The sequence below is a fragment of the Girardinichthys multiradiatus genome, chromosome 14 (genome assembly GCF_021462225.1).
Source record: "Girardinichthys multiradiatus isolate DD_20200921_A chromosome 14, DD_fGirMul_XY1, whole genome shotgun sequence".
Classification (NCBI taxonomy): domain Eukaryota; kingdom Metazoa; phylum Chordata; class Actinopteri; order Cyprinodontiformes; family Goodeidae; genus Girardinichthys; species Girardinichthys multiradiatus.
Genome location: NC_061807.1, coordinates 18,914,931 through 19,059,109, shown reverse-complemented (window position 1 = coordinate 19,059,109; position 144,179 = coordinate 18,914,931). Strand labels below are relative to the sequence as shown.

The following is a 144,179-nucleotide window of genomic DNA, read 5'->3' as shown; positions in this document are numbered from 1 at the left end:
AGGAGAGAAAGTGGAAATGGAAGAAAGGGCATTAAAGTGGGAAGCAAAGAACTGAGAATCCTGGTGGTTTACCCAAAAGAAAGGGTCACATTTTAACCTGCCAGGGAGCTTTCTGGCTGTTTTACTAATAATAGGTGAAGCGAGAAAGGCAGATCAGACTTTGGATTGATACCGCAGTAAACTCTGTCTTTTTTTGGTATAACAATGCTATTGTGATAACTTGAGATTAGTTTTCCAACAAACTCTAGGAACATGGAGGCAGAGGACTAGAACCTGAGAACATGGCATGAACACGTATGCCAACGGTTTTCCTGAAGAGGAAAGACAATAAAGGTAAGTTTCAGTCTTCTAGAAACACAGGTCACCAGGTAAGCTTGATTACCACTTATGAGCAAAACAATATGGCATTTGCCTCAGGGAATCTGCTCCTTCTTGAGTCCCTCCTGATTGGCTATGATGAGCTACAGTACAGTACAAACCTGCAGGTCACACTCTGCAATGAGATGTGATATGAGAGACAAACACACACATCAGCCTGCACACAGCTCTGTGGTTTTGACACAAATTGCTAATAAGAGTCATGCTAACAGTTACTCTTCCTCATTCTCACAGCTAATTAAAGTCAAGCTAACAGATGCTCAAAGTTATGGTAAGAGGAAATAAACTGGATACTCGTCCTCAAGATAAAAATCAAATAAGAGTCAAACTAATGTCTACAAAGAGTCAAGCTAAGACCAGAGTCAAGTTAACACTGGTTATACTCAAGCTAACAGTGAATCAAGCTAAAATCTAACAGAGGGTAAAATAATCTTACCCGCTGTTAAAGGGTGAGAGGGATTTATATCTATATCTATATCTATGTAGATGTAGACATATATATCTATATATATAGATATAGATATTTTTTCCCCACGCACCCATGAACCTATTCACCAATTAATTCCAAAACACACTTTACTAAAATCCATATGTGTATTTGCACCTATCCTGTGTGATAATGATTACGTAAATCTGTATTTGTAGAACACATCTCATGAATGTAGCAGCACATTTAAAGCTTCATAACAAAAAAAGTGTGTTTAAGGGCATAATCACCGCTGAGAAGAGCACTATAAAATGCCCATTGGTTGGACTTGATGAAGGATAAACATGTCTCGATTGAACTTCATTTTATTGACCACTAAATTGTCTGCTTGATCTCTGTTTCATTAAAGCCTCGAGCATTTAAAAAAAAATTGTTGAAGCTTCTCTAAAACCTCAACCAGTCATCACTACCTGCTTTTTCTCCTTCTGCTCAGGCTTCATAACTAAGTAGAACAGCAGGACCTTTATTTGACAGCCTGCAAATATATTTTGTGTTTGAACTACAGCTTGAAAAACTCACAGCTTTCCTTATTCCCACAGAACCTGCCTAAATGCCCAAATGCCCAAATTTAAAGTATTCAGTATCCACTTGGGAGCCCTGTTCCAAAGTGGATTATTAATCTGTAAGTGCAAAGAGCCCGATCATTGCAACGTGTTCACTGCTGTGAAGATCGTAGATTTTTCATCTGCTTAAAAATCTTCTCTGAGTGGTAGCGGCTGAAGACTCTGCATGGGGCCAGCAAGGCCAGTCCAGCTTCAAATTCTCTTATGACTAGTCCACACAACTGCACACAGGTCAAAGTCCCTGATAAATTACCACTGCTGATATAAGGCTCCTCCAAGCTGCACCCAGGACCCTGACATGCTGCCACCACAATTATGAACCACCATTTTTCACCACCCAGGTTTTTTTGCAAGCTTAGAAAAAGTTGGAGAAGTCTCACACTTTCAACAACTTAATCACTCTTCATGCATGCTTGGCCCAACAATGTTTTGAATCTGAGAAACTACTTTTAAGCATAATGGTCTTGTTATGACTCCTAAAGAACAGCATACAGTTTGTGAAGTTTAAGGTGCCAATGCTTGTGTGAAGTATCTGTTAGATTGCTGAGGTTTGTCCTATGTTGTGTACTAATTTATATATTCTCTTTCTCCTTAAAATGACTTAATCTTTCAAGCAGGGGTAACAGTAGGAGTAACTATCATTCTTTCTTTGAAAAAAAAAAGCTAATTCCTTTTAATCTTGATGACTTAACACTAATAAATTGAGTCCATGACTGATGATTGCATTTCTTGTCTCTGAACAGGAGGTCTTTGCTCAACATACACAGAATTACAGCTGGAATGTTTCTAAAATACACACAGAGACCATTTGAGTAAGAACAGATGACAGGAAGATATTTTTGATCTTTGTTCTGTTCTCCTCAGCTTTCATTTACCATCTCCCACTTCACACACAACAGCCATTCTATGCTGTGACCCCTTTTCTTTTAATCTCTCCCTGTTCCCTACTTCACATACTTATCTCCCACCAGGCACAAACAGGCACAAACACACCTATCTTTCATATGTGACACCCCTGTTTTCTTCTCTGTGCTCCCACCACTCCTCTCCCAGTGGGAGGCACGGAGAGGTTTATTGACTCTGAAGTGATATCGTTGTTATTGCTCCCCTCTGAAGCATACACAGCAATACACACAAGCAGAAATAATGAACGATCAAAGGCATGCAGTTGACTGAGCAGGCTATGAAGGGACTCAAAGTCACACAGAGACAAAGAAACAATAATACCCACTCGTACAACCTCAGAGCGCCTCTGTCAGCTGTCAAAGGAGTGTGTTCCCACATGGTGGGGAGTGTGTCTTATGATCAGCTAGCTGTGTGTTTACGTAGGTGGTGTTTGTCTGTGTACTGTGACGCCAAGGCTGTTCCCTGGGGCTTAAACTCGTGTCTTAGGGTCAGACCAAGCTGCACCGCTGCTGGCCGACGACCTCCCAACACTCACACAGGCACACCATCAGTGACCTAGGGATAGAATTAGCAGATGCCACTGCAGATAGAACATGTTAGCAGACATTGAACTGCATCCTGGTGTGTGTTAGCTATTGTCCTGAGGCGAATCCATCAGAGCAACACAGATGGACATACATCCATTAGCAACAGCTTTCTTTTTAGATTATCTGCTCTAGTGATGAGTTTTTCCTCATCTGAAGGAAGATGTTTGTTCTCAATTTGAGAGATAAAAGCTAAGTAGCTAAAGTTTTTCGTTTTTCTGCCAGACAGCTGAAAATACTGAAATTATCTGACTAAACATTTTATGTGTCATATAAATTGTTTATTAGGTGAGCCTAAATCTGTTCTGGATTTCTAGCTCTTAAAAGGGCTTGCAGACCAGTCTGTTAACAAAACCCAAAAACATCAACTGTCTAACAGGTTTCTCACTTGCAGGAATCTGTTTGAGCACTGAGTGAGAGAACACTGAATTGGTTGATAAGATGCAAAGAGGAGAGAATAGGAAATGTGGGAACAAGGTAAATCAGAAACATGAAAGCTGATTAATTTCAACATGAACTGAAATCAAAACCAAGACAAAAGTGTGGCTTAGACAACCTCAAAATATTGAAGAAACAAGAAAAAAACATCAAAGACCCATCTATCCCCCTCAACTCCACTAACGTTTTGACTATCAGATTAAGAGGTTTTTTTTTCCCATGGATCTGAATTTCCCAAAACCCCCTATTTTACCCTGACTGTCAGTTGTGTACACTTCCAAAACTAAATCACAGCCACTGACAGTAAGGATGTCACTCTTGCTGCAGAAGTGTTGCTGCTTTGGAAATCTAATAAAAGTGAGTGAAAGTTAGCTGCTAAGTTCTCCAAAGACCATAAATCGGTGAAGTTCCTGTTCTATGGAGGGAATACCGGTTATTGTTTGCAAACATAACTTTGGAATTTGTCCCACTTGCAGCTACAGTGATCTAGGAAGACAGATCTCCACCCACAGCAACAGTAGAGTCCAGAATGCAATGAAAGAAAGCTTATATAAGTGTTGCATTATTCTGCATTGTTTCATAGTGATTATGGCTTGAAAAGCAGTGAAAAGTAGCTCCAGACTATGTGGAAATGTGAATCTAAAGTGTATTTTAAATGAGTTGCACTAACCCTGGCTCCTGGATTGAGAACTCAAAAAACGGGTTCTAGTCGGCAAATAAAAATAAGTGATTTTCAGTAATAAACCATGATCTATAATTCTGCCATAGCAATTAAGTGCTTAATTTCTGATAAGTCATTCCATACTCTGTGGAAAGATGTAGCTATAACAAACAACATTTTCCCACCTATGTTCTGTTGCTTTTGAGGCAGAATGGTCAGAATTCTGCCTGTACAGACAATAAATAAGTAAACATTTCTGGAGCTTACTACTTGGCCTGTAGTCCATTATTGCCTTTGAGTCACAAATTCAAACTCTTGAACAAGACAAAAGAAGAAAATCCACATTACATTGCTTGAGGAGTTATAACTACTGATTATCTGTATTTAGTGTTTCCTGCAAATTTCACAAATATTGAATTAGATCAATAACATCCTGTTGTGCAAAACGTTTTGTTTGTTGTTTATTTATTTATTTCAAACATATACACATTATCTTCATACACCATAATAGATATTTACAATACCGTTCGTTTGACAAGGAGGTCGGCAGAAGTATAAAGTTATTTAACGCTACCCACTTCCTTTTAGTCGTAAATTACTTTACAGATTCTTCTGGAAAAAGATGGATCAGTAAAAACAGGACAACACTTGTCCTTTCACAAAAAGAAACATAAGATACCCGAACACAACGTCTATCAAAGAAATCAATAAATTATGCTTTCCAGTTGACATGGGTTATATAAGTAAAAACAAAACAAAAGAGAACAAATGCCTGGTTTATGTATACATATTTTTTTATTTCACTTTACCATTCCAGTTTAAAGTGTTCCTCTCCGCCCTTATATATATTTAGAATTTGCACTTTATATATTTTTTTAAACTAGCTTATCTTTTTACTTTTAGTCTTTCTGTTAAACTGTTTTATAATTAAATCCCAGCCATTGTAATGCACATGCGTTTTAAAGTCATTTTAACACCATGAATTTTTTCAATTCATTTTCCCTCTTAGATTATATCCTTCATCTCTCTCTCAAAACAATTCCTCTATATTTTTAGGATGACAATAATTTTTCATTTTACAAATAATTTGTGATGCTTTAAATTGGACCAAGTCTGGAAATTTCATAGCCCCCATTTGAAATAAAAGTCTGTTTGTGAGGTCTTTGTAACCATACATCCATCTTCTGTGCCCACTTCTTTCCATACAGGGTCGTGGAAAAGCTGGTGTCTATCTCCAGCAGTCTATGGGCAAAAGTTGGGGTACACCCTGGACAGGTCACCAGTCCATTGCAGGGCAACACAGACACACAACCATGCACACCTAAGCACCATTAAGAGAGACCAGTTAACCTACCAGTCATGTTTTTGGACTGTGGGAGGAAGCCACAGTACCCAGAGAGGACCCACGTATGCACGGGAAGAACATGCAAACTCCATGCTGAAAGACCCCTGGCCATTACTTGAACCCAGGACCTTTCTGCTGCAAGGCGACAGTGCTACCAACTGTGCCACCATGCTGCCTGTCTTTGTAAGATACGTGGTTAATTACTCTAATTGACCTTTTATGCATTGGGGTTATGGTTTGAATATTACATCTGTAGTTCTTTTCCCACACTTATGGACAGTAACTCAAATACAGTGAAAGTAATGTACAATACAATGCATAAAGAATTCAGGGATTGAGGATGTGCTTAGTTTTCCACAGGATGGCCAGGCTCCGAGCCAACTTCCCTCAAATATATTTGATGTGTCGTTTCCAGCAGGTTCTGTGGTCTAACATCACATAAAGAAATTGAATTTATTAACCCATTCAATATTTATTATATTATTATCAATACACATATTTACTGCTATATTTTGCTTATGTTTTCCAAATACCATAAATTTAAGGATATTTATGTCAAACCACTTTTTTAATTTATGCATTTCCATTGTGTGTCATGATTTGTGGGTGTTTTTGGGTCCTTCTTAATATTATTATTATTATTAATAGGTTTTGAATCATGCTTTTGTTATTTTCCTGGTCATGCTTTAGTTTTTGTCTTCTAGTTCATGTTTTGTCAAGTTAGGTTTTTTGGATCACCATCTCTGCTCATGTCTTGTCCTGTTGATCATGCCAAACCTGTCTTGCCAGCCTGCCCATGTCTGTTTTTGCCATCACCTTCTGTAGTAAGTTTTGTTAATTAAATAATTTCACTTACCGTCATGCTGCCTGCACATCTGCATTCCGGGGTCCTCCACTACACAAACCTTGACATTGTGATCACCTCCAAGACCTGCTCTTAATAGGTGTTGTTCATTTGAGCAGCATCATGTTATACATCTATCCCAAGTTTTAATAATATTTTTTAAAGTATCATCTCCATCTATGGGTTAAAAACTAAACCTTTGAAAATCCTAAAGAAAATCACCCCTGTGGAAAACTATGCCAATTTAATCCCTTTGTGCTGCAATGGTTTTGATGTAATATCTTCCCAGCTAAATGCAGAGCTACTGTTGTATTTATACATGTATTATATATATGTTGTATTATATATATGTATATATTATATTTCTTCAGACACACCCACTATTTGGATGACCTTAACCAGGGTAATGCTATTTTGACCATACAGATACAGATATCAACTGCCTTCACTCCGTGTTTCAAAAGATTCATTAGTGAGTGTTTTTTATTGTGAACTGAGAAGGAAGATTACAAAAAATGACTGTTTTTGAACGTGGGTATTATTTTGTTTTCTTTTCACTACTGTTGGGCATTGGGGCTTAAAAAGCATTAACATTTATCACTTGACTGGCTTTGAGGGTCAATGCATCATTATCTAACTGTCTAGACAGATGACACTATTTCTTGTTTTGTGTCTGACGCTGGAAAAACATACATTTGCATATCTTTGAGCCCCCGTAACACCCATAGTTTTCAAGTCTGTGAATCTTTAACCGGTGGTTAATTTGGTAATCTGTTTCAGGGGTTTTTAGTAATTGTTCTGTTGACCCCTCCACCCTGCAAGATTTAGATTTTTACCATTATTTACATCACCTGATTAAAAAGAGGAACAAATTCTTACATTTTTATGAATTAAACCCAAAGCTCATGCATTTATCCAATAAATCCAATAAATTGGAGCAGGGAAACAAAAGTGGGATAAACTGGTGTACTTCATGGTTTAAGGTGGTCGACATTATGGTTTACTCACTCCACAAATAAAGAACTGCTTGGCATGTGAAGTCACAACACATCACGTTATGTGTTTCCAATTAAAATAATGTTACAACTTATTATACTGTGACCAAATGTCTAACCTTTCATGGAATCAGTGTTTAACTGGCAAATGATAGAGAGGAACTTAAAAAAAGATCCACCATAAAAAGCTAAGTTCAAACATCAACAAAAGACGAAAAAAGAAATAGTTCAGATGCTTTACCTTCACTCACGTTTCCACCTATTTGTTGCCTTTCTGCAATATAGATATTTCTACTACAGCACATTTTACAGACCCATTCAATAAATTTGATTATCTTTAAAAACCTAAAGGCTGTTAAAGGCTGTTCAATGCATATTCAAATTTTTTTAATATGACTGTATTTAGAAAACAAATAATGTATTTTCAAGGGTGCTAATTGCAATGATTATTCAACTTTTAACATATAGCTAAATTAATTATGAAGCATTTTTCTAAAAGCTAAAAGGCTTTGTTTCTTGTCTTGCTATGTATGTTGCTGTATGTAAGAAAGATTTATGAGTGTATTTGATCTTGAGGAATGCATTTAGTAAAATATCAAGTTTTGTCATTTCTGTGAAGTTTGTGTATAGTTTATTATGTGCGCCTGTTAAATTCATTGCATGTTTACAGGGAGGAATGGTAAAGAACTGTCCATCTTCATGAATAAATCCGTTTCTTTATTTCTTGGTGCCACCATCTCAGTCTTTTTTTCTTTTTCTATTATTACTGATTGCCTGACCATCTTGGGCTGAAAGTGAAAGTTTTCTGAAGACAGTGTAATCTCCCTTGCCAGGAGATGAGTGAATCTTCATTGACTCCATAGAGAGTGTCTTTGGTGCGTAAAATAAGATTATGTAAAGGTAGGTTTTGCAGCAGTGTGTATGTGAAAAGGTCTGAGTGGCAACACAGTGTAATATTTTGACAGTCTGGCTCAGCTGGAGTTCACATCGTACATGCTACAACATCAGATGTGAAAGCTGGAGTAATTCATACTTTCCTTCTTGCAACAACTACATTGTAATGTAGAAATAATAACACTAAAGATTAACATTAGAAAGGATAGTGGTTTCACTATGTGTCAAATCATGTGCACAGTCATCCCATCTTATTCTCATAAAATCTAAAACATCTGGTTCAAAGCAGTACACAAAGGAAACAAAACAAGCATCTAGTGAGACCTTCGTGCCAAAGGTTTTTAAGGTTTAACTTCTACATTTTTGAAAACTGATCACACTGATGTTAAACCTCCCTACAGAACATGTCTGTATTAGTCCAGAGAGTACATTTTCCCTTACTTCAACTTGCTCTGATAAGAGGCCAAGGAGAAACATCAGAAACTGCAGTCAGTGCAAAGCAGATATAGTACTTCCAGGTTAAAGTTTTGGGAATGGAAAGTGACTTTTTTTAAAAATCAAAACAAGGGTTTTCTAACTATAGTCAACTTTTCTTCATTGTGTCAAAAACAGAACCATTAAATCTGCCATACGTTTCCTTTGAAATGAATTTGCTCTACCAATAAAAATAAATTTTTAGATAAAGGGTGTGACCACATGGGAACAAAGACAATATAAGCTTTCTCAGATGGACCTTGCACCGCGACCTCCTCTCATTGTTCCTTTCAGGCCCAGAGCACATTCTGACCTTTAACAGATCACTCTTCCAAGATTCAGAAGATAGCCTGGGGAGAGTCAGGACCCTTCCAAAAACTTTCCCGAGATCTGCAAAGAATAAATCTTTGTTTTTATTTGGTCATGTAGCTTATGCTCATTTTTATCACTAACTACTAATTTCCCAGCAGTCACTGTTCTATGTTTGATATTCTTGTTGCTTTTTTAATTAAGTTATTTAATTTTGTTGTTCTCCTTTATAGGTGGAGACATTATTTTACCAGCTGTAGATTTTCCTTAGCGTCTTCAATTTGATAAAACAGAGATTAGTTTTGGAGTTAACAAGTTGTCAGAGCAGGGTTGATAACAAACTGGATATTTAGCGTGTTAAAACAGATCCAGTTACAAATAAATAAAGTTAAATATTTTATAGAGAAAGCCTCTGATTCCTTACATGAGTGCCAGATTATGTTATGAATGGGCAAACAAAGTCAGAAAGATTTGGTAGGCACATAATACCTGTTTATATATAAACACTCGGGCCAGTTTATAGGTACACCACACTAGTACCAGTTACTAGTTGCTTATAGAACTGTTCTAATTTGTCATATCAAAGATTTAACAAGGTGTTGGAAACCTTTGTCAGAGATTTTGGTCCATATTGACATGATAGCATCACACAGTTGCTGCAGCCATTTCATGAGGTCACTGGAGTCTAGAGTAATGTTTTTAATGTTTTAGAAACCAGTTTGAGATGGTTACAGGTTTTGGTGCATTATCCTGTTGGAGCCATCAGAAAATGGGTATACTGCGGTCATATATGGATGGACATGGTTGGCAAAAACAGTCAGGAAGGCTTTAAAGGGTTTAAACAATACTCAGTTGGTACTAAGGAACCCAACGTTTACCAAGAAACTAACAGCACCATGAGCTGTTGCTACAAGGCAGGATGGATCTTTGCTTTCATGTTGTTTAAACCAAATTCTGACCATACCATCTGAATGTTGCAGCTAATATACAGACTCATTGAACATGGGAACATTTTGCTAATCTGATGTCCAGTTTTATTACGTCTGTTTGAATTGTAGCCTCAGTTTTTCTTAGTTGACAGGGCTGCTTCAAGTATCGATGTATTGTTCATTTAGTGATGGTTTTCAACATAACTTGGTTGTAACTATTGTTTTAGTAACTGTTGCCTTTCTATCATCTTGAACCAGTTTGTCCATCCTAATTTTGACATCAACAAGACCTTTTCATCTACAAATTTGCTGCTCACTGGAAATTTTTTCTATTTTAGACAAAGTCGACAGATGATTGTGTCTGAAAATCCAAGTAGATCCGCAGTTTCTGAAATACTCTGAACAGCTCACCTGGCAACAACAAAGTCGCTTAAACCTCCAGGGGTATGCTAGAACACATCAGTGAGCAAATGTCATCATGAAGATCAAGGAACACATCAGACGGGCCAGTTATAAAGCTGTGATATCCCAAGCTTTGAATATCTCATGGTGCTCTCTAAACTTTTATTCAAAATGGGAAAGAATACAACAGAAAAAAGACATGGCTGTCCAGCTAAAATAACAGGCCTGGGAAGGAGAGCATTATTCAGAGAAGCACCCAAAATACCCATTGTAACACTGGCGGAGCTGCACAGATTGACAGCTCAGGTGGGTGAGCATGTTTGCAGTTTGCCAACAGCCATGTAAGGGGCACAGCAAACATGTGGAGGAAGGTGTTCTTGTTATAAGGGACCTAATCTACATACAAACAGTAAGTTTGGAAGAAAAATAAAACTCTACATCACCCTGAAAACACAGCCCCCACTTGAAAACATAGTGATGGTACCATAATGCTGTGGGGACGCTAAATATAGGGCTATAGTAGAAGAAAACGAGTTAGAAGGTGCCAAAGAGTTAAGCCTCCTCTTTCAGCTGAAAAGTGCCACTAAAAATAAAGTCAGAGCTAGAATGGAATAGTTTAGACACTGCATTTTACCAAGAATCTATGGCAAGACTTGAAAAAAAAATCATTTTCAGAGGTATTCTTCATCCAATCTGCCTGGGCTTGAGCTAATTTGCAAAGAGGAATGGGCAAAACCTTCGCATGTAGATGTCCAAAGTTGGTGGAGACTTGCAGCTGATCTAAATTGAAAGACGGGTTCACATAAATTGAATCAGGAGGTTGAAAACAAATGCATGCTACACTTTTTTGGATTTTGATTTTTTTATAATTTTCCTACCACTTAAGAAGTGCTACTTTGTCTTATTCGACCACATAGGAGCCTAATAAAATACTTTAACCTATATGTTTGTAATGTGAAAAAAAGTGAAAGGGTTTGAGGAAAACTAATAGTTTTTGCAAGGCAATGTAATCCAGTTCATTTTTGACCTAAAAATAAATTTAAAAAAAGCCAAGATTTGAACTGGACACTATGATTAATAATCCAGCTTCACTGTGGTAACCCTGCAGTGATGTTTGGCCATACTTTCCTACAGTGTAGAGCATAACTGTGGGCACTGAAATAAGCAACAGAAAGCTCAATTAAACCTGACATTTTGTTTTCATTTTCTTAGTAGTCATGCTGCCCTAACACAATGCCCGCTGGGCAGTGAACCCTATCACCTAAAATAAGAAGCACTATGTAAATAAACATCTAATTGAGTTTATAGAATAACATTCATGTGAACCAGTACAAAATTTCCAACATTGGAGCAGTTTCTAAAAGTCAGAACTCCACCTTTTTTCTGGCCCACTTCCAAAGAGCTGGTCCAAAACCAATATCCGTTTCATCAAAGTGAAAACACTTAGAACTATCCCTTTAAGTTGACAAGAAATGATAACCTGATGTCACCAGCTTGATATGAATAAACCACCAGACAACAAAGCCTGCAATCATTCTATGGTACAATCACAATAAATAAAAGAGATTAATAACACTTGCATTTCTTGTCACACACCCCCAACAGGTAGCAGCTCACAAAAATAGCCAACAATCTGAGCTGCAGTCAATAACCTTCTGACCAGAATCAGCAGCTAAGGGGGCTGTTGCTGATAGCTGATTGAAGTGGCATTTAGCAGACTGGCATCTAATCATGGCTGGTTGATAATTTGTTGTCAACAAACATTTTTTTTATTTCTGGGGAAACAAGGAAGGTCGCCAACAGGTTATTAGTGGCCTCATAAAAAAAGCCAAGACAAAAAGTAGGAAGGGATGACCACTTTAAGGATATCATGGACCTGTCAGATTCTGTACATCGGTGCAGCTTAGAATTCATATTGACAATGCTCCCTCTGCAGTGCTTTACATTATTGACTATTCAGAAGATCTACTCAATTTCCCAATAGGTCATTAGATGAAAACATTTCAGTGCCTAAAATAACGGCTCCTTTCTTGTGGAGGTTTGCATCAATATATAGATTATTCAGCTTTTTTGTGACCTTAATTATTATTTTCATGTATATCTATGACTATAGAAGGGGTTATTGATTCAGTGGTAACGTATATATGCTGTCAATAATTCTATACACTTTATTTTCCACACGCTTTACCCTCCATTAGTAGTTCAGATGTGTATTGATTTCCGCATCCAACAGACAATGCATTGGGTGTATTGTGACTGTGTGTAATCAAGAGGTTTATCTGCTTCATGAAACAGCAAAACACTAATATATGACATGCATAATGCACATTTTTTGGTTCAAATAATTTTGGAGTTGGACTAGAAATATGTACATACAGCGCTATCCACAATTATTGGTGCCCCTGGCAAGTATGTGTTAAAAGCCTTTATGAAATGCAATGATCTCAATTTTGTAATTTATACCCCCCGTTTTCCTAAGCGGAACAAGGTAAACTGGACAAGAACCCACATTTATGGTGCCTTCATTAACCTCAGAAGTTGGAACTGGGAAGTCAGAGTTTTACGTCATCTCCGAGCAGCGTTCCAGTTTCCTGCTTGTTTTTATGTGTATTGCTAGCAACTGTAACAGCAGTCTTCCAACAATAACAATGACAATAAACATTGTTCTACGTGGTATTTCATGCACAGAAACACTGCTGCAACATCACGTTTTATAAACACTGTAAACACTGTAAGTAGTACGTGTACAACTGACGACAACAGTCGTAAAAACAGTCACAGTAAGAACGTTTGACACCGTTGATGCGAGTAGCAGCCATCTTAAATGAGGAAGTCGGGTGTGGTCCTGTTGCTCTAACTTTCCGGCTCATAAATCCAACTTTCGGGGGCATTCCAGTTGAAATTTCCGAGTACAAATGGAATGCGCCATTATCTTGCCATTGTTCACAAAAAGTCTCCAAAGCTTATTAGAAAACTCTAGCAAAGCAGGGCATCATGGATCATGAAATATTCACAAAATCCATTAAACACTATTTAGTGTCCAGTTATATCCATCCAGGCACATGCAAAGAAAACCTCTTATCACAAACATAAGCATGTGGAGTCTGGTAATGCTACCTAGACTTTCACTGGTACTGTATATGGAACATGTGGAAAAGCACACTAATAAGTATGGTGGAGGATCTATCGTGTTGTGGGTTTCTCTTCTTTTCCAAAGGCCTTGGGAAACATGTGAGACCTGAAATACTACTTCAGGTATGATTAGATCTTTCTAAATTTGCCTTCTCCTATGGCTATCTCAGCCTCCATGGGGGCTGAGGAGATAAAAACAAGTAATTCAGAACTTCTTTTCCTCACTTAATAAATGCCCTTAAATTAAGGTTTGTATTTTTCTCATTTTTACAGTGTATAATTATGCTACCGCAATAAAATACAACTTTATTTTAGGCCTTTTTGCACCCCAGTTTTACCAGGGGTGCTATTAAGGAGGGTTGGTACTGTTAATAAAACACTCAGCACTTAAATCCACCACGTTGTTCAAGTCAAATTAGAATGTAAATTGTTCTCAGCAAATTTTAAAAACACAGAATGTTCAAAGGAGATAAAAAAAACTCAAGTATCTATGACATTTGTACTCTCATAGTACAGGCAATATTCATAATAAAGGATAAAACAGATGCTGGTTAGATCAAGGATTAACATACTTTAGCCAACCTGTGTACTGTATATGATGGGATTCCTGCACACACAATGAAACCAAGGCGTGTTTAGTCATGCATGCACCCTTCCCCCTCCAAATGTCAGAAAGCATTGATTGTGAGGTTCTGAGAAGAAGCCCACAGGCACTTTCAGATTTTGTCTGTCTCAACAATGAGGTGTAGATAATATAAAAAAAACTGACAGTATATTTAAAGGTCAGATCTAACTGTGTTGGGTGCAATGTCTGTTTGTGTTTGTAGCAGACAGCGAAGGGGATATTTAGAAAAAGAGGAGGCTGTGGGTGTAAATAATTCCTGGTAAAAGGACAGAAGATTTTTTTTTATTCTTTTGTCCAAACTGAAAAACCAGTTAGTGATTTACTCCATAAATGTCGTTGAAGGTATTTTCTTTGCAAATGTATGCATCTAAATAACAGTCCTTCTCTTTGTGTCCATGTGGTTGATAAATTTGAAAGAAATTGACAACCAACTGTTTTTTCTTACAGAATATTTTCCGGGCTGCGTTTCTGAGCATCATCGCTTGTGGGCTTTGATTTGAGTGTGAGTGACTCGAAGGCTTCAGCCTGTAGCAGGATGTGATCAAACAGCTTTTAAAGATAAACCAAATTAATACAATTAAGCGTTCTTCATTATTCTACTGAGAACAATGATACAGGTGATTTTCCAACACGTTCTCGTGATAAAATGTGATAAAATAAAATTAAATGTGGGTTTCCTTTTGTCATTTTTTTTTTTAAAGAAATTTTCTGATGGAGATTTATATCACAAAATAACCCTTTTTCAGAGATTGGAACAAAATCTCTTGGGTCTAAAAGTACACCTGTCTCAGCCCTTCTTTGTCTAGTGTCTCCTTCACAGATGTAGTCATGGACAAAGATTTGCTGTCATTATCTGTTTGTACTCTCTTAGTTTTTTCTTCAATATAAAGAACCCCTGGCTCACTCCTTCTTCAGTTAGCACTGTTTCCCTCCTGGATGGGACCATTAATGGAGTTATTTCTGCCAGTTCCTTAGTATAGCCTCTTTGTTTTTACTTCAGCAGAAAGTACACCTGGCCCAGTCCTTCTGTGTTTTGTTGGGTTTTCTTGCTGTCTCTAAATATGCAGTCTGTCAGAACCGCATATACTGAGTCTGGTTCGGCTGGGGTCTTCTTCCTGTCAAAGGGGAGTTGCTTCCTTCCAACCTCGTCACACGCTTGGTAAGGAAGGGGGATTGCTACAAAGCCAACGACTGAATCCAATCAGCTGCATCAGATCTCAGTTGTATATATACTCAACTGGATTCTATAAATTTAATATCAATCAGATCTTTTTTTCTTCAAAGTTCCCTTAAGATACCATTCACTGTTAAAATGGCACTATATAAATTACCTGTCAATAGAAAATTGTGATCAAACAGAGAAAGGTTTGGAATTACACAAGACGTGTTGGTCCTAGCCCTTTCAACCTCTGTAGGGAAGGTTTACCAGTCATCAAAATTATTGTCACTCATTTTGACAGTGACAGATCCACAAAGTTCACATTATTAATCTAGAGTATTTTTACTAATGGTCCAAATCTGTATCCTTGAGCACAAACATCTGTTGTTATTTATTTATTTGTATTATCATTTTAAAAGTTCCACAGCAACATTTACAAAGTAGCCTACAATATCTGGTGTCTTGTTATCTCTTTTATGTGAACCAGAAACAGAACTGGACCTCACACATACTCACTGATTGTAATCTGTCTTTCCACACTATGAACTCCTGCTTGGCATATTTAATCTGAGTCCAGAGGCACTAATCCGTCAGATGATAGATTACTCACCAAGGACACACACACACACACACACACACACACACAGATTCGTTCTTACCACCATCTTTATTATGTTTGACAATCCTCTCACAGGCAGAGCACCCCATGAACCTCTGCCTACATCACATCAGCTGAGACCATGAAGAAAACAACTCACATTCACATGTTGCCTTGAATGCAGCATGTCTTCACATGATCATACACACATTTACATTTATCATGCAGGATTGACTCTTGAATGATCAGGCTAACATGCTGTTCTTCTACATAGACATAAGTGCAAACCATGCTGATGTACCTGTTAATCTGTGTAGGTTTTAGTCATGAGAAAAACACGTTGACTTTTATCACATGTTAAAAGAACCATGTTTTATGGGGATTATTCTGATACACATATCTATGTGTGCTGTGTAATCACATATAATCTGTAATTAAACGGACACTTGAGACGGGTGTAATATAATGTATAATCCCTCTGACCTGGTAAAGATGTAGGCTGTATCTGCTGTTTAAACTCTGGGTTAACACAACCTGTGAAGTATACGTTATGCTGCTCAGATCGTGTTTTGGATCAGTTGCATTCTTACTTTTACAGGCAAAGTTATGGTTTTATATCATTGTTATTAGATTATTAGAAAAGAGTACACTGAAGAAGCAAAATGTTTTTAAATGAAGATCTGTTGCAGTTTAAACTTTATAACTTGACATATACAGTTGTCAAGTTAATTTTTTCCCCTGTAATTTCTGTGAGCAACTGTTCAAAAAAAGACTTGGATACACAGATTTCCTGTGTTGTGGCTTTTTTGTTTCCCCTCAGTGATTCAGATCTGCAAACTGATTTTAGTATTAGACAAAGATAACGTTAGTAATCGCAAAAATCTTGTAAAAGACATATTTCATTTATTGATGGGAAAAGGCTACACCCAAGTCATCCTGATCTGGGCTAAGATTTAATTGCCCATTTGTTAAATCATTAATTTGCTGCAAGAACCCACTATTTTTGGCCCAGTTTCACTAGCCACATCCAGCCGTGATTACTGCCTGATCAGTAGAATCAAGAAATCACTGAAAAACAACCTGCCAGGCAACATGAAGTAGGCTAAAAGAGCTCAAAAACCAAAACATCATGCCCAAAAGTCTCAGAAATTCAAGAACAGGGGGGTAACAATTTGCTTGACATCTCTCTGGAAAACATTAGAAAGCCATTTCTAAGCCTTCGGGACAGCAAACCACAGTGAGAGCTATTATACGTAAATGGAGAAAGCAAGAAACAGGGTGGCCTACCAAAACTTCTCAAGAGCACATTAACAACTCATCCAGGAGGTCACAATAAAACCCGAAACAACATCAAAAGCAATGCAGACCTCACTTACTTCAGTTAAGGTCAGTGTTCATGGTTGAACAATAAGAAAACACACTGTGCAAAAATCACATAACAATGTAGTGGACAGTAAATACAGGACACAATTGCTGTAAAGAGCTTCAGGTAGATGTAAAACAGCTAACTCTTTTTAAATTATGTCAACCTATTTCTGTTTATCTAATTCTGTCTCCTTTCTGTTGTTTCATTTGGGTTCATTTTCATTCCCATTTTTCTGTTCTGATCTTGCCTTTGGGCTGCTTTGGGGATGCCTGTGATGCACTGTCTTTGGTTTTTAGTCTTAGGCTCTTTTTAGTTTTGTCAAAAAGACAGCAATCATGTCATATTATTTTAATTTATGTATTCTGCTGCCAAATAGTAATTAATTCTAAAACAACTGTTGAATAATGAGGATACTATGAATCCTAATTAAAGACTATATTTAATCTATAGGGCTATCATTACATTTTAGCAGTTTTAGAAATGGTTCATTGTATTCATAGAAAAAGAGAAAATACACATTTTTTATGGAGAACTACCATAGCTGACAGCAGAGATGGAGAGATGCCAAGGAGTCTGCATTAGTCTGAGATCACAGTATCATGTAATGATCCTTCTGCGGTTCTCGATGTTCATTCATGTATGAGCACTTGGCATGGTTAATCGCTCTGGTAGTGATAGCTCCTCAGTCTCCCTGTACGTCTCCTTCCCATGTTTGCTCATCATTGCTTCAGCTCACATATCAGCCTCCAGCTCAGCCAATCGGTCTGCTCCTAAGCAGGTCACCAGCCATGCTTTCAGACTACCACCAACCCGAAAAAGCAGACAGTAATTGCTCCCTTATCTTGTGGCACCACAGAAATGTCAAGCAGTGTTAATATCTTGTGTCCTCAATAGGAAACATTTGAGATTTGCTGCAGACAAGCATTCCTGAATTAGAATGAAATCTAACACAACTCTTTAAGCCTGTTCAGCACTTTATTTATGCACCATAGGAATTTTGCTTAGGCTGAATATGTACTAATTGCCTCTAGGGTCCCAATGTGCTTCTTATATGGGAACCATTTGAGTTGACCAAAAACAACTCATATCATCAAAATCTGTGGTCACTTAGCTGAGTCTCAAATGGAAATTGGGAAAATCATCTTAAACTGTGCTACCCAATTAGGACCCATATTGGTCCACCTTATTACCTTGAATTGTCCAGCATCAAACTTATTTGGCCAATTAACACAAAGCCAATATATACCACATGGAAAGTCCCTCATGGGGTCAGTGTTTTAGCCTATTTCCCACCCATAGAGACCCCATATATTGTTAGTCTCATGGCATAATTGCTTAAGTCATATTTGAACATTTTCAGAAAACAAGAAAAACAAATTTTTTCAGCAAGAAAATTTGAATTTTTATTGATATTGTAACAGAGGCTAAGAATATATAAATATTGGTAGGCAATATATCTTTTGGACATGTTTTGATAATTTTGGGCTTTTATATTTGAATATATATATATCTGTATTTATGGTAAATAGAAATTGCTTTCACTTTTTGGGGCCTTTATTTAACCTAAAGTTTCTGTAACAACTGATAATGTCATCTGGCTTAGTACCACTAATAGGCACAAATATGGGAAGAGACTTGTGCCATCACAAACTGAATTTGAATTTCTCAGACTGAATCTGTATTTGTGTAATTTGAAATTAAATGCATTGATTTGAAACTGAATTTAATGGTTTAAAACTGAATTTATTGGTTTGAAACTGAATTTATTGGTTTGAAACTGAATTTATTGGTTTGAAACTGAATTAATTTGCATTGAAAATGTATTTCATTGTTTTGAAAATTCAGTTTGACTACTTTCACTTTCAGTTTTAAAATTCAATTTCAGTTTTAAAATTCAGTTTTTTTTGTGTCCCACATCCGGGTCCTTGAGGATAGCCTTAGATTAATCAAACACAGATTCATTGATTTACGTTTCCCATCAGGTTAAACTTCCTTTACGCATGTTGAGCTGGAGCAATGCAGCATACATGAGCTTGGCGGACGTCAATCACCAAGTCAAATGAACATCTATAAGAAGCGTCATGTAAACAAATGATGGTCAAACAGCAACACTTATGCTACCTGTAGCTATTAGCTAAACATGCCAGATCAGCATGGTGCGGCCGGTGTTATGTCGGTCTGCGTTTCCCCTGCCTTTATCTCAGCGTAACTTATGTTGACTAGCAACAGTGATAGCGTGAAGCACAGAGCTGTGAAGCTGAATAAATGGAGCCCTAATGGCTTATTTTCTTGTTTTATAATCTTGTTCATTATTCAGCCATTTAAATTGTTAAAGTTTTGTATTCATAGATAAAAAAAAAAATGTGTAAATCTATTTGTAAAAATGTAACAATTTAAACACTAACATGTTAACTTTAGGAACAACGTTTAAATCAGTTTATTTGTAGAGCATAAAAATAAAAGAACCAAACATCAACATTAGATATAATCTGACTGAATTATATCTGTGTTTAACTTCCATCCATTGGGGAAACCCAGCAGGAGCTTGAAAACTACGTGCCGGGAGTCAGCTGCTCTCTCGGGGTTCATCGCACCTCAACCCCCCGGTCAGCTGTACGCTGGCGAGGCAAGTGAGCCCGTTGTCAGGGCAGCAGAAGCGGACATCTCTGAACACGTCGGAGCACGTGTGGAATGAAGTGAAATCTTGATAAACTGAGCAGATATTTCAGGTTTACACAACTACATTCTAGTCTAAAAACAAGTTATTTTTTTTTCACAGCAAGCGCAATATATCCAACTTTGTTCACAGCTTTTCCCTCTCCTCCAGGCTTTGCTACTTTCGTTAGCACAATCTACTTTGACCCGAAATGAATCATGGGACAGGGTGGCCCACGAAGGATACACCGGACCCATCCTTCATATCTGGGGAAAAGAAGGGCGCACTTGTCGGCCCTATTTGGAGGAGCCTGCGAAGCTGTAGGCTTCATTGCCTCACAATGACGTAATCGGCCAACAAATGCGTCCTTCAAAGAATGCAGCCCCTCAATTTGGACGCAGCAATAGTGAATGACATCCATGAATCGGTGAATCTGTGTTTGATTAATCTGTGGCTTCAAGGACCTGGATGTGTGACACAAAAAACTGAATTTTAGAACTGAAATTGAATTTTAGAACTGAAAGTACAAGTAGTGAAACTGAATTTTCAATTCAACAAAATACATTTTCAGAGCAAATGAATTCAGTTTCAAACCATTAAATTCAGTTTCAATTAAGTGAAATTCAGTTTCAAATCAGTGCATTTAATTTCAAATTACACAAATACAGATTCAGTCTGAGAAATTCAAATTCAGTTTGTGATGGCACAAGTTTCTCCCCATACACAAAACTCATTGTACTCATACTCGTACTCGTCGTCTTCCGCTTTATCCGGGACCGGGTCGCGAGGGCAGCAGACTCAGCAGAAACGCCCAGACGTCCCTCTCCCCAGACACCTCCTCCAGCTCCTCTGGAGGGAGCCCAAGGTGTTCCAAAGGCCAGCTGAAAGATATAGTACCTCCAGCGTGTCCTGGGCCGTCCCCTGGGCCTCCTCCCGGTGGGACGTGCCTGGAACACCTCCCGAGGAAGGCGTGCAGGAGGCATCCGATATAGATGCCCGAGCCACCTCAACTGGCTCCTCTCGATGTGGAGGAGCAGCGGCTCTACTCCGAGCCCTTCCCGGATGGCCGAGCTCCTCACCCTATCTCTAAGGGAGTGCCCGGCAACCCTATGGAGGAAGCTCATTTCAGCCGCTTGTATCCGGGATCTCGCTCCTTTGGTCATGACCCAAAGTTCATGGCCGTAGGTGAGGGTAGGAACGTAGACGGACCGGAAAGTTTGAAAGCTTCGCTTTTCGGCTCAGCTCTCTCTTCACCACAACAGACCGGCACAGTGGCCCCATTACTGCGGCAGCCGCACCGATCCGTCTGTCGATCTCCCGCTCCATTCTTCCCTCACTCGTGAACAAGACCCTGAGATACTTGAACTCCTCCACTTGAGGCAGGAAGTCCCCTCCAACCTGAAAAGGACAAACTGCCCTTTTCCGGTCGAGAACCATGGCCTCAAACTTGGAGGAGTTGATCTTCATCCCAGCTGCTTCACACTTGGCTACGAACCGCCCCAGCGCATGCTGTGGGTCTTGGCTACAGGAGGCCTGCAGGACCACATCATCCGCAAAAAGAAAAGACGTAATCCACTGGTCCCCAAACCAGACCCCCTCCGGCCCTTGGCTGAACAGGACAGGTGACAAAGGGCAGCCCTGCTGGAGTCCAACATGTACCAGGAACAGGTCTGATTTAGTGCCGGCAATGCAGACCAAACTCCTGCTCTGCTTGTACACAGACCGGATGGCCACTAATAAAGGGCCCCCTATTCCACACTCCTGGAGCACCCTTGAAGTTCATGGAGGGATTAAATGTGGGTATTTGCAGGGCGACTTTAATGTTTTCCTACAGTGCTTGTGCTGGGCACGACATAGGGGGCGCCCATTCTCATTAACTAGACATATAGTACAGACCAAAGGTTTGGACACACCTTCTCATTCAAAGAGTTGTCTTTATTTTCATGACTATGAATATTGTAGCTTCCCACTGAAGGCATCAAAACTATGAATTAACACATGTGGAATTATATACTGAACAAAAATGTGTGAAACAACTGAAAATATGTCTTATATTCTAGGTTCTTCAAAGTAGCCACCTTTTGCTTTGATTACTGCTCCGCACACTCTTGGTATTCTGTTGATGAGCTTCAAGAGGTAGTCACCTGAAATGGTTTTCACTTCACAGGTGTGACCTGTCAGGTTTAATAAGTGGGATTTCAAGCCTTATAAATGGGGTTGGGACCATCAGTTGTGTTGTGCATGAGGTGGATACAGTACACAGCTGATAGTCTTTCTGAATAGACTGTTAGAATTTTTATTATGGCAAGAAAAAAGCAGCTAAGTAAAGAAAAACGAGTGGCCATCATTACTTTAAGAAATGAAGGTCAGTTAGTCCGAACAATTGGGAAAACTTTGAAAGTGTCCCCAAGTGCAGTCACAAAAACCATCAAGCGCTACAAAGAAACCGGCTCACATGAGGTCCGCCCCAGGAAAGGAAGACCAAGAGTCACCTCTGCTGCGGACGATAAGTTCATCCGAGTCACCAGCCTCAGAATTTGCAGGTTAACAGCAGCTCAGATTAGAGAACAGGTCAATACCACACAGAGTTCTAGCAGCAGACACATCTCTAGAACAACTGTTAAGAGGAGACTGTGTGAATCAGGCCTTCATGGTAAAATAGCTGCTAGGAAACCACTGCTGAGGACAGGCAAAAAGCAGAAGAGACTTGTTTGGGCTAAAGATCACAAGGAATGGACATTAGACCAGTGGAAATCTGTGCTTTGGTCTGATGAGTCCAAGTTTGAGATCTTTGTTTCCAACCACCGTGTCTTTGTGCGGCACAGAAGAGGTGAACAGATTGACTCTACATGCCTGGTTCCCATCGTGAAGCATGGAGGAGGGGGTGTGATGGTGTGGGGGTGCTTTGCTGGTGACACTGTTGGGGATTTATTCAAAATTGAAGGCATACTGAACCAGCATGGCTACCACAGCATCTTGCAGCGGCATGCTATTCCATCCGGTTTGCGTTTAGTTGGACCATCATTTATTTTTCAACAGGACAATGACCCCAAACACACCTGCAGGCTGTGTAAGGGCTATTTGACCAAGAAGGAGAGTGATGGGGTGCTCCGCCAGATGACCTGGCCTCCACACTCACCGGACCTGAACCCAATCGAGATGGTTTGGGGTGAACTGGACTTCAGAGTTAAGGCAAAAGGGCCAACAAGTGCTAAGCATCTCTGGGAACTCCTTCAAGACTGTTGGAAAACCATTTCAGGTGACTACCTCTTGAAGCTCATCAACAGAATGCCAAGAGTGTGTGGAGCAGTAATCAAAGCAAAATGTGGCTACTTTGAAGAACCTAGAATATAAGACATATTTTCAGTTGTTTCACACTTTTTTGTTCAGTATATAATTCCACATGTGTTCATTCATAGTTTTGATGCCTTCAGTGTGAAGCTACAATGTTCATAGTCATGAAAATAAAGAAAACTCTTTGAATGAGAAGGTGTGTCCAAACGTTTGGTCTGTACCGTATATATACATATATATATGTGTGTGTATATATATATATATATATATGTATATATATATATATATATATATATATATATATATATATATATATATATATATATATATATATATATATATATACAACTTTTGATCTGTACTGTACCTGTAATCTTTTAAAAAGCCCTATTCTTTAACAACTGACATCTAAGTTTTTTGTTGTTGTTCCCTTGTGGTGAAACATAACAAGTAACATATTGACAGTAGATCAAGAAACCGACTTCACTTTGATGAGAAATGTCTTATTTTAATATTGCAATATCTATAGTTGTATGAGGTTTTGTCACGTCGCTGCAACCTACCATTTCAGCCTTTCTGTTTTTAACCTGCCAGGATCTTCACCAGGAGTACAAAGCCATTTGTTGTTTTGCTTGTTTTAATTAAAAAAGCATGGATTAATCAAAAAACATTAGTTGTCTACTGAAAAAAGATGATTGATATAATCTTGTGTATCATGTATGTGATTCTATAGACAGGGTACATACATAGATCATAAGTGTTCTATTTGCACAGAACCTATGTTGTCTGTGTTGCCAGAACTGTCCAATTAAACCAGCTTTCTCCTGCCGGGCAAACCACTCCACAGTTTTATTGCTTTTAAGTGACTCTTCTGGCCATGAATTTGCACTGCAATGTAATGAAGCATTATTTGTTTGAGTGAGTTTGGAAGCATTTCTTCCATTTTGGCCCCAAAGAGCTGCACTGGACTGGAGCCAAGATGGCAGATGGAAGCTTGTCTGCAGGGTTCGGATTCCTGCAGAATATCTAAGAAGGCAAACACAGACAACTGGGTGGAGGAAGATGCTACCATGACGAGGGAGATGGTTTTTATTGTTTCTCTATGTCTCAATCTCTCCATTCATTCTTGCAGTTCTTATTGATTGTTTTAAGGTTGCTTTACCCCCATACATAAAAGTTCGCTCTTATTTCGCTCTTACCTTTAATTTTAAATAAGGTATTGGAAAATACTGTTGATAAATGTAAACCGTAAAACAAATTGTAATATTTTAATAAATAAAATAATTCCACAGAAAAAAGATGACTTTTTGTCACATATACATTTTCGAACAGTGTAGATCATTTCCTTTTTCCTTTTTAGCAGCATGTTTGAGATGCTTTGATTTTAATTAATGTGTATTTTGTTGTGAAATTAGCTACAACTGATACCCAAGACAAAATAAATAAATTGCATCTTTGCTGTATCTGATTAAAATGTAAAACATGGTGAGGTTTGTGGCTTTATCTGCAAATTTGGCTTGGAGTTGGTTTTATTGAAAAGATTAAACGAGCAGGGTAAAAATATTGCTTTAGCTGCAAAAGAACTGTTTCATTGCTTCTTTTATATTTCTTTTGGCTTTCTTTTAGTCATGCATTGCATTTCCTCCACATTTACCACCATAACTCTTCCAATCTTTAACCATTTCTATCCTCTATATACTCTGATTATGCCCTCAGTCTGTCCCTCCTGACTGTCATCCCTCTGTATCCAATTCTCTCCTCTATCTCTGTCTCTCTCCCGTAGCAGAATGTATACACCCGGTTACCACAGCAACCGGAGAAGGCCATATGAGCGGGTGGATGAACAAAAGTGGCAGATACCCTTTTTTCCACTGTGAAGAGAGAGAGAGAGAGGAGGGAATGAACGATGGAGATGGAGGACAATCAGATTTCATTTTTCATAGGTGAGGGGGTTTGGTGTGTATGGAAAATATGGAGGAATACCAGGTGAAGGAGGACGGGGGAAGGGAGGGATGGATGGATGGTTTAGGTAAAATGAGTTCATAAATGAAATAGAAAGAAAAAGAAAAGGAGAAGGAGAAGGAGAAGGAAAATATGGTTGAGGAGTCAAAAAAAAATGGGAAAGGTTAAGATAAAAAGCCTAAAACAACAAGCAATAGATAATGATCATTAAAGCAGGAAATTCCGGATGATTCGTAAAGGTGAAGATTGGAGAAAAAGTATTTTTAACAAGATAGTTTCAGTAAAAATAAAAAGAAGACGGAAGCAAATACTTTTTGCTTAAATATTTATTCTTTATTCAAATATTTCAAAAACATGTCTAGACAATGGAGCTTTGTTTCTCTCGTCCAGAACAGCACAGTGTCACTGAGCAACCAGCAGTCGCGCTGCCAGGAGGCTGGTGCTGTTGCACATTCTGGTTGTTCTGGATATCATGTTTTCCAGATGGCAGGAGGTTAAACAGCTCACTGTAGGGTCGAGAGGGATCATATGCAATACAGATAGCTTTTCTTCTTGCATCTCCATAAAAAGGAAAGTGGGAAGAGATAGCAATTACTCTACCTGTTGTACTGCAGCTAGTGAGCATCTTTTTGCTTTAAAATGCTTATAAACTGTGTCTAAATTGGCCATAAATATCTCCCTTAAAAATAAGGCCATAATGTATATCAATTGTAAAAGTTTAGTAGACTACACAATCAACTGCTAGATGTCTAGATGCTAGATTGCGAAGGTTTGCCTACCCATTGAACCGTTTTATTACATCTTGCACATATGTTCATCCCCATTTAATCTAACACTCAAAGTTACATCCAGTCCAACCAATTGCCTCGAGAAGTCACTTAATTAGTAAATAGAGCCCACCGTGTGTAATTAAATCTCAATATACATTCAGGTTTGCTGTGAAGTGGAGATCTCAGAGGTTAGTTAACATTAGTGAACAAACAGCTCCATAAAGACCAAGTAACACATCTGACAGGTCAGTTTGTTGAGAGGTTTAAATTATCGTTACCAAGCTTTGAACAACTAATGGAGCTTTGCTCAATTCATCATCTGAAAGAAGAAGAAGTATGGCACAATTGTACTAATCTCAGAAACAATCAAGAGACCCATGGCAACTCTGGAGGAGCACTCGAGATATACAGGTCAGAATCAGATTCAACTTTATTGCCAAGTTTGTACATACAGGTCCTTCTCAAAAAATTAGCATATTGTGATAAAGTTAATTATTTTCCATAATGTCATGATGAAAATTTAACATTCATATATTTTAGATTCATTGCACACTAACTGAAATATTTTAGGTCTTTTATTGTCTTAATACGGATGATTTTGGCATATAGCTCATGAAAACCCAAAATTCCTATCTCACAAAATTAGCATATTGCATCCGACCAATAAAAGAAAAGTGTTTTTAATACAAAAAACGTCAACCTTCAAATAATCATGTACAGTTATGCACTCAATACTTGGTCGGGAATCCTTTTGCAGAAATGACTGCTTCAATGCGGCGTGGCATGGAGGCAATCAGCCTGTGGCACTGCTGAGGTCTTATGGAGGCCCAGGATGCTTCGATAGCGGCCTTTAGCTTATCCAGAGTGTTGGGTCTTGAGTGTCTCAACGTTCTCTTCACAATATCCCACAGATTCTCTATGGGGTTCAGGTCAGGAGAGTTGGCAGGCCAATTGAGCACAGTGATACCATGGTCAGTAAACCATTTACCAGTGGTTTTGGCACTGTGAGCAGGTGGAAGGTCGTGCTGAAAAATGAAATCTTCATCTCCATAAAGCTTTTCAGCAGATGGAAGCATGAAGTGCTCCAAAATCTCCTGATAGCTAGCTGCATTGACCCTGCCCTTGATAAAACACAGTGGACCAACACCAGCGGCTGACACGGCACCCCAGACCATCACTGACTGTGGGTACTTGACACTGGACTTCTTGCATTTTGGCATTTCCTTCTCCCCAGTCTTCCTCCAGACTCTGGAACCTTGATTTCCGAATGACATGCAGAATTTGCTTTCATCCAAAAAAAGTACTTTGGACCACTGAGCAACAGTCCAGTAACATCTTCTTCCGCCTGTGTACTGTGTCCGGTGTCCCCTACATGACTTGTGGGAGACTACAAACAGGACATTTTATGGCTTTTACTTGACAATGGCTTTTTTCTGCCATATGTAGAGTAGATGCTCTCTCTGCGCTGATATAGATTAGCTAACCCTGTCAGGCCAAATGCTTGGAGTGGCTCCAATTAATTCACTTTCTTAACAATTCCGCTAAGGGTCATTTCACCAATCAGGGACAGTCATAGACTCGAACTTTCAACTGTCCTGATGTTGTAGAACACTGATTTCCACATCCGTCATCCCAGTACATTGGCACGGTACAAAATGGGAGTGTATCAAAACAAATTCCTTGTATGTCCAAAAACGTACTTGACAATAAAGCTTTTCTGATTCTGATTCTGATTCAAAAGCATCAAACATCCTTCATTGCAGAACTTGTACAATCAATCAAAATATGCATAATTTCCAATTTATTTCCTCGCATATAGACATATACAGGTCCTTCTCAAAATATTAGCATATTGTAATAAAGTTCATTATTTTCCATAATGTAATGATGAAAATTTAACATTCATATATTTTACATTCATTGCAAACTAACTGAAATATTTCAGGTCTTTTATTGTCTTAATACAGATGATTTTGGCATACAGCTCATGAAAACCCAAAATTCCTATCTCACAAAATTAGCATATTTCATCCGACCAATAAAAGAAAAGTGTTTTTAATACAAAAAACGTCAACCTTCAAATAATCATGTACAGTTATGCACTCAATACTTGGTCGGGAATCCTTTTGCAGAAATGACTGCTTCAATGCGGCGTGGCATGGAGGCAATCAGCCTGTGGCACTGCTGAGGTCTTATGGAGGCCCAGGATGCTTCGATAGCGGCCTTTAGCTTATCCAGAGTGTTGGGTCTTGAGTGTCTCAACGTTCTCTTCACAATATCCCACAGATTCTCTATGGGGTTCAGGTCAGGAGAGTTGGCAGGCCAATTGAGCACAGTGATACCATGGTCAGTAAACCATTTACCAGTGGTTTTGGCACTGTGAGCAGGTGGAAGGTCGTGCTGAAAAATGAAATCTTCATCTCCATAAAGCTTTTCAGCAGATGGAAGCATGAAGTGCTCCAAAATCTCCTGATAGCTAGCTGCATTGACCCTGCCCTTGATAAAACACAGTGGACCAACACCAGCAGCTGACACGGCACCCCAGACCATCACTGACTGTGGGTACTTGACACTGGACTTCTGGCATTTCCTTCTCCCCCGTCTTCCTCCAGACTCTGGCACCTTGATTTCTGAATGACATGCAGAATTTGCTTTCATCCAAAAAAAGTACTTTGGACCACTGAGCAACAGTCCAGTGCTGCTTCTCTGTAGCCCAGGTCAGGCGCTTCTGCCGCTGTTTCTGGTTCAAAAGTGGCTTGACCTGGGGGATGCGGCACCTGTAGCCCACTTCCTGCACACGCCTGTGCACGGTGGCTCTGGATGTTTCTACTCCAGACTCAGTCCACTGCTTCCGCAGGTCCCCCAAGGTCTGGAATCGGCCCTTCTCCACAATCTTCCTCAGGGTCCAGTCACCTCTTCTCGTTGTGCAGCGTTTTCTGCCACACTTTTTCCTTCCCACAGACTTCCCACTGAGGTGCCTTGATACAGCACTCTGGGAACAGCCTATTCGTTCAGAAATTTCTTTCTGTGTCTTACCCTCTTGCTTGAGGGTGTCAATAATGGCCTTCTGGACAGCAGTCAGGTCGGCAGTCTTACCCATGATTGGGGTTTTGAGTGATGAACCAGGCTGGGAGTTTTAAAGGCCTCAGGAATCTTTTGCAGGTGTTTAGAGTTAACTCGTTGATTCAGATGATTAGGTTCATAGCTCGTTTAGAGACCCTTTTAATGATATGCTAATTTTGTGAGATAGGAATTTTGGGTTTTCATGAGCTGTATGCCACAATCATCCGTATTAAGACAATAAAAGACCTGAAATATTTCAGTTAGTGTGCAATGAATCTAAAATATATGAATGTTAAATTTTCATCATGACATTATGGAAAATAATGAACTTTATCACAATATGCTAATTTTTTGAGAAGGACCTGTACAAAAGGAATTTGACTCCGGTACACTTTGCTCTTTGGATTTTGTTTATGCATTACAGAAAATACATATTTACAATGTACAAATATACACATATATATATATAAAATAAAATAAGAAGGTGCATTTGCAACATCTGTATGCTGTTGTTTTGTATTCTATTGAAAGTTCATCAGAGAAACAGCCTGGGAGAAGAAACTGTCTCTGTGGTGGCTAGTTTTTGTGAACAGTGCTCTGTAGCAACGGCCTGAAGGTAAAACTCAGATGGAACAAGAAGGTCAGATGGAACAATCAGTCATAAAGGACTACTGCTAATAATGCTCTTCACAAATTGGCATTATAGAATAGTGGGAAGAGAAAAGTTTAAAGAAATCCATAAGAAGTCATTTTTGGAGTTTATAACAAGGGGACACAAAGAATACAGCAAACATGTGAAAGAATGTGCTTTAGTGAGCTGATGCAAAACTTGAACACACAATCCCTATAGTGAAATGTAAGGTGGTGGCAGTATCAAGCTGTGGAGATGTTTTTTTCAGCAGGGACAGGGAAGCTGTTGAGAGTTGATGGGGAGGTACATTGAGCTACCTACAGGGTAATTCTGAACGAAAACCTGTTTGAGGCTGTAAAGGAGCCTGGGACTAGGAAGGAGGTTCACCTTTTGCAGGACAATCTCCCTGGACATACTGCAAGAGCTTTTGTTGGGACCCACAGCCATGGATTACAACATGAAAGTCCGGTACCAACTTTCCTGGAACTTTCAAAATAAATCGCATTAACCTAATTCCAGCCAGACAGCGGACTTCCCGTGATGTCACTGTCCGTATAAAAACCCCCCCTTTCCAACGAACTGACCTCTTCCAAACTGGTCCCCCGGCAGATCTGGAAGGAGAGGCACAGCACGCTAATGTCTCTTTGCTGGCAAACAGACATAACTCTTCAAACTGGATCCAAAAGTGTCATACGATCAGGCGATCATATGCACTAAGTCTACAGAAGCAAACTGTGTTCCAGAGAGTTCCCAGCAGAGACCCTGTCTCCACTACGCTGAGTGGAGCGCTTTTCCCGGTCTGAAGGAGGGACAATGGCACCGCGGCACCGTGGTTGCAGCTGTAGCGTGCAGTTTGGCCGGCTGACAGAGCGAGCTGCCCCACCCAACAGCTACAGAGGTTAGCTAGAAGCTAACCCTGTTGTTCACTGTGGATGTTTCTTCAAACTTCGTTGCCCTGGACAGCATTTCCTCAGCACAGTTCAACTGAGAGTTTAGGTTTGGGCAGAGAGAGAGAAGTAATTTAGAACAAAATGATCTAAACATTTTTCCGTTTTATGAAGTTTTGTTTTGTTTGTGTGAAACTCAGCCATCTTAGTGCTAGCAGATTATCTGCTCAGCACACGTGCTCAGTTTGTGTGTTCTGTGTTTGTGTTTGTTTTAAAGTTAAGAAAAAGTTTATTTAAAGCGTGATTTTAAACACAGAAGATCGGCCATAATGTGCCGTCCATGCTTATGTATTTTAACCCTTTTATTAGTGGTATTTTAAAGGTATGTGTTTGATTCTGTTGATAAGCTATAAACTTATTTTGTTAGCTTTAACTGCTAACAGCTAAGAACACATGATTGCCTGCTAAAGATCATTTACCCAAAAAGGTTATTAGTTTTCAATGTAGGAAATAATATTTCCCTAAATATTATTTTACTAAACTTGATAACTAAGAAAACACCATTAAGCCCCATTTCTCCAGAAAGATTTGGTTCTTTTTTCAAAATAATATTTCCTTAAATATTATTTTACTATTTCCTTAATAATATTTTTTTAAATATTATTTTAATAAATAAATGTAGCAAATTAAACACTGTTGAGAATTGACATTCAGAAGGTTGGTTTTATTGTTTTATTCAGCAAATCATTCTTAAAATATTATTTTATTAAAATAATATTTTATCTGATCTTGCATTGGGAATGGTTGTTTAAAGGTATTCCAATTATTTCCTAAGTTGGTTCCAAGACTAACTTCACTTCACTTTCAGATTCTTCAAGATAATCCTTGGTTCTAAAACATAAATAACATTGCATGGTAATGTTGCATCACCCTTTCGGTCAGGGTTTTCAACCATCTTTGATCAACTTGTTTATATTGTACATAGCCCATTAGTCTTCTTTATTCTTTAATTCTGCTTGGTAGTTTAGTTGGATTGTTTTAGCATGGTGAAGAGTTTGTTGATTGAAATATGTTTAACTTTGAGTTGACTTTCATTCATTCCATGTGTGTGCAGAGTTTTGCTGTTCAATAATGTCAGAGCTTGGCTCATCCCTTTCGACTTTGTTCTAATACCACTGCCTTATTGGGTTGGTACTCACAAGACAACCCTTAACAGGCCGAAATATTCAATGGAATGATTTAGATCAAAGCATGTTATACGTGTCAAGTTTTAGGCCCCAGACTGATGGTTCCATGTTTGACACTTTGGTATACAAAGGAGTACATGGTCAACTCGGGTAATATTAGATGTTTCTGTTGACGTTTTTCTAATCATGTTTTCCACTCATGTTTTCTTTTTGCAAAATGATGGGCTTCAAATTATTAGGCAATGTCCTAAAAATGTTCCCACATTGATGGGTAACAACACTTGCCTCTCTAAGGTCATTGCTGATTTCTTTCCACCTTAGCTTTGTGTTAGCAACCCATCGGTATTCTTCAAACCAGCAAACTGACACAACCCAGGCTGCATCAGTGCATCATTAATCTTTTGATGATGCATTGATGATGAACAGTTTATCAAGTGTATTTAACTTTTGCTACTTTCCCTTATATATCATATGAAAACATATTTTATGTACTGTTTTTTGATTTTAGCTTTGTTATTGTATATATAAATAAAATAAATATTTTGTATGTAAAAAAGGTTACCAAGCTTTCTTTCAGCTGTAATTAAATCAACCAACGGTATTTTGCCCTTAAATGAGCTTCAATGTTTCCCAATCTAGAAGAGGGGAAAGACAACTATCAGGGCTTTGACTTAGCATACAACAAAGCAAACATTTCTAAAAATTATTTATTAAATGATTAATTATTGTAAATCACACTTTAGACCCAGTCTGCATTGGTTTCTGCCTTATTAAGACCTATCTTCACCAGGCGTGTAGGTCTGTGCATGCATGCTAACTGCCACACTGCCTGTTATACATCTGAAATTATCATAGAAACCCATTTACGGATTTGATGAGGAAAACTGTGCAAAAACCTTGGCCTCAAGCCTAAATTATCACAAAATGGTCGTTTTCTGAGTGTGCTCCTCTTGTTCAGCTATAAAATACGACTCCAAATGACTACATTAGATCATCAAGTAAATTAGGCGTTGAAGTTTATTATCAGCAGTTAGGCTGATTGCAGCTCTGCCATCATTTGACTGAGTAAACGTAAGACTCATGAGCCTTTACAAACATATAGGTCCTTAGCAGCACAATTGGGACACTATATTCAATTATGCTGCCCATTAAAACTTGTCAGTGACAGTGTGTATGTGTGTGTGTGAGTGTGAGTGTGTGTGTGTGTTCGCTAAAACAGCACAGCCCTATGCAAATATAATTACACCAATTAAACCGTGGAGGGGCCTCAGAAGGGGGTCTGAATGGAAAGTCTGGCAGCAGTTGCATGTAGGAGGTGGTGTGTGTGGTGATGGGTATGGTGGTTGGATGTTGGCGTTCTCTGCCGTGTGTGTGTGTTAATGTGCACATGTGTGGGTGTTGAAATTCTGGTAGAGCACTGCTCCTCACACCCTTCCCTCCATCCCCCTTTAGCACCACCATCACCCCATCCCCCCCAAAAGCCGATTTCCTTTGGCTTACTTATCTTCTGGTAGTTGGAGCTCAGAGCGTGTTTGCAGAAGAGATGGAGAAATATATGGGGACATGGAGTGAAATATGTAGACATGATGAAAAAAACAAGAGAATTTGACATTTACTGGATTTAATGACTCTAAATTTGTCATGGAGTGACATTTTGGACTTGATGGTTTATTTTGTAATTTAGATTCTCCTTATGGCTCTTTGTTTATTTCTTAAGTTATTGTTTCTATGTTCCCCTCTAGTTTCTCTGTTTACTTTAGTTCATAGTTATTCTAGTTCTTTATTTCCTCCTCTGATTTATTCTCTTGCTTAGTTTGTATTTTCTGTTTGTTTAGTCCTTTCACCCATTCTCAGCCTTTGTATTTGTTTCACCTGTTCCCTGTTTCTTTGATTACCTGCCTTTTGTTCCCCTCTCTGTGCTCTGTGTATATTAGTTGTTCTGTTTGCTTAGTTCCTCGCTGGTTCGTTTTCTATGTCTATGCTTTGTCTATGCTTCGTTTATGCTACGTTTATCATGACTATGTTTTGTTTATGCTTCGCTTTGTTCATGCTTCGTTTTGCTACGTTTTGCCATAGTACCTGGAGTGTGGAATAAACTATGATGCGGCTACCGAGCTCTTGTCTGCACTTTGTTCCGACCCAAGATCCTTCCATGACATTAGGAACCAGCCAAAAGGACCAAGCAGACAATGAGATGATTACTTTGTTTGAGTATTTCCGACGTGCCGCGGAAAAGAGCGCACGTCAGGCTCAGGAGGAGAGGGAGCAGCGGTCTTCGTTTTGGGGCACAAAACTGGCTAGGCCTCTTCCGGGTACCGGTCCGCTGCACCACAGACCCTCTCCTCATCCCCGGAGTAAGTCACTGGCTCCAGTCTGCTTTTCCTCCTCGTTTTCGGAGCCAGAGTTGCCTGCAGCGCACTCTCCCAGTTCGGAACCTGACCCGTCTCGTCGGAGATGTCGCCGGTGCCGCAAGCATTCCACAGCTGCAGCAGCAGCTGAGCTCGTCACGCCCGCAGCAGCAGCAGCGCCTGAGCTCGTCATGCCCTCTGCTGTTCTCCGGTCATCGTTGCGGCCTCCTGCTCCGCCATGGGTTCAGGCTGGGTTGCAGGAGATTAAGAAAGAACTTATGAAGTCACGTTGCCTAGAGTGTGTTCCTCACCTGACTAGCAATCCTCAGGATCTGGCTGAGGTGCACACCATTTTACTAGATGAGTTTCTTGCAGAGGGATTGCTAGATGCTCCAGCTCCACTCTCCGCTGGAGGTCCCTTCGACCCTCTTCTCGTGGCCGTTAAGGCAGCCAAGCCTCTGTACTCACAGCATTCAACCACGCCTCAGGACTCACAGCATGCAGCTAAGCCTACAGAGCCTACAGAGCCTCAGCCGGCCGTCGCCGGGTCTACAGAGCCTCAGCTGGCTGCCGCCGGGTCTACAGAGCCTCAGTCGGCCGCCGCCGGGTCTACAGAGCCTCAGCCAGCCACCGCCGGGTCTACAGAGCCTCAGCCGGCCGCCGCCGGGTCTACAGAGCCTTGTCACGACACGGAGGAGCCCGTGGGCGGGCTGCCTCCACTTCCACACCATGCTTCGGTAGAGCCCATGGATGGGCTGCCTCCACAACCTGGTCCTGAGCACCTGCTCAGTTTCCTCTGGGGGGGTGTTACTGGAGATACAGACTGACTTTTTGACTTTGCCTGACACACCAGAGCCTGACTCTTTGCCTGACTCTTTGCCTGACTCTTTGCCTGTGTCAGGACGAGAACAACGGACGAACCCAGAATGCAGACTAGCAGGCAGCATGACGGTAGGTGAAAAAGAATTTAATAAAAAACAAAAACTCACTCACAGATGGTGACCGCAAAAACAGACATGGGCAGGTTGGCAAGACAGGCATGGCATCATCAAAAACAAGACTTGAGCATGATTTGAAAAGATGTTTCTGCGACGACTAACTGAACAAGCTGTTTAAATGGAGCATGGTTAAGGTGGAACACAAAACTGATTAACATGGTGCAGGTGAACCAAATAAACTTAATTGACAGAACAAAACGTGACTGGAGCAAAACATGGCTTGAACAGAACGCAAATCCAAGGAAACAAACTAATAGAAATATAACTAGAAAAACATGAAACGAAACACACACATGAACTAGAAGACAAAAACTAAAGCATGACTAGGAAAATAATAAACAGAGACATGATTAAAGACTGGAGCAGTGAAAAACATAAGGAAAAAACCAGAAACCAAAAACCAAACAACCCCAAATCATAACAGCCTGACGCACTAGAGCCTGACTCTTTGCCTGACACACCGCAGTTCGACTATGTGACGACTAACTTTTTGACTGACCGTACTCCTGACCATACACCTAACAACTCTAAGCCTGTGTCCACTCCGGACGCCAGGTTTGAGTCTCTGAGGATCTCGCCACGTCATACACTGCTTAACTCCTCGTTCGTGGGTTTGCCTGGCATCTCCGCTGTCGGACTCCAGGCAGCCTGCATCCTCGCTGCAGACCTCCGAGGCGCCTGCATCCTCGCCGCAGACCTCCGAGACATTGGTTCCTTCATCGCTGGCGTCGCCGCCGTTCTCCAGATCATCAACCACTTCGCTGGCTACTTCGTCACTGCCGGCCTCCGGATCATCAACCACTTCGCTGACTACTTCGTCGCAGGCCTCCGGATCATCAGCTACTTCGCCGTTGGCTTTGTCATCGCAGGCCCCCTGATCATCGGCCTCCTGGATTTTGTTATGCGCCCCTGGAGATTATGGACTTTGGTTTTGTTGTTTTGTTTATTGGGAGTTATTTTGTTTTGGACTCTTGCCCTCCTTCCGGGGCCCCCTCCGCCCGCCCTGGTCGGGTTGTTTTGAACTTTTGTTTTAGTCTCCAAGTGGTCGTCTGGAATCCGACCTTGAGGAGGGGGTTATGTCATGGAGTGACATTTTGGACTTAATGGTTTATTTTGTAATTTTGATTCTCCTTATGGCTCTTTGTTTATTTCTTAAGTTATTGTTTCTATGTTCCCTTCTAGTTTCTCTGTTTACTTTAGTTCATAGTTATTCTAGTTCTTTATTTCCTCCTCTGATTTATTCTCTTGCTTAGTTTGTGTTTTCTGTTTGTTTAGTCCTTTCACCCATTCTCAGCCTTTGTATTTGTTTCACCTGTTCCCTGTTTCTTTGATTACCTGCCTTTTGTTCCCCTCTCTGTGCTCTGTGTATATTAGTTGTTCTGTTTGCTTAGTTCCTCGCTGGTTCGTTTTCTATGTCTATGCTTTGTCTATGCTTCGTTTATGCTACGTTTATCATGACTATGTTTTGTTTATGCTTCGCTTTGTTCATGCTTCGTTTTGCTACGTTTTGCCATAGTACCTGGAGTGTGGAATAAACTATGATGCGGCTACCGAGCTCTTGTCTGCACTTTGGTCCGACCCAAGATCCTTCCATGACAAAATTACTGTGAGTTGCAGATATAAGTCAGCTGTGAGAGTTTGTAGAGAGTGTTAAGAGACCTTATTATACTAATGTAATAAAACTGGACTAAATGAGGTTGTGACTTTTCGTAAAAGTGCCTTTTAACACCAGAAATTAGCAAAGAATATTACTGTAAATACAGGCAGGATGCAACATATAGCAACACATAGCGTTTACATGGTGTAAAAAGATCACCCTCTCTCAGCAGAGTCATTAATATTTCTGAACTTCCTGCAAAAAATTACTTGTTACTCTTTTGTTGCTTGAAGCCAGTGTGGTGGTAGAGGTGATTTGTTTGCTTAAAAGGTTAGTTCTAATTTTCATGTGAGACGTTTCACAGCTATACCCAAAGAATTCAAATGGACTAAAAAAATGTAGATTAACCAATAACCCACCACACTAATCCTTCAGGACACATTTTTACTAAAATACTTTCGATACTCATATTGGGAAACTGGTTGTATTATGATGACCTGGGCCCATATTCTCAAAGATTGTCAGAGTCCTCTCAGAAAGCTCCTAGTAGTCAATCGAGAGACAATTAGCCATCATAAAATTTAGACTGGTTTAAGAAATGTGTAAATCATGATGATAAAACTATGCAAAATTAAATCCATTGTCACACGGCATCCACATGTTTGAACGTAGCTTATTCACATGCTCATCATTATTTTGTTTTGCTTATTATGTTAACCGCCATGCTGATCGTTTTCCTACTTAATCTATTCGATATTAATGTGGACACTCATCTGTCAGCATTTTATTGTGATTACCTTCTTGTATAAAGCGGTTTGATTTGGCAAAACAATCCAAACCAACCAGGAAAAGAGGTGGAGAAAAAACAAACACTACAGAGGAGCAGAGCCTGCTGTTGGAGGAGAAGAGGGGAGTGTTAAAAGGTAGATTTGGTCCCGGGGTAACGGTGTGAAGAAAGAGGCAGACTTGGGAACACATTGCGAAGCAGATCAATGTGTTGTTCCCTAGCGTGGATGTGAGAAGCTCTGGTACCTGCTGCGATCAGAAGCTAGAGCGGAGATTGGAGCACACCAGCGAGCTTCTCCACAGACGGGGGAGTGTTGTAGATGACCACTTAGCTACTGACATCATGTACAACACAGCAAGTAGTCATTCACCTCATTTACATCTTCCTTCTGTGTATACACTGCTTATATTATTGTACTGTATCTTATCTAGAGTGTGTGTTTATTTATATATATTTTGCAATTTTCTGTACTATATGGTTTGTGAAATTTTTCTTTTTATTCATTGTTATTCAGTCAGTCAGTCAGTCATTTTCTACCGCTTATTCCATAGTGGGTCGCGGGGGAGCTGGTGCCTATCTCCAGCAGTCTATGGGCGAGAGGCAGGGTACACCCTGGACAGGTCGCCAGCATTGTTATTCATAATTTTTCTATTATTTATTTATCCTTCTTTAAAAAATTACTGTACAAGAGGGGCACCGTTAACCTGTCCTGCTGCTGAAACTATTTAATTTCGCCCCATTCTCATTCAAAGAGTTTTCTTTATTTTCATGACTATGAATATTGTAGCTTCCCACTGAAGGCATCAAAACTATGAATTAACACATGTGGAATTATATACTGAACAAAAAAGTGTGAAACAACTGAAAATATGTCTTATATTCTAGGTTCTTCAAAGTAGCCACCTTTTGCTTTGATTTCTGCTACGAACACTCTTGGTATTCTGTTGATGAGCTTCAAGAGGAAGTCACTTGAAATGGTTTTCACTTCACAGGTGTGCCCTGTGAGGTTTAATAAGTGGGATTTCAAGCCTTATAAATGGGGTTGGGACCATCAGTTGTGTTGTGCAGGAGGTGGATACAGTACACAGCTGATAGTCCTACTGAATAGACTGTTAGAATTTGTATTATGGCAAGAAAAAAGCAGCTAAGTAAAGAAAAACTAGTGGCCATCATTACTTTAAGAAACGAAGGTCAGTCAGTCCGAACAATTGGGAAAACTTTGAAAGTGTCCCCAAGTGCAGTCGCAAAAACCATTAAGCACTCCAAAGAAACTGGCTCACATGAGGACTGCCCCAGGAAAGGAAGACCAAGAGTCACCTCTGCTGTGGACAATAAGTTCATCCGAGTCACCAGCCTCAGAAATCGCAGGTTAACAGCAGCTCAGATTAGAGAACAGGTCAATGCCACACAGAGTTCTAGCAGCAGACACATCTCTAGAACAACTGTTAAGAGGAGACTGTGTGAATCAGGCCTTCATGGTAAAATAGCTGCTAGGAAACCACTGCTGAGGACAGGCAACAAGCAGAAGAGACTTGTTTGGGCTAAAGATCACAAGGAATGGACATTAGACCAGTGGAAATCTGTGCTTTGGTCTGATGAGTCCAAGTTTGAGATCTTTGGTTCCAACCACCGTGTCTTTGTGTGCCGCAGAAGAGGTGAATGGATGGACTCTACATGCCTGGTTCCCACCGTGAAGCATGGAGGTGTGATGGTGTGGGGGTGCTTTGCTGGTGACACTGTTGGGGATTTATTCAAAATTGAAGGCATACTGAACCAGCATGGCTACCACAGCATCTTGCAGCGGCATGCTATTCCATCCGGTTTGCGTTTAGTTGGACCATCATTTATTTTTCAACAGGACAATGACCCCAAACACACCTCCAGGCTGTGTAAGGGCTATTTGACCAAGAAGGAGAGTGATGGGGTGCTGCACCAGATGACCCGACCTCTACAGTCACCGGACCTGAACCCAATCGAGATGGTTTGGGGTGAGCTGGACCGCAGAGTGAAGGCAAAAGGGCCAACAAGTGCTAAGCATCTCTGGGAACTCCTTCAAGACTGTTAGAAAACCATTTCAGGTGACTACCTCTTGAAGCTCATCAACAGAATGCCAAGAGTGTGTAGAGCAGTAATCAAAGCAAAAGGTGGCTACTTTGAAGAACCTAGAATATAAGACATATTTTCAGTTGTTTCACACTTTTTTGTTCAGTATATAATTCCACATGTGTTAATTCATAGTTTTGATGCCTTCAGTGTGAAGCTACAATATTCATAGTCATGAAAATAAAGAAAACTCTTTAAATGAGAAGGTGTGTCCAAACCTTTGGTCTGTACTGTATATATGCATATATATAAGTGTGTGTATATATATATATATACATGTTCAATGGCTCTTCCTTATTTTTATTGCTTTCTGCATTGTAGATACATAGGGTACACATTAAAACTATGAAGCAAAAGTATAAGGAATTATGTTCAAAACTTAAATTGTGAAATAACTTAAAACATCTTTTGTATTTTAGATTCTTCTGTCACAATCCGCCTAGGCTAGGTTTTGAGTTCAATCTGTTCTCTCTGCACTGCCATTTTCTTCAGTTGCTATTATTCCTGTTCATTTCTTGTTGATTAGATTAGTCATTCATTCTTGTAAGATTCCTGGATTCCTGTGTTAGATGTTTTAGTTTGTATTTCTTTACCGATCTGGTTCCTACCTGTTTATGTTCATTGCTGACCATTGCTAGGGTCCATGTCTCTGTGTTTTAGTCTGTTACCCTGCCTGTGTTCCCTGCTGTAAGTTTAATATCAGTTATTATTAGATCCTTTCAACTCACCATGCGGCTCCCGTCCTCCTGCCTGTACTTTGGTCCTGCGTCTCTACCTCACCTTATGACATCTTCATAATAGTCCCCTTTTGCTTTGATTACGGCTTTGAACACTTTTGGCATTCTCTCAGTGAGCTTCATGAGGTAGTCACCTGAAATGGTCTTCCAACAGTCTTGAAGGAGTTCCCAGAGGTAGGAATTGAAATAAAGACAAACCACTGAATAAGTAGGTGAGTCCACACTTTTGACTGGTAGTGTATATACACAGTATCTCACAAAACTGAATACAAGCCTCACTTTTTTTGTAAATATTTTACATCTGTTATTTGGGCAATATAGACACTTTGATACAATGTAAAGTAGTCAGTGTACAGCTTGTATAACAGTATAAATGTGCTGTTCTCTCAAAATAACTCAACACACAGCCATTAATAAGTGAAAATGTTCAAATTGTGCCCAATTAGTCATTTTTCCTTTCTTGTGTCATGTGATTCATTAGTGTTACAAGGTCTCTGGTGTGAATGGGGAGCAGGTATGTTAAATTTTGTTCTTTTCCCTATCACACAGTATTCCAACATGAGAACGACCCCAAACACACCTCCAAGATGGCCACTGCCTTGCTATATAAACTGAGGTAATAGTGCTGGACTGGCCAAGCATGTCTCCAGACCTAAACCCTATTGAGCATCTGTGGAGCATCCTCAAATGGAGGGTGGAGGAGCACATGGTCTCTACCTGCTATTTAGACATTAATGTTTAGACATTGAGTTATTTTGAGCGAACACCAAGTTTACACTGTTATAGAAGCTGCACAGTAACTACTTCAAATTACAAGTGTCATATATTCAGTGGTGTCCCATGAAATGATGAAATATTTACAAAAATGTGAAGGGGTTACTCACTTAATTTTATTTTATTTATATAATCATTTATGTCCATAATTCATTAACATACCAAGAAAAGAAAACTGAAACTGATTCACAATGGTTTAAGCACGATTATGAATTGTTTGTTCATGGGTACAAAACGTTGGTAGTAAGGGACTAAATGGCAAATTATGGATACGGAATTGGGATAGAAATTTGCGTAGGGGAGAACTGACACTGTTCTCTAACGGTGAACTTAGGAGAATTGTATTTTAATTCTCCTGCCACCCTTCTTACTTTTCATGGTGGCAAATTTGTCATATTTACACCTCAGGGAAACAGAAAATCTTGGATTACTAATTAGAAGTTCATAAAAAACTTATCTAAAGAAAGCAAATGTGCTCATATTAAAGGTTGGATTTTTCGATATTTGCCAGTGCGAGATCATGCTCCTGCAGTAAAAGAATTACCATTTCGAGGCTGTTTCCATATCTTAATCAAGGGTTTCAATAAATGTTTCTGAGTCTATGTAAAACTCTAGAGGTTATTGGGGTGTACCTTCGTTTTAACATTACTGCATATGTGTGAAATGTTGATTTAATTGTAACTATTACTGCTATGATCAATTTTATTTGGTCCACCGCAGACAGCAGTTCTGAAAGGTTTAGTAGTACCTTCAAAATATCAACATCCACTCACCGTCTGACCTGGAATATTATAATAAAGTACAATAATTACCATGCTCAGTAAAATAGAGAACAAACTTGATTACTTTGCCATCTCTCCGACAGGCTGAGCTATAAAATGAAATGTTCCAGCTTCTTCCTAACACTTTGACATATACTATCTGACAAGGGGTGTTGAAAACAGCAGGCATCTCACAAAACCGACATAAAACCCTTTGACATCTACTGGTGTTGTTTGGGTACGTTTCCCCCATACAATCCTTTAACAGGATCAGAATTCCCCGTTGTTTAGCCGACGGGTAACAGCAGTAAACAAGCCTGTCAGGTTAAATTGAGTCTTAAAGAAACTACCGGTATACTGTCAGAGGAAGATGAGAAGGACTTAATTTAGTATGACACTATTTACCGACCCTGACCACAACACAGTTAAAGCCATAACAAAGCTGTTAAATTAAATTCAGCCAGTTAACTTCGTGAAATCCAGCAGATTGACCGTGACACTCAACTGCATTTTGCAGATAGATAGATTAGATAGATAGATAGATAGATAGATAGATAGATAGATAGATAGATAGATAGATAGATAGATAGATAGATAGATAGATAGATAGATAGATAGATAGATAGATAGATAGATAGATAGATAGATAGATAGATAGATAGATAGATAGATAGATAGATAGATAGATAGATAGATAGATAGATAGATAGATAGATAGATAGATAGATAGATAGATAGATAGATAGATAGATAGATAGATAGATAGATAGATAGATAGATAGATAGATAGATAGATAGATAGATAGATAGATAGATAGATAGATAGATAGATAGATAGATAGATAGATAGATAGATAGATAGATAGATAGATAGATACTGCGACTCATACGTTTCAGCAATGACTCAACATTACTCACCATTTGTCATCATAGAGCATTGTAATTTCATTTCCAGATAGACAGTTGATCATGTAATATGAAAAAATAAATAAATGTAACTGTGGCATCATAGAAAAGTGACAGACCTGGCCATGACACCACAGAACACTGTGATTTGAACCCCACTGATCTCTGTAGACATGTATGATTCACAACGGGAGCACGTGCGAAGCCACATACATACTTCAAAGATCTGACAGGGCTTCATGTTCCACAAAATCTCAATGTTTACATTTTGGGACCAAAATAAAGTGATTTTCAAGGCACCAGCAAACGTGACAAGATAGGAAACAGTGTGACTGTTAGGCTCAGTGCAATGGAGAAACACAGAATGCAGACTAGCAGGCAGCATGATGGTAAGTGAAAAAGATTTAACGAGCAAAAAACAAAAACTCACTCGCAGGAGGAGGCAGGAACCAAAACAATAAACAGGCAGGTGAGACAAGCATGGCATGATCTAGAAAACAAGGTATGAGCATGATCAAGACAGCAAGACGGAAACATGATCCAGAAAATGTTTCCGTGAGGAATAAACAGAACGGAGGTGTATATATGGAGCGTGAACCAGGTGAAGCAAAGAGACAGATTAGCTTGGAGCAGGTGAACCGAATAAAGTTAATTAACAGACAGGAGAGAACAAAACGTGACTGGAGCAAAACAGAGACTCTTGAATACAAACTAACAGAAACTAGAAAAACATAAAGCATAACCAAATCCAAAAACCAAACTCGACAAAACATTAACAAGACTAATACATGACCAGAAAAATAATAAACAGAAACATGATTCAGAACTTCAACTGTGAAATAAGACCAACAAAACCCAAAAACACCCACAAATCATAACAGTGACAGGAGCCTAAAATTATTTACTTTGAATTCAATTGAAACTGAATGTATTAGAAAATAATAATCCATCTTGTTATCCAGGGGATTAATTTAGGCAGGTTAAAATCACTGGTGTGGTTGTTTCTGCAGGGCAGATTTAGGCTCATTAAAGTAATTTTGCTAAGTTTAAGGAGAAAAACAATGTATTTCTTGCTGCGGATCTATGTAGCTGTTTCTGTGGTGCAAAACTGAGCAAGTAAAAAAAAAGACCTTTAAAATAAAGCAAAGTTGAGTAAACAAAAATTAGAAAACTTAAAATAGAAAACTGTTTGGTATATAAATGGCTTATTTGCTTTAAATTAAATTCATTTTTGCAGCAAAAGCTTGTTTTATATCATGAAAGTAGATCTGGTTTCATTGGTTTTTAGTTGATATGGTTTAAAAGCATCTGGTCTGTCCTCAAACCAAAACATTTAGACACAACACATATAGTATTAATTCTGCTGTAGCTGAGATATAAGATCAGTGTTTTAACCATATTTATCTCAAAGGTAAAATGCAATTAGCCAGTGGGGCTCTAACCTAATTCTTTGCATTGTGGTGGACCGGTTCCACAGCAGATGGGGCTATCAATTATTGAGTCTGTGAAGATGAGCCTGCCCTCAATCAGATTAAGCAGATTATGCCAACATGAACTCCTTCCTGAACCAGACTGAATGTCTTAAATCAACACACACAATAAAGATACATAGTCGTAAACATGTGCTTATTTGATTTTAATTGGGCCATAAAAACATATCTGTTTACTCATCTTTCTACCATGGAAGAATCTTAGGTTTGACTCTAACATCTGCAGCATGTATTTGTGTGTTTTATATCTGCAATATTTAAATGTGACATACATATACTATGTGTCATCTTCTCAGCCTGTTATTAAACTTTAAAGAATGATGATGGAGTCCCTGCCAAGATGCTCGGCGTTCCACCCAAACCAACACATGTCCCTTTAATCCCATCAACCCACTCCTTAGTGTGTGAAGACGCCGGGAGAGTGGGAGAAGGCCTGCGGCTGCTATGACATTGAACCCCCCTCCACCCTGCTGAGATCTAATTGAAGAAACAAGTGCTCGGTACAAAGTGAAGCCCTACAGCTCACTGGGACATTAGTACTCGACTGGTGTGAAAAATACTTGAGAAAACCTGGGAGATCCGCAGCGTGTAAATCTGAGAAATAGGATTTTCAGTGTTGGGGTGCAGGAGAAGAGTAGGCGCATTTTAACACCAGCTTACTCTGCATTTAAGGGAAGGTTTACAGCTGCCTGCATGGTAAATCATCTGATCAACAAGGGTGGCCAGCAAGTTGAAAAACCAGTCAGCATATTTACATTTTTTTTGTAGTTTTGCTGAATATTCATATCATTTATATAATTTGAGATACATTCTACCATCTTATATTGACATGTTTTGTCTTTCTTAAACTTCAAAATGTATATTTAACATGTCAGTCAGTCAGTCATCTTCTATACAGCTTCTTCCATTGTGGGTCATGGGGGAGCTGGTGCCTATCTACAGCAATCTATGGGCGGGAGGCGGGGTACACCCTGGACAGGTCGCCTATCCATCACAGGGCAATATTTAACATGTTATTATTTGAACTTTTTTTTAAATAAAATTGCTACAGTAAATTTTAAAGTAGCCGGTCTTTGTCTAACAATCTAAACAATATGTTTTTAGATATATATTTATTATAATTCTGCAAGTGGTGGCTAATCGACTCAGATTCCAACGATTTATGTTGTTTTAGTACGGTCTGAGAAGCCACGCTTACACATAACAACAAAATCCCATATGCATTGTGTTCCTACTTAGACACATGAATCATAATCATATGTTTTTTTAATTAAACAGCTTGATTGACTTGGATCACATTAGCCTCATGTCTGTGCTGCAGTGTAGGCCCCAGTAGATGTGGAATATTCCTTTTTCAGTCTTTTAGCTGAATTTCTTCAAGGCCCTTTAGAATCAAAGCACTTATTGTATGAGCGAGAAGAAAGCTTTGATTGTACTGGTGTCAGACCGCTAAAGCTGCCGGGGACAGATTCAAGACTGTCCAGAAAAGAATGCATTTCTTTTGGGCACCTTTTTAGACCATCTCCTCCTAAAATAAATCCACATTTTTCAAAAGTGATCAAATTTAGCATCAGGTTGTGTTTACTACTGGCTGTAAAATGTGTCTTAGATTTTTCCATCACAAGTAGCTCTGAGTGAAGGTGTGAAGGTATCCAGCAGAAACATTAATAAAAAGAGTTTGATCTGATTAGCTTTTGATATCACATAGATTGTCTAAAAGGACATGTAACTCTTTTCCTCTCGGTCTGGCATTGAATCAGACTAAACATTTACTGTTTTGGGTCAGTTAGGATTACATGAAAGGTTTCTATTTGCTCAAAGCCAAACTAATTTGAGAGAGATTTTAGATATTTTTATATCACTTCAAATTCAAAAGTCTGCATTCTGTGCATTTCCTTGAGATTTGGTAGATTTGCTTTTTAAACTGTATGACTTGGGTCAAACATTTTGTGTATCATTCCATAGGTTTCTCCCTGTAGTTTTGTTGTAATTTTGGCCCAATCCCCCCTGGTATACCTGCATCAGGTTTGTAGGCTACATTGCTCTCACATTCTGCCCACAAATGTTTTAGGGCTTAGGTTTTGGTTTGGGATGGCCATTTCAAAATATTGACTGTGTTGTCCTTAAACCCAGTTATACCCAAGCTTTTAACGTCCTGGCTGAGGTCTTGACATAATATGATATAATATTAATATAACATGTAATATTTTTGCATAATGCTCTTTCCTCATGGTGCCATTTATTTTGTGAAGTGCGCCACTCCCTCCTGCAGCAAAACAACCACAAAAAATGAGGCTGCCACCTCCATACTTCAGAGTTGGGATGGTGTTTTCAGGCTCGCAGGATTCTCCCCTTTCCTTCCAAATGTAACAATGGTCATCATGGCCAAACACTTTTATTTTAGTTTCACCATACCAAAGGGCAGGTCTCCAAAGATTGGGGTCTTGGTCTCTGAGTTTATTTGCAACCTGTAAACTGTTTCTTCCACTCTGAGTGGCTGCTTAGCCCATGTACAGGACCAGTTTCAGTGAGGACCATGACACTGCTCTGTGTTTTACCTTTGTTTGTGTAAGAAAAAAATTATCTTTCAGAGGAAACTAAGCTTCAATAAAATCTCTCTGACAATCCTGTTCACTATGCAACATGACAAGATAAACTTAGGTCCTCCTCCATTCTTGTTTGTCACAGTTCCAGCTGTTTTAAACGTTTTTAATTAGTGCTCTGAGTGTGGATATGGGCAGGTTTAGGTGAGTAGCTATTTTCTTGAACCTATTTCTTGCTTTCTTATGAGGTCAACACACATCTGACCCTGAAGAAGACCACAAGCAAAATCTTTTTATCTGCTAATAAAGTTTGTTCCAAGTACTTTGAGTGTTGCTGAAGTTTTTACCTTACCTCAACACACATCTGCCTTAAAGGCATGTAAATAATCCACAAGAACAGAGCTATTGGTTATATTACCCGATGCAACAAGAACAAAATTGTTTTTTTTAGGTGGGACTTATGAAGTTTTGACGAAAATTCAACTTGGAAGACTTACCACCACTTCCAGCTCCGTCTAATTACTCCACCGCGTTCTCTGCTCCAACCAATGAGCTCCTGATCTACATTCCTCTTCAGCCAATCATCCCTCCAGGCTTTGCTTTAAAAGACCTTCATACGCAGAATCTCCTGATCTTCAGCTGAGCTTCGATCCTCCTCCACACTATCTCCACCATCAGGTTTCAAGCTCCTTCCGACTCCCTTATTTTCTCAGGCCTCCACTCCACCACCAGTATCAGGATCCCGGGGGGAAGGCTTCTCTAATTCTAACCCTAAGATGTTTATTCAAGCTCATGTCATTATCAGCATCCATGTCTTCCACCGGGGTCTGAGCGCCAAAAGAAATCAAACATCAGCTAATAAACTCCTCTAATTGCCATCTCTGTGTTTCTCTTATTTGTGAGTATTTCCAGGTTGAATTCATACTTTGCAAGATCTCCAGTGTAGAACTCCTGGGAAATCCTCAAAGATCCCTTCTACTGCAGTATTTGTTAACGTAACCACATCCACTTCAGTTTTCTGACCAATCACACAATATCTGTTAGACACCATACAAGAAAAATGTTCTGCTTAGAGTATGTGAAAAGAACAAGCTGGCCTGGGAGATATAACTTATTTCCCTTTTCTTGAATAGTATGTTCTCTTGTCTTTACCAGTTTGAAGAGTGGACAAGAAAAATTGGCCTTTGTGTTGTGCCAGGAAAATGGGAAGTCATGCATTACTAAAAAAGGAGTTCCTAGAAAGTCATTGATTAAAAAAACTAAAGTATAAACTAAAAAGGTATTGGTTGCATTGCAAGAAGTGCCAAAAGCACAATTGTTACCCCCCTCTTAAAATAAGCACTGAAGCTGTGAGATTAAACCACTGCAATAGACGACTATATTATTTTAAGGCTTTTCATCATGGGTGCCAATAAGTGTAGATGGACGGTGTTCTGCATGCAGATGAGTTTTTTTCTTTCTCACTAAAAGAGCTCTTTAATTTTAATGTTTTTCAACTGGAGATTGTAAGAAATTCAGAGGGAATTATCAGGAGGTGGGTGGGGTGTGGGAGACAGGAAAGACGTGAGGGAGGAGACTGAGTGAGGCATCTGTCCCTCCTAAGCATCTGCTTATGGATTCGCAGAAGGAGGGCCAGCTGAGCACAGAATCACAGAAAAACAGGAGAGATTTCTTTTAATTCTGTTGGGAGTTTCACCTAAAGTAGATGAGAGGAGATAGAATATTTCAGATGTTCTTTGAATACTGCATGAGATTAGTGAATGCATTATTGAACGATGACAGTAAATATCTCTAACAAGTCCAACCCTGGCTAACCTCTCATCTCTTGCCAGATATGTACATTTAAAAAAAGTGAAATATCTTGTATTTCAGTGCTCCAAAACCAATTAAATGCAACTCAAGGGACCTTAAGACACATTAGGTTAGCAAGGGAACAGTGTTCTCAACAAATAAGCTTGATTTTCTTCATTTTATTCCGTCGGTTCAGACGTTTTGCCTCATCCACATAAATTGGAGGATGGTAAAGGCATAAAGAGTTCAGTTTAGCTTAATAGATATTGACTTAAAAAACAATGCAGGCTATTGCATCCAAAATCCAAACACTGTGCAAAGATGGAACGTGTGGAGAAAATACAGAAGAGTGTTATCCTAAAATCATCTTCATTTTGGTGCTCTTTATTGTATTTTTATTTAGGTATGAAAACATCTTGGTCAGTCAGGACACAAAATATGGCTTGTGTTTTACATTATGGTGAGAAGTAACTGGGCTTTAAAAAAAATTCCAGTGTTTTTATGACAGTCAAATTTATCTTTATGCTTTTAAGTTATTCAGCAAAACAGTCTGTACTGACACGAATTGGTGGATATGCTGGAAATGCTGAAAACCAGTAATGGCCTGTAGATATTAGATAAATGATGAGCTAATGACTGTACTTCAAGTATGTTCATTGAGTTACTCAGCTAAACACTGGTAAATGCTGATATTTTATTGTGATTGTTTCACTGTATAAATTTATGATGAAGAAAAAAGCTTTAAGTTTTCTTCTTTTGAGTTGGGAATAAATCTGACCCCTGAACCTAACTAGGACAAGCTGACACCACCATCCCTCTTGTTGCCATGCAAATGGTAGTTTGGCATTATCCTGGATAGAGACAATTATGTCCTTCCTCCTGAAGCCAAAGTTACCACTGAGTCCAGTTCTGTGCCCACTAAAGGTGTTTTCAGAGAATAAGGTTAGTTGTTAGAAAGGTGGGACTAGGGGTGCTTATGCTAGCTGCAGAGGCCGAGTGGTCAAACCTTTCATGAAGAAAAGGAAGAAAACACACATAGTTCCTAGGCGGGACAAGACGTGTGGATAACAGGAGGGATTGTTATTTTATACTGCATTCAGTCTCAACTGAATTTAAATTAAATAATTATAAGCTCCTGTCACACTTTTCCTATCTTGCCATGTTTGCTGGTGCCTTGAAAATCACTTTATTTTGGTCCCACAATGTAGACGTTGAGATTTTGTTGAACACGAAGCCCTGGCAAATCTTTGAAGTATATGTGTGGCTTTGGATGTGCTCCCGTTCTGAATCGTGCATGCATACATGTATACTGAGATCAGTGGGTTCAAATCACAGTGTTCTGCAGTGTCATGACCAGGTATGTCATTTTTCTGTGATACCACTTTCTATTTCAGTTTTATTTATTTATTGTTTCATATTACACCATCAACTGTCCATCTGGAAATTAATTTACAATGCCCTATGACTGCACCCAAGTGGTGAGTAATATGGAGTCATTACTACAACGTCGCAGTATAACTGATTCTGTAGCGGCAGTGCAAATGTGCACTATACATGGATGCATTAGAAGTTCCACTGAATTTGCACCAATTTTACATGTTCAACACGCATATCAGATATTGGACTGATGGTGGACTTCTGACTAAGACTTAGACTTTGTACAGCCGTAAATTATGTACACAACATCTTAATCTACGATGTAACTGCCAAAAGCTACTGGTTTTCATTGTAAGACTTTTACTTACTGGTTATTTGTTTTATTAAAGAGGCAGGTTAGAAATTCCATAGTAAAAACAAGGTTTTAATAATAAAGAATAAAGGTTGTAGTTTGTCTTTACGCAGTATAAAGAAAACAATATTAAAGAGAAATGTTAACAGCTTGTTTTTTGACTCCTCTTTAATGCAATAAAGCTGTGGGCTTTATCATGCTTATTTCAGTCGGTAATCTCTGGTTAAAAATCACTCCATCAGGTGATTAGATTTGGTTGGATTCAATTTTAGTGACCTTTGACTTATAAGTGCGTGTGTGTTTTTACAGGGCAATCTGTAGTTCTTTGATGAATGAGACTACAAATTGCATTTCAGAATAACAGCTTCTACATTCAACCTAAGATGAACATCAGCACGATGTGGTGTGCATGTGTTTTTCACATGACCAGACTGTATTTGTGTTGTTCTTGTGTTTGGCACCTTAATAATTCATTGCCTAGCACTGTTTTAACATCTTTAATTCACAGCACTGAGACCAATAATACACAATTTCCCCAAATGATGCAGTAGTAGAACTGGCAGGAAATCATGTGCTAATATTTCTGTGACCTAAACAGCTTTATTAATGATATGAACATCAAAATGCGTGGAAATAGACACGCAAGATAAGCTTTTGCTGCCAAGCACCTCAGCTGAAATATAGATACATTGGAGGGCTTTAGATTTTTGGTTTCACTTGCCCAATTTGGTTTATTTTTGAGATGACTGTATAACAGCAAGAGATTATATTGACCTAAGTGCAGAATTACAGCTTCAGTGAGATACATTTCTTTTGTAAAAGGGTAAAGTGACAAATGATATTGAACATTTTTACTGTTTTTCCTGATAAATTATTGAAACATATTGCCAAACTCTTAAATTGAAAGATTTTGCAGACTTGTGTTGGGACCACAGCCATGGTTAAAATGTGAAAGGCCAGTACAGACTTTCCTGGAACTTTCAAAATAAATTGCATTAACCTACTTCCGGCACAGCCAGGAAACGGGGTAACTGTGGACTTCATGTGACGTCACTGTCCAAATAAAAGCACCGCTCTTGCCACATCCTGCCTCTTCCACACCGGTGATCATCGGGACAGGGGAGGCACAGCGTGCTAATGTCTCTTTGCTGGCAAACAGACATAAACTCTTCAAACTGGATCCAAGGGTGTCATAAGATCATTGATCATATGCACTGAGTTAAGTACGGATGAATTAGTGTTTGTGTATCCGGTATTCATTCATAAAAGGGGAAATTAAGATATAAGCATTGCTTTACTTTCTCTCTGAAGCCTGCAGAAGCAAACTGTGTTCCAGAGAAGTCCCCAGTAGAGACGCTGTCTCTACGAAGTCGAGTGGAGTGGTTTTCCCAGTCTAAGAGGAGGACAACACGAGCCACATTACCGTGGTAATGTGCAGTTTGGTCGGCCCGACAGAGCGGCCGCCAGTCACTGCTCCAGAGGTTAGCTGGAATCTAACCCTTTGTTCACAGAGCTTTCTTCAAACGTCGTCGTCGCCCGGACAACTTCTCAACACAATTCAAACGAGGTTAGGGTTTGGGCAGAGAGATTTAGGGTAGAATTATTTTCATTTTCTGAAGATTAGTTTTGTTTGTGTGAAACTCTGCTATCTTAGTGCTAGCAGGCTATCTGCAGCACACGTGCTCAGTTTTGTGTTCGGTTTGTGTGGTTTTAAAGTTAAGACGAACTTTATTTAAAGGGTGATTTTAAACACAGAAGATTGATCATAACGCGCCGTCCGCTAACCCTTTTATTGACGGTATTTTTAAAGGTGTGTGTTTGATTCTGGTGCTAAGGTATCAGCTTCCTTTGTTAGCTTTAACTGCTAACAGGTAAGGACATGTGCCTGCTGCTAAAGAATATTTACCCTGAAAGGTAGTTAGTTTTCAATCCAGTAAATAATAGTTACCTAAATATTATTTTACTAAGCTTGATAAACACCATTAAGCCCCATTTCTCCAGACAGATTTGGCTCTTTCCCAAAATATTTCCTTGAATATTTTACCATTTCCTTAAAAATATTTCTTTGAATATTATTTTAATAAATAAAGGCAGCTAATGAGACACCGTTGAGAATTAGTCATCCAGAAGGTTGGTTTTATTCAGCAGATTATTCTTAAAACATTATTTTAATAAAATAATATTTTATCTGATCTTGCATTGTGAATAGTTGTCTAAAGGTATGCTGATTATTGCCTAAGTTGGTTCCAAGACTAACTTATGGGGTAAGAACGCTGTCAAAAACAATGTGTATGTAAAGACGTAAATGTGTGCATATTAGTCAATAGTTGTGCATAAGTAAAATCCAAAAGAGGTATTGTATATTTTCTCTATAAAAATACAAATAAAATATTACAGCTTCAAGAAGTTTTCTTCTTTTGAGTTGGGAATAAATCTGACCCCTGAACCTAACTAGGACAAGCTGACACCACCATCCCTCTTGTTGCCATGCAAATGGTAGTTTGGCATTATCCTGGATAGAGACAATTATGTCCTTCCTCCTGAAGCCAAAGTTACCACTGAGTCCAGTTCTGTGCCCACTAAAGGTGTTTTCAGAGAATAAGGTTAGTTGTTAGAAAGGTGGGACTAGGGGTGCTTATGCTAGCTGCAGAGGCCGAGTGGTCAAACCTTTCATGAAGAAAAGGAAGAAAACACACATAGTTCCTAGGCGGGACAAGACGTGTGGATAACAGGAGGGATTGTTATTTTATACTGCATTCAGTCTCAACTGAATTTAAATTAAATAATTATGAGCTCCTGTCACACTTTTCCTATCTTGCCATGTTTGCTGGTGCCTTGAAAATCACTTTATTTTGGTCCCACAATGTAGACGTTGAGATTTTGTTGAACACGAAGCCCTGGCAAATCTTTGAAGTATATGTGTGGCTTTGGATGTGCTCCCATTCTGAATCGTGCATGCATACATGTGTACTGAGATCAGTGGGTTCAAATCACAGTGTTCTGCAGTGTCATGACCAGGTATGTCATTTTTCTGTGATACCACTTTCTATTTCAGTTTTATTTATTTATTGTTTCATATTACACCATCAACTGTCCATCTGGAAATTAATTTACAATGCTCTATGACTGAAATTACAAACACAAAGTTCAAGTTTACAGTTCAGTTGTGGTTTATTCTTTATGAATACAATATGCTATAACAGTTTGTGAATACGATCTTATTTCTTTGAGAATACGAATTTACATCAGCGACTTGGTGTCACGTGATCTCAGGCTCAGAATATAGTGGGTGGAGTTATACAATGATGTACAGTAGGTGGCAGTATGCACCTGAATTTGTTGCGAACCGCCAGCAGAAGAAGAGAAGAAGCAGCAGCACTAGCGCCAAATAAACGGACTTCTTACCCCATACTAACTCAACTCAGTTTCTAGATTCGTCAAGATAATCCTTGGTTCTCAAACATAAACATTTCATGGTAATGTTGCCTTACTGGGCTGGTATTCACTGGACAACCCTTAACAGACCGAAATATTATTTAATAAAATATTAATATTCAATGATATTTTCAGATTCATAGTCACAGCACTTGGCACACATTGCAGTATTTTCTCTTCCTTTTCGTTTTCATGTCATCCTGACCCCACTGCTCTGCTGGCCACAAATAAGAGGATTATGATAAAAGCTCAAAAAGCTTTTATGATTCTTTTTTTTTTTTACTGTACTCATTGGGCCACGATGTAGGTGAAAGAAAAATCGTGTTGGAAACACTGAGTCCAAAGCTGAGCGAAGGCCATTGTAGTCTTTCACCTTAGAGGCAGTACAAAGCTGAGAGCTTTTATTACAAGTACCTGCAGTTTTCTTTCTCATATTGCAGCATTGTTTTCTAGATGAGGTGGAGAAGCTAATGAGTGAAACCTTATACATCTTATACATGCAAAGCAAAAGCTCATCCTGTGAACAACCTCCCCCCATGGAGGAAAAGTTCTTTGTTTTACCAATGTTTTTTTCTCAAAGACTCTACACTTATTGTCTGAGCAGGGATAGTTGTATTCTTCATGGTTTAACCAAAATGTGTCAATATATTGTCTGGTGTTGCTCCCAATAACGGATGACTGTGGAGTAGTAACCTTAAAAAATGCACAAAAAGATTTGCTTGTATGTTGTTCAAATCAAAAGTAAGTCATCACATAATGCAAACTTATCCAAACAAGTTAGAGAAATAGAGAAAAAGCATTTGCCCCCTTACAGATTTATTCGAAATTGAATGATTATTTACTTTATCAAGAAAATTTGATGTATTAAAGAAAAATCACACAATTCAAACCAACCTGGCCCCCTAAGCATAATGACACCTTTCGCAGTACCAACTGCCATCATTTTCCAATTACTGGTAATGACTCTGACGTCGTTGTAAAAGAATATATTTATTTCAACCACACAAGAGGGTTTTTGTTTAGCACAAACATCCGGTTAAAGCTCATGCCACAGAATTTGTATCAGATTTTAAGCCCAGACTCTGACAAGGATTTTCATTATGTTTTTTTTTTCTTAGTCATTCAGAGGTTTCACATTTTCCTGTGGCATAACCCAAGTCCACTGGGACTTAAGGTTATGGAGTGAAATGTGACTTTAATAATGTCTGCAAATTCTCCTTCAGGATTTTCTGGTAAAGGGCAGAATTCATGGTTCCATCAATTACGGCAAAGTTGTCCAGGTCCTGAAGAAGCAAGGTAAATAGAAACAATCTATAGACAGACAATTACTGTAGGATATGTAGCACTCACTTTTTCCAGATAAACACCTGTCTGTGTTGCTGAGTGATAACCTCTGCAGGTGGGATTTTCTTTACATCACAGAAACACCATTGTGGTCCACCACAAAATGTAAAACAAAGTAAATAATGTACTGCACATTCTGGCAACACATTTCATTGTAGATGCAAGATTAATGGTGCATTATCTATCTACTTTAAAATAATGGGAAACACAACAAGAACGCCCCCTGAACTCAGAAATCCAACTATAATTCGGAGTTTACTGAGCAGCTCTGAGTTTAGGATCCAATATGGCTGCTGTAGATATAGTATGTAGTAAAAGTTGTTGGTAACTATTTATTAGCAGTTCCGATAGCTTATATATCATTAAACCAGAGGCATACACCGTGCTGTAAAATATCTATTTTTAACCATTTCCCTTTCTGTTTGAATGCATTAAATGGAGGAAAAAAACATTATCTGCTTGTACAGCACCAAAGCAATGAGCATGTCCCACAAGTTTTCTTACTTGACTTCAAGTCTGAAGTAATTCCTTGCTCATGCAGTGTTCTGACTTTCGAAACAAAATGCTTCCATCATAAACCTACTTGTGGCTCCTTGGCTGGGCTAACCCTAATTTAAGCTCATATGCACATGCGACTAACCGTTATATGTTGCTCCCAAACTCCAACATTTAGCAGCACATTCAAGAGACATGACTTTTGAATCCTCTGATTATTATGATATTGAATTACATTGTTGTTGAGATCCTTGTAGATGACATCACGTAATCCTTCATCTGTAGAGACTTCAGGGCATTTTTTTCATTCCCTTTTTAGGGGTTTTCTAATCAAAGCGATCCCAGTGCTTAACCTGGACAGGTTCTGTAGCCCCATCTTAATAGGTTCTTTGACAGTACTCTCATACTAGATACGCTTGGTCCACTTTAAATGGACTGGGGTATGTTTCCTTAGATAGTCGGCCTTCCTTGAGCAGGTGTTAAAGCTTCACACTGCTGGACTGATCCAGGGATCGATCCAGGGATTGGTAAAAGTGAGAAAATTCACAACTTTAGTTGGCCCGGTTTGCTTTCACGCAAAGATTTTTCAGACTGGACAAAACAAAGTCTTGCAGTTGCAATGTATTGTTTAATCAAGAAGGATAAAGACGTGGAGTAGAAAGTCCATCTCATTGAGGCCTCTGCTGCAACTTGTAGTTGTGCACCTGCACCTCTCACTACCCCACGTAGCCCCACAAGACATTTTCAGATTCTTTCCTTTTCAGATTTGTGCTTTTCCTTTGAGTAGAAGAAGCAGAGGAAAAACAAATATGCTGCTCTCACATTACATCCTCTCTTCTTGCTTTTGGTACACTGGCCTGGCACGCATTCACACTGCAAGCAAACCACTCCAGGGTCCAGATAAACGGTGCAGAGACGGGCAGCTGTAACCATGCCAGGGTATGGTTCTCTGGTCCATTTCAGGGTCACACCAACATGATCTGCTCCAGAAACCAGACTCTGGCACTGTACAAAGTGTTCCAAAGGTTTGGTGTAAAAGCGCTGTCAGTTTACCTGCAGGTGAACCATGGTGTGATTATGTGAGTGGACTATCCTGCCAATCAAAGAGAGGATGGCCGTTATCTGTATGATTTACAGACATATATGTGATCTGATAAGCTTTAAATACCTTATGGTGTAACCATAGATGCAAGCCATAGTCTTTGCTCTCTGCCATCTTTTTCGGGAATGCTGCATTTGTCTCATGTACAGTGCAACATGCTGGATAACTTTCTGCCTCATCTGCTGCTCATTTTGGGCAGCTTCTTGTGATTGCTTCCCATATCAACAGCAGTTAGACACAGAAATTGTGTACAATCCCTTTATGTTGGATAACCTGTTGGGTATATTTGTCAACATTTTGAAATAAAGGAAAGCGTGTGTTTATCTAAAGCCTCTCAGAGGTTACCAAGAAGGAACTATTAAATTAAATGTGCTTATGCATGTTTGCATGCTCAAGAAAAGGGTAGTATACTTTCAATAGAGTCTTCAGCAGTTATGTATCTTATGATTGTCCATGAGTATTAAAACCATCTGAGATTTTATACTATTTACTCACATATTAAATACCCACTCCTTTTTCCACTTGAGTAAACATGTATTTTCATAAATCAGCTGGGTGGAATGGCTGCAATGAAATGTCTTAGCTGGAGTGTTGATCCAAATCCGGAGGCTTACCTGAGCTCAGTGTAGGTTCAGCTCCACTGCTTGAATGCCCCCCCCCCTGAAAATCAAACAGCAGTATCCATTGTTTGAGGATTAGAGGCAAAGGTTTTTTAGCTGTTTTTTTCCATTTCCTCCTCAGCAGAGGTAAGGTATGGGGGTTAATCAGTTGGCAACCAGTCAGCTGCAACCCAAACACCGTGAAAGATGTAGGCCAAAGACTGACCTCCATGCATGCTTGTCTGGCAGTCTTGTTTAGTCAGACAGTTAACATGAAATTCATACATGCAGAATTGTACTGCCTTGATTTTTGGAATTAGAAGGAAAGAATGAGTGAAATACACACAGATGGAGTAAAAAGTCAATAGACTTTGCTTTAAAGTCAGTCATTCTCACGTTACATTTAGGTTGCTGTCTCTAAATCAAAATACCACAATCCGTTTTTTAATCTGGTTTGCTATTATGTTGTATAATGTTATTCAACTACATAAAAGATACTCTTACAACAAAGTTTTGCATTTCATATTAAATAAAGATGTCATAGGAGGCATTAGTTTACAGAAGTATTGCTAAGCATAGCCAACATACTAAAGTACAATTATTTGCATTTTTAATCATGTTTGTTCTTGAGTTATGTTTATTTATATTGTACAGAAAACACCCTTAGACATATATGAGAAAACTGCATAGCTTTACAGATAAATTGGCAAAAAACAAAACAAACTAAAACAAAACATGGAACATCATCCATCACAAATGCCAGGAATTTGAGCTGCTGCGTTACCACATACCTAGTTAAGGTGATGCCAGCAGAATGCTGTGATTATGGGTGGGGAACTGGAATAGAAAGCAATTTGGTGGAAAACTTCAAACAGGGATAAAAATATGTATCAAACCAGATATTTACATACACTGCAAAAAAACTAAACAAAAAAAAACATAACTTTTTTTTATGTCAGAATCTGTGGTGTGATCTTCCTGCAGCTAACCAATTTTACCACCAGGTGTAGTTTTCAGGAGGTGCTGGAGCTGGACAGGTGCAGCTCATCAGGCTCATCAGCTGGGCAGTATATGAAGAGGCTGTGCCTGCACTTCGTTGCCTGAGCGTTTTGCCTTTGCGGTGCATTACTTCTGGATCCGACGGAGTTGACCAGAGATTTGGAGTGAATCAGTTTGAACCGATTCCCGGATTGAACCTTTGGGCTGACTCCTCTGTGAGCCTCCAGCTGAGCGAATCCTGTCCACCCCCCAAGCACCTCCTTTTCGGTCCATCCCGACCACCACGGCGGGTGAGGCTGACCACTCAGTCTCACACCCCAGGATTTCTGACTGTCCTCCCTGGATTTACCCGTGCTTACCTGTAAGATGCACAATCATTTTTGGTCCGTTTTCTGGGGTCCAGTTTATAACTCTGTTCTTCTCCCGCAGCCAGAGGATTCCACTCCCGTTTCCCGATTCCCAGGATTAATTGCTAAAAATAAATATTTGTCTAAACTTATCTGTCTCTGGTTGTTCTCTGCATGTTTGTCAGGTCGGCAGTCAACATTATGACATTTTACCTCAATGTTGTTTGGAAGACCTATTTGTGCCCAAGCTCAAAAGTATATTTCCAGCATTATATTTTCGTATAATGCTCTTCCCTCATGATGCCATATATTTTGTGAAGTGCACCAGTCCCTCTTTCAGCAAAACACCCAAACAACATGATGCATCCACCCCCATACTTCACAGTTGTGATGTTGTTCTGAGCTTTCATGTTTTCCCTTTTTACTCCAAAAACGACGATAATCATTATGGCGATACACTTTTAGATTTTTCAGACTTCAGATTTCTCAAGTCTCTAAAAATTAAAGTCCTAGATGCATTTGCAGACTGCAATTTATGAATGGCTTCTTCTTGGGCGCATTATGCACAAAAATACGTTCATCTCTGGGACACAGAACCCAAATAATTTCTAAAGGGTACGAGGTTAGACACTACCATGCTGTCCATACTGACATATAATTGTTTGAACAAACCAACATGGTTCCTTCAAGCAGCTGGAAATTTTCCCTGAGAAGGAACCAGAGTTGAGGTTATCAGGTTGGCATCAATCCTTACAATGGTCACTATGCTGATTTAAAACAATTTGTTTTTTCTAAAATCCTGCATTAAAAATTCATGATATTTTTTTTTTTTCCTGATGTGTTTTGATAAAGGGAACTAAGTGAACACCTGGGTGAGAAAGGTGAGAGAGGGCAGGGAAAGACAGTTGAAACTCAGTTTAATTCAGAAAATGAAATCTTTTATCTAAATGAAATGATGTATCAGAGACTCTGTGAGTTCAAGCGGACGCCCTGATCCTCAGGGGAGAAGATCATCTGCACTTGCAACACACTCAAAACCTGTGACTAAAGAGCTCTAGAAAGCAATTATTACCTCTGAAAACTCCCATTACACCAAAATACAGTACAGTCACAGATTTGCAAGATTCAAATGCATGCAGTTGGTTTATTCTCATAAAAAAATCAATGTTTTTTGTGTCAGTGTCCAAGAACAAGGTCAATGTCGTGTGTGTGTTTCTGTCTGATCATGGAGCGTCTCCCCAAGTGAATCACAGTCATATTAATATATTTGTTGGAGGAGGTGGTCTCCAGTCTGTTCTCATCATTTTCCCTCTATCTCATTTTCCTTTCTGTTGTCCTCTTCCCTCATCGCAACTCCTCCAGCCCCCATCCATTAGTCACACACATGCACCGTCATATCAATCCACAAAGGTCTTTCTCCAGAGTCTGGTTGGTCTGGGGTAAAACCCACATGCATGCACATACTAACACATATTTATGTCTAGAAATAAAGAGGAATGCATGCACACTGACACATACATTAACCAAAGGAGTGCAGGGTCACGGATTGCAGTCTCTTTACATCAGGTCCTGAATATTAATGTGGGGGGACAGATAAGCAGCCATGACAATCCCTTTAAGGCCCACCATTCTGTGATTGGTGCATCTGGGTAATGTATGCCAACCTAATTTCAGGTTTTAAATTATGTGCACAGCTATTTTTTGGTTCTAGCCAGACAGAGTTGTGTGTTTCTCTATTTCTTTCACAAATATCTGAAAGACAGTTTTGTTATTTTTTAATAATTGCGATTTAAATAAAAAATGTCTCTTCTTCACCTGTCCAGAAGGGGGCAGCAGCTATGCTTGGCAGCAATAACCTTCTTCATGTGCACCTATCTTGCCCCAGCTGGACTCCAGTTATTTTAGAAAGGGACTGAACCCTACAGTGATGGATCAGAACTTAACACTGACATTGATAAACATGCCCACCTCCTAAAAAGTCACGGGTGGCTTTCTTGAAAAGATCCTGGGCTCCAAAGCCTGATTTGTCTGCTTCTGATGAAGACATCTTTTGTTATACAGAGCAATGTTCGGCCATTCAAAAGTCATCGCCTGCAGAAAGATGCGACATGCACAGTGTGAGATTAATCGTGCTCGATTAGAGATGGCGCCACTTGCCTCTTAGCTCCCCTTTGCTTCTCTTAACCATTGCTGCCTCACCCCTGACCCCTGCCCTCCTCCTCCTCTAACCCTCATCGTCTACCAAATCCTTTAATCTGGTCTCTTCGGTGACCCTTTTCTTTATTCTGAAGACGGGTACAAGTCTGCGCCAATGCCCCATGAAATCTGTTGGTCAGCACTCCAAGCTTAGCTACTCTGCTCCTGGGAAGAAGAAGAGGAAGAAGAAGAAAAAAGGAAGCAGGAAAGGGAGCTTATGGCTGGAGTACAATTAATCAAGAGAGATTAAAACACAGACTGAGGGAGAAAGATTGCTTATACTTTTTTAACCTACTTTCCAGGACTGCTGCGTTTATAAAGTCCTTTGCCCCACTTTCGCTGTAAATGTTATCTATTTCAGATGCCCTGGCACCTTGTGATGCTGTTTGATTGACAGAGAGTTCAGAAATCACACCACAGAAAGATCCCAGTTAAAAATTAGACTCAAACCTCTATGAAAGGTTATAATATCATGCAATCAAACCAGACTCTTCGATTTACCTACATTTACCTTCTATTCAAAAGTGGGCCTCTTTACACAGGTTTAAATGAAAGAAAATACTAATTTTATTTTTTATAAAAAGTTTAAGATGGATTGATTCAAAACTTGTTTACATAAGTGGTTCATGAATGTCGTCAGTGACGATGTTTCTGTCTGATAATGATGTGAGTCTTTCCAGAAGAGGCATCAGCTCAATATCAGTCCTATTTTGATAGATAAGAAACATCCCCATCGGGTGCATGGATGTGCCTCCATCTTCAAAGCCTCTCCAAACTCACTAGTTTCAGCATCAGGGAAAGACAGGTTACGTTGATTGATTCAATTCTGTTATTCAGTTATTATGTGTTGTTGAATTCAAGCTGTTACTAAACCCTGCAAGAGTGTTACTAATTAAAGAAAGCATATAAAATTCTAGGTAATTATCAATTATTTGATTCACCTAATTTTTGTTTTTTTGTTGGTGGTAAAAAGTCTTGTATCTAAAAGATATTAGGAGGTTTTTATAGGTTGCCTTAAGCCAAACTTGTTAAAACAGCGCTCTTGGGGCTCGCGCCGTGTCACTAACCTAACCCATATACCAGGTGCAAGTTGAAAAATTAGGGTTGTACAAATCTGGTTTTCCAGACCACCAGTTGAAGAAGGGTGAGACTTCTGGATGTAGGCTGTTAGAGGTTAGGCGTGTCATTTCCCGACACCAGCTTAAAGAGATCTTTGAGTTAACGTGCCTAGTAAGACCTTTCAGGTTAAGGGAAGTCCGGACCCGTAGGATGGAGAGCTGGATTGTCATCTATATGCTTAAAAACTTTGTAGCCTTAAAATGCAGAAAAATAAATACTGGGATTTTCAGGGTTTTAAGGGTTTTTTAATGACATTGTTTTTTGCAAATGACTCTGGAAGCAGCGGTTCATACTGTGACTCACAGGATCCTCATCTCGCATTTGGAATTTTGGGTTGGAATCAAAGGTGGAGAACTGGGTTGGCTTTGTTCTTGCCTAAGTGAGAGAACGCTAGGGGTTAACATTTTCTCTCCATTCCCCTTTGTCCTGCAGGGTTTCACAGTACTCAATGCTTGATCCTCTTCTTTTTCTCCATACCTGCTCCTTTTGGGGTCTAGTCTTAGACTATTTCTGATTCATCCAACTCTTATAAAATTGTCCTCATAACATCCAAGCTTGAATGACTCTGAATCTGCTGAGCTTCGGTGAAAGAAAATCGGGGGTTATTTTATTCAAGCATAATAGAACCTCACACAATGTGTAAAATATTCATCAGCCAGCATCTTGCCTGATTTCAAACTAGAGACAGTTTGAGGAATTGTTTCTAAAATAGCCTAAAAGGGGTGCTGCTCCAAAACTGCAATTAGCTAGCTTGAGTCAGATGCAACAATGTCTGGACATGTCGCTTAAAATGCACAAAGCTTTATCATTTGTTTCTAAAGATATATCTTGACACATACCACTGCAGTCTTCAATAAAGTCATGTATTTTCAGGTATTTTGCTATGTGCTATGTTAGCATGTTTACTGAATGTTTTAAAAAGACAGGTTAATAATTAGGCTGACATCATACAATTGTTTTTTACCAATAGTATTTATCTCTCTACTTTTGATGACATGAACTTTGATGACATCCCATTCTTAATCTCTAAGGTCCAGTTTGTTGGTGGATCCACCATTGCCAGCAAAGGCAACTTTAGCTATTCTATAAACATTTCCCTCAAGGTTAAGGAGTGTGTTCATAGTTAGATGCAAAAACCAGAATTGTAGCCTCCGCTCTAAATTATCCCAATGGTGTTCAAGAAGGTTGAGGTCAGGACTTTGTGTAGGTCAGTCAAGTTTCTCCACACCAAACTCTATACACACATGCAGCAATGGAAGTGATTGTAACACTGGAATTCATTGATCTGGTGGAGTGATCCAATACTTTTGGCAATATAGTATATGAATATCAGTGAGGTTCATGTTATGCATCTTTTGAGAAACTGACAGAAAATGGTTTCTTTCCTGCTCCACTAACTTCGTGCTTCGCTTTGAAGGCTTTAAACTTTAATGGCTGGAGATATCTGTTGCTCTCCCCCAGACAGCTGGGGTATTCTGAGGACAGCATTTAGGGCAGGTCACATGACAGTCTCTTGTTTGCTGTGAATGTCATTGTAAAAAGGTAGCAAGGGATCAACAAAATAATGTTACATTCTAAAATACAGGTTGTTCAAGCTGTGAACATGACAAGTCGTGTTTTTTTACAAATTGGATGAGCAGATTGCAGTCACACGGCTTGTCAAAGGAGTAGCTGATAAAAAAATAATCTTGAGACTAACAACAGGAATCAGAAGTTCAGTTTTACCAGGGGCTTCGGGTACTGATCATTACAGGTGTCTCATTGTTTTCTAAAGAAATTCTGTACATTTTTCTCAGTTATGCATATTGGTCTTTTAGCCTCACCTATCTATAAGCACATTCCTCCTACCTGGTGATTTCTGATATTACTAGCTGGTGACATTAGACATATTGAATCAGGTCTTTACTAGAAGATTTATTCTTGATGAATTCAAAATGCAATTAATGTAAAGTACTTCATTATTTTAAATATATAAAATAACTTGTTACTTATGATTAGTTGCAATGGCACTGTAGGTATCTGGAATGTTTTCAGTGTAGAAATTCTAGTAGTACTGATATCTAGAACTGTAAAGCCATTACACATGAATGGTTAACATGAAATATATTTGTGTGGCAGAAATTATGTTTGTGATATTTAAAATATTGATTATTAAGCCATGGATGACCTTTTGGAAATATGATATGTTTGTGTCATAAGGAAAATCTGAATTATCTTATTTGAGGATCTGTGTAAAATGTGGTAAATCAGCTTGCAATGAAAAAAACCTAAATACACTTTTTTTGAATTATTGTATAATGATTCCTGATTGGTTTGAAATCTGGAGAATTTGGAGGCCAAATCAACACGTTATTGGCCTTATCAGTTTATTTTCAGGAAATTGGTTCCATTGTGTTATTTTCTTGAAATAAATAGTCAGTAATTATTAATTAAGCTGGCTCTTTTAAAAAACATAGATCACGTCTTAATGACATTTTGTAAGAGACACAAAACAAAACTAATGTACTAAGCAGCGCTGTTAACTCTGCTGGTTAATGTGATGTTTGATCAATTTTATTTCAGCTTCATCTCATGAATAGAGAATAGACTGCACATGTTTTCCTTTTCATATGATGTACAGACAATTTCCCTATAAATGTGTTTTTAAACTGGTATTTTTCATTTGGAGATAATTTTACTTGGATGCCATGAAAGAAGTCAGCCATAGTGTTGATAGTGTCCAGGCTGCGCTCACGGTTTCTGAAGAAAACCCATCCTCTGCGCGCACCTGCCGGTGTGACATCACCGTCCTTTAACACCTGAACTTCCCACGCGCTGAGCTCCTAGAAGAGGGCGGGGCCATCGGTTTTCACTGAGCGCTCGAGCCTCTCTGCTGAGCACATCCTTAGCGCGAGCCGCTGTCATAACCGCGTCTCTGTGATCTCGTTCCTGCGCTCGGGACCGAAACGAAACCCCCAAGACGAGGCTTTCATCTTCAAATTTAAATTCAAACCGTAAAAGAAACAAACGTTTTTTGGTTTTTTTCCCCCTTGGGACAGACTCGGGAACAGCAGGGCACAGATCTGGGGGGGTGGGGGGGTGAAGAGCGAGATTGTTCGGATTATTATAGTCCGGTACAGTGGACATTATCTCCCGCTGAAGAGGACTGTACTTTGACTCACTTTGTTGCGTAGTTTGTGTCCGGTGTGTAAAAATAAAGCTTCTTTCGTTTTTATTTGTGGAACATAAAACCCTTGCATTTGCACCGGGCGGATGCTTCTAAGCGCTTTGTGCAGACGGTAGCTGGTGGAAACACTAACCTGTAGGACGACAACAAAGTAAAAAGCGTTTTTTTTTCTTCATTTAGAAGACATAAAGTCAACCTATTCGGGTAGCCCTGCAAACCTGGAAATTAGATCAGGATGCGTCTTTGAAACGACCCGTTTGTTGAAATCAGACCTGCTGTAGTTCCGGGGATGGGATACGGGATGACCCTCAGCGGCGTGGTGCTTGTTCTTGCCCCGATGTGGTGTCTGATGTCCGGAAATTGCCTGGCAGCGACGCTGGGCGGACTCAGAGGTGAGTAGAGTCTACAAGAAGTCAACTGATATAAAAGAAAGGGTGTTTATCTGTGCACTTTGCCTTTGAGAAATCAAAACAATTCAGCGTGGCATTGGAAGAGGGAGACACCTGCAACTTTATGTAGTTCCCTTTTTTTTTCATTTAACACGTCCAATCACTGACACGCAGCGGTATGAACAAAATGAAGCATGAGATGCTTTGCTTCCTAGCAGTCATTTTAACACGGCTGTTGTGTTTGTGCGACTGTTCTGCACTCCGGTTTTACGCACTCTAAAGCACAGAGCCAAGCGGCTGCCTCCAGCCTTTGTTGCAGGAGTTTGATAAATGGAGATTTCTGGCAAAGAAAGTAGGTGCCAGACTTGTTCTGCTCCAACTCTAACAACAAGTGCACTGGCTGGGCAGATAGAAACTCTAAGCTGCAGCGCTGTTTGATCCAAACACGCGTAGGAGCAGTTCAGTCAGTTGAGTTTTCTCCATGGGGGGGATTTATTCGTATTTCGCTAGAAATTGCAAAGGTTAGATTCTGCATTTTTCTAACTAGGTAGAGATTCATTATTTTACTCATGCTCAATCATGTTTCCAAAAAAAAATGCATCAGCAAATTCATCATGTCAGTGTGGTTCGAAGTCATCTGCTGAGTAAAAGAGTGATTTGGTGTGAAAAACATTCTATATGGCTTTAAGTGAGGGTGAAGTTTAGAAAAAGCCTGACAAGCAAAATCCTTGTGCTCGCATTATCATCAGATCTGCAGGCTTTTATTTTCGCCAAGAAATTGACTGACATATAAATTGTCAAACAGAAAATCAGCCTCAATCGCAAATGTCATACATCGATATTGTGACCCTATGAGGATTGGATTATAATTCACTTTCTTAGAATTTTAAACTGTTCAGTAACCTATGCAATCTGTCTTTTTCTCTGTTTGACTTTATTTGATGCCTGATGGTTTAGTCCAAGCCAGCTCTTTCTCTCTGCCCCATGTGATGGTGGTTAAGGCTGGGTACAGTCGGGGAGAAAAAGACTTAGAGGCTGCGTCACTCTGTCCGTTGACCATTAGTCTGCTCTCAGGTCAGCTGACGGTGTTAAAGAGCTTTGCTCCCAATAGCTTTATTCTGCAGCAGATCTTCCCATCCGCGTCTACTTTCTAAATCTCGCAACCTGCTTGCTTTTGCATCAGCTGGAATAAATGCAGAGTCTCTAAGTTAGACGCTGTTTTGTTTTATGACGCAACTGGCTTTTAGAATGTATGGAGTTAAATTTGTCTCAATATTAGTCAATCAAAAAAAAACCTAATCTCAATCAAAAAAATAATATTCAATCAAAAAATATTAAGTTGTGATCAAAACTTTCAGTTTTTTTCTCACAAAGAGAAAAAAGTTATTTGCAAAACATAAACTTTTATTTGCGCATGTCAAAAATCTTTGGTTACGAGTCTCGCTTTTTTGGTTTTGACGCTCTCTGTTTTTGGTTGAACTCAACGAATTTTGAGTTCTGGAAACATGAACATCCTGGGCGGGGCCTAAAGACGAACAATGTAAGACGTTTCCCTATTGGTTAGCGTTGACTAAAGCAGCAGACTCTGATCCCCCGCATCTCTGAACTTCTGCTCGAACTGCAGGGTTTGCAGCGTCGCTTCAGTGAGGAGACATCAACTGTACAGAAGAAAACTGCGGTTAAGTGAGCCGACAGTCAGAAATACGCGGCGACGCCAGCCGACACTAGCTTTCTCTTAAAGATTAGCGTCGCGCATACAAGGCGCATTACGGTAATGGAGCAAAAAGGATCCGATCCTGGCAACGGTTGAGAAAACAAGAGGAAAACAGAAAAGTAACCTACAGAACATTTATATTAATTACATTTTTACAACTTTCACATTCATGTTTTATGTAAAATAATAAATATTTTACTGTAAAGTTTTGGAGAAGTATCTTGTCAAAATACCTCAAAATGCTCAACCATTATATGCATTTGTCCCACTTTCAGGAATTTATTTCTCCAAAACCATGAGAGGTGACAACACAATCTCTTCAGATTATATTAGAGGGTTATCTATATTATAACCAGAATTAGTATTTCATAATTTCACTGTAGGTTTCTGGAGAAATACACAACTACCCCAAGTGTAGTATATATAATGCACCTTGTATGCGTGACGCTAATCTTTAAGAGAGAGCTGGTGTCGGCTGGCGTGACCGCGTATTTCTGACTTTCGGCTCACTTGACCGCAGTTTTCTTCTGTAGAGTTGATGTCTCCTCACTGAAGCGACGCTGCAAGCTCTGCAGTTCGAGCAGAAGTTCAGAGATGCGGGGGATCAGAGTCTGCTGCTTTAGTCAGCGCTAACCAATAGGGAAACGTCTTACAGCGTTCGTCTTTAGGCCCCGCCCAGGATGTTCATGTTTCCAGAACTCAAAATTTGTTGAGTTCAACCAAAAACAGAGAGCGTCAAAACCAAAAAAGCGAGACTCGTAACCAAAGACTTTTGACCTGCGCAAATAAAAGTTTATGTTTTGCAAATAACTTTTTTCTCTTTGTGAGAAAAAACTGAAAGTTTTGATCACAACTTAATATTTTTTGATTGAGATTAGTTTTTTTTGATTGAATATAATTTTTTTGATTGAGATTAGTTTTTTGTTTGATTGAATATAATTTTTTTGATTGAGATTAGTTCTTTGTTTGATTGAATAATATTGAGACAAATTTAACTCCATAAGAATGCAGGATGCAACATTTTCAGTATGAGCAAATGGCGAGAGCTATGCAAGGCATGGCCTAAACTGACAGGCTAGACAAGCAGAGAATTAACCAGAGAAACAGCCAAGCAGCCTATAGTAACTGTGGAGGAGCTGCAGAGAGCCACAGCTGAGGTAGGATAATCTGTTGACAGGAGAACATTTAGCCCTGTAGTTAACAAATCTGGCCTGGATGAAAGAGTGGCAAAAAGAAAGTCATTAGTGAAAGAAAGCCAAAAGAAATCTTGTTTGCATGTTATCACAAGCCATGTAGAGTCCCTGCTTCAGCACACCTGATTTAGATGATTGCATCATATCCTTAGCATGCCATCAAGTTCTGCAGAAGCATGATAATGGTCCACTAAACTAAATCAGCTGTGTGTTAACATGGAGATATCTAAAACATGGACAGGGGTTCCTGAGGAGCAGGTATAGGGACCACAGAAACAGTCGACACAACAAACATGGAATAAAAAGGTACTCTGCTCAGATGAGAACGAAATTGAGCTTTTTGGCATACACAAACCTATATGAGACTGAAAACTAACACTGCACATCACCGTGTGGACAGCATCTTTACCATGCTGTGGGGATTCATGTCTTCAGCAGGGACAGAGGAACCGTTCAGAGTTGATGGGAAGGTGCATGAAGCTAAATACAGGGTAATTCTGGAGGAAAACCCATTAGAGACCTAGGACTTGAGCAGAGGTCCACCATCCAGCAGGACAACGAACCAAAATATACATCCAGAACTGTGATGTTATGGTTTAGCTCAACGTTGTTTCATGTTTTAGAGTAGCCCAGTTAAAGTTAAGACCTAAATCTTGCTGAGAATTTCTGGGAAGTCTTGAAAAATACTATTCACAGATGCTCTCCATCCAATCTGACGGAACTTGAGCTATTTAGGAAATAAAAAAGGTAATTTTACAATGAAATGACTCAGATGTCCTGAATATAAATGCACGCCACATTTTCTAGATTCTTATTTGTAAAAAATCTTGAAACCATGCATTATTTCACTTTACAATAACGTGCAAGAGTTCAAAGGTTTAAATACTTTTGCAAAACACTATATGAATGAGGTCTTCAAATGTACTCAGGTGTGACTTGTTGAGGACTTGAAAGTACATCTCAGATTGCACGAGTGACGAAAATGTTTCAGCTTCTGAGTTAAAACAGTGAGCATCTTTGTACGGGAATGTCTACAGGCTGTGTTTGCTTAAGTAGTATTACAGTTCATAAAAGCCTCTTACGTAAGACACAGTATTTGGTATACACAGTAAGTCAGGGGATTTGTGTGATTAAAACCTGGGGAGAATAACATCCAGGAAACATCCTGCTTCCAGGTGCTGTTCGTATCTCATCTGGCAAATTCAATGTCACTGCAAAGCTGGACCTGATTTGAATATATCTGCATCTGATCTGCATCAGAAAGATGTTATTTCCTGCAGATATGATACACATTTCTATTGTTCTTATACGACCTGCTCCTAAAAAGTGTTGGCATTGCTGATTAGACTGGCATATCAGTTCTCTGCTCAAGTGTTTGGAGAGAGATGTCATACAACTTGATGAAACTGAGTTTGCTTTAGGGGTGTTTCCCTTCAGGTTGTAGGAATCTTTCTGCAGCACCACCCCCACCAACCCTGCTCCAGCCAGTTTCACTGGTTTAGTACCAGTTTTAATGCTTCTCACATGAAACTTGTTAGGGAGTCACGAAACACGGGGGATTGGAGGGGTCTGCGGCCCACCCGTGTTGCGAACTAAGTGGGTCTTCTGATTAACGGTGAGAAAGACAAGAGTTATGACTTTAATTTCCCTGGCTGGTCAGAGACTATGCAGGTGTATAAGCATGCTCTTGAGGCCACCCAGTGTCCACTGATTGTATCAACTGAGTGGGCCTTCAAAACTATATTTAATCTTTGTTTGCAGTCAACAGAAGCTTAACAGCATCTCCATTCAAGCACCATTTGTAATTCTAGTAGCCATTAGATTTAAGATTTATCACCCTCTTGTGACTTTTTATTTCTAAGCCGACACTTACACTCGAGTAGTGATGGTTCCGTTGTGGTTACAGGAGGGACCCTCATTTTATTGCATACTGATGTACGTATGGTTGTCTGTTGTGGGAATGTAGACTTTCAGTGGTCATTAAACCAGGTCTAATGGGTGCTTCTTGGGAATTTCGCATGAAAGGTGGGAGTTAAAACTCAGAGGATGTAGTTTGGGCCACCAAGTTTAAAGGAATTTCACTACTCAAGTGAATGTCCAGCCTCTTCAGGTGTCATTCTCTAGGGCTTCTCTGGATCAATGGATGTTATAGTAGTGGCAGAGACTTGCAACGCTCACAGACCACACAAATAGCTTCAACAACCACATCACTCGTTTTTATGTATCTATAAGAATCGATTCATGTCTGTTTTAAACATAGAAAACCAATCATTTTTAATTTAATAAAATTTCTCAATGTCCCCACACTTAGTGTTTGTTTATAAGTATTCATTGGCTTTCTTTTTCCATTGCTTCATTGAAAGAATGTTACCTGGATGGCTAAAACATCATGTCTTATGATGAATTTACTAACATTTACTAGCCAATACAGACAGTTTGCATGTATGTTATCATTTAATATTTATTTGTTACTGTTTTTGTTACTGCTGTAAAGCATCAAAATAATACTTTATTTAGAGTCTAACAAACAAAGGATTTGAAGCCTGTGACAAACAATATAGTCTTTGTGTATTTACCACTTAAAAATTTATATGGTTAAAAAGGCACATAAAGCTTCCATGTTAAATATGTTTACTTTTTGGGCAAACATTACTTTTTTTAATATTATTTTGTTTTGGGTGAGATAGTGACACAACGTATAACTTATAACAACATATAACTAAAAAGCAGCATTTGGGTCCTCAGGTTTAAATTATTAATGGATGTTCTTTAATCTGGAAAGGGGTCAAAATTACATGCAGAGTTAAATATATACATATATTTTCTTCTTGTATTTGGTTCAACGTCTCTTAGCAAGTTGCACCTCCACCACACACTTTCTGTAACCATCAAGTTTCTCTGCTGGATATATCACCACTCTTCTTGACTAATAAGTAGAATTCATTTATATTTGTCTTTTCTTTCAAAGACCTGATTTTTAACCATACACCACTAATACAGAATGTCTGAGGGGGTTTGGGAAGATCATTCCAGATGCCTCATGTTAGCTTGGTTTACCCCTTCCAAAACCTCAATTTAAAGTGTGTTTAAGATTCAAATAAAAATCTGTCACTAAGGGGCTACTTGGTAAGGGACATTTAACAAAATATCGACAGGTTTGTGCAAATAAATGCTGTAACACTGACTTTAAAAATAAAAGAAAATATTAAAGGCAGCTTCTAGGAAAGTGATAATATTTAGCCTACCTTTCTGTTTCCATCTTGGGGTTATTACAGACACAGTTACGTATCCTTAGTGGTCAGTTATCCAACTTAATGACAAGTTCACAGCAACCATTTAAGAGAATAATTCTTGTTAACATTGTATATTTTATTTTATCTTCACCTGCACTAGATGACCAACTGAATTTGACTGTATTGTGTTGTACTTGGGTTTAAATTAGACTATATGTAACTGAATCGGAATCTTATTACAAGTCCTTCTCAAAATATTAGCATATTGTGATAAAGTTAATTATTTTCCATAATGTAATGATGAAAATTTAACATTCATATATTTTAGATTCATTGCACACTAACTGAAATATTTCAGGTCTTTTATTGTCTTAATATGGATGATTTTGGCATACAGCTCATGAAAACCCAAAATTCCTATCTCACAAAATTAGCATATCATTAAAAGGGTCTCTAAACGAGCTATGAACCTAATCATCTGAATCAACGAGTTAACTCTAAACACCTGCAAAAGATTCTTGAGGCCTTTAAAACTCCCAGCTTGGTTCATCACTCAAAACCCCAATCATGGATAAGACTGCCGACCTGACTGCTGTCCAGAAGGCCACTATTGACACCCTCAAGCAAGAGGGTAAGACACAGAAATAAATTTCTGAACGAATAGGCTGTTCCCAGAGTGCTGTATCAAGGCACCTCAGTGGGAAGTCTGTGGGAAGGAAAACGTGTGGCAGAAAACGCTGCACAACGAGAAGAGGTGACCGGACCCTGAGGAAGATTGTGGAGAAGGGCCGATTCCAGACCTTGGGGGACCTGCGGAAGCAGTGGACTGAGTCTGGAGTAGAAACATCCAGAGCCACCGTGCACAGGCGTGTGCAGGAAATGGGCTACAGGTGCCGCATTCCCCAGGTCAAGCCACTTTTGAACCAGAAACAGCGGCAGAAGCGCCTGACCTGGGCTACAGAGAAGCAGCACTGGACTGTTGCTCAGGGGTCCAAAGTACTTTTTTCGGATGAAAGCAAATTCTGCTTGTCATTCGGAAATCAAGGTGCCAGAGTCTGGAGGAAGACTGGGGAGAAGGAAATGCCAAAATGCCAGAAGTCCAGTGTCAAGTACCCACAGTCAGTGATGGTCTGGGGTGCCGTGTCAGCTGCTGGTGTTGGTCCACTGTGATTTATCAAGGGCAGGGTCAATGCAGCTAGCTATCAGGAGATTTTGGAGCACTTCATGCTTCCATCTGCTGAAAAGCTTTATGGAGATGAAGATTTCATTTTTCAGCACGACCTGGCACCTGCTCACAGTGCCAAAACCACTGGTAAATGGTTTACTGACCATGGTATTACTGTGCTCAATTGGCCTGCCAACTCTCCTGACCTGAACCCCATAGAGAATCTGTGGGATATTGTGAAGAGAACGTTGAGAGACTCAAGACCCAACACTCTGGATGAGCTAAAGGCCGCTATCGAAGCATCCTGGGCCTCCATAAGACCTCAGCAGTGCCACAGGCTGATTGCCTCCATGCCACGCCGCATTGAAGCAGTCATTTCTGCCAAAGGATTCCCGACCAAGTATTGAGTGCATAACTGTACATGATTATTTGAAGGTTGACGTTTTTTGTATTAAAAACACTTTTCTTTTATTGGTCGGATGAAATATGCTAATTTTGTGAGATAGGAATTTTGGGTTTTCATGAGCTGTATGCCAAAATCATCCATATTAAGACAATAAAATACCTGAAATATTTCAGTTAGTGTGCAATGAATCTAAAATATATAAATGTTAAATTTTCATCATGACATTATGGAAAATAATGAACTTTATCACAATATGCTAATATTTTAAGAAGGACCTGTATATTAACTGATTTGATCTGAACTTGATTCCTGTATAACTGGATATGAATTGGACTGGTTTGTCTTTTAAGGGCCTCAGGCGACATTTGTTATGAATTTGCTCTGAACTGAATTTATACATTTTAGAAGAATTGTTTCTCTTTTTGACAGCCATGCATGACGTGACGGCTCTTACAGTGTTTGTTTGTTTAAATGTATGGCCTGGCTCATGATGCTCATTATTCTTGTTACGGCAGTGTTTCCATTCCAGAAGATTGTCACAGGATTAGGCTAGAAATGTTGTAACCACTGATCTGAAGCATGATTTGCCTGTGATAATACATGTGGACCTCAGCTGATTATGTGTTTGGGTTGAAGCTGCATTGTGGTGTCTCCCTGGAGAATGAAATGTGGTTATACAAAGAATAAAAAAACAAAAACACCTCCTTTTTCTTATCCTTCCATCCCATTGTTTGCTTCTCTGTCCCTCTGCTCTACTCGTCCTGGAAATGGAGCTGATTGGGTGTGGTGGAGTTAAGTGCTTCCAGGGGAATGGAGGAAGGCTTTGCAGATGCTTTTAGCTCTTCTTTCAACTCTGCCCGATAAGCCCTTGTGTTGACCACCTAAAGGTGCTACATTTTAAAACTGGACTTCCTGTCTTCCACACTCTTTTGCTTCATCAGAAATGCTTATACTTGGTTTCTTGACTCACAACTCATGTGTTTCAGTCACTCTCTTTTTGCTTCCTTGTACACAATGCCTTGTAAATGTTCTTATATCCCTTGAACTTTTCCACATTTTGTCACAGCACAACAACAAACTGCAATGTATTTCGTTCTGAATTTATTTAATTGACCAGCGTACACTAGTGCATTATTGCGGACAATAATAACTGGTTTTTAATCAGAAAAAATGTGGCATACTTTAGCACTCAACTCCTTTTTAGTCTGACACCTCTAAATAAAATCCAGTGCCACCAATTGCCTTCAGAGCTTACCTAATTAGTAAACCAAGGAACACACAGACAGGTCCGGGATAAAGATGCGGAGTGCTTTTAAATCAGGTTTAGATTACAACGCAATATTCCAAGCTCTGAACATCTCACAGTTTTGTTCAATCATCTGGAAATGGAAAGAGTATGACAAACTGCAAACCTACTAATACATGGCCATAAACCTAACCTGACAGGGGAGCAAGGAGAGCATGAATTAGAGAAGCAGTCAAGAGGCCCATGGTGACATTGGAGGGGCTGCAGAGATCCTCAGCTCAGTTAGAATAATCTGTTGACTGGTCAATTATTAGTGTTCCTCTCCAAGATCAAAGTCATTGTTTAAAGAAAGCCATAAGGAGTCCCATTTGCAGTTTGCCACACACCATGTGTGGGGTACCACTGACATGTGGATAAAGGTGCTTTGGTTAGATGAGATCTTAGTAGAACTATATGGCCTACATGGGAAACACTATATATGGTCACCCAGAAAGCAGCATCCCCACAGTGAAACATGGTGATGGTAGCATCTTGATGTTAATGAAAGACAAATCAGATGAGTAATCTGTCTGCTGTCACAGGCCACCTACAGGAAATACCCTCACTCCTCTTTACATTCGTCAGCCAAGTTTATTAACTTTCCATAGACTCTGAGTCATAATGCTCTCTCTATAAAATCCAGACACTGTCTCTGATATGCAGTAGTACGCTGGCAACGCGCACAAGCATTGTTCGGCATGCAAATCCTTTTGTTCTGTGTCAGTGGTGAGCCCACAGTGGCACTCCTATGACTGTGAACCAAATGACTCAGAAGTCAAAGGTCACACACACATAATCACAGTCAAGCAAATTTATGGTTCTTCCTAGAAGGATTGCATGGTTTATGCCATTTTTTCACTCTCATAACTTTGCTACTCTTGTTCCGTTTCACCAAGTTTGACGTTGGTGGACTTTTCAAACTGTGCGAGGGGTCAACGACATGCTTGATGGAATCCAGCATTGTCTTCAATCGTTCATTCATTCAGTTCTTCATCCCGCCTGCCTGGTTCTCACTCCCCCGTTCATGAAGAGCTCATAAAATATGTGTGCCTTGTTTCAAAAAATGCCTTTCTGGAGAGTTAAATATTCAGTCGTTGAGCAATGACTGCATTTCTGTGTATTACCTTCAGAGTGAAAGCATTTATCGCCAACTCATTGGGATTCTCACCTTCTTTCCCTCCTCATTCCCCTCAGCTGCATGAAATCCCATCTGATAGAAGGTGAGCTGAGACCAAATAAAATGCATTGAAAGTACTTTTCTGCATATAAATGAAGAAATAACACTTAAACTGCAGATTACTTGTGGACTGCTACTTACTGCCATCAATCATAAATATCCGTATGGATTACCTTGGTCTTGAACTTAAAGTAAAGCAGAAAGAGAGTAAAAATGTGGCAAGACAGTTATTGATTGCTTAAGAAATGTTGGATTATTTAAGTAATCCTGTGAAAATTGGGGTTTCATAGAATGAAAAACAAGTAAAGAGAGGTCAAAATTTATCAGGAGATACGTGACAGAAACTAAGTGTTATTGATGACCTGAAAAAAATAGAGAAAAGTAATTGATCTGTCTCACTTAGGACAAAACAAACCAGTGACCGATGACCCTCACATATTAGAGATAAGGTCAGAGGTCACACTAAGTCTCTTCACTTATTCTGAGACGCTGCATCCACTTAGCTTGTTAGCATCTTTGCTATCTCAGACACATGGAGACACATGTGCTCTGGTGGAGTCAGAGATCCTCAGAGAGTAGGTGACTGTTTACTCAGACAGATTAGAGATCGTGAATCAAGAAAGGTCATCTGTTGATTGATCTGTCAATTTATTTGTCTGTCTCTATGTGTTAGGGTGTGTGTGTACGTGGGTGTGTGTGTTCAGGTCAAAGAGGACATTTAACAATGGAAAAACATGGATGTGAGAGTATGCGCCATCTATTTATCTCTCATAAAACATTTTTGGTTCAGAGCTTGCCACAAAGCTTTTTGGCATGCATCATCAAAAACATTAGATTCAGGTAATATGTCAAAATATCTTGTTACACTCCCACAACTGAATTTCTAGGCTTGTAAAGAGATAGTTCCTGTTCCTTTTTTAGGTCCGGGAGAAAGTCGTTTCTAGCTTGCCCTATTTGGTTGAGAGAGTTGACTGATAAAGATTTTGTGTGGGGTTGGGTGACAAATGTTTGGTTCAAATGCAGTAAAGAGGCATCCACCACTTAGCTTTTATCATTTTGGCTACTCTGTATACTCTGGTATAAAAAAAATAAGCTTTGACAATACAATAGATAAGATACAAACCATTACTGTGAAAATGGCTAGCTGTTAGCTGCTAATGATGCTAAGTTAGCACCTGCTTCACATATTCCCGGTGGCTAATGAACACTCTTCTTTGTGCTGGCTGATAACACTGAGTTACAAAAGCATTGACCACCTTAGCCATCTTTAAGCCTTTTATGTGCCAGCTGTGGCTCAGGTGGTAGGAGTTTGTCCTGTAACTGGTGGGTTGCCGGTTCAATCCCTGCTCTGTCTGTCTCAGTTTTTGTCCTTGGGCAAGATACTTCACCCACCTTGCCTGCTGATGGTGGTCAGTGGGCCCGGTGGCGCCCATGTATGGCAGCCTCGCTTCTGTCAATCGGCCCCAGCGCAGATTGACAGACATTGTAGCTCACCACTGTGAATGTGTGTGTGAATGGCTATACAAGTGCAGGCCATTTACCAAACAGTTTTTAAAAAATGTAAGAACCACACCTGGTTAATCATTCACCACTTAACCCAGCATCCACCCAGCTCCTGGTGCAGTGTAAGGTGATCTCCAGCCTTGACTATTGCAACGTCCTCCTAACTGTTCTCCTAGCCTGCGCTGTGAAACTTATTTGGCATATGGTCGAGAATGCTCCGGCACGTCTGGTCTTGACTCAGTGTAAAATAGCAGATGTCACCCTTCTGTCCGCTAAGCTCCACTGGCTACCCTTAGTCGCCTACATGAGATTCAAGTCACTAATGTTAGCCTACATTGTTTAAAGGCATTGACGGGTAGCAGTGCATACACCATGCTCAAGACAATCCATGTGTCGTTCCACGATGGTGGGATGACCTACCAACGCCACCCGAACCGGGGCTTCTCTGTCTATCTTCAAGAAACTCTTGAAGATCAAGTTCTTCAGTGAGCATCTCTTACCCTAGCACCTACCCTACCCTATCCTTCCCTGCCTCTACTTCACTATCTCTTTGTGCATTTCCTTCTATACCTGCACTGTCACCACTGACACCTCTGACGAAGCTGACTAGTGGCCTTCCTTCTAAGTAGCTTATTGTTAGCCTTGATATTTACTGCATTGTTATATCCTCATTTGTAAGTTGCTTGGAAAAACATCTGCCAAAGGCATTTGAGCTTCCTTTTAACACCAACTATTTAACTGTTTATTATAAAGAATGTGGAGTGCATTTGATTATCTAATCTTGAAATCTGAACTCAGCAATTCTGTACTGAACTTAAATTCTTTAAAACACAGTTTGAGATTAATGAAATCCTCATAATATTTTTAAAATACACAAAAAAGGAGCATTTGTATTGTCTCCAGTGTATTGTCTCCTCTTGTGAGCTGAATATATAATTATACCTATTCACTTGACTCATAATGACATGAGTTGCTGAACCTGAATGTATGTTTATTGTTGTGTGTGTGTGTTGGACGTTGTGCTTGACTTGTGTCAGCAAGGGAGGAGGAGGGTAGAAACCGAAGGAAAAACCTGCACACTCTCTCTCCTCTACGCTTCCTTGAACCTTTTCCTGCAGGAAACACAGACAAACAAACTGTCAAACCATGCTTGTTTTCAACCTTTTGATTCCTTCTTTCCAAGTTGGACTTCATGAACAGCGTGCTGTTGTCCCAGTGTCTGCGTCAAAAGTGGATTCAAAGGTGGGCGCATTAACCTCGCCACATCAATGCTGCAGTGAGCAGTCAGCTTTTTTCTCCAGATTTGTGCCTGCTGGCATTTTTTACCATCAATGACAGCTGGAAGCTGGAAAAAGTCACTGTGTGCAGACTACTGAGTGGAAACGTCTGGTTCAATTCAGTTTTGCCTCCTGGCACGGACACTAGATCTGAATGACACACTATGCCATACAGCAACATGACAGTGTCCTACATAAGTTCACACACATTAAGTATGTTATATATTATTTAATCAAGTTAGTTGCAGCTCAGAAGGTCATTCTTCAGTCTAAAGATTATGACTTCCTGACAGGTCATTTTGAGGTATCCTTCAGGAAGATGATGAACCTCCCACTTTTCATTCCTAGTGATTGAGTTTCTTTGGACTAAAGCATCATCTCGATGAACCTAAATTCAACATTTTGGAGCAATCTTGTAGACATTTGTATATTATCTTACCCTGTAAAATGCACAGACATGTTTGGTGAAAGCCTTGATAGATGCAGTGCAGAGCTTGACTGTGACTGGTAAGAGTCACCCGCTTGTGTGGGCTGCTTTCTCCTACAACTTTGCATTGTTGACAGTAAACACCACGTTAGGGAAGTTGAAGAAAAGCTCAATAATCTGCTGTTTTCAGTGGCAAACATTTCACAAATCCACCTGCAAATACCATGATGGCATGGCAGTCTTAGTGTTTATATAGAAGCTAGATGGTTGTGTCTCGACTCTTTTACAGACGTATAAACTCAGCTCATATTTGAAACGTTTAAACACCAGAACGTAGTCCAATAGGTTGAATGTCTTACTATTATCTCGTAAGGCTACTCTATGGAGCTAAATTGGGGCCATAAAGTTTGTTCAAAGGAAAAATATTTGAACCTGAAAAATAAGTTTGTTCAAAAGAAAAAAATTTGAACCTGAAAAATTATTTTGAACCTCCCCCTAAAAAATTTGATAACTGGAAAAAAAGTTTTGCAACTGAAAAAAAAAACAAAAAACAGATGTGAAGTTCAAAACTACTTTTCAGATTCAAGTTTTTTTTTCGAACTTGGAGATTTTTTTTTCGGCTTCAAACTTCTGGCCCTGTTTTGGCGTGGGGGGCTGAACCTCAGATCACAGGGGTGCGGTATCATGACTGACAGCTCAACACAGCGGCTGAACAACAGCTGTTGCCTTCAGGGACCGTGGGAATTGGAATTATCTGTAATACATCATCGATATTCTATATATATGTGATTGGTATTTTTGCTGGACCGTTTGTGCCCTAAACTATGCCATATCAACCTGTTAGGGATAACCTTTATTTATATGACTCATAGCAGTTTTTCCTATTTCTACCATAATGATATAAAGCATAACTTCTAATGTTTCCGTTTTGTTAGAATAGGACAAGAATGCTCATCGACACACATTACAAGGATAAATGGCCCAAGGTTTGTCGTGAATGACCTGTGGCTGGGGCACTGGGTTTGATGGTGGAGCAGGCTGTAACTGGTTTGATTAGAATGCAGCACACTTAGATTAAGGATGGACACCCGCTACTACACAACCTACCAGATAGACACCACAATGGTGACACATAGTCTACTGATAAACACTGAGGGAGGGCACATCCATTGCATCGGAGTGCCAGATATAAAACTACATGTGACCTTCTATTGGGGCTCTTCCTCATCCTCTGACAGACGCTACGGTCAGAGACGAGCCTCGGCCTGATCTCTGTAATCATTCCTCTGCCTAATTTAGATGAAAGGAGCCGAAAGTTAGAAACTGTTTGAGAGTCGTTCCTTTAATAGTCATTGTTAGATAGAGTGTGATCGCTTCTGGGGACCAAGAACCAGAAGAACTCCAAGAGGTCTGACTGCCAACAGGGTGCGGTAGCTCGGACAAACCTCTCCTCTGCCCCAGTCAGGCAGATCAGCTCTGCTGCGCGCTGGCGAACAGCTGATCTGTAACACATGAACATGCGCTGCAGGGCGGCCAGCTGAGCTGACAATGAAGAGCGGAGATCAGAAAAAAAAGCCCGGGCTACTAAAACAAACAGTGGCACTTATTAAAAACTATATATATATATATATATATATATAGAGAGAGAGAGAGAGAGCATGTTATCTTTCAAAACCAATCACATATATATAGAATATCAATGATGTATTACAGATAATTCCAGTTCCCACGGTCCCTGAATGCAACAGCTGTTGTTCAGCCACTGTGTTGAGCTGTCAGTCATGATTCTGCACCCCTGTGATCTGAGGCCCCGCCTCAGATCAAAGTTTTGATTAAAACTTTTTTTGTCTTCAAATTTCCTTTCCATAAATTTCAACATAATTTTGGCACAGTTAAGCTGGCGTTGACTATTGTAACATAGGAAAACTAGAGAATACTGATCATAAATTTCTGTCTGATTTTAAATCTCCAGGGTTTGTAAAGATATAACCTGCCAATTTTAGAAATTTTAGCTGATTCCGATTTCCTATTTTTAGAACAATAATTATATTTGAAAACCCTTTTTTCCTATCTTTTGTGCTGTTTTTAATTTTGTAAATTGGAAGAGGTGGTGACATCACATCGTGTTTGTGTAAAAAGGGATAACAGTAAAACAGTTTTACTAATTTTACTATCATTTTTAAACAAAGTCGAAATGTTTATATAGCTGATTTTTGAATTTGTCTTTGGCATCTCACACTCATAATTAGCATGATTATTGAGGTTATCTTTACTGACTGTAAACATCAGTCTTTGTGTATTTACACATTTCAGAATCTGGCATTCAAAAGCAGAGGTTAAACGCTTACACGAGGAAAAAAAACAGCAACATTTTGCAATATAAACTAAGTTTATACCCGAGTTGAATAGGAATTAGGGCCGCACAATATCAGGAAAAGGAGATGTTATTATGACACTACAGCTGCATATAGCAATGATGGCATCAATTACATTTTCCTGACTCTTTTCCTTCGTTTCATTTTTGACAATGTCCCACTGTTCTTTGTAAGCTATAGGACCACTGCAACTGAAAATGGCGAAAGAGATACATGACTGGCACCAGCTGCAGTCTCTGTTGTAGCAGCTTAATTGAACAGCTGACACCATAGAACATATAGCTTGCATCATCCACAGCAAAGACTGTCAAAAGACCTCTTAGCATTTAGGCATGGTGCATAATCAGATTATGACACAGCAAATCTGGGGTTAGCTACTGTTACAACATAGTAAGATAGTAAGAATGAGAGGTAACATGAGAACTGCAGTAAATATTTGTTTCATATAATTAAAAATCCAGTTTAATGTCTTTCTCTTGTTTTAAATACGGAGAGCCCTTTTATTAATCGGGTGATGAAATCAGATACACGGATTGTTATGAGACAGAAAAAAATAAGCTGGATTTTCAGGTTAAACCGGCCAGGAGTTGGATATATGAGACTTTAGTTCAGCTGGTTTGCAGAGGAAATAGATGCCAATCATGCAGAATGCGCTGTTTATTTACATGTTTCTGAAGATTAGAAAGAAAGCATGTTTAGCCATTCATATAATGACCAATTGTAATTTCCCATTTAACACACCTGGCGATAAAAAAGTCATCTGTTGCACACAACTAAAGTATTTAAAGAAAGACGGATCTTTTAAATTAAAACAAACAGACGGAGTTGCTGTGGGTGTGTCAGTGTGTGTACATCATGGACCCATATCCATTTTCTTCTCTGTGAATTATGCCAGGTCTCCCTTTGGCAGGATAGTAAATCAAAGCACCTCTCTTCACTCCTGTGTGTGTGTTGGCAGACCAAGCTAGTACACACTAGAATGAGGCCCATTTCATCCTCTCACACACACATGCTTGCTCACTCAATGAAAGCTTGACAGTAAAGCCTGCCCTGCTGCGTCAACTTGATTGATCGAGTCTTCCACAACTGAAAGTTTCTGTTGTATTACTTTGCAGCTGTATGTATGTGCTGCTTAAATTTCAAAGGTTGTGCTGTGTTGCTTTTTATGTTGATTTCCAGTTATCCTGTTTTGTTTTTATGGTGCTGTTTTGGCATAATGACCTTCTGTCTCATTTATGTCTTTACTTTGGGAGGCGCACTGTTAAGGGAAGCATGGCAACACTGGAATCCTTAATGACAGGAAACAGGCTAAGGCAAACACAAAGGAAAGCTGTCAGCAGTGCTCCTCGTCTCACACGCAAATGTCTCAGATAAACGCTTCTGCAAAGGTGTACAGAATATAAAATACAGTGTACTTTTTTTAAACTATGCCTTATCATTCACAATTTACAAATGTCTTGATTTTAAGAATCTTATTATGTACTCTGAATTGGATACTGTAACAGGAAATTAATTTGTTCACAGAGATGCAGCTATTAAAAATATTTTATCAATCGAGTACTCCATTGAATAATTCATCAGTTAAACAAGCAGTTGGATGCACAGGTACTATGCAAGGCGTTCTGAACCATCTTTTCTTAAAGCCCCCTACTTAAATCTACAGTGCCAGCTGTCCCCCACTATTTCTAGCCAGAACTATGCACACTGACATCACACATATCCCACCCCACATTCTACAATCATTTCGTTTATTTATTGTGTACAACATATATTAGAAACTCCATCCACCCATCCATCTTCTATACCTGCTTCTTCTATACTGGGTTGCTGGGCAGCAGGTGCCTATCTCCAGCAGTCTACGGGCGACAGGCGGGGTACACCCTGGACAGGTCGCCAGTCCATCGTAGGGCAACACAGAGACATACAGGAGAAACAGCCATACCTGAGGGCAATTTAGAGAGATCATTTAACTTAACCTAAGAGTCATGTTTTTGGACTGTTGGAGGAAGCCAGAATACTGGAGGGAACCCACGTTTGCACGGGTGGAACATGCAAACTTCATGCAGAGAGAACCAGGCCAGAGGTTGAACCCAGGAAACTTCTTGCTGCAAGGCAAAAGTGCTACCAACTGTGCCACCGTGCAGCCCCATTTATAAAAAAACTCTATTCAGGATATATTTTTTTCAATAAAAAAGCTTACAGTCCACTTGGTGTGAAATACCTTCATGTCAAAATTAGTTTTCAGAATTTCATTCCCTATATACCTGAGGGAGAGTGACCTTAAACTCTGTGCTTGTCCTGCCTGAGTGCCACAAACGCACCTGCTGATAGTCCAAAACATTCCTCCGGGTTTCATTTTAAATCGTTCTTTAAAAACAATTTTAAGGCAGGCCAACTCCTTAGACATTCTGCTGCAAATATAAATGTACACCCTCTTCTGATTCATTTATAAAGACGTGTCAGCATCATTAAAACAGAACTCAATTTCCTCTCAGAGTTTATTGAAAGATGCTTAGAGCCAGTGGACTGTTCTAGCTGGGCCCATTAATTAATCATTTTCTAACTTAGGTTTATAATCCAGTTTGTGTATGAGGATGTTTGATCCTGCACCTACTTGTTGCTCCAATAGTAAAGACTATGTTCATGGTTAAAGTCATTTCAACAATCAAAATGCTTCCATTTGCAATGTTGTTAATGTTGACCTATTGCGATGGATCAAACTAGTTTACAGTACAAAACGTTTCCTTCTCTTTTAGTTCATATATTCCTACCCTTATGACATGTGAGGTGTTATTCTCTTATTTTTCTCAAGTTATTCTTCCCCACTCTTAATGTAAACAGAAACATGGTTTATGGTCTCTGTAACTCTGCTGTGCAACACTTTGCCCCAAGACAGTATCCAGATATATAAGATAAATCAAAACCATTGAGTTGCATATTTAGCCTTTTTTGTATTTCAATTCAAATTCACTTCAAACATACTTTATTAATCCCAAAGGATATTTGAGTCACTTATTGAATTGTATCACTCTTATTTGTGTATACAAGTGGTTGTTTTTTCTTTTTTTCATTCCTAATGTAGACCTTTACTGGTGCAGTTACTGACCCTCTGGGAACTAGCAATCCTATGTTGGAGTAGGACCTCACCTGTAAGCCTACCAGCCTTCTACAGTACAGTTATCCTACCTACTGCAATACAGTAACTTGGACAAAAGCCTATTTCAATCAAAGCAGGCAATCATATTTCAAAACATTTCTTAGGGTTAGACGATAGGTTTGAATTTACGTTGAGTGAAAGTTTAAAAATAGGGTATGGGTTACTGCTCTAGGTTTTGTCATTGTTTGCAAGCATGATCTTGTTTTGCTGACTATTTTGGAACTTTACTTTTAGAATTACCAACCAACAGGGGACAAAGCCCAGTACAATGAAAGCCATGGAAACATGGTTAGGGTTAGAGAAAAAAAATTTGAGTTCAGATTGAGGTAAGGGTAAAAAGTAGGGTAACACCAAAGATAGCTTTTTTTGTAAATATGCTTTTCATTTAGGTGGCCAGGCAGTTCCTTACCTGTAAATTTACCAACCTTTTGGGGACAAGTAATTCTAACAGGGACAAAAGTCCAGTTCAGTCAAAGCAGACAATCATTTCAAGACAGGGTATAAGGTTTGATTAGGGTTAGACTTAATAGTGGAATGTATGTTGTAAGGCTAAGGATAGTGTTTGTTTGCAAACATGACTTTGTTTGATCCTTTGTTGGGGCCTTAACTGAAAAATTACCAAACGTCTGAGGGTGAATTAACCTTATGGGCATAAGAGCCTGGTTCAAAAAGGCTGAGCATGATTTCTAGCTTAGTTAGGCTTAGAGAAAGTTGCAAATTATACACTGCTCAAAAAAATAAATTGAACACTTAAACAACACAATATAACTCCAAGTACATCAAACTTTTGTGAAATCAAACTGTCCACTTAGGAAGCAACACTGATTGACAATCAATTTCACAGCTGTTGTGCAAATGAAATAGACAACAGGGGGAAATCTTTGGTGATTAGCAAGACACACTCAATAAAGGAGAGGTTCTGCAGGTGGGGACCACAGACCACTTCTCAGTACCTATGCTTTCTGGCTGATGTTTTGGTCACTTTTGAATGTTGGTGTTGCTTTCACACTTGTGGTAGCATGAGACGGACTCTACAACCCACACAAGTGGCTCAGGTAGTGCAGCTCATCCAGGATGGCACATCAATACGAGCTGTGGCAAGAAGGTTTGCTGTGTCTGTCAGCGTAGTGTCCAGAGCCTGGAGGCGCTACCAGGAGACAGGCCAGTACACCAGGAGACGTGGAGGAGGCTGTAGGAGGGCAACAACCCAGCAGCAGGACCGCTACCTCCGCCTTTGTGCAAGGAGGAACAGGAGGAGCACTGCCAGAGCCCTGCAAAATGACCTCCAGCAGGCCACAAATGTGCATGTGTCTGCACAAATGGGGGTTGTGTTCACAGCCCAACACCGTGCAGGACACTTGGCATTTCCCAGGGAACACCAGGAGTGGCAAATTTGCCACTGGCGCCCTGTGCTCTTCACAGATGAAAGCAGGTTCACACTGAGCACATGTGACAGACGTGACAGAGTCTGGAGACACTGTGGAGAGCGACCTGCTGCCTGCAACATCCTTCAGCATGACCGGTTTGGCAGTGGGTCAGTAATGGTGTGGGGTGGCAAGTCTTTGGAGGGCCGCATGACCCTCCATGTGCTCGCCAGAGGTAACCTGACTGCCATTAGGTACCGAGATGAGATCCTCAGACTCCTTGTGAGACCATATGCTGGTGCGGTTGGCCCTGGGTTCCTCCTAATGCAGGACAATGCTAGACCTCATGTGGCTGGAGTGTGTCAGCAGTTCCTGCAAGATGAAGACATTGAAGCTATGGACTGGCCCGCCCGTTCCCCAGACCTGAATCTGATTGAGCACATCTGGGACATCATGTCTCGCTCCATCCACCAACGTCACGTTGCACCACAGACTGTCCAGGAGTTGGTGGATGCTTTAGTCCAGGTCTGGGAGGAGATCCCTCAGGAGACCATCCACCGTCTCATCAGGAGCATGTCCAGGTGTTGTAGGGAGGTCATACAGACACGTGGAGGCCACACACAATACTGAGCCTCATTTTGACTTGTTTTAAGGACATTACATCAAAATTGGATCAGCCTGTAGTGTGTTTTTCCACTTTCATTTTGTGTGTGACTCCAAATCCAGGCCTCCATTGGTTAATAAATTTGATTTCCATTGATGATTTTTGTCTGATTTTGTTGTCAGCACATTCAACTTTGTACAGAACAAAGTATTCAATGAGAATATTTCATTCATTCAGATCTACGATGTGTTATTTGAGTGTTCCCTTCATTGTTTTGAGCAGTGTAGTTTAATTTAAGGTTCGATCATGAGTTAACTTTTGCAAAACGAATGGAAGTTCGTATTACAACAAGGACAGCTGCACCAGCTTATATTTGCTTGTGCTTCTGTGGACAAACTGCTCATTAAATTCTTGCTTCTCCTATTCCTATACCTCCTCTCGTTCTCCCTTGTGAGCGCTGCTTATTGTGGGTTTTTAATTGGAGTCTGAGGTGGTAATTACAGGGATGGAAGGAGGGAGGGATTCTGGGTGAGGAGGAGGAGGGGAAGGTAGGAAGCAAAGGGGGAAGATATGGAAGGGAGGCAACAAGAAGGAGGTAGCAAGAAAGAAATTTTGGGTTTGTATCAAAGAGGAGAATAGAGACACCTCTTTAAGTAGGTCAGTTGTGCAGAACTGACCACAAAAAGTTAGTTCTGTCTTTGGCATAGTGCTTAAAAAGTATGTTGATGTAGATAAGTAGTCAAAGTTAATCCTATAGTTTTAAGTGTTTTTATTTTTATTTTTGCATCTGTAAAGGATAGAAAGAGCATTTAAATAGCCTGAAAGGCCTCTACTTGTCGGCATATTTGTGATGTCTCTGCAGAATATTAGTTTAATGCTGTTTAATTTGAAAAAAATAAAATAAACAATACATTAGAGAGTTTTACCTTTAAAAACTAAAGTAAATATTTACTCCCTTTTGCATGTGTTTTCTCTCATTTGCACATAATTCCCACATGTAAATTCATATAAAACTTCAATTCTACCTTCGGTGTGAGGTCCCTATCACTATATTTCCTTGTGCAAAAGCACTGAGGTTTTTGAAGAGAGTAACCTGTATTAAATGAGGTACAGTGAACACTCGTCCTCTCCTGCTGTCTGGAACCCTCACACACGTTCACGGCCAGCATCGTTGAAAACCCACCGTGCTGTAAGGATACATTATTGCTGATCCACATTATCATAATTGAGGTGTCTGCGGAGCCTGTTTGTGTGTTTTCTGTGTGCGCCCATGGGGAATACAGATGCAGCGAGAGAGGGTCTTTAGTGCCAGACAGACACTGTACTTTCATCTTTTAGCTTAACATTACAATGAAAGACAGACCATGTGTGTTTGTGTGTGCGGTAAATCATAGGCCGGAAAAGCCTTCTGAAAGCATTATGACTGATCTAGAAAGCATATCAACATTACAAAGCACTACATGGGCACTCCATGGATGGAGACGGTGCGTTCACACTAAGAACGCATCAACTAAGCTTTTGTTTAGGTTATAACCATGATCAAAGCTTCAGTAAATTACAGACAACACACTTCTTGTTTAGTTATTAGACTAGAACTACACATTTCAAGGTTTAAACTATTGAATTCATTCACAGTGAAACCGCTGCACACTGATCTAGATGTGATCTAAAGCAACAATTTAAGGTTTTCAATGACCTCACTCCTCAGAGTGTGCAGTCAGACAGCATTATGACACAACAGCCGCCCCCGTCTTGGTGAATCTCATCAGATTAAGTGCTTTTATACAATGGGTCCCTCGTTCACATGGAACAGAATGAAAATGACATCCCTGCTGTCCAGAGTTGATTAAAAAAGTACTGCCTGATGTAGAGGCTGCCTGGAGAAGCACATGCATTAAAGGGGGACACAAATCCAGTCTTGTCTACGGACACAGCCTTTTATCCTTGAATATTAGGATGACATCATAATCTGTATGAGTCACTGAACAATTTTAGATTCAATGAAAAGCAGCGGTTTCTAAACATTTCAGCTTTTGACGCACAAAATAGCTTAATAAGAGACAAGTTAAATTGACTACTGGTTGGGTATACAAGCATTATTAATAAGTCAACACTAACATTCGTAGTAACAACACTCTTATGTATGAATGATGTAACTGCAGGAAAAACACTCAAAGTTAGGGATTTTCAGTATTAGTGAGGTGTAACAAAATAACGTCAGAGTAGCAACAGAGATAAAAAAAAAGCCATTTAAAATGGAAGCCTAGTTTTCTGCAACATGTCAAGATATGTTTGCGGCTCATTTAGGCTGCAAGAGCGTGTGAGAGGGCTAGACTTTCAGCAGATAACAGAAAGGCTTAATACACTATAGCAAACTTGCTGTTTTATCCTTTTGAACTTTCATTTTCAGACCTAGAATATGGTAGATTTGGAAATGTTGCCAGTCTCACAGTTTAGGCAAGGATCAATAATCTGGGGATTAAACAAGGACACTGCTCTTTTATTTTCTTTGTTTTAAAACATTAGTAATACCCTGTTTAATAGCATCTGTTCTTTCACACACATGACGCGACATTGCCTCTCCTCCTAATAGTTATCGTCAGGATACCGTGACTTCAGCTTCCTGTTTTAAGGCAGCTGTGATGCCTGTTGATGTATATCCAACACATACAAAGGATTGTATTTGAAGCCGTTTACTGCCATTAGTGATCAGTGTGAACGGCATCTAGTTCTGATTTCACAGTATTAAGGTGTATTTGAAACACTGTGATGATAAAGCTGAATTAATTGCACAGAAACTAATGTTGGAATGCCTGTTTAGCAACAGCTGCTAAGAGACGAGGAAATTTGTTTTATTACTATTATGCCCATTTATGCCTAATGTGGGTAATTTGCATCATACCTAAGCTTATATCTTATTATATGTGAAGCATATTCAAATTTATAACAGCTACTAAATTTAGCATCTGCATGAAAATAGAAATTGATTTATTAAACTATTTTATGTTTTTATATAATTGTAAATAAATTCAGAGTGTAAGTCGTTACAGATCATTTTCAACAGGAAGGCTAGAAAAAATATTTTTAATACTGTTCTTATAATTTCTTAGTTAATAAAGAGAAATTGGAATTGACAGAAATCCTTATTGGCAATAAAAACAACAGATTTAGGGACTCTCTGAAACAACTGGAAGCATATATTTTTTTAATGTTAATTTATAACTGTGCTTACCTTGCTGCGTTTTTGTATGTCAGAACTGGCAGGTCAGACCTGAAATAAAACCAGAAACTGGTATCAGCCACTTAAAGCCTCATTATCACAAGCCTGTTTTCACCACAGTGATTTGGCCTTATGTTTCCTAGTGTCGTTGCATATGAAAGCCTGCTGCTGCAAAATTGATTTAGAACTGGAGGAGGACTTGTCATTTATTAGGCAGTATACAGGGCTTCAATTTTGAACTTATGGTAACTAAAATAAAACAATGGAATTAACGACATTAAGAGGGGATACGGACTTATCCCACCCTGACATATGGGTGAAGCCAAACTGTGTGTGTGCTTACAGGGGGTGGGTGAGGGGTGTAAAACAGCTAATAAGCTTTAACGTTTGAACTTTACGTCAGTTACTTTGATAATTAGTTTTTCTAAAGCTTGTAGGTTTCTGTGTATGTGTGTGTTTTGTATTATGCAGCTCGGGGTGGGGACTTAATGAAACACTGAGGTAATGTATTAACTGTTAATGATTATGATGTCCTGTTTTGAAGCAAGTGCTTAATAACAAAGGTAACCAGTTAACAGTAGCATCTTATCACATCTCTGAGATGTGATAAGATGGCACCTATAATTTATCTTACTTTTACTTTGTTAAATGAATAATGGTATTAATGGTTTACTTTTGAAATCCAGGGGCCTGTTATTTACCGACCAGTGACCAATTCACAACACTAATCTTTCTTATAGAAAATCTCAGAAATATCCCATAATTTCACGGAACTAAGCCCACCTTTGTTTATGTAGCACTATAAAGACATACAGGTAACCCAAAGTGCTCTACTAAGACATGTAGACATAAAACTAAACATATGGCTATAAAACAAAACTAAAAACAGGGTAAATTTATAAAAATAACTGCCCACCATTAGTTTTGCACATTCTGTTATGCGTTTAAACAGTAAGAAGCAGATGTCCTTCAGAAAACCCAAATATCTAGAAGCATTTGTGTTTATTTTGTTTTGAAAGAACACGTTTTACAAGCCGTTTTGGCTTCTTACTGTGATATGAAATGAAACACAGGCTTGTTGAAATCTTGTTCATTACACCAATTTCTCATCAGAAATTTGTTTATATGTTCTGAAAAGAGCCCTGTCTTAAAATAAAAGCCTGTACCCTTGCTTTGGTGGTAAAATAAATGGCTGTGCTGATTTAGTTAGGAGGGCACGGCACCCTAATAAACCCTATAAATGACACTTACAGCAAAGTTTATAGTGGAACGACTGGGATTGATCAGGCTACAGACCACTGAAGGTTGGCCAGAGATGTGAAAGACAGTTTTTTTTCATATTTTTGTTTCTCTGCTTAAGGAGCTAGTTTCTGAGCTTTCATAATGAAATAATGCAAGGGCATGTGCTGGCTATTGTATTTATAAGTCTGTATACAGCTAGTTTCACATTGGATGTCACGGCGTGGGTGTGTTTGTTTTTGTCGCCCTGCCTCGTTTGCATCGAAGAGAGTTTGCATGTCATTATTGTTGTACTTTGAGCGGAGACGCCCTCAGAGGTACTTAGAAAGGCTGGTCACAAAACTGAGAAAGTGGAGGTGACACAAATGACAATTGAAAAGAAGAAATGTTACTCGTACTTTAGGGTTTTATGTTTTGTTTTAGTATGCATAGCCTAGGAAGTCAATACGTTTATCCACAACAAATGTTGACATTTTTGAACAACAGCCATTGTAATGGACCTTACAGAAGATAAAATTAGCAATGGTCACTAATAAAAAAACACACTCTATTTTATTTTATCTATTTATTTTATCTATTGTATTTTATCATTTCTATTATTGAAATTATTATGTGTTGCCAAATTTAAGCTGTTACTGACCCCTGCAAAAGCATTACTAATTAAAGAAAGCACATAAAATTCTAGTTAAATCGTGGATATTCAATTATTTGAGTCACCGTATTTTGGTTTTTCATTGGTGGTAAAAAGTCTTGTTGCCTGGTTCTAAGAAATTTTAGGAGGTTTTTATAGGTTGCCTTAGCCACGTCTGTTAAAACAGCGCCCTTGGGTCTCGTGCTGAGCCACTAAAATTAACCTAGTCCATATACCAAGAGCCAGTTGTGATATTAGGGAATGAGCAGCCCTGAACAAAAGTGACTGTTGAAAGTGTGGATAACTGCGATAGGCTACTCAGTCGTCCAGACCACCAGTTGAAGAAGGGCGAGACTTTTATATGAAGGCTGTCAGAGGCTAGGCGAGTCATTTCCCGACACCAGCTTAAACAGAACTTTCATTAAACCTGCTTAGTAAGATCTTTCAGGTTTAGGGAAGTCCAGACCCGTTGGATGGAGAGCTGGATTGAGCAAACCTTTTAGACATAGGGAAGTAGGAGGGAGGGGTTAGCTCATTGGACAACAAGAACTGTCATATTTTGTATTCTTGGTTTAATATATTTATTTTTTGCTTTTGACTTTTTATGATTTTATTTGATTTTGTTTAAATGTGCCTTTATTTATTGATTTTTCTCAAATAAGTTCTTATTTTATTCATGTCATTTAAATTTAGTTTGTTTTATTAAAATCAAATTTTATTTTACTCTCATATTTAATATTCAAAGTGGAGCACATTGATTTGATATCACTGTTGATGCGGTAAAATTATTTAATGTCTTTTTCTTTGATTGTTGACATTTGTGTTGATTTCATGCCACCAGGCGTGATCAGTCCTTGCAGGGAGTCTCTGTACTGTCTAAGCACTGATGAAGACATCCCATTACATACATCGCTAATTTAATGAAAATCAGGGGTGGAGAATCCAGGTCCAGAAAGTAAAAAGCCTGCCTAGTTTTCCTTCATCCTGTTCACTTAACCAGGTGATTAGTCCCTGTCTATGTTGTGGAGATAGAAATTTAAATGGTTGGGACTAATCTCTGTACAGGCTTTTTACTTTCTGGACCTGGATTCTCCACCCCTAATGAAAATAGAGAGTTGACAGGAAACTGTTTTGCAGAGTTACAGGGACTGAAACAAGGGAGCCGGCATGTCCTTATAAGAACTTGTAGCTCTGAACGTCCTAAATATGTGACATGACATTATTATGTTTTTAAAAGATAATGTGATTCTGGTCATAAGTGGGAAGTCTTCCCCAGCATGTTGAGTTACAGCTAAAAGGCACTGAAGGACAAAGCATTCCTTGTTGGGTCAACTACACACACACAATGATTTTTGTATTTACCAGGAATGACCTTAGGGTCATTAATCTTGCTTTGGAGCAAACCAACTAAATTCAACACCATGCAGGCCACTAAAATTAACCTAGTCCATATACCAAGAGCCAGTTGTGATATTAGGGAATGAGCAGCCCTGAACAAAAGTGACTGTTGAAAGTGTGGATAACTGCGATAGGCTACTCAGTCGTCCAGACCACCAGTTGAAGAAGGGCGAGACTTTTATATGAAGGCTGTCAGAGGCTAGGCGAGTCATTTCCCGACACCAGCTTAAACAGAACTTTCATTAAACCTGCTTAGTAAGATCTTTCAGGTTTAGGGAAGTCCAGACCCGTTGGATGGAGAGCTGGATTGAGCAAACCTTTTAGACATAGGGAAGTAGGAGGGAGGGGTTAGCTCATTGGACAACAAGAACTGTCATATTTTGTATTCTTGGTTTAATATATTTATTTTTTGCTTTTGACTTTTTATGATTTTATTTGATTTTGTTTAAATGTGCCTTTATTTATTGATTTTTCTCAAATAAGTTCTTATTTTATTCATGTCATTTAAATTTAGTTTGTTTTATTAAAATCAAATTTTATTTTACTCTCATATTTAATATTCAAAGTGGAGCACATTGATTTGATATCACTGTTGATGCGGTAAAATTATTTAATGTATTTTTCTTTGATTGTTGACATTTGTGTTGATTTCATGCCACCAGGCGTGATCAGTCCTTGCAGGGAGTCTCTGTACTGTCTAAGCACTGATGAAGACATCCCATTACATGCATCGCTAATCTAATGAAAATAGAGAGTTGACAGGAAACTGTTTTACAGAGTTACAGGGACTGAAACAAGGGAGCCGGCATGTCCTTATAAGAACTTGTAGCTCTGAATGTCCTAAATATGTGACATGACATTATTATGTTTTTAAAATATAATGTGATTCTGGTCATAAGTGGGAAGTCTTCCCCAGCATGTTGAGTTACAGCTAAAAGGCACTGAAGGACAAAGCATTCCTTGTTGGGTCAACTACACACACACAATGATTTTTGTATTTACCAGGAATGAACTTAGGGTCATTAATCTTGCTTTGGAGCAAACCAACTAAATTCAACACCATGCAGGCACTGAATATTCATGTTTGCATGCGTAGAGAGACACACACAAACACACACACTGAACAGAGCTGACAGGAAACAACCAGCCTTTGTGATCTGAATGTCTTCCATCTTGTTTTTCTTCTTTCTTTCATTTCTCTTTCCATGGTTACTATTTCTTCTAAAAAAAAAAAAAGGTTCCACTTAATCTCCTTCCACTAGGTGTATGCCCACATACAGGTGCAACCACATGTTTGCATGCTCACAAGTGTTGACTTAGTGCGCTAAACCTGTGTGGAACAGCTTCACTGGAATACAACTGGTTTTCTTTTAGCTTGTATGTCATAATTGACTCCCATTTGTTATGACCATGTTATTAAATACATGAGTTTATTAGCCAAAAACAAACAAACAAGCATTGGAGAATAATGTTCTGGTGGGGAACATGGATTTTTTGGTGTGATGTTGCTTCAGAAATGAGGAGGATTTTACAGCCTTGTGCAGATTATAAGAGCAGGGGGTAGCGAGGATTAACAGAGCTGCTTCTAATTGACAATGTTAGTCCAAACCTTTTGACCTCAATTCTGTAGTGTCTTGTTCTTAAACGTTTTGTGTCAGTTTTAGATTCTTGGTTCTGATGCATAAATACAGTTGGTAAATTATATCCTCTGTACTACATGCCTGCATCAACTGTGTTGAAAGCAGGAAATGGTGTTTCATTTGCTTCAAACTTTGGTCGTTTCAGCTGAGAATCGCAAAGATGTTGAGTTGAAGGTGCCCAAATGTAACCTCCTACATTTACCTCATGGGCAACATTAAAAACCTTCAATATCGCAAAGATGTCGAGTTAAAGGCGCCCAAATTTAACCTGCTACATTTACCTCATGGGCAACATTAAAAACCTTCAATATCGCAAAGATGTCGAGTTAAAGGCGCCCAAATTTAACCTGTTACACTTACCTCTGGGCAACATTAAAAACCTTCAAAACCAACAAGATGAAAACTTCATATTTTAGTATTTTAGTATTACAGTTTGTGATTTGTAATACATTAACTCAAGCTGTGAAAACAAAACAATGGGCCTTCTCAAAAATAGAATTAAAATAGGATTCTCATGAACCTAACTAATATCACAGTTAAATCAAATATGAAATGAATGCAATGAAAACATTGTTTTCTTTAGTTGCTGTTTAAAAGGTGTTTAAGTCTCATTAAATGACTTTTTATCATCATGTTCCAGCCACTCTGAAGAGTGAGAGTACAATAACTTATAACTATCTATATGAATAATTATTTAGTGAGTACATTTTTGTGAAAAACTGAATTCCACATTAGTGAATCTCAACAAGCTTAAAGATGCAGTAGGGAGTTCTGAAAAAACCGTGGACTTAGCCTGAAAGTTTGAACAAGCACACCTTACAGGTCCCTCCCCCTTGCTCTCTGCTGCGCTACAGCCCTCCCTCCACAGCTTCCCCTCCACAGTAGAGCCTCCCATAAATGCTCAGGCTAGTAAGCAGGACTGCTGATGATGGCAGATAAACAGCTATGGCACATTCACTGGTAGGGATGAAACATCCGGACCATCCCATACTTTGACTACAAACGTGGTCCTCAAATCATTAGCATAGCGCCATTAACACAGCTGTAGCACACCAGCAATCTTGAGCTTGAATGACGGTACACAGTGTGTGGGGGAGGGGTGTGAGCAGCGTGTACACAAGATGTTCCTCCTGTCTCTGATTGGTTGTTTCTGACAAGGAGCGGTGTATTTCTGTGAATGGCAGTAGGACCAATGGGAGGAGCCAGAGGAGCCTGATTCTCCTCCAATGGTCCTGGGAACCTCCTATTTAACAAATATACATACATATTTAACAAATGTGTAAAAAAAAATACATTTTTACAAAAATTACCTATTGAAGCTTTAAGGGGATCAATATGTGTTTATAAAAATAGACTGATACAAAACAATCTGAAATGTATTATATGTTTTTTATTAAAATCAGGATTAGTAGAAATGTAGGAATTTCAGTAGTGTTTACCATTAAACAGATTCAATTGAATGTTTAAGCCAGAAACTGAAAGGTTTAGAAACACTTGGCTTTGCTCAAACAGTTCCATAATAATGTTCCTTTTTGGAGACACTTAGGCAACTATCAGAACACGGTCTAATTATGTTATTTTTCATGGTATAAGTCTTGAAATAGATACTGAGATATAAACAGTCCTTTTTGAAGACAAAATTAAATTTCATCTCAGATGGTGAGAAGTGTGATAAGGATGGTAGCAGATGTATTTCAAATAAATAAACAGACAAGTGGAATAAAAATAGATAAAAAAAAGACCCAAACATTTTTATTTTCTATTTTGTCTGAAATAAATTATTTATGTGAGTTCTGCTCACCTTACTGGATCAGTGCAGTTTATGTAAAAAGTTGGTATAGGGAAACATTTGTGGAAGGCCTTGTCCACACTACAACACTGTTGTGTGAAATTTTTTCATCTAGCGTCCGTTCAAACAGAAACGATATTTTAGTAGGGTAAAATTGTGTGTCTTTGAAACAACACTTTCATGTTTTTGTTTTGATAACCAGTACACAACAGCACTGAACTGCAAGCTTCTAAATGCATGTTTCATGCCTTCTTCTCTGTTTTTGGGGTATTTCTGTGAGCGCCACATACAGGCTTGGCATTGTTACTACAGTGTTTTGAATGATTTCTGGTGTCTTATTGAGTATGTATATATTTGTGTGTTCATGGGGAACTTTTTTATAGAAATTACCGACAAAAAAATCATTTTTATAACAATACAAAGACATTGGGCCTAAGTGAATGGTAAAAAGCAGAAAGACTAAAAGTCAGAAAATTACGATGTCAAGTTTTGTGGAGGCTCTTCCTCTGTCTCCCCTTCTCTTTCTGTGTCTCCGTCTCTTCCTTTGGGTTTAATCAGGCAGACAGTCGGTTAAACCTGATCCAGGGTGGAGAGCTATCATCAGTGGACATTAATCTGTGTGACAGGGGCTTATTAGATAAGAGTGGTCTCCCCTGCTGGCTTACACAGTGGATGGAGCCAGTCCTGACAGAGAGATGTGGCTGAGAGGAACATCGCTGCACAGGGAGGGCATGTGAAGGAGAGAGGCTGATTTAACTTTAAGAAACTCGTCTCCCCCAGAGGGAGCAGAAATTGGATAGAGGAGAAGAAGGGAGGGATTTATTCCTGTTTGCTCTGACCTGGAGGTAAATTAGAAGCACCGCAGAGATCAGGACTTGTGTTTGGAAGGTTAACAAGGATCCTAAAGCTGAAGCACTCTATGGAAATATCATTACAACACTCTGTAAATTAGTCTGTGTGTGTTTTTTCTCCTCGTCTGATCACACACTGTCCTCACACATGAATGACTGATCTTTGGTGCTGATTATGTAATCATGCAGCAGCTCTCCAGAGTTTTTGCATCACAGTGTCTCCTCAGGCAAAGCAACAATGTGATGACAGTTATTCTTTCAGTTTTTCTTTTCAGTTTGGGCTGCTTGTTTTTTTTGGCTTTTTTATGTCCAGCTGTATGTGAGTGACTTCATTTAACAAATTTAAAGTAATAAGCTGCAGAGAGCAGCAGAAATGAAAGTAATTCATGTCACCTGACTCACATCTCTTTGTACCTACAATGAGGAAGTAAAGACTATGAAGTAGAATGTGGTACGGACAGGTTCCAAACCTGTTTGTTCGCATTATGTACTAAAAAACAATCCATTGTCACAACTAAGTAATCGGCCAGGGCCCAGAGAGGAAGAATGGATGTCTGCAGCACTTGAATTACAGCAGAAATGTTGAATGTGATTAGGCTGATATGGCATTGCATGTACATAATCAATTGGTGTGTATAGATTTGTGTTAAAAAAACACCTCAGCAGCATGCACTCTGCATGAGTTTGCTTCTGTGGATAATTGTCTTTCATTGGTTGAGCTGACCAGATTATGTGGTGTGTGAAACAATAAAAGAGGGCATAATGTTTTTTAAGGATTTGGCCGAAACATAGCTCATAATTGTCTGTTTGGCTTCCATTATTTAGGAATAATTAATTGTTTAGTGGCTGAATTGCTCGCAAATCACTATAGTAACACAATATTATAAATGTTACTACTGTTTAGTCTATCAGAAACTGAGTTATGTTAATCTGAAGATGTTCTATCAGATGTCCATGAGTTAAACAATCTATCTTGACACTGAGAGTATCTAGAAGAGTGTTTTCTGTCAACATGAACAGGAACAGTATGTGCTAGTATTGGATATATTGATGTCAACACAAAGTACAATTTACAGTCACCACATTGTGTCCAGGTCTGTTTAATATTGTTTTAAAAGCTCTTTCAGTCATTTCATCAAGTTCTGCTGCTGTAATTTGTTGACCTTGTGTCTTTGTTTGTTATTTACTCTATTAAAAAAAGTGTTAATTTGTCTAGACCAATACAAAAGTTCATGCCTCTGTATTGAACCAGTGCCAAAATAACTAAGCGAACTTCAGCTGGTAGATGGTGTGTTTTGGACTCAGATTAGCACATTTTCTTACAGAAGATGGGATGTTTAATGGTTTATAAAAATGACTTTAAATTAATAGATGTCAAAGCTTAAGGCATGCACAAAAAGATGTATAGTAGGCGGCTCGGCGGCTCCACGAGTATGAAAAGACAAAATGTGCAAAAGATGAGAGGGCATAATTACCAGCACCAAATACATTTATTTAAATTCAAAAGTTGAACAATAGCAACTCTCAGATAATGGGCAGAATTGCTACATAAAATGATGCTACAGGAAAGGAAGGAAAATAAACCTCAATTATCAGTGAAAGATCATTGGATGGAATGTGATATAGAGACAACACTATGATCTCTCATTTCTCGTTCATCGCTAGTGAGAAGCAGTAGGAAATGATTCAGGGTTCTCAAATTCAGCCGAGACCAGAGCAAAAACCTGTTTTCTGTCAGGAAAACATCTATTCTCTTTTGATCTTTCACTCTTTCACATCTGTGATTACCTTTCTTAAGTCAAACCATTCTTTGACTGTAAATCATATGGTTGTGATTGTGGCTGCACAAATGTCACATGTACCACAAACAAAGATATAAATGAATGAACCAGAGAGTTTTAGAATCAGATTTAATTTCAGAACCCAAGGGGTTTTTTCAGGGCTGACTTTGCTCAAACCAATAAAAACAGGAATCCCGTCTCCGGAGAAGTTCTATCAGTGACTTGGGGTTTACGAGGAAACACATGCAGGATGTTGCATTCCAGCAAAAGAGTCAGGAACCTAATATGTGCATCTAACTTACCCTATGCTACAACCACACCTCCCCAACAATGAGCTGTTGGTCTTCCTGTTCCTTTAACGTGGCATATCTTGTTTCACAGCATTTCAGCAAGCTGGTTATTGAACCAATTTTAGTTTGAGTACAAATACAAACACACACACACACACACACACACACACACACACACACATGCAGGTGCATGACATTCAGTGGCCTTGCACTGCAGGCTCTGCATCTTTGTGTGAAAACAAAGATCATTTGTTTGTTTTTATGCACGTCATTGCACATGCTGGTGTTACTGCACTACTGTTTTCTGTTCCTTAAACAAATCAGTTTAACGGGGAACATCACAGCCTTCTGTAACACAGATCTATTTGGTGTTTGGCGCTAAAGAGGCATTTATTTTTATCTTTCTTCAATTCTCATTTTAATGACGTATCATTTAGACAATGAGGTGTACAACAGGAGTCAGGTTCTGCTATTTTTGGTTAGGAGACTTCCACAGGATACGTGAGGATAAAGGAACCATTAATTTCAAACTTCTGCTTTCTGAGTTTTGTCAGCAGTCACATAAACCTCCTGCTCTTTAGATTTTGCTGTACGTTCTGTTTCAGGTAGAACCAACCCTGAGCTAAATTCTGCAGCTGGTCAGTTTTGTTTACCAATTTCTCTCGAACGTTTATTGGGAAAAATCAATTTCATCAAGCCAGCTTGAGACATTTACACCGACAAAGTAAACCTCCAGGAGCTTTTCCTGTATGAATCAAAACAGTGTGGGTCCCCATTGTATCGGAGATGGTGTCAGGAAGGAAAGCCCAGCCTCTGTATTTCCCCTCGTCACCCAGAGTGATGGTGACGATGCAGTGGACCCGGGAGCTGCACAGTATCTTGGAAAAAGACCTTTAGACCCATGCACATATAGTAAAAAGATACATGCAAGCACAAATGTGAAAATAAGTTACATAAACCCTGTGTGTCTGAGGCAAGGGTTTATTATTTAACATAAATTATGCCTTTTTCTGCAGTGCCGGATTAATTTTTGAGGTGGGGTGGCTGTGGGAATGTTGCATCGGACTTGAGTTCAGGTGCACCTACCCCCAAGTTTGTCACATTGTAATGTTGGTGCGTATTTAAGGGCATTTTTAGGGTCTTCAGACATTGAGGGCTTTACCCCGGAACCATTCTTCCTCCTGTTTGCTCTTTAAAAGGACCCTTCACGGTCTGTATTTATGCATTTTTCCCCACTATGCTTATCCCTCGCATGCAGCGCAGAGCTGGAACAAAACATTTTCACACCCTGAGCACATTAGCCTATTTCTGATGAAGAACTTTATCAGACAATATCTTTGTTTGGGATTTGCTGCAAGGAGTCAAAAACTATATAAGAGCAAGAAGCAACATTATATCATGTATGAGAGATTGTTCAAAAGCAGGGTTTTTCCTATTTTACTATTACATAAAAGCAGAGACAAAATAATTACAGAGGTAACATTAAACTCTCATTAGCACCTTACATTATTAGCAGCGTTATCACAGCAAGCATTTGAAAATAGAGCATCTTTACATTTTTGCTCAGTATGTTTATAAGGACGATGTAGTATTTGATAGGGTGAAACCCCTCATCCAACTAACACCAAGTTTCTGCAAATGTGAGACTGCTAAATATTTGTAGCTGCTTATGGCTTTCTCATTTTCTCTTGACCACTGATGTTTTATAAATGTCAAGTCAACATTATCTCAACCTCGCAGGAAAATATAGATCTAGTTAACCTAACTCTAATAGCAGTAATCACAGCAGAAGAGGGTAACACAAAGAGACCTACAAAGCATTATAGTCTGACAGCTATGTTCCTTTGGTATTTTCCAGGGCGAGCTGTGAAACGTTGGCCTCGAACATACAAACATTTATCCATTAGCATAGAGGTAGTCAATAACGAATGCCTTAGTGTCTGCATCCACTCACACATGGAGTGGAGAGTATTGATTTCTGGTCAAGCATTAATTACATGAGGGGAAGAGAGCGAGAGGAAAACAAAATCTTTCTGTTGAATAAATGAATAGCTTTCACTCTTATATTCACACAGAAGCAATACAACTAACAAATGCAAGCTATAGAGGATTATAGGCATGGGCCCATAGGTTATGTTAATATGGTGGTCATTTGATATTGTGTCATTTTGTAAATCTAAAAACCATTTACCTAAAAATGTACCTTGACACCAAAAAATAATATATACATATAGCCGGGATATTCATAATTCTAAGTATGTAAAATGATATTGATGTTATTTCTAACATTTCTTTAGGCTTGTTTTGTTAAAATTGTCATAAAGCACTAGAGCCAGTGCACACAATCACTAAATAAAATACTAAATTATGACCTACTATATGTAATAAGGACAATATGTTATGTAATCTGCTGGGCTACTTTTTTAATCAGCATCGTACTTTGCATGGACTTTGCATGTTCTCCCTGAGCATGTGTTGGTTCTGTCCTGGTACTCTGGTAATGAGTTGGATTAATTTGAATCATATATTTTGAACAGATATGTTCTAGGAGTACGGAGTCGGGGGCCCTTTATTTGGGGCCATCCGGTCTCTGTACAAGTTTGGTCCTCATTGCCGATACTGAGTCTGACCTGTTCCCGGTGCATGTTGGACTCCGGCAGGGCTGCCGTTTGTCACCGGTCCTGTTCATAACTTTTATGGACAGGATTTCTAGGTGCAGCCAAGGGCCGGAGGGGGTCTGGTTTGGGGACCAGAGGATTTCGTCTCTTCTTTTTGCAGATGACGTGGTCCTGCTGGCCCCCTCTAGCCAAGGCGCTCTATACCGGATGCTTCCTAGACGCCTCCCTCGGGAGGTGTTCCAGGCACGTCCCACCAGGAGGAGGCCCAGGACATGCTGGAGGGACTATGTCTCTCAGGTGGGCTGGGAATGCCTTGGGCTCCCCCGGAGGTGTTTGGGAGAGGGAAGTTTGGGTGTCTCTGCTGAGTCTGCTGCCCCCGCGACCCGGTCCCAGAAGAAGCAGAAGATGACGAGTACGAGGTTCTATATAATTGGACCTGAATTTAACCTGTTTGTAAAGTTCCTTGAGATGTTTAAAGCTATTGCTATAAAACAAACAGAACTGAATTTAAAACTTATTTTGCAGATCAAAACTTGTTATTGTGTTTGTACTGTCACATTCGGGCCTAAAAAGCTAACTAGCTAGTTAACTAGCTTGGTTTAACTCCCGTTGGCAGAGAGGCTGTTTATATAACAGACATGCTAACTGTGTAGCTTGTTGCTAACGTTGGTTTCAAAATCATTTTTAAAGTGTAATGATTGCTGATCTGTAGGACATGACTAGTCTGTCCTTATTGCTAAATGTGTTTCTCTTTTTTCAAGGAGGCAGGGGGTTCTGCTCTCTTGGTCATACACAACTGATTGACAGCTCGCACAAACCAGCAGTTTAGTGCTGTTTGTTTCAGACTAATCTATGTCTCTGAAGTCTCATTAAAATCATAGGAATGATTTGAGAGAAAATTTTTGTTTTTGAATGTGCACCTTTATAAAACTCTTTTATTCTTTGAAACAGGAAGTCTACATGTGCTTAAAGGAGCAGTAGAAAATATTAAGATGATTGTCATGGATACCATCAGCTTTAACTTCAACTAAGACCAACAGTTCAGATAGAAAGGTCCCTTTCCTCTGCGCTCCTGGCTTTAAGCATTCAGGTTCCCTGTGTCACACTGGATTAAAATTCAGGTTGACAACTGTTACGACCAGTGGTCGTAGGGGTGTTTTGTTTTTATAACCTTGTGTATAGGCTGCTGATGTGCTCAGCTGAAGAGGTTGAAACCCTGCTCCTTCGTTCCTGGCAGTTTGGCTGCGCGGGACTCCCTCCCGGTGAGATTCCCCCTTTTGTGTTCTTCTTCGCTATTTGCTGGTGGAGGCAGATCTTCCTGGACGCTCAGTATTCCTCCTGCTAGACGTCGCCGGGATATCCTATTGACTGTCTATCTTCTGCTTCCGCAAATGCGCCACCAATCATCGCGGAGTCCAGCCTATATAAACTCTCTACACCTGTCACCAAAGCGTGGCTGTGATTTAATCTGAGCAGCTCGCCTCATGTGCTTGTGAAGCTTTGCTAGTGGTGGTATTTGTTGGTTGTGGTTAAGCTATTGGTTACTGTTTAACCTGTCTGTTTTCCCTGGCGACTTGGTCAGAGCTGGCTGGCTTGTTATTAGCTAGACTTGTTAAATAGGTATCAAGCCTAGGGTTTGATCTCCTTTGTGTGTGTTTTGACTGTTTTGGTTCCATGTTAGCTAATTGCCTACTCACCAAGAAAACTTTGAGTGATTTATTTAGGGTTCTTTTCTTTTGTGCTACAGGCTGTTTGCTTTGTTGCCTCATGTTAGTGTTGCATTCTTTTGCATACGTGTCTGTTACTTTAAACATGACAAATAAACAACATTCATTAGACTTCCCATATCTCCCAGCAGACAACTGACAGACTGGTACAACTTTATGTGCACAGCATCTCATAAAAAGGTGCACAAGCTTCGTGGGTAAGACTGTTTTTCTCCCCTTTAGAGTGTACAACCCCTGGCAAGAATTATGGAACCACCAGTCTCTGAGGATGTTCCTTCAGTTGTTGAATTTTGTAGAAAAAAAAACAGATCACAGACATGACAAAAAACTAAAGGCATTTCAAATGGCAACTTTCTGGCTTTAAGAAATACTAAAAGAAATAGCAAACAATTATTGTGGTAGCGAGTAACAGTTACATTTTTAGAACAAGCACAGGGAATATATGATGGAGTCACTCAATTTTGAAGAAAAAGATATGGAATCATGAAAAACAAACAAACAAAATAACACTCCAACACATCACTAGTACTTTGTTGCACCACCTCTGGCCTTTATAACTGCTTGCAGTCTCTGAGGCATTGACTTAATGAGTGACAAACAGTACTCTTCACCAATCTGACTCTAGCTTTCTCTGATTGCTGTTGCCAGATCAGCTTTGCAGGTTGGAGCCTTGTCATGGACCATTTTCTTTAACTTCCACCACAGATTTTCAATGGGATTGAGATCCGGACTGTTTGCACACCATGATATTGACCTTATGTGTCTTTCTTCAAGGAATGTTTTCACAGTTTTTGCTCTATGGCAAGATGCATTATCATCTTGAAAAATGATGTCATCATCCCCAAACATCCTTTCGATAGATGGGATAAGAAAAGTGTCCAAAATGTCAATGTAAACCTGTGCATTTATTGAAGATGTAATGACAGCCATCTCCCCAGTGCTTTTACCTGACATGCTGCCCCATATCATCAATGACTGTGGAAATTTGCATGTTTTCTTCAGACAGTCGTCTGCATAAATCTCTTTGGAACAGCACCAAACAAAAGTTCCAGCATCATCACGTTGCCCAATGCAGATTCGAGATTCATCACTGAATATGACTTTCATCCAGTCATCCACAGTCCACGATTGCCTTTCCTTAGCCCATTGTAACCTTGTTTTTTTCTGTTTAGGTGTTAGGGATGGCTTCCTTTTAGCTTTTCTGTATGTAAATCTCATTTCCTTTCGGCAGTTTCTTACAGTTCGGTCACAGACGTTGACTCCAGTTTCCTCCCATTTGTTCCTAATTTGTTTTGTTGTACATTTTCTGTTTTCAAGGCATATTGCTTTAAGTTTTCTGTCTTGACACTTTGATGTCTTCCTTGGTCTACCAGTATGCTTGCCTTTAACCACCTTCCCATGTTGTTTGGACTTCGTCCAAACAACAGCTGACTGTGAACAACCAACATCTTGTGCAACACTGTGTGATGATTTACCCACTTTAAGGAGTTTGATAATCCTCTCCATTTTTTCAAGTGACATCTCTGGTGATGGAGCCATGATTCATGTCAGTCCTCTTGTTGCATCAGGTCTCCAAGGTGTGATTACCTGGACACAAACGAGCAGATTTAATCTGATGCAGGTGTTATTGTTTGTAATGACAATTTGCAGGGTGATTCCATATTTTCTTCCTCAAAATTGAGTGATTCCATAATTTATTCCCTGTGCTTGTTCTAAAAATTTAACTGTTACTCGCTACCACAATAATTTTTCGTGATTTCTTATAGTATTTCTTAAAGCCAGAAAGTTGCCATTTGAAATGCCTTTAGTTTTTTGTCATGTCTGTGATCTGTTTTTTTTCTACAAAATTCAACAACTGAAGGAACATCCTCAGAGACTGGTGATTCCATAATTTTTGCCAGGGGTTGTACATCTACACTTGATACATACAAAACAAAACTGTTCATGTAGGTGAAACATTTCCAAAATATCAAATGTTACTTTTTTAATAAATAAAATTAAAGACACCAACCCATGCTCACTGTGTTTAGCATCTGCGGTCTGAGCTCGTGAAAACACAAACTTATCCTGGATTACAACTTCAAGATGCATGCTTGCTGAATGTGTGTTGCTGTGCGTGCACTCCGGCTCACTGAGAGTGCAGCTAATCAGCACAAGGACTTCAGCCATGTGAAAATAACATGCATCGTTTATTTGGCATTGACTGTTGTTCTGTGTGTGTGTGCGTGTTTTAGGTACTGCAAGGCCACATGACAAAGAAAGAGAGTAATGTGTGTGTTTGTGTTCGGCAATCTCATATTTGAGAGTAAGTCAGCTTTCCCACCTTTCTCAAATTACGGTGCTTGCTAGATAATGATGGGAGATTTCTATTTAGTGTCAAATGACAAGTCTACAAAGATCTACACAGAAACACACAAACCAGCAGATGATGACAATGTGTGATTTGTGACAGATTAAGATGTGAAAGCGATTATATTGCTACTGCCACATATAATAGGACAAACGGATATTTGACGGATCTGAATGGTGTCTGCTGATAAGAACACATTTATGTTTATCTGTATAAAAAGATGTTACCACTGATAAAACTGCTGAACAGCTGTTACTCTTGAATACTATTGACACAGATGTTGCAAATGTTTAAGAAACACTTTTTGCATGAAATTTCTTTGCAAATGCTATGAATGGATGCACCTCACTAAAACAGATGTCTGATGGAAACACGTTGCAACAATAAATATCCTGAATTGGACTCATGGGACGTGGTGCAGAACTAGGCTGTGGAAATTTTCCTTTTTCATTTACAACACATCATGAATGACAAAAATGTTTCCTTGGAGGCTGGTTTTGCTTGATATTAATGTCACATGTGAACAAACATGTCCACAGCGCTCTCAAGTGAGGGAAGCGCAGCGCTTTGACATGCATCAAGACGCAGACTTTAAACACTCAGTAGTATGGAGATAAACACTGACTGTCAGGTGGAATAAATATGAATTAAATCCAGTAGATGGACATTTTTAAAGCTATTGTAAGTATTAAAGTAGTAGTAGAGTATTTTTACACTAGTAAAAGAATGAGGATCCCAGAAAGCTAATAGCTGAAGTGTTGTTTGTGATCAGTTTCAAACTGATTTTACAAGGTGAAACTTGACCAAAAGCAAATTGTTTTAGCTGCAACCTTGTTTCAATGGCTCCAACCTACTTGCTAGTGTTACTATCCTAGATTTCACATCACCTCTTGCCCAATAAGTCCAATTTACACCGTTCTTTGGTTACCAGTATCTAGGGTTTACAAAGTAAAAGTGGTTTCAAAACCACCCAAATTTTACATTGTACAGTTTCTAATGCTTAAGCCATTTTAATTAGGAAGTGTGAGAGTTACAAGTTTTCTCTTGATTTGATCATGATCCCGCCCACATATTGCTGCACACCGCTGGACAGCTGGTTGAAAGAAGGCTGCAAGACCTATTTTTCCATTTGTTACAAGCAGGCATGAGCTGCCTGTTGCTATCAAGGTATACAAAGGTTTGAAAAGGCTACAGCTAAAATTGTTACAATTTTCATCACACCGTTCCTATGGTTTAAAGTCCCAAGAAAGTGCTGTCTTGCCCCTCCCCCACCTGTTGCTGCATCCTGTCAGTCTACTGGAATGGTATTGGACAGCTATTCACTTGTATTTTTTGTAGCCTTCTTGAGTGCAGTTGTTCTGGTAGATCACTTTGTGCAGCCTGCTGTAGTTTGTAACATAATGGATGCTATATTAATCAACCACATAGCTTCAACACTCTGTGCTTGAATCAGGAAGCGTAACTGAGAAAAGAATAGACACGGCTCTAATTGATGATCAAATGGAAATTCTTGTGTGTAAAATGTAGCTTTAATCTAAATATCTGAAGATCAGAATCAGTATTTTAACTGATTATTAAGCATGCACTGAGTCCCTGATGTCTCAGCAAAAGCTCTATACTTTGAGGTGTCTTATGAACTAAATTATGGCCACATAAAACAAAAGTAGTTCTGACAAGATGTTGATATGTGATTGTGGTCTTGTGAGGTAGGCATCCTTGTATTGGAAAGAATACAACATATTTTGTTGAGGTCCATTCATATAAGCAACAATGAAAAGCTACAGAGAACAGAGACTCAGAAGAAACATAATGAGGCGTTTCATCTTGTCTTGCCGTTCTGTTCTAGAAGCCTTTGACGATCAGATAATGACAGAATGGAGCCTACTGTACCTGATTGACCTTTGCCTTTTTTCCTTTGTGACTTTGTACGTATCTATTGTTGTGATGCATAATGAGAAGGACACACACCCTTTAGGCAGAAATTATCTTCATGCATGCTTGTCTGTTTGTACTGTATGAGGTGTGGCTCTAAGGTTATTAAGCTCAACAACAATAAGGAAAGTGGACTATTAATTCAGGGCATCATAGCTTCAAACAGACTAATTGTCAAGGAGTACTTACTGCTCTTGTTGTTCTTGATCTATTATTTCTATTTATGATTTTGCTTTCCCAAGGCAATGACACCACATTCTATATTACCTCTTAAATAATTAAAAATCCATCTAAATTCACATACGTGACTCACATAAATGTGTGGCACATTTAAAAGCTGAGATTTAATTATTATCACAAACATTTCATCTGGCAAATCGTGGAGTAATATAAGTTTATGATTAGTGGAAGCATTAAATTACCAGGGTGAAACTTACCGATATTTGGTTTGTTTTCTCCGTGTGATTTTGAACTCCTTCCTTAATATGTAAATCTTAAACCATTGATCAACAGTGCAGAGATTCATGATGTGCACCATTCCATCTGCTCTTTTAATTTGGTCTCTAGATCTGCTCTGCAGAGGCACAGAGCACCTCAGCACTCATTTGACAAGAACAGAGCAGTTAACCCTTTGACCTTTGCAGACGTATATCACCTTAGATACGAGAACTGAACTGCAGCGGCGGTTAAAACAGGCTCAGAAAATGTCCCTGGTTAAATCCCAATCTCAGTCCACCCTGCACTTTCCATCTCCGACTCTTGAGTCAGCAAATTCATGGACTCACACAAACAAAGGGGTATGTGAGTCTTTATTGATTGTCCAAATAAGTCAGTATGGATATTTTCTATGTTTTACTGGATTAATACTTTCTATTATTTTATCTCACCTTGCTTAAGTCTAATAAATTAGTTTACAATTTCTGGAAAAAGTACTTTTAGATAAATGTAAATCTTGTAAACAGTCTACAGAGATGTAGAACAATTTTTATCATAAAAAGTAGAGATGCACCAATATTTTACTTTCTTTGCAGGTATGAGATCCAAGCTGCAGGTTTTTCCAATACAATATCTGACCCTGCTTAATATTTATTGTAGGTTGTCTTTGGGCTAAACCTGTTTCCGTTGAGTCTGTCACACTGAATGACCATACACCAATGATTCAAGCTCACCACCAGAGATCTTTGTCACAGTTCTCACAAATCACTTTCTCTAAAGTTGACAATAATAGCACATGTGAACCTAACATTGGAGAACTGCTACCTAGTCACATCTTGTGGGGTTATGTTGTGGGCTTCTTTCTCTTTAAAAGGATTTCCCCCATCTCTGAATAATTGTACTCAAATTCAAGGTCAGATTTTTCTAAAATTCCCAGTGTGAGATAATGTTCCTGCAATAAAAGGAATTATTGTGCACATCTGGAGGGGGGCAATAATATACATTGTATATGTCTGCCTTCTCAATACATTCTTGAGGATATTACGTCTTCGCTGGCATTAACAATTAGTAACAGATGATCTTTGTTTAGCAAGTGTTGGAAGACGATAGTAAAAATAAATCCTTTGCATTCTTTGTTATAAAGCTGCCCAGGGCTCAAGTCATTGTGCTGTTATAATTGCTTGCTAACTTCCTTCGGCGAATCAACATTTATTATTTATTCATCAATATAAAGATTCATAAATTGAAACATAGAAATTATCCTTCCTAATCATGTACATTTGCTTGACATTTGTTAGTTTGGTTGTTGTACTTCATTTCTGACTAGAATTACATATTTTAGAATCAGTCCTATGGCTATGTTTAATCAGATGTCACTTCTCTATTTTCTAGCTCACTCTCTTGATTTCTTCTTTTTGTGGAGCTTCCAGTTTTTGATTGGATCATTTGCTAAATAGTTTAGAAACCTGCTTAGACACACTGATACAGTGTGAGTAAGGGAGGCAGTAAGTTGGGAACGAGTGCAATTTAAAGGAGCATCAAACAAACGGCAAGGCGGCCCGGCCCTGATGTTAGGGAGAATAGATGGAGGCAGAAAAAAAGAAAAAGGAAATTTACATGGGCTAGCATGAAATTTTTAGTTTCCATCTACATCTCTGCCTTTTTGTCTTGAAATCTGGCAAAATAGTTTCACAGTCTCACTTGATGAAACAAGTCTTTGTTCAGCTCCAAGGTCCTTCCTCATCCGCACAGACACACACTGATACTGAATTATCAGCTGATGTAGTGCTAAACCCGTCTGAAAGGCCCTGACTGTATGGAGAAGGGATCACAGGTCAGAAAGGGTGCCATGTTTATGTCAGTGTCTGCTGAGAACTGCTGGAGCGAAACCTCTCGTATAAACACACTGGCTGACGCATGGCGAGGTGCCTGTTTGCATGGCTTTAGGCTTTGCAGCATCCAAGCAGCGTGGACTGCATATAACCCAGCAAGGGCAATATTTTTTGTAATGTGAGCAAGAGGGGAAAATAGTCACTTATGTCTTTAAAGCAAGGCGTCTGCTGTTTTTAAAAACTCAGTGGGAAGAGAAAGAGAAAACCAGATTAGCAGAGCTGCTCAGAGTGTCTTTGCCTTGTAAGGGAAGCAGGGCTTTAGGGATGAATCTGTGATGAAGAACAGCTACTGTACCTGGAGGGAGGCCAGTCAGTGGATAACGGAAGAAGTCCAGAAAAAGATTCACACCAGCTGTCAGATGATAGAATATAATATCATATACAGATTTCTAAGAATATTAAAAGCAATGACTACAGATGGTGATATTAAAGGGTTTTTCCATTTCGGCTCAAACATCTCCTCTCGGTTAGTGTGTTTTTTGGGGTTAAATGTTGCCATCTTTGAACTGTGGTCAAACACACAGCCTGCTTTGTTCTGTGTCAAGAAGAGACATAGACATAATTAATGTCCCAAATATGTTGGCAGAAGTACATCATATGTTTAGTTTTATACTGTTGTGGGTAATTTTTAAATGTCACTTTTAGTGATATTGAACACGTTTTATCAAATAATACATGCAGGGAAATAAATACCACTAAATACTGTAATAACATTTGAATCTATATCATCCATCCCTGCTGCTGATTATGTGATCTCATTGACTTTGTAACAATCCCCTGAGACGTGTGATAAGACATTCTTGTCTCGAGTCTGCATACATTCACATTTTTCTATAAAACTTGTATCTAAAATTACAGTTTTTTACATTCAAGCTGCCCCTGGCGCCACCATCCCAGATAGCTTAATGGTTATGTTCTGTCTTTGGTCTATAGTGAGATTTTTAGCTGATTCATCACTGGATCAGCATTTTAAAACAACTTAAGAAGAAACCAACTTTTTAGGATGGAGAAATATTCGACTAGAAAATGACGTTGGTATTCAGGATATCCAAGTAGGCAATGTGGAGAGGGCTTTCTTTATCTTTTTCAGGCTCAGCACAGGAAGTCAAGGCATTTGCTGACAACCTGCCCTTCCAGGTCAAATAGTCAGTCTCTGCCTAAAGGTGATGGTAGGATGGAGCAGGAGATGGATCGACAGGGGCCTAGTCTGCATTAATAAGGGCTCAGTCAAAGAGCTGAGCCAAAAAGCAAAGCTCCTAATTATGTAGGACCATCACCTATGTCATGAAATATGGATCATGGCCAAAAGACCCTAAGCTTTTTAGGTAGAACGGCTGGGCTCGGCCTTAGAGATAGACTGAAGAGTTCTGTCATCTGGTGGTAGCTCAGCGTAAAGCTGGTGTTCCTTTGCTTTGAAAGAAGTCAGTTTAGGTGGCTCAGGCATCTGATGAGGACCCCTCCTCTCTGAGGTTTTCCAGGAATCTTCCTCTGGGAGGATAAACCTATTCTGACCCACAACTTGTTGGCAGGACCAAATGTCCTCTCAGGCCTGAGAATGCCTTGGGATTCTGGAGAGGGCTGCTGGAGAGAAGGTTGTCTGGGTTCTCTTGTGGACATGTTACCCCGTGTGAGCAGATCTTGTATAAGGAGAAGAAAATAAAATTCACAAGTGCACATATTAGGTATTAAAAAGGGGAAACATTGTGGAGTGTATAGGGATGTTTTTGATTCCACACATGGTAAATTTCGTTCGGTACATCGAACACTCGGTTCTGAGAGCAAAGACCGTCTGAAACAACTGCCAGACAAATCTCCTGCAGTGCAGGTCTAATTGAAACCATCATTTTACTCAAAACCAGCAAAGCCAGTCGGGTTTCCTGACACAACACATGATGGAAAAGTGTTCCATGGAAACAGACGTTAATGACGCTGTTGGAGGTTTCTGTTATGAGATTTAGGATGTGGGGTCACCTGGCATGTGTTTGTGTGGTTTGCCAAACTGGCTCCATGGATGGAAACATTTCTCTTTTTTTAACTACATGCAAGGTATCCTTTAATTTCAGTGTGACATTTGCAGAAGTGTTGTGTTTCCATATCTTCATAAAAACATTTTTTAAGGAGTCTTTATTAACCATGACCAGTTTCTTTTCTTCTCCCTCCCTTTGTTAATTCTTTAAAAATGTTGTGGTCAAGTAAAAAAAAAGGGATGGACTATAGAAAGGGAAAACGATATTTAACCCAGTGTTCTTCTACACTGTCCATTTTCATGCTTGAGGCAAGACAAACATAATCCAAATGGGACATCATTTCCTTCTTTTCATTCCTGAAGGACAGATTCTTTGACTAAAAGCCTGCACTGAGCTGCTTTTAAATGAGCTGCCATTAGTTGATAAGACACTTATCCTTGATGCTCCTTAACCCCACTGATTTTTCCCCCAATTTACATCTTTTGGAGACAATGAGTTCATGATTAGTGACATGACCTTTACCCTCTAGCTTTAGCTTTAATCTAAGGGCACAATGTCTCCATTACCAAGGACAGAACTGAGAAGGAAGCCGCATTTTAAAAATTGGCAGGAAACAGGATGGATAGTTACTGTGATAAAGGGAAACAAAATGCTTCTATTTCTATCCTTATTCTTCCTTCTCAGCTCTCCCAATTTGCTCTGTCATCCATTTTTTATATTATATTAATTTCTTAAGGAAACCGAGCAAAAAACCAAATGAAATGACATCATACCAATTGCTCATTCGTGAGGTAAAAGGTACCAATTAAAAATTCCCAGCTGTTTTATAATATCTTATACAGATATAATGAGGCAACAGCACGATGGCTCAACTCTGGCTTAATAGAGAAATATTATGACCCTAATGACTCTAATGACTCATTTTTTTCTGTGAATTTCTCTGTTATTTTCATATTAAAGTCAGAGCCTACAGGTTTAAGCTCAAGCAGCTTCTCATTTAATTTATCTCTGCTTCTATCAAGATATGTAGTACAGATACAATGCTTTAATAATATTTTTTAATACATTATTTTCTCTTATTACAGAAGGGAATTGCTCAAAGATAAGAGGCATTTATTAGCACCCATAAAGATTATATTATGTTTGTGCTAAACCTTTGTATCTAAAACCATTTAATAGCACATGAGGTAGGATTAAACCAGCTGGTATTGATTTACACTGATAGGGAGCAGGGTTGCTTTCTAAATACTGAAAGATTTGTGATGATTACTTGGCTTTCAATGCCTTTATGCAATCCCCAATTATTTCAGTACTTATTCACAGTTCTTAGTTTTGTTGCATTTAATGAATTAATGATCACTGAATGGAGCCGATAAAGGTGATTCATATCTATGGTGCCTCCTGCTATTTGCTGATATAGGTCTAAACATAAGTTGCCTAGCAGGACATACATCCGAAATGATTGTGTTATTAGTCATTTATAAACAATAGTGGAAAATAAACTGATAAATTGGAAGATTCTTGTTCCAGTTTACCTGAAGTAAATAAAGTTAATTGAATGACTACATAGTCAGCATGACTATGACTTTCTGCAATAATTTATACAACCATAAGTTAAATGTTAACTTTAAGAAGCCTTTTTCTATCATTCCCAGTTTTAGTAAAGTAAATGGACTGAACTTATATAGCGCTTTTCCAGTCATACAGACCGCTCAAAGCGCTTTACACTACAGCCACATTCACCCAATTGCACTCACTAACGCTCACACATTCATACATCGATACGCAGATCGGTAGGCAACTTGAGGTTAAGTGCCTTGCCCAGGGGTGCATTGACCTATGGCAGGAGGAAGCTGGAATCAAACCCACAACCTTCTGATTGCAAGACGACTACTCTTCCTACTGAGCCACAGTCGCCTAAAGGACATGTAACTATGTTAATTATTAACAGTTATAGTTATTTGCAGTCTGCAAAGTGAATCACAAACACTCCTACTTCCTGTTGAACCGTCAGCTGAAGATCAATTAGGACACCGTCGCTTCTAGCATATTAGTCAAACCCTGTGGGTTTTTTTGTCGGAACTGTGGAAATGAAGTCATAGGTTGTGATATTTCAGAGAAGTGACCTGTTTCATGATAACAACATAAATATGAACTTTGAGGACATCCTATTCTTAATCCATAAGGTCCAGTTTGTTGGTGGACTCACCCATCCCAGCAACAGCAACTTTAACTATTCTGTAAACATCTTCAACAAGATTTTGGAGTGTTGAGGACAGGATTCAAACTTCACACCTCAGTCAGGAGGTGCAGGCCAATCAAGAGTCTCCATACCAAACTTTATACACCTGCAGCCATGGAAGTGATTGGAACACCAGAATTTATTGATTTGGTGGTGTGACCCAATAGTCCGACAATATAGTGCATGTAGCAACATAAAGCAACAGCGTGAAGCAGAAAACACTTGGGATCATCCAGAAGATCAGAGTTAACACTAAAGTTTAAAGATGTTGTTGCCCTGGTGTTTGTGTTTGCTTGTCCAGCTTGAACAGTTTTGGCAAAGTGAGCCCAGAGATGATCAGCGACACACGCGACACCGACCCGCTGTTGTTTAAGCAATCACATGCGGTGTCTGGGCGTTGTGTGTAAGGATTTTATGACATGCAGATGTTAACTGCCACTGTGTGGCTTCTGCGGTTCTAATGAGATATGTGTGTGTTCTCCGGGTAGTTTTGAGCTCAGCAGATAAAAATCTCCATGTTTTAAAGCAAAATAAAGTTCAGTAGAAATTAAAACTGATGCTTGGTTAGGCTTGCTGTGTGGACAGTTGGTTTAATCTTACAGTACTTATAGTTTTTACCTGGATATTTCTACTTTATGCTGCTTGTCCCATGCTGTTTAATCTTTACCAGAAGGTGTGTACCCAGTCAGTGAAGCACATATTGTTTCTTACTGGTTCAAAAGCAGGAGGGAAAGGAGAGCTTGAAAACTTAGTGATAGATGTGATCCATTTAAACATCTGTTATGTTTTTAATGCTTTAAACATCTAATGTGAAAATCTCATTCCGACCCATGCCTTACAATCATGCCATTATCTGCTGTTTGAACACACAATGAATAGCCTGTTTTATTCTACAGGATAAAAACGGAGGTGGCAGAACAACTGTTCTTGTGTGGCGAATGCTATGTCTGCTTTGGTTCTTTTTGGCCTAGGAAACAAGGATTTCTCCTTTTGTTTAGTCTAAATCAAGCGCCCACAAAACCCAAACCCAGAAAGGCAGGTGTGTGAGTTCCTTTGTTTGAAAATTATTAGTTTTATTAAACTGTAAGAGGGTTAAACTAGAACAGGATTTAATAATAGTACAATAAGAACTAAGCTGGTTTTTATTTTTTGTATGAAGAAAGATCTCTTAACTCCTCTTGGAAATATTCTGAGAAACTAATTATGCAACAAAATCTGCTGAATTATTTACCAGTACAGTTTTACTTACTGTAGGATAAAAATAGCACCATTATGTCTACGTGATGACTCGTTGAAACAGAAGTGGAGTTTCTCATTCACTCTGGGCTTTATTTACTTCCTCTCTGTGCAGAATTCTGCTGCTGGCAACCAGCTTCTGAATCAACAGCAAACACACAAGCTAATCCTGCGGGGCATGGGCGAATTTAGGGCAAGCCTGATTAGTAGTGCCACCGCTTATCATCCACAGCCAGAGGGAGAGGGGAATGGGGGTGGGAGAGACATTGGGAAATTGGGGGAAGTAAATAGAAGTGAGGGTGGGAGGCTCGAAAATGGGAATACAGTGGCAAGGAGTAGAAGGTACAGCATTAAAGGGTTCATCTAATTTCATCCAACTTTAAACACGCAAGTGCGCTCACCTATCCTAACGCGAGAGGAAGCACGGGATAAAAGGAATAAACTGAAACAAGAAAGGAAAAGAGTAGCATTCCATTAAATGATAAAAAGTACCATCACCCGTCGCAACCTTTGTGCTTATTCCTGCATTTTCTATCAATTTCAAGTCCTCCTTTCAACTCTCTTAGCCCTTTATATGGTTCACTATCTCCCATTTCCCTTAGGACTTCATCGATGTGTGTGTTGCTGCCCCCACTTAAGCAAAACCTCAAAGAAGATGCCAAGCCTGTGCTTCAGGGTCATTTGGCTTTTTTGATGTCTTCACCGCTGAGTGGAGAGGAGGAAGGCCAGAGCGGAAGTGGTCACCAGCCTTTGGAGTTAGGGAATTGTTAACAAAAGGGTTTATGAGCTGTGACTAATGGCTTTGCCCCCCTGCTCAAACACGTTTCTTTCTTACTGTTACATCACTGCTGAAGGATGAAAGCAAACAGGTTGTTCTAATACTGTAGAGGCCTGTTTTACTAGTATTCACCTGAAATCTACTCGGATAACTATTCAAGTTCTAACACAACTTAAACCAAACCTGGACATTTCATTGGCCCACTTCCAGCCCTTTAGATGTCATGGTCAACAGAAAATCCAAAATTCAACATGAAAAAAGGTGATAATTCTGCATGTAAAACTGAATATGCTTTTCTTTTACAGGACACAGCCTCTGTTTGGGTTGCTACATTAGCACCCTTGCATATGCATGTGGCTCTTTTACATTTGAATGTCAGCTAATGCTAAGAAGAGAGACTTTTCCACAATGTATTGTTTTTATCAACACAAGTATATCATCATTAGTGTGTGCAGCAAACAACTGTTTTGATTGCATTATTTTGGATTTCTATTTCTAGTTCCATGCAAATAAGATATTCATCCTGTTGAACGGAGTCTTACTCCAGTAGGTTCAAACACCCCGCATGGATTGAATGTGTTAATACTAAATATTCCATCAATGTCCATACATTGTGCAGCCCTACTTTTAAGTATTTATTTGCTGAATATACTGCTGTTCTCATCAGACTGAACATACAGTGAAATACAGGAAACAACACAATTATTTAAACTTAGCATTAAGTTTCAGTTGTCACTGCATGTTGTATTAGATTATTTAGTTGTAAGGCTTTGTGTTACCAGCAGTCAATAAAAATCAGTTTTCGTTTTCACAAAGTGTGTGTAGGGCTGTGGTGTGAAAGATTTGACTGGTTTTAGGAAGATTGTGATGTATAATTTAGTGCAAATGTACACAAGATAAACAACTGTAATTATCTCCTATACATTGTTCTGCTATTACTTTCATAAATTTCTGTAAATTTTTTTCTCATGTTAACAACAACCTGCCTGGGGACTACAGGTGGAAATCAGCTTCTACTGCTATAACATTGGTACCATTCATTTTTCCTTTGTGAAGGTCAATGAGATGTTGTAAATTGTCTATGTAAAAATAAATACGGTCATGATACAGTCATCGTTTAGATTTTTAGATTTTTAAATGCGCATTAGTTGATGCCACCCTAACAGTCACTGTTTATTCATGCGGCAGACCAGGTTGGTTCAGTGTTTTTCAAAATAAAACTTCTCACATGCTTTGCCCGTCAAAAGCGGGGAAATTATTACACATATTTATTATGTACTGTCATGGTCGGTATTGGTTTAGGGCACGGTGGCTAAGGACCCCTTTCTTAAGGGATTATTTGGGTAAATTAGTTATTAGAGATTTGTTTTAGAAGTACTTAAGCCATTTAGAAGAAATAGTTGCAATTAACCAGGACCAACTACAAAATGACCTATAATTGTGCAGATTAGTTTTGTATTTTTTTTGTACTGGCCCATAATGTTATACATAAACTATGATATAGATGTTTGCAGTTAAAGTTGGACAAAACTTAGTTATCAGCATATGGGCTAGAATGAGAGTCACAAACAAAAAAATAACATAATCAAACTGCTTTTGATTGAAACAGATAAGCATAAGTTATTTCTATTACTATTAATAGATTACTATTACTATTATTGCTCTTCTGCTCTTTTTTGCAACCATAATCCTTTCTAAACGACTGACCAACAACAGGTGGGGGAGGAGCAAGGGTATGTTACTATTCTGGAGATAACCGAGGTCACTGAAAGGACTTTAACCTCTTGGAATCTAGGAATGAAGGAAAATCTTAGCAGTTTTGAAACTGTAACTTTGACACATGCCTGGTTGTCAGTGGTCTAGAAATGATTTAGAAAATGTATAAAAATGTTACACAGGCTTTACGGTTTTGCTTTTGTAGCTTTCAGGTGTGTTGGTTTGTGTCAAGATTTGCTCAGATGAGTTAAAAAGAGTGCAATGGTCAACATTGATTGTAGGTTCATCTTTGCTTTGAGGTTTGTTCATAGAGTCTGTCTTAGATTTTCAATATTTTATTTGTGTTGAAAAGTTTGTCAGGTTTTTCATGGTTTTTGTAGTTCAAGAATTTCTAACAGAAACGGAAACAATGCTGAAAAGTAAAGCAATTACTCACCACTTATCCTGCTGTTTGTTCTCCAAAATGCCTCATAGGGATTGGTTTTCTTTATGAATTTGGTGGTGTTTTAACTTTAAAGATAAACTTTTTTGCAAACTGACGTCTGTTCTAACTTTGAAACAATCTAAAAACATCTAAGACAGGATATACTTGAATAGCTGATCTCTGTCATCAGTCATGGGAGAGACAACGAGCCATTTAGAAACAATAAGTAAGCAAACATTACACCAACAAACTGGACACTGAACTCTAGACTGCTTGGCGACCTCAAACATTCCCATTCAGAAATCCAGATCTAGGGGGTACTCTTGCTGTTTTTCTGACCGGGAACTCACAAGTCCTGACTTTCGTGTACAGGACACTTAATCATGAAAACAAGCCAAACATAACTAATGATACACCAATGAACCGGCCAGTTATGCCTTGGTCGGCTTTGACTGGTGACTGACTGTTAAAATACAGGAAAATCTAACCTCCACTTTTATTAAATGCAGCAAACATAACCTGCCATCATGTTTTCTGGGGTTTTCAATGGATAAATATGAAAAACAGTTGGTAAATTAACATGTGTATTGATACGTGTTTGTTTCCTGATACCTGATTGCTTTCAACAGGTGTTTAAGACTAACAACATAGAACAGGAAGACTGTTTTCCTCTTTGGATCACAGAGCTGTTCGTTCTTCACCGTGCATTAATTTAGGGTGAGATGCAAACATAGAGCGGGTCAAACCACCAGTTTGTTCAGACAGTCCACCCAAAGCTGGTTTTCTGCATTAACCTGTGAAGTAGTTCTGCCAGAACGTATAATTTAGAGGAAGCTGCAGCTGCCTAATTTAAAATGGCACTGAGTGGCTGTATACATGTGTGTCTGTGGGATTGTGGTGATCATGCAGCTGTGTCCTGTCTCTCGGCAGGCGCCGAACATTCGTGTGTGTGTGTGTGTGTGTGTTCAGAGACTGTGGGGGAAGGAACATGTGCGTCTCCCCCTCCAGGTTTTCCCTCCATCCTGTCAGTTTTGATTGACAGAAGAAGGAGGGAGGTGTATAATTTATCACTTCCCACTTGGTCCCTCAGTGCCCTGCAGCCACAGGACAGAGGTTGTTCCCTTAGAGCAAAAGTCAGATTATTAAATCCTTAATGGACAACGCACGCACGCATGCACGCACACACACACACACACACACACACGCTCTCTCTCTCTCTCTCTGTTGGTTTTCTTCCCTGGAAGCCTCTCTGTCATGTTTAATGTATAATGAATGAATGATTCATGGAGGGGGAGAGAATTTTGTATTTTAGGAGTACTTACTCATTTATACCGCTACCACTCACATTTTTGCTTTAGATTTCATTTTTCCTCCCAACATACTAAAGATCATTAAACATTCATTTATATTTGCAAAATCTTAATATCAAAATTGTACTGATTGTTGTTTTTTTGCTTTTAAAAAAGCACATTAAATGTCTAACTATAATTATAAATGAGATTAAATGTATGCTAGAAATGCTTTACACTCATAGATAAGACATGTCTTATTCATATGTTAGTAACAATAAGTGGTCCAACCATTATCAGGTAAACTAGAGAATTATCATCTAGTAGTCCACCCTCTGAAAACTTTGCTCCTTGTTGCAAACCAGGAAAAGACCCAGGTATATTTTCCTGGAGGTGGTCAAATCAAATTGAGGCTCGAGTTTAATTCTACCCCTGGATTTGTCTCCTTAGCCCCTAATTTAAAATCATAAATGGTATTTTGTAAAGTATTCTACTACAAAATGAGACATGCCTTCAAGATGTCATCAATCGTTGGTTGACCCAGGATCCAAATGCAGGCAGAAAGGCAGGGACTCAGGATGCCGATACACTTAAATGAATGAACTGAGACTCCAGAACTCCAAAAATAAACCGTGAAACTGGCAGCTTCACATAAACCAGCAGAAACTGACAGGGTACCGGAAAACAACAAGAGGATCTGAAAAAACCCCCCAAAAAACAGGAAGTATTATTGATTGATGACTGGTGCGCTGATTGCAGATGAAGAAACAGGTCCAGAATAGCAGAAAACATTTAGAAAATGAAACAGAATGAAAACAAATCAGATGTTTATTCTGAATATATGAACTAACATATCAAGCTTCTCATTCTGAAACAGGAATTCAACAATGCCATCAGTTGATTGCTGCTAATTAATTTACACAAACATCCAAGTGCAAACATGTCCGGTAACTTGTAGCCTAGTTTGATTCTGACGTTCAGAAAGATAACCCATGACACCATTCATACTGCGTCAGACTGGACGTTGTAATACCTGTAACTGGAATGTGTTTTTAAGAGAGGATAACATCTGTTGACGTTTTTTTGAAGCTGTTTGCACTGTCAGATACTCAGAAAGACGTGGGTAACCCTGCCATTCATTGTGAATGTGATAAATTAAAGGCAAAGGTGGAATGCACTTTAATAGAGCTGCACAATATATTGAATTGCAGCCATCATCGCAGTGGATGCAATATTGCAATCGGAAAGGTCTGATTGGATGCCATAACTGGTTGGAAACATTTCAGTTGTCATTGGTCATTTACACTCGGCATGCTAATATTGTATTGGTCCAGTGGGATAGTTTCTACCGCCCTTTAGGCACACCGTTTAAATATTTCTCATTAATGAAATGCTGAAGTTAACCAAATAGTGGTGAAAATTGAAATGATAGAAAGGAAAAAAAAGTCAGAAACATGTGGGCATTTGCAGCCCTACTCTAGTTATGATCATCAAAAATATGAGGTGCATCTATAAAAGTTAATAAATAATGTTTTATGCTCTTAGTACACTCATAAAGGGGGTGTTTTGTGGTTTGATATGATTCCCAACCCTTTAGCTTGTTAATCTTCTGAATAAATCTATGCAGGCATAGATTTTAAAGATTATAGCTTAGAAATAAAACCCTGTCCAGCTGTTGTTCGTTACCACATGCATTGCTCTGGTGTTGCAATCCTCACTGTAATGGAGACCAGGGGTTCCACTACCTTATCAAATGTGATTTTTAATACTGTGCGATTTATGATTGAGTTACAGTTGTTTGACTTGAGTTCTATGGTGTGCTTCTTTTCAGACATTTTGGCAGGTGTTCTTCAGGATTAGAGGGTTTGGTAATTAAGAAATGTCAATTTCTATCTGTTTATATCAATCAGTTTGTTTATTAGGACAAGGCCCACCTCTTCCGGGTTTGTCTCCTCACCGGGGCGGGACGGCAGGAGGTAGAGGCATGCTCCATGTGCTGCTTAAGAGCTCTTGGAGCAAACCAGTGAGATGAGGAAGGTACAGCTGAGAAGAGTGATGTTAGATCTGATTTATTCTTTAGGCTGACCTTAGTTTGTTTTGTTGAAGGGATTTGGGTTGATGTAAATATTTGTTGGTTCCGATTTGTTGTTTCTGGTGTTACATGTTTGTAAATATTGTTCATCTCCTGTTTTCTTTTTTCCCCCCGTTAATGGTTTCTTCCTTTTAATCAGTGAAACTTGGTATAAAAGGTAGCTGGTAGCTTTAAGTGTGCAGTCGGGTTGGGATAAACCCGACCTGCAAGTTAAAAAAATAAATCCATCTCAAACTTTATTTCATTGTCATTCCTCTCCACTGAACATTTGATTCCCCACTGGTAAAAAAACGGACTCTCACATATGTACATCTGCAACCACGTCCTATGTGACTAGAAGCACTATGAAGATATGTTAAAACCTCAGTGGTGTATATATGTCAGAGTCCTGCATTTTGGTAAGGTAAGGGCAGATGGTGCAGCTCTAAGAATCATCTCTTTACATTAGGGTGAACAGCAGGTGGTGGCATCATGCAAGTGTGTGTGTGTGTGTGTGTGTGTGTCCTACACAGCCAGTGAGGAGAGTTCACAAGGACACAGCTCCAGATCTTGCCTTTGGCACGTGTCACTAACACTTATGTCTATTTTGCTGCACATGGCTGCATGCATACGTGTGTGAGTGAGTCCAGAAATGAAGAAATACGTTGTTGTGTGGGACTGAATAAGTGGTCTCAATGCTGTGAGGTGTGATGGCAACAAAAAGCTGAGATGGCGACAGATAAAAGATGAGACAAACATGAAAATAAGAGGTTTACCTATTTCTCTCCTTGGTTTTAAGGGAATATTACAACAATCAGTTGAGGGGGAGTGAAACTGGGCTCAGAACATTTAAACATTTAATTTAATCGTGTTGCTCAACATCTCCGTCTAATTTCCAGGAAGCTCAGGGCCTGTGTGCGGGCAAATAAGAGCCGCTCTTGTGATTTCATAGCCTGAAGGCCATTAGCCGAACAGATGGCTTCTTAGTAAATGAGAATTGACATTCATGTGAAATGTTATGGGAAACAGACACAGACCAGCTGGATGATGGGATCTGGACAGAGGCAAGAGGACAGAAAGTGTCTGTGATTGGGTTACTGGCAGATGTCAGTGTGTTGGGATCCTCTTGTTTCGCAGAACAGAGCAACGTAGTGCGGAAACACAAACTGACTCTTAAGTAGAAAACCATGTCAGCACTGAGTGGCGTTTACCAGAACATCCTGACGCGACGTTTTGAGTCTCATTCGTCGTGAGGGAAACAAAGGATGGTTGGGCCGGAGTAAATCTTTCAGTCGACAGCTGCTAATTTGGAGGTCATGTTGCTCTAAAGTGCATTTGGAGCCATTCTCTGTCAGCTCCTCCAGGAATTTTCAGCTTTATGTAATTTATAGAACATAAACAGAGCCCTTTCTTAGCAGTTGACATCCTTATGTGATCAGATGAATGTGTTTTATTCTGTTGAACACTCCCCAATAAATGTAGTTTGCTTTTATATATTCTGTGCTGGACTTGAAAATAATGCATGGTGTGTGCTCATGTCTGCTTTTGTGTCTCCCTCATCATTCCTAGCTATATTTTCCCATATTACCCTGCAGCAAGTAGGAAAACATTGAAAGAATGCTGCTCTACCTGGTTTTTAACATTTCTCAATAGTGATGTGCAACCTAACCTTCCACACACCTTTTACAGTGATCTTGATCATTATTTCTTTACGCTTTCTGATTTTTTCATTTGTCTGCTTTTTCATTCATTTTTAGTGCAGTCCTTGCTCCTGGCCATGACAGTGTATTGTGCAGGTACTGCTAAGGACAGATGAGTAAAGTAGACAAATTGAGAACAAAACTAGAAGTGTCAGGCCTAAACCTTTTTAAGAAACCAGATCTAGGAGATTCATTGTCCTTCACTTGATTATCTATAGGCCAAGTTTTCAGCTAATACCTGTTTGGAAATCCTCTTGTTGGAGATAAAATACAATCTTTCTGTCCTTCAAACTGTCATTTGTGGTATTCTTCATAGATTCAACTACAAAAAGTGGGAAAAAGTTTTCTTTTTAATAAACTGCATTTCACAAAGTGTCTAAAAATCTAAATTAAAACTAGTTCTCTGCTAAGCTTTTTGGTCGTTTAATAGAGTTAGGATTTCTGGATGATTATGCATCGTGTATGAAAATAATAAAAACATCTCTGTCTGATGTTTGGCAAATAGACATAATTTTTGTATTTCTAACTGACGTAAAACAGGAATGGTTATAATGTCAGACAGCTGACCTGCGTGTGGATTTTTTAACATTTACCAATTCTGTAAACATTTTTGTTATTGTCATCATCACGGATGAAAACCTAAGTTAGTGTATCAATAAACTATTGTTGCTGCTGCTTTTGATCAATTACGCCCAGCAGTTATGCAGACTTGCGTTAAATATACGTTGTACGCTTGTTGTCTGCTCCCTTTGTAACTGACATAAACTGTTTGGTTTAGTGCCAGCTCTAAAGTGAGATCTTAAATGTTACAAACTAGTCTTTTTTTGCTTAGTTTTAATCAGGAGAAATAATTATGCTACAGATATGTGAGTTTTGGCAGCTAAATACTGCTAATCATATGTTGGCACTGTTCATAGAAAATAGTGGGCATGAAGCCCACTCCTTGTCTTGGCTCTTTGTCTTTTTACCTCATTATGGAAATTTGTAAAGGAAATGTGAAGTGCATAAAATGCTTTTATAGAAGATAGTGCAGAGCATAATAATGTTTTCAGAATTTGCCAAGAAATGTATCTAGTAAAAAAACCTACTTTTTAAATTATTGCACATACTGATTTGATACTGATATTGTACATTTTAGACATGTCAGTTTGTTTTTTTATGTTATAATTAATTCATTTTATTTTATTTATTAGCAGATTTCTTTAACCATAAATCATTGATTGGATTTAGGCCCGTGGAGGTGCTTAAGTTGTAAAATACTTCCCTACATGTAATCTTTTAAGCGGGCCTAAATCTTCACAGCACACACGAGTGTAAGCCATGTTGTTGATGCGAGTCATGATTCGTTAATTAATTGAGCGGTGAGTTTTGGGTAATGTTTTGTTTTTGTTTGGGTTGCTTTGTTTGAGGTTTCATTAACTTCCTATGTCTGTCTGATCAGCATTATTATTAAGTCCTCTGTAATCTTTGGGTATGGTATGTTTGGGTACACTCAGCGCGTGCTCAGGTTGTGTGTGCAAACCAATCTTTTGCTTCACCTTCTTTGGACATGAGACTGTGTGTGTTTGTGTGTGTCCCTGAGTATGTCCGGCCTTTTTCATAAAAGGTCAGTGCTGTAGCGCTCTCGACAAAAGCTGCTAAATCTTTCTGATTTCCAAACATTCAAACATACACAGTCAAAGTCTTCCACCTGATTTCCAAAGACACTGAACTCACAGCTGTGCTTTTCCCCTCTCTGTAGTGAGGGTACGAACGCGCACACACCCACACACACACACACACACACACACACAATGCTTTGTTGTGAAGAGGAAAGAGTAGGAGGGAGAGTGACTGACTGAGAGAGCAAACAAGATGTGGAGCGCTATTCAACAGCTTTGGGGATTTGATTTATGTGATCCGTTTCAGAAGAGGAGACAAATATAGCTGATATAGCCCACCATGTATTATGTAGAGATGAGTCTATTGTTTACTGTACATTATTTCTGTGTATTTCTCCCAGGGGAGTGAATTTGATTCTGAATACAGGGCTCCATATGCAAAATAGAGGCAAAGAATCCAAAAAGACTTTTCAAAACAGACACGGCAAAGTACCCCGGCACATTCTCATGAACTGAGATGTTTGCTGCAGAACCTCCTTTTTGATGAAATGGTACTAATTCTCCCTCTCTCTTTCTTTATCTGCTTTGTTGGGACAGACACCGTTTTGGACCGAGAGACATTCAAGAGTGTGACAAACGTCAGCACCTTCCTCCTGGACCCTTCCTCAGGCACCCTCTTCCTGGGTGCCAGGGATGCCATACTAGCTCTAGATACCACGAACCTGAACCAACAACCAAAAAAGGTGATACTGGGGTGGACAAGAGCGAATGTGCATGTGTCTGAGTGAGCTGTGTGGATAGAAATGGACCCTAAATTATTAAGCATCTCCATGTTATTATGGGCCAAACTATAACCTGTTTACACCAGATAAAACAAACAAGTGAGAGAATAAAGTACCTTTGAGAGTTTATTCATTTAAGAAAAACTAGTAGTGCTATGTAGCCCGCCTATGATAAACACGAGTGTAAAAAGAGCTGTCAGATTTTAAAACAGAAGTCTTGATCTTGAATAGAAGAGAAATGTCAGAGCAGGAAGTGTTGAAAATAAAAAAGGACATTCAGGGAAATAGCAAAACTTCCTGAAAGCTACAACATGTTTCAGCCACACTGAATGAGAAATAATTTGAGAAAAGAGCACGTCTTGCAAATTGGTGCCTCTTGATAATAATAACACATAAGTTGTGTTAAAGAATCTTTGAAAATCTGCGTATCCTCTGTAAATGACAGTAGAATAGCACAGCTCTGAATATATTGAGGGTTAAAGAATGTGATTAATCTAACATTGATCCCCAATCAGCTACATGTAAGCTGCTAACGGTGATTTATCTGGTTCTTTCTTCTCATCCTTCTTTTAGATTGTTTGGGCTGTACCCGAGGAGAAGAGGAGGTCTTGTGTGGGGAAGGGAAAGACAGAGGTGAGACCTTTTAATGCCATTCATCTTCTGCTTGATTTAGCTTAAATATAAATAACTCTGATTTTTAAACACAAGGTACTGTCTGAAATAATCTCACTAAATAACATATTAAAATCCTTTGTTTAGCTTGATCTACAGTACCTCCTGTTATTTATTGTTCTAATGTCATTAATCCAGCTGCAAGACTCACTGAAAGTTTAGTTTTTCGGTAGACACAGCCCAGTGTCTGGTTTCAGAGCGCTTCAAAATCACAAAAACGTTCCGTTGTACCCTTCTCTTTCACCTCTATTCGATTCGCCTAATGACGACCATTAGCGTAGAACATTACTGACATTTTTGTGGCCAAGCAGGAATGGGTCCTTGTGAAATTCTCATGGTATGATACCCATGGAAAAAAATACCGTGGGGTCCAGGTATCATGGTAGGTACATAATATATTTTTATTAAAATTGAATTGTGAGATCTGATTTGTTTTATTTAAAACAAAAAGCTGTAACTATTCCAACTGGTGTGAAATAATGGAACATATACAGTATTACACCTATAATGATGCTATCTATCTTATCCAGAAATATTTCCAAAAGACTGAATTTGTCTTGTGTAGCAGTCTTCTTTCAGCCAGCTGACAGACAGTGTGCAGCAAGGCAAAAACTTCTTCTAATTGATCAATTACAATGGTCAATTCATTTCTTTGTACTTGGTCTTTGAAACATTTCTTGTCTAACCTATGCAACACGTATGTGAAAAGGGTAACTCTTTCTACTTTGCTTAATGAACGAGTGCGCCCTTACTGGATGTTTGAAGTCTCATTTTCTATGAAATTTCTTTGAAAATAAAAAACGGTGATGAAAGAAAAGTACCTTGTTTACTATAATGGAAAACAGGCGTTAAAGACACAAAAACCTAATTTCATGTCATTTTTAACTCTTTACATATTTTTTGGAACACTCTGTTTTTAATAAGTACTTTTAAGTGGGATGTATTGGATCTAAGTCGTATTTACCTGTGCACCTATTTTTGGTAGCATACATGTAGTGTGTGCGCAAGTGTGTTTCACAACCCCATGCTGCTGGGCATCAGATAGGAAGTTCTGGGACTGATGCCAGTGCCTCATACAGGGTGTTAGCTCGCAAAGAGACACAGTAGCATGGAGACAGGCTGTGCATAAAGTCACAGATGTCCAGTAACTGTCTGTGGAAACTGCTTAAATAGAGCGTAACGTACAGTCAAGCTTTACATCTCATTCTACAGCGTCTATGTACAGAAAACGGTACACTCGATGTGTGTTTGTTGATTCATGCCGGAGTGATTCCTTCGTTTTTAAAATGCAATGTCAGAGTGAAAAAGCTTCCAAGCATTAATGGATGCTTGTGAAATGACCCTTTCTCAACCATGTTGCAATAAATCACCTTTGTATGCTCTAAAAGTCCATTTTACACAGTTTCACTGTTAGCTTTCAGCAGATTTCTTTGTTCCTGTGTACAGAAGTGGGGGGCTGACTCACTGATAAAGGCAGGAATAAAAAGGGATATTTCTTTTCCTGCGAAAACATTGATTAAAAGATTATAACTGAATCAGAGGGACTATGAAGAATGAAGGAGACAGAAGGAAGGAACTATGAGAAAAACCAAGAGTACAATTAGAGAACCAAGGTGACAGACTCAACAGAAGACCACCTGTATGTGTTTGCGTGCTTCTTAATCTTTGTCAGAGACAGTTTAAAACAACTGGGGTGAGAGCTATTTGTAGAACTGAGGATGTTTGTCTCTTCACATTTCAGACCACATTTAAGACCTGTTTAAAGGTTTAGACAGCTTTAGAGTGAATGTGGTGCAGATGTACTGGGGATACTAAGATTAGAGGAATTCATTAGAGAATTCCTCTCTTCCCAACCAGTATTTCTAAGCTGACCATAATATCACCACTAATGTCATATTCATTCTGGGCTTTTAATGTATTTTGCTAAGTTAATATAAGATAATATAACTTGTTTTCAAAGGATGGCGTTTTTTTTATTCCACGCAGAATCAGAATTACACATACAGGCTTAAATACATGGTCGGTTCTAGACAGGGGGCCAACAGGGGCCTGTTACCCTGCAGAACTGGTCCTGGCCCCTGTTATGACCCCTGTACTAAAGACATAATACTAAATAAATTTGTTAAAATGATAGGCACAGAAATGATTGATTTCTTACCTTTACAGTTTAACTTTAAAAATGAATTAAAAAGGGTGTTAGGATCACAGTTTTCATCTGCTAGATCAGGGCTCTGCAACCTGCAGCTCCGGAGCCGCAAGAGGCTCTGTGGCTCAGTTAATATACTAAACAGTAATATACTGTGTTTTTGTTTCATTCTATTGTGCTGTGACCCCATGAAAAACACTGGCACCACCCTGCCCCCCTGCTAAATTTAGTCTAGAACCACCACTGCTTAAATATAAATATACACCCTTACTAATATTTAGATGAATGCCCAAAAGCAAAATGCACCTCAACCACATGCTTTTTATAGTCTTCAGCAAGCTACTGGTGTAACTCTGGCTGAAAATTTGACTGCGTTTCTTGGGAAAGAGTTAATCTAAATAGTTTGATTCAACATGCAAAGGAACATCCAAATATTAGCTGGCATGTATGTATATGTTTGACATTGTTTCACTTTAGTTATGTGTTATAAAGTCATTCCCGCCTTGATAAAACACAGTTCAGATGCATCATTAAAGCCCAAAATTAATGTAACATGCATGCTGAGGATGAGTTTAGCCAAACTTTATCGCAGAATTGTAGCAAGTGAAAAATATCAATAATGCAAGCCCCCGGCAACTGAACGGATCAAGCTGGCCTCATTAGCACATTGCCTGATTTCCACCTGCAGGATTTGACTGAACATAGATGATGGATGTGGAAGCGACAAATGCAATAGGTTTGCTTTCAAAGTAATGTAATCTCATTATTCATCATATTACTGAAAAATGTCAACAACTAAGCAGTCAGGTAAGGAAGACATACCTTATTCTATTTGGACCAGGTGTGTTTAGCAAATTGGCTAAAATCATAGGGGCTTTAAACATAAATTGTTAATAATTTAAAAAAGGAAAACAGTAACAATACTCAATCCCCCTCAGTTCTTTGTTAAATGCCTAATTCTGATTTGATCCCATATTTAATGACTGGAATGCATTTTTCCACCTACTGGCTGGCTGTGGGTCTTTCACTGGGCTAAACCAGCATAGCAATGGTGACTGGTGTGGGTTAGTGATGGGCGCTGATTCAGGTGACATGATCTGGGTTTGGGAGAGGATCTGTTCCCTGGAGAAGAGGTGGCTCAGGCCTGGAGCTCATCCAGGAAAATAGGCAATCTTTGTGTCGTACACACACACACACACACACACACACACACACACACACACACACACACACACACACACACACACACACACAAGCTTCAACTTAAATTACCTGTGTCATGGTTTCCTGCTAAGTGAGATGAGAGTATGAGGGTATTTTTCCACTTCAGACAGACAGAGGAGAGAAAGATATGAATACATATGCATGTTTTGTCTTATTTTTCCTTTAAATCTTACTGTGGGGATGTGAGTCGGTGGGGTCCTTACTGGTCTTCTGTCAGGATCTCAAGTGTTGCTTAAAGCTGTAAGGGGGCTCAGATATCCATTTAGAGCTTCAGATACCACTTCCATTCACATCATCCTAAAATTTGTGTGGATCATGAAAAAAGAAACAGATATTTACATTCTAAAACAAATCTTTTAGAAGATCAAATACATCTGTTTTTAAAATCTATAAAACAAGTATATTACTGTTGTTTGAGTTGCTTATATCTTTTTTTAGTGTTTCAGTTTGCAGTATATCTTCACATGTGTGACATAAAAAACGTTTTACACAGATATATAAAGACGTGTGGTATTATAGTTATTAATTATTGAAGTTAAACCAAGGAGTCAAACTCAGGCGTGGCTCTTATTTCTGTAACTCTGTCTCCCCCTGCAGGTTGACTGCAACAACTACATCCGTCTGTTGGAATTCCTGAAAGACGGTCGCATCTACGTGTGCGGCACCTACGCTTTTGACCCCCAGTGTGCATTCCTGGTTAGTGTGTCCATCATTATCTTACTTCTCTGCTAATGTTGCAACAGCAGCAGCATGTTTCACTTGTGCATTAATTCGTTTCTGTAGCCCCGTGTGCATAACAGACTGCAAAGGAATCACCATACATACCCCTTACGACCTACAGTGGTTTTGGGTTTTTGAACTACCTCTTGAAGTGGATCATGTGCATCATTTTGGTGGAATGACTTTAAACTTTCATTCCATATCAACACTGATAACAATGTTGTGCCATGTGTTTCCATACTCTCTTGAATTATGCAGACATCTGTAACATACTTTGCCTTTCAAAATTATTCATGTATTCATGTTTTATCACATTGCAGACACAAACCTTAATGCATTTTTATTAGGATTTGGATTAGACCCAACTTCTGTAAAATTGACGTGGTTGGAAAGTCAAGAAATGACTAAAGAATTAAAATAAATGGAACAAGTCATAAATGTTCTGCATGTGAGACTGTCTAGCCTGGGAGTCCAGTGAGGAGGGCCAGCATTTTTCTAACAGGAGCCATTGCACCACAGACCCAATTCCCCCAATCCCCAGACCCTCGCTGGTGCTGCCACTGGTCACAGCGCCCCTGAACAGTAGGAGTTTAATTTTAACTAGTCAGTTTCTTTTTCTGTCGTCCTGCAGCAGCGTTCCTCCTTCACCTTGGAAGCAACAGAGGATGGAGGAGTGAAGATGGAGACGGGGAAGGGCAAGTGTCCCTTTGAGCCCAGTCAACGTTACACAGCTGTAATGGCAGGCAAGTGAAAAACCCTTGAGCGATTACTCGCTTATCTTCTACTTCCCAAACTTGTTCTGTTATAGATATTTTTGTTCAGTCCTCTCTTTATTTTGTTCAGATGGGATCCTATACACAGCAGCCACCAGTAACTTCCTGGGAACGCTCTATGACATCTCCAGGGCAACGGGCCCCGAGCAGGAGCGTGTTCGAACTGACCAATCCATCAACTGGCTCAACGGTGTGTAGATGACGCTCATCTACACATTCTCCAGCAAACTAATTCACACATTTTATCTTTGTGTCACATTTTCCAAATGACCATCGTTTTTATGCACGCCTTCAGACCCAGAGTTTGTCAGCTCAGCCTACATAGAGCAGACCGCAGACAGCAACCCGACCGGAGACGATGACAAAATCTACTTCTTCTTCACTGAGATAGCCAAAGAGCACGATCTGTACACCAATGTGCCGAGGGTGGTACGAATCTGCAAGGTAACCCAGAGATGTGACTGAGTTGACATGTTTTTCTTTTCTTTTTTTTTTTTTGTTGCTTCACTGGGCTAAATTTATGCTGATTAAATGTTCAGTCTGACGTGGGAGGGATGAAGACTCTGCAGCGACGATGGACCACATTTCTCAAAGCCCAGCTGGTGTGTGAGGACAAACCCAGTGGTCAGCGCTACAACATCCTGACAGATGTTTTCACGGCTCGACACTCTTCAGGAGACCCCAGCAGCACACACTTCTATGGGCTGTTCACCTCCCAGTGGTAAGATTACAACAGAGGAAAATTAGCCTAAAAATCTACTTCCTGGGTTTTTATTACAGTGTCTGGGAAAAATATCCCTAACCTTTATTGTTTCATCATTTTGTTGTAAAGTGACAAAGACTGTATTTTATTGGCATTTTAATGTATTTTATTGGGATTTTATTTTAAGTTGAAGGAAGATGATTTTTACTTTTCCAATTTAAATACAATCCAGTGCAACCAGTTGCCTTCAGTAGACATCCAATTACTAAATAGAGTCCACGTGTGTAATCAAATCTCAGTCTAGATTCCCGCTGTTCTGTCAAGGTCTCACAGGTTTATTAGAAAACAATACTGAACAAACAGCATAATGGAGACCAATGGACACACTGGAAAGATCATGGATAAATGGAAAGAAAAATGAAAAGTACGGAAAGTGAGGCACAACTGCAAATCTACAAAAACATGGCTGTCCACCTAAACTGACAGTGCAGGCAAGGACAGCATTGATCAGAGAAGCAGCCAAGAGGCTGAAGAATATATAGACACGGCAACTATTATTTGTGCACTCCGAAATCTGGCCTTTATGGAAGAGTGGCAGAAAGCCATAAGAAGTCCCATTTGTAGGTTGAAACAAGCAAACATGTGGAAGGTTGTTTGATCAGATTAGACTTTAAGAGGTTATCATAAGCTCGACAATGTAGTGGATGTAGACCAATCCAATTAGAGGACATTCAATATTGACTCTCTGGCAAGGCTTAAAATGTAAACTTAAAATTTTCAGATACTCTTCTTCTGACTCCTGAATTCCGGTTGTGACGTGATTTAATTTACATGAACCACAGTAAAGCAGGCTTTATACAGGTCCTTCTCAAAATATTAGCATATTGTGATAAAGTTCATTATTTTCCATAATGTCATGATGAAAATTTAACATTCATATATTTTAGATTCATTGCACACTAACTGAAATATTTCAGGTCTTTTATTGTCTTAATACGGATGATTTTGGCATACAGCTCATGAAAACCCAACATTCCTATCTCACAAAATTAGCATATCATTAAAAGGGTCTCTAAACGAGCTATGAACCTAATCATCTGAATCAACAAGTTAACTCTAAACACCTGCAAAAGATTCCTGAGGCCTTTAAAACTCCCAGCCTGGTTCATCACTCAAAACACCAATCATGGGTAAGACTGCCGACCTGACTGCTGTCCAGAAGGCCACTATTGACACCCTCAAGCAAGAGGGTAAGACACAGAAAGACATTTCTGAACGAATAGGCTGTTCCCAGAGTGCTGTATCAAGGCACCTCAGTAGGAAGTCTGTGGGAAGGAAAAAGTGTGGCAGAAAACGCTGCACAAGAAGAGGTGACCGGACCCTGAGGAAGATTGTGGAGAAGGGCCGATTCCAGACCTTGGGGGACCTGCGGAAGCAGTGGACTGAGTCTGGAGTAGAAACATCCAGAGCCACCGTGCACAGGCGTGTGCAGGAAATGGGCTACAGGTGCCGCATTCCCCAGGTCAAGCCACTTTTGAACCAGAAACAGCAGCAGAAGCGCCTGACCTGGGCTACAGAGAAGCAGCACTGGACTGTTGCTCAGTGGTCCAAAGTACTTTTTTCGGATGAAAGCAAATTCTGCATGTCATTCAGAAATCAAGGTGCCAGAGTCTGGAGGAAGACTGGGGAGAAGGAAATGCTAAAATGCCAGAAGTCCAGTGTCAAGTACCCACAGTCAGTGATGGTCTGGGGTGCCGTGTCAGCTGCTGGTGTTGGTCCAATGTGTTTTATCAAGGGCAGGGTCAATGCAGCTAGCTATCAGGAGATTTTGGAGCACTTCATGCTTCCATCTGCTGAAAAGCTTTATGGAGATGAAGATTTCATTTTTCAGCACGACCTGGCACCTGCTCACAGTGCCAAAACCACTGGTAAATGGTTTACTGACCATGGTATCACTGTGCTCAATTGGCCTGCCAACTCTCCTGACCTGAACCCCATAGAGAATCTGTTGGATATTGTGAAGAGAACGTTGAGAAACTCAAGACCCAACACTCTGGATGAGCTAAAGGCCGCTATCGAAGCATCCTGGGCCTCCATAAGACCTCAGCAGTGCCACAGACTGATTGCCTCCATGCCACGCCGCATTGAAGCAGTCATTTCTGCTAAAGGATTCCCGACGAAGTATTGAGTGCATAACTGATTATTTGAAGGTTGACGTTTTTTGTATTAAAAACACTTTTCTTTTATTGGTCGGATGAAATATGCTAATTTTGTGAGATAGGAATTTTGGGTTTTCATGAGCTGTATGCCAAAATCATCCGTATTAAGACAATAAAAGACCTGAAATATTTCAGTTAGTGTGCAATGAATCTAAAATATATGAATGTTACATTTTCATCATTACATTATGGAAAATAATGAACTTTATCACAATATGCTAATATTTTGAGAAGGACCTGTATGTGCAGCAGCCTTTTCAAACTACTCATCATTTTCCTTCCACTTTCACAATTATGCACTACTTTTTTGTTGGTCCGTCACATCAAATCCCAATAAAATCATTTGAAAGTTGTAGTTGTAACATGAAAAAAATGTGATAAGGGTTAAGGCTAATGTGTGAAACAACAACAGCTGAAACAACAAACAGTTGAAATGTACCTTTTCCGATCACTTCTAGAAAAAAGACAGAAAAGTCATCAATATGTGGACAGAAATTAGCGCTCCACTTCTTTCTTTCTGGGTGTGAAGTCATCCATTTCCTGGTTCTATATTACCAAAGAGCTATGAGAGTATTATAGGCATTTAAGACAAAACAGTGTTCTTAACTTTAAACCCCTCTAGGTAACTATGCCCTTTTTTTCCTACCTTTTTTTATAGGGAGCCCAATGATGTTTCAGCTGTGTGTGTTTTCAGTCTGTTTGACATCAGCAAAGTTATGGACGGTCCTTTTAAAGAGCTGAAGAAGACGTGTGAGAACTGGAACAGTCCCGAGACTGTTCCCATACCAAGGCCAGGCCAGGTACTGAGCTGGACCACCCAGCGGCCTGATTTCATTTCCATTATGCTTTGTTTTTCTCCTCATATAACTGTTTTCCATCCTCTTTTAATGTCCAGTGTTTGAACAGCGCTTTAAAGGGTCAAGGATTCGAATCCTCTTTGAAACTTCCCGACAAGGTGCTGACTTTTGTGAGGGACCACCCACTGATGGAGAACAGCGTCACAGCAGCACCCCTGCTGGTCCGGAAGGGAATTAAATACACCAAGCTGGCTGTAACGCTGATGGGCGAGGCAGAGGACCGAAGAGGAGCTGTCCTTCATCTTGGAACAGGTCAGAAGAAAGTGTCTGAGATAAAAGTTCTGAAAGAACAGAAAAGTTGAGTCATTGTCAATTACTTTATATCTCATATAAACTGAAACATGTTTCATGTATATTTTACAAAAAAGGTTTAATTAAATCATTCAGGCAGGCAACAGGCTCCTAAATTAAAGTGATAAGCCAGGGTTGCATAAAAAACACAGTGGACAACTTAACAAAGAAGCCATTCTAAGAAGTCTGCCTAAGGTCATTGAACATTTAACACATTTTTAAAAAACTCAAACACTGACGATAGTTGCTTGGCCTCAAACATTTTAAGTATTTACAACATAGCAGCAGTAAGCAAAATTCAGTTAATATCAGTTTTGTTTGATTTTTGGAAATTATATGTAAAATAAATTACTTGGAAAAAGTAAACTTCATCTTCTGTGTTGTGTAGATCGTGGAGAGCTCCACCAAGTGGCAGTAGCGGGCCAGAATGCAACTTTACTACAAGAGATTCCTCTTTTCTCCTCACAAGAGCCTGTTAACAACATATTACTGCATCAGGTAAAGCCTTTGCTTTTGCGCCTCACATCCACACATTTATTTATTTTTTGCCGAGCCTAAAAACGGAATAACTAGATGTAGTGCACAGTGATTGTTTAAGGTGTCCTTGTGTTTCCAGGGTCGAGCGCTGGTGGGGAGCCCGCTGTCTGTGGCTAGAGTACAGGCTGAAGGCTGCGCTCTCTATTCCAGCTGTGAGGTCTGTGCCAGGGCCAGAGGAGTGGGCTGTGAGTGGAGCACAGAGGACCAAACCTGCACGTTCACAGAAGCAGAGTGAGTATAACAGGACTATCCCAAAGAACAACAAGATGTTTGAAAGTGGAAATCTAGGGCAGAGGAAACGTGTTAGACTGCAAAGACACCTTTAAAAGTCATTTTGATTCTTTCCCTCTTACAGGATGTATATACGTTGATTTATTCGTCTGATATTGACCACACTTCTGAAAGAAGTCAAGGCAGTGTAATATATAGGAAGGAAGACAGGCAGGCAGGAAGGAAGGAAATAAAAAAAAAACTAAAAAAGGAACACAATTCATTTTGAACAAGCAATGAACCAAACAAAGACATTAAACAAGAAAGGAAAAGAAGACAAAAAAATATTAGACAACAATCCTTGAGTGATTATAAATATTTTTTCTGCTTCCAGTCCTGGTCCAGGTGACGTTGTAGATGACGCCTTAAGAAAGTGTCTTACACAAGACCGTAAGTATATCCAGGCACCATATGTTTCTATTTTATTTTGAAATCTTCCTGGCTCAGGGTAAATATTGTTTTTAATCTCTCTGCTTCACTTTCCTTGTTGTAGGACGATGCGATCCATCCATCAGGGAGCTGAAAGTCTCCATCGGACTGCGCATCCTGTTGCCATGTGTCCAGCTTTCTCCTCGCCCCTGTAGCTGGGAGTATCCTCCCCACAGACACACCAGGCAACACCACTCTGACTTGGCGGTAACTGTGACAATAGACAACCTGGGGAAATACGTTTGCACATGCCAGGTACAGATTCATATCTATATAGCCCTGCAACTGGATTTATTGTGTTTAATCTTTATGTGATAGAACAGTAATGATTGTATAAATAAAACTCGAAATAATGTAGCTAGAGTCAAAAAAATCATTTTTCTCAATTAAAGTTAGGTCTGGACTTTGATTGGTCTATTCTAAAATAATAATAAACATAATGGTTGTAGGTTTAGAAGCTGAACCTCTGCCCCAATCCCAAGTCTTCTGCAATCTCCAACAGGTTTGCCCTGTATTCAGCAACATCCAATTCAAATTTTTCTTTCACTTCAATTTACTCATATCGATGCGACTCACAGCAAATCTTGCCTTGTCTTGAAGGTACTTTACAAAACAAACTGATCCGATTTATACACAGAAATGTAAAGTCAATTCAATCCAATTAGATTGACTTATTCGAATTCAGATGCATACAATCCAATTTCATGCTAAATATAAATGTGGTCAAGTTCGGTTTATTGAGCCAATTGGTTGAAAATAAAAGCTTTTGTTCTGATCTGAACAGCACACCTTCTTTCACATGTTACCTGTGTCCCTTTCATGGCTTGCAGTAAACTTTAAATTGAACTTGTTATGACTTTCTTTCAACAATGGCTTTCCTTAGAAATATCACAAATTATTTTTCTTCCACTTAACATCTTTGCAATACTTTTTGTTGGTCTTTTTCATAAAATCCCTATAAAACACATTCATGTTTTTGGTTGTAACAGGATACAATGTGAAAAAAAGGTATGAATACTTTTTACTTTATAACAGATAATCATTGACTAGATGAAATTGTTTTTCTCTGCCTCCTTCAGGAGGGAGGACCTAGCATCAGAGACCCAACGCCCTGCCGCCGAGCAGCTTTTTTCCTAAACCTGGAGGGCCCCACTGTTGAAGGAACGGCGGCCAAAGCTGGAAGCCGACATGTCTTATCAATCTACATCTTTTTCTTCTTCGTGGGCCTAGTGTTTGGAGCGTTTCTTCTCTACTTCGTAACCCGGAAGCAAAACGGTACCCGCCCAGGCCATCGCGACCATGATATTTCATTGTCATCAGGAAAGGGACGAGAGTTGCTGGGCTCCTCGACATCTCCCCAGTCCCAAAGCAACTCCAGCCTGGTTTCCGAACGATTCAAGTTGACGGAAAAACAAAACGGCAAGACGACTTCGACCACAACTACTACGCTCCTCAGCAATCACGGTAACGGTGGCCACCATGCTAACAGTTACAACGGCGCAAGGATTAGCAGCAACCCCAGCAATGGACATCCTTTGCTCGCCAACTGCGACACAAGTGGCACCGGGCTGAAGCTCCACTCAGAAATCTTAGTAGCAAACACGCTGGGGGGAAGGACGGAAGTGAGGGAGCGGGTGCAGCCAATGGGCGGAGAGATGGAGTCTGGGGAGGGACATGGGGTGGATGAAGGACTGGGAGATAGGAAAAAAGGACTACAGGACGAGCTCGCGAGTTTTCCGATGTTGGGATTTCAGGCACCACTGGCTCCGTGTGAAGAAAGCTCAATATGAAGGAAAACAATCTGCAGCCTGCAAATGAACTGGATGCCTCTTTAGGTACTGCCAGATGCCTTTGAATGGGAGCTGTGGCATGGAGAGAAAGACAACAGAGATTTATGAAAATATATGTTAAGAGTCAAAGTCTGAGAGAACCATGAATAGACTGAAGGGCACCGCAGAAAATATAAGCGTGTTATACACTGCTGTTGTAGGCACGCTGGAGAGCCACAGCTTACGTTGTTTGGGTGTAAATTTCACATGTAAATAACTGAGCCGAGAACATGAAATCAGTGGTCACGCAATTCCAATGTTACAAGGAAATCAATGATGACCTACCTTCTTAGACGTTGAAAAGCCATATCTTGTTGTCCTTTCATTCAGCTGTACTAATGGAACTGCAAAAAAAAAGTGCACTTCAGTCTTAGGTCCGTTGTTTGTAACTAGATGTGGCTAATTCTCTCCTTGTGGTGTCACTGCTCATGCCGCACACCCTGACGGATCCAAAGGCAGCAAAGCTGAACTGAGCCTCACAGAGTCCAGTTCTTCTCCACTAGTCCTGGGCCTTGGAGATAGAGAGAGGTCACTGTCAGAGACTAAAGAACCAAGATTGACTGCAAAACCAAAGACAGGGCTCCCTTCTAACACGGCGGTTCACAGATTCATGATAAGGTTCTGGTCATTGTTTGGGAGCAGACCCGTTTATCAAATTATTGGTCAAACGTCTTTCAAATGATGTCTTAAAAAATGGATCTTTTTTTAACTAACAACCACCATCACCTGAATTTGTGAGTTGATTTCAACCTAAATGTATTGTCATTTTTATTTTTGTTGTGTTTTATAATAAAAAACAGTAAATGGTGACATTGCTTCCTTGCAATTTTTTCCCTGTAACGAAAGAATATTCAAACAGAAACTGCATTTTGTATTTACGTAGGTTCTGTTTGTCTGACATGTTTGGTTCTCTGGAACATTGGAAGTCTGACAATATTGAGTTTTATTACTAGATTTTGCTGTTCTGTCAGCTCAGCCTCTGCTGCTCCATCTCGAATCATTTGAAGTAAACGTTTTACATTTTAGTTTGGTATTTTCTAATAAAACATTTTATGTACTATATTGTCTATATATCCAGAAAATGGATGAAAAAGAAGCCAAAGTCCAGGAGAAGACATCTGTCTGTCGTCTATTTCTTCTCACTGATCCCGAGAGATAGTGGTATACAAAATGTCATAAATTGGATTTCTGAGTTTAACAGCTGTTCGCCTTATGTTTATTGCTAGATCAAGAGGAGATGATCAAAAAGTGGGTTTTGAAATACTGAGTAAAGGTTGCACAGATTCTGAAACAATGGAGGTCTTGTTTTTGTGTGAAATGAATCTATGGAGTTTGCCACATCTCAAGCTTGATCTAGGAACTTTTAAAAGGTCTTGTATGTTTTGAGCAAAGTCAGATAGAGTAATTATAACATGATCTCTGACCTTCAACAATTGAAGCACTCCCAACGGGTCTTAAAATAGGTTAAAAGTGAACATTAATCTATTTCATAATTTCAGCTATAACATTTTTTTAAACAAGTCAAGCAACATTTTATACTAAATTCCTTTAGAGATGATAACACCACATGCTGTTTTTTTTCTGATTTAGCATGAAAAGGAGGTTAATTTAGTAGATCAATTATCTATAAAGGTTACAGGTGTATATTTTGCCTTATTCAATCTGTTAATAATCATGCAGAAAACTCATATTCTAAATCTATCCTCAATTTTGCAGTAAAAACATTTTGTTTACAACGAATGATGTACTCAACTGGTTTCTACCGACTTATTGCATCAACTTGTGGATAAAAATGTGAACGTTGTCTAACCTCCTAGACCTGGCTGCAAGATGACATCAGACATCTCTGACACACATTTGCTATGTTACCTGAAACTGTCAGTTCACGTTTTAGTCTTTACCTTAAACTGAGTTCATAGTGGTCTGCTTCTGATCCCCTGCGCCTTCAGTGTATCATTCATGCTCCTCAAAACACACAAAATGACACTTCCACACACACTATGCACATACACACCTGAAGGAGGTAATAAGCCATTTTACAGTCAGATGGTAGTTAGGTTCAAGCCTAGCTCAGGCTTGAGGCTGGTCGTTCTCGTTTGTTTGTGAGGGAATAGTCTAGTCTAGATAAAGACCTCCCAGAACTTCATAACTGTGTCAACAGATGGCAGCAGAGACTATCATTTTACAGCAAAGTGGATTCCTGTAATTCGACAAACTGGAATTTACTCAAGAAAATTGAGTTCATTGAAATTAAAGTTCATTGAAACCCCAGCATTGAAAGGGTTATTGATTTAAAAAAAGGTACATTAAATAAGAAACTGCTTGCCATTATGTCACTTTTATTGTCTCACTATCTTTTATTATTATTAGGTTCGAAAGTTTCATATTTTAGCTGTGTAGTTGCAGCAGTGATGATGCACCAGCAAGCTCACACACAAACTGGAAACTGACTAAATTAAGCTCTACAGTAAAAGTACACTAAATATTGAGCTGAGAAAATGTACTGCTGCTGTTAAAATTACTTAAAAGGATGCACATTATTGGAGGTAAAATAAATGAATGATTTTCATATAAATCTAATTAACCAACATAGATTTTAAATAAATGAGACCTGAGTTAAGCCAAATCATACAGCCCACGTCATGCCTTATACTGGAGCTGCAAAAAAGATATTAAAACTTCCACACCTTGTATATTTACTTTTATTTATCTAACTAATTATTTCAGACAGGAAGTAAAATCATGCCTCTTAGCTCACTTTTAAAGTTGGAGTATGAGTTTGAACAGCAGGGTTAGTAAAGTAGCTTAGTAAAATGCAATTTAGGAGGTAAATTATAATTAAGAGACAGGTCATCGTTCAACAAATGTTGACCTAACTCCAAACATTAAGTAGCCATAAGGTGGAAATAGGTGAATATACGTATACAACTAATCAACAGAAACACCACACTGTTGCATTGCATAGAAATTACATAGAGTTTATTTCTAAATTAGATCCTTTGACAGGATGTGACATTATGGACTTTGTGGTTTTGTTTTGCTAGATGTTTCTTGTTTGACGTTTTGTATTCATATTTATTGCTTTCTGTTTTCTGACAATTCTGGTTTCCTTTTACCTCCCAGTGTGTTCTCCTCTCGTCATTAGTTTTCCTCTTTTAGTTGTTAATTACTCAGTTTTTGTCCCCTTTACATTCATTGTCCCTCTTAGCTTTGTTTCCTCTATTTATCTTTATTCTCCAGTCCCTCCATTTATAGGTTAGCTTTAGTTACTGTTTACTTTTATTCTAGTCCTCATTTCCTCTGCTTCATTCTCAGTTTGTTCTATCAGTGTTTACTTTTGTAGTCAAGGTTTCTTTATGGTCTCCTTTTGCTTAGGCCTTAGGTTCTTGTTATTCTTCTGTTCCTTCCAGTTCCTCTGTTTCCTTTACCTCTTGGTTATTCTAGATTTCTTATGTTTTGGTTATTTTATCTTAGTCTATTGTTCTGCTTAGGTCTATGTTTCTCTTTATTGTTTATTGTTTCCACCTGTCCCTTCTGCCTCCTTGCCACACCTGTTCCCTGTTTCTTGATTACCCGCCTTTGTTCTCGTTCTGTATATTAGTTAGTTTGATTCTTGTGTTCAAGGCTGGTTTGTTGCGTCACCTTCCCTGCGCCAAGTTCCCTTCGTTTCTTGTGCTCTGTTAGTCCTGGACTCCTAAACTCTCTGTTTTCATCCTGCTTGCCACACCTGTTCCCTGTTTCTTGATTACCCGCCTTTGTTCTCGTTCTGTATATTAGTTAGTTTGGTTCTTGTGTTCAAGGCTGGTTTGTTGCGTCACCTTCCCTGCGCCAAGTTCCCTTCGTTTCTTGTGCTCTGTTAGTCCTGGACTCCTAAACTCTCTGTTTTCATCCTGCTTGCCTACCTGTGAGTTTAGCCTTTGTTTTGATTTAAATAAATCATCGTTCTGCCTCGCCATGCCGACTCCTCGCCTGCATCTGCACTTTGGTCCACAACAAAAACCTCAACATATGACATCCTTACACAAAGATACTAATTTATTTAGCCAATTCAATTCAGTTTATTTATATAGCACCAATTCACAACACATGTCGTCTCAAGGCGCTTCACAAAAGTCAGGTTCATACATTCCAATTAATCCTAACCATTGAACAGTGCAGTCAGATTCAGTTATTTATTCAAATTGGATAAAAAGTTTTTCTATCTAAGGAAACCCAGCAGATTGCATCGAGTCAGAGACTTGTATCACTCCTCCTGGATGAGCATGTAGAGACAGTGGACAGTCACTGGCGTTGACTTTGCAGCAATCCCTCATACTGAGCATGCATGTAGCAACAGTGGAGAGGAAAAACTCCCTTTTAACAGGAAGAAACCTCCAGCAGAACCAGGCTCAGTGTGAGCGGCCATCTGCCACGACCGACTGGGGATTTAAGAGAACAGAGCAGAGACACAAAGAGAACAAAGAAGCACTGATCCAGGAGTACTTTCTATGGGAAGGAAAAGTAAATGTTAATGGATGTAGCTCCTTTAGTCGTTTCACCTAGAAAGAAAGAACAGATAAACTCTGAGCCAGTTTTCAAGGTTAGAGTCTGAAAGAGAGCACATATAATTAGTTACAGTAAAAGCTCAGTCAATCGCCATGTCTAGGAGAGAGAAAGGATTAAACACGGAAAGACAGGGCCATGTGGATCATCGGTAGAGGGTGAGCATTAAGTTGTTGCCAGCAGAAGCTTGGACGATGCCCCTCTCCAGAAAGGTGTCACAGGTAGATACAGAGCCAGGCCAGGTGTAGCTTCTAGAAAGAGAAAAGAGAGAGAACATAAAGTCAAAAGCTGAAATAACAGCAAATAACGCAAAATTGGAGAGTAGTGTGAGAATGTAGCGAAGAGAGTGAAAGTGGTCATTATGTTCTCCAGCAGCCTAAGCCTATAGCAACATAACTACACAGATAGCTCAGGATAACCTAAGCCACTCTAACTATAAGCTTTATCAAAAAGGAAAGTTTTAAGCCTAGCGTTAAAAGTAGACAGGGTGTCTGCCTCACGGACTAAAGCTGGGAGCTGGTTCCACAGGAGAGGAGTCTGATAACTAAAAGATCTGCCTCCCATTCTACTTATAGAGACTCTAGGAACCACCAATAAACCTGAAGTCTGAGAACAAAGTGCTCTGTTAGGAACGTATGGAACAATCAGATCTCTGATGTATGATGGAGCTAGATCATTAAGGGCTTTATATGTGAGGAGGAGAATTTTCAATTCTATTTTGGATTTAACAGGGAGCCAATGAAGGGAAGCTAAAGTAGGAGAAATATGATCTCTCTTTTTAATTTTCATCAGAACTCTTGCTGCAGCATTTTGAATCAGCTGAAGGCTTTTAACTGCATTGGAACTGGAATCCGTCAGACAGATAAGATTTAAACCAGCCTAGCGCTTTTCCCCTGATCCCTACAGCATATTCCAGCCTTTCTAAGAGAATATTGTGATCGACTGTATCAAATGCAGCACTGAGATCTAACAGAACCAGTACAGACACAAGTCCATTATCTGAGGTCATAAGAATATCATTAGTGACTTTCAGCAGAGATGATTCAGTGCTATGATGAGCTCTGAAGCCTGACTGAAACTCTTCAAACAGGTCATTGCTGTGCAAATGCTCACACATTTGATTAGCAACTATTTTCTCAAGAATTTTAGATAAGAATGGAAGATTGGATATAGGTCTGTAATTTTTCAAGTCAT

The 144,179-nt window shown here is 39.3% G+C and overlaps 1 protein-coding gene across 1 annotated transcript; it reads left to right on the top strand.

Moving 5' to 3' along the window:
• The first annotated feature begins 64,596 nt into the window (after window positions 1–64,596).
• sema4f (sema domain, immunoglobulin domain (Ig), transmembrane domain (TM) and short cytoplasmic domain, (semaphorin) 4F) lies at window positions 64,597–139,253 on the top strand. The gene is made up of 15 exons (XM_047386993.1): window positions 64,597–65,297; window positions 125,589–125,734; window positions 126,347–126,406; window positions 130,413–130,511; window positions 131,167–131,278; window positions 131,379–131,498; window positions 131,604–131,752; window positions 131,848–132,029; window positions 134,889–135,030; window positions 135,126–135,339; window positions 135,767–135,876; window positions 135,995–136,146; window positions 136,520–136,575; window positions 136,679–136,869; window positions 137,694–139,253. The coding sequence occupies exons 1-15, from the start codon at window positions 65,195–65,197 to the stop codon at window positions 138,402–138,404; spliced, it is 2,547 nt and encodes an 848-aa protein (XP_047242949.1). The 5' UTR covers window positions 64,597–65,194; the 3' UTR covers window positions 138,405–139,253.
• Window positions 139,254–144,179: the final 4,926 nt, after the last annotated feature.

Bases quoted from the DNA above. Each gene is read 5' to 3' on its own strand.
- sema4f (XM_047386993.1), top strand. From the start codon at position 65,195: ATGGGATACGGGATGACCCTCAGCGGCGTGGTGCTTGTTCTTGCCCCG. The intron at 125,735-126,346 runs GTGATACTGGGG...TCCTTCTTTTAG, and splicing joins TGAACCAACAACCAAAAAAG to ATTGTTTGGGCTGTACCCGA. The intron at 132,030-134,888 runs GTAAGATTACAA...CTTTTTTTATAG, and splicing joins GGGCTGTTCACCTCCCAGTG to GGAGCCCAATGATGTTTCAG.